This window comes from Anopheles cruzii, chromosome 3 (assembly GCF_943734635.1).
Source record: "Anopheles cruzii chromosome 3, idAnoCruzAS_RS32_06, whole genome shotgun sequence".
In the NCBI taxonomy this organism is placed as follows: domain Eukaryota; kingdom Metazoa; phylum Arthropoda; class Insecta; order Diptera; family Culicidae; genus Anopheles; species Anopheles cruzii.
The window spans coordinates 59,761,576-59,898,180 of NC_069145.1; the positions used below are offsets into that span (position 1 = coordinate 59,761,576).

At 48.3% G+C, this 136,605-nt stretch overlaps 16 protein-coding genes across 18 annotated transcripts in view; 8 read left to right on the top strand and 8 right to left on the bottom strand.

Annotated features, from left to right (window-relative positions):
* Positions 1-2,527, top strand: part of LOC128270713 (uncharacterized) — a 4,026-nt gene extending 1,499 nt beyond the window's left edge. Inside the window, exons 3-5 of the mRNA XM_053008128.1 lie at positions 644-1,443; positions 1,505-1,852; positions 1,917-2,527. Of these exons, the coding sequence (XP_052864088.1) occupies positions 644-1,443; positions 1,505-1,852; positions 1,917-2,527 (1,759 nt within the window). The remainder of the gene's footprint in view (positions 1-643; positions 1,444-1,504; positions 1,853-1,916) is intronic.
* A 4,993-nt stretch (positions 2,528-7,520) lies between these two features.
* Positions 7,521-9,282, bottom strand: LOC128272637 (facilitated trehalose transporter Tret1-like). Its single transcript, XM_053010476.1, has 4 exons — positions 9,033-9,282; positions 8,770-8,961; positions 8,536-8,684; positions 7,521-8,474 (listed from the first exon to the last, which is right to left on the bottom strand). Exons 1-4 carry the CDS (start codon positions 9,280-9,282, stop codon positions 7,545-7,547), a joined length of 1,521 nt encoding a protein of 506 aa, XP_052866436.1. The 3' UTR covers positions 7,521-7,544.
* Positions 9,283-12,962: 3,680 nt separating this feature from the next.
* Positions 12,963-15,254, top strand: LOC128273899 (protein MCM10 homolog). The gene has a single exon (XM_053011970.1). The coding sequence runs from the start codon at positions 12,963-12,965 to the stop codon at positions 15,252-15,254; it is 2,292 nt and encodes a 763-aa protein (XP_052867930.1).
* Positions 15,255-15,325: 71 nt separating this feature from the next.
* On the bottom strand, positions 15,326-17,466 carry LOC128274686 (uncharacterized). Its single transcript, XM_053012955.1, has 2 exons — positions 17,280-17,466; positions 15,326-17,170 (listed from the first exon to the last, which is right to left on the bottom strand). The coding sequence occupies exon 2, from the start codon at positions 17,157-17,159 to the stop codon at positions 16,206-16,208; it is 954 nt and encodes a 317-aa protein (XP_052868915.1). The 5' UTR covers positions 17,160-17,170; positions 17,280-17,466; the 3' UTR covers positions 15,326-16,205.
* A 573-nt stretch (positions 17,467-18,039) lies between these two features.
* On the bottom strand, positions 18,040-19,484 carry LOC128274687 (cytochrome c oxidase subunit 5B, mitochondrial-like). Its single transcript, XM_053012956.1, has 4 exons — positions 19,288-19,484; positions 18,705-18,878; positions 18,594-18,637; positions 18,040-18,501 (listed from the first exon to the last, which is right to left on the bottom strand). Exons 1-4 carry the CDS (start codon positions 19,364-19,366, stop codon positions 18,439-18,441), a joined length of 360 nt encoding a protein of 119 aa, XP_052868916.1. The 5' UTR covers positions 19,367-19,484; the 3' UTR covers positions 18,040-18,438.
* Positions 19,485-20,090: 606 nt separating this feature from the next.
* Positions 20,091-21,882, bottom strand: LOC128274684 (intraflagellar transport protein 52 homolog). The gene is made up of 7 exons (XM_053012954.1): positions 21,773-21,882; positions 21,587-21,689; positions 21,407-21,521; positions 21,185-21,342; positions 20,845-21,114; positions 20,469-20,717; positions 20,091-20,378 (listed from the first exon to the last, which is right to left on the bottom strand). The coding sequence occupies exons 1-7, from the start codon at positions 21,880-21,882 to the stop codon at positions 20,091-20,093; spliced, it is 1,293 nt and encodes a 430-aa protein (XP_052868914.1).
* Positions 21,883-60,575: 38,693 nt separating this feature from the next.
* LOC128269958 (developmental protein eyes absent) lies at positions 60,576-85,455 on the top strand. Its single transcript, XM_053007360.1, has 7 exons — positions 60,576-60,811; positions 66,860-66,909; positions 81,436-82,951; positions 83,020-83,215; positions 83,522-83,636; positions 83,716-83,960; positions 84,048-85,455. The coding sequence occupies exons 1-7, from the start codon at positions 60,731-60,733 to the stop codon at positions 84,227-84,229; spliced, it is 2,385 nt and encodes a 794-aa protein (XP_052863320.1). The 5' UTR covers positions 60,576-60,730; the 3' UTR covers positions 84,230-85,455.
* Positions 85,456-85,886: 431 nt separating this feature from the next.
* On the top strand, positions 85,887-87,235 carry LOC128269749 (cytochrome c oxidase subunit 4 isoform 1, mitochondrial). 2 transcript variants are annotated; one of them, XM_053007150.1, is made up of 3 exons: positions 85,887-86,009; positions 86,497-86,708; positions 86,791-87,235. In XM_053007150.1, exons 2-3 carry the CDS (start codon positions 86,502-86,504, stop codon positions 87,115-87,117), a joined length of 534 nt encoding a protein of 177 aa, XP_052863110.1. In that variant the 5' UTR covers positions 85,887-86,009; positions 86,497-86,501; the 3' UTR covers positions 87,118-87,235. The 2 variants fall into 2 exon arrangements, with proteins under 2 accessions (XP_052863110.1, XP_052863111.1); XM_053007151.1 differs by having other exon boundaries at positions 85,972-86,056.
* Positions 87,236-87,415: 180 nt separating this feature from the next.
* LOC128275596 (protein shuttle craft) lies at positions 87,416-90,960 on the bottom strand. The gene is made up of 4 exons (XM_053014153.1): positions 90,865-90,960; positions 88,187-90,726; positions 87,768-88,119; positions 87,416-87,697 (listed from the first exon to the last, which is right to left on the bottom strand). The coding sequence occupies exons 2-4, from the start codon at positions 90,625-90,627 to the stop codon at positions 87,569-87,571; spliced, it is 2,922 nt and encodes a 973-aa protein (XP_052870113.1). The 5' UTR covers positions 90,628-90,726; positions 90,865-90,960; the 3' UTR covers positions 87,416-87,568.
* Positions 90,961-91,177: 217 nt separating this feature from the next.
* On the top strand, positions 91,178-93,173 carry LOC128275498 (alkaline ceramidase). Of its 2 annotated transcripts, XM_053014018.1 has the most exons (5): positions 91,178-91,436; positions 91,508-91,642; positions 91,950-92,206; positions 92,273-92,410; positions 92,485-93,173. In XM_053014018.1, exons 2-5 carry the CDS (start codon positions 91,547-91,549, stop codon positions 92,798-92,800), a joined length of 807 nt encoding a protein of 268 aa, XP_052869978.1. In that variant the 5' UTR covers positions 91,178-91,436; positions 91,508-91,546; the 3' UTR covers positions 92,801-93,173. The 2 variants fall into 2 exon arrangements, with proteins under 2 accessions (XP_052869978.1, XP_052869977.1); XM_053014017.1 differs by having other exon boundaries at positions 91,178-91,642.
* Position 93,174: 1 nt separating this feature from the next.
* Positions 93,175-94,044, bottom strand: LOC128275499 (6-pyruvoyl tetrahydrobiopterin synthase). The gene is made up of 2 exons (XM_053014021.1): positions 93,810-94,044; positions 93,175-93,741 (listed from the first exon to the last, which is right to left on the bottom strand). Exons 1-2 carry the CDS (start codon positions 93,955-93,957, stop codon positions 93,356-93,358), a joined length of 534 nt encoding a protein of 177 aa, XP_052869981.1. The 5' UTR covers positions 93,958-94,044; the 3' UTR covers positions 93,175-93,355.
* A 186-nt stretch (positions 94,045-94,230) lies between these two features.
* Positions 94,231-95,070, top strand: LOC128272536 (uncharacterized). Its single transcript, XM_053010361.1, has 3 exons — positions 94,231-94,576; positions 94,660-94,761; positions 94,852-95,070. The coding sequence occupies exons 1-3, from the start codon at positions 94,325-94,327 to the stop codon at positions 94,990-94,992; spliced, it is 495 nt and encodes a 164-aa protein (XP_052866321.1). The 5' UTR covers positions 94,231-94,324; the 3' UTR covers positions 94,993-95,070.
* Positions 95,071-97,142: 2,072 nt separating this feature from the next.
* LOC128272242 (G1/S-specific cyclin-E) lies at positions 97,143-108,765 on the top strand. The gene is made up of 7 exons (XM_053010016.1): positions 97,143-97,174; positions 98,629-98,713; positions 106,362-106,953; positions 107,251-107,438; positions 107,539-108,011; positions 108,193-108,424; positions 108,511-108,765. Exons 1-7 carry the CDS (start codon positions 97,158-97,160, stop codon positions 108,763-108,765), a joined length of 1,842 nt encoding a protein of 613 aa, XP_052865976.1. The 5' UTR covers positions 97,143-97,157.
* A 4,626-nt stretch (positions 108,766-113,391) lies between these two features.
* On the bottom strand, positions 113,392-119,431 carry LOC128274590 (liver carboxylesterase 1). Its single transcript, XM_053012827.1, has 7 exons — positions 119,222-119,431; positions 118,654-118,789; positions 116,954-117,385; positions 115,959-116,885; positions 115,456-115,890; positions 115,220-115,389; positions 113,392-115,136 (listed from the first exon to the last, which is right to left on the bottom strand). The coding sequence occupies exons 1-7, from the start codon at positions 119,428-119,430 to the stop codon at positions 114,560-114,562; spliced, it is 2,886 nt and encodes a 961-aa protein (XP_052868787.1). The 5' UTR covers position 119,431; the 3' UTR covers positions 113,392-114,559.
* A 5,376-nt stretch (positions 119,432-124,807) lies between these two features.
* LOC128272319 (uncharacterized) lies at positions 124,808-127,498 on the top strand. The gene is made up of 6 exons (XM_053010105.1): positions 124,808-125,010; positions 125,096-125,180; positions 125,255-125,559; positions 125,617-126,727; positions 126,799-127,174; positions 127,254-127,498. Exons 1-6 carry the CDS (start codon positions 124,862-124,864, stop codon positions 127,388-127,390), a joined length of 2,163 nt encoding a protein of 720 aa, XP_052866065.1. The 5' UTR covers positions 124,808-124,861; the 3' UTR covers positions 127,391-127,498.
* An 8,469-nt stretch (positions 127,499-135,967) lies between these two features.
* Positions 135,968-136,597, bottom strand: LOC128270714 (fibrinogen-like protein A; the record flags this gene model as incomplete). The annotated part of the gene is made up of 1 exon (XM_053008129.1): positions 135,968-136,597. A coding segment is annotated over one exon (630 nt), but the record flags the coding sequence as incomplete, so codon positions are not given.
* Positions 136,598-136,605: the final 8 nt, after the last annotated feature.

Below are 136,605 nucleotides of genomic sequence, written 5' to 3' on the forward strand. Positions count from 1 at the left end.
GCCTAACGGCCTTTGAGTTAAGTGCCGGCACTAGAAGGTCGACTTAGAAAGCGATGACGCCGGACGTAGAGGCTAGTAGACGCCAGTCACGCCAGTGGTGTTGTTGTTGCCGTCCATTTGCTTAGTGATGTGGCTCATTTGGACACCACGACTACGACACGCTTTGTGGAGCAACCTCCCTGTAAACAGCAAATTTGCATGTGCCATTTGGATGGGGGCCGCTCAAGTGAGTCTTAGACATGCAAACAAACGCTTCAAATAATTACGCTACAAGTGGTTTCGATTAGTCAACAATCGTACTCAAGTTTATTGTAAATACTTGAGCAAGAGCTATAAATAGTTCGATCTTCCTGAATAGAGACCTTTTTGCAATGGTGAAGCATTTCGAGGCGAACTTGGCAATGACTGTAAGTGAGCAGTATAACTTTATCAAACGGAAGCACCCAAAGGATTTCCGATGAACCGTTGCTTAGTTCGATCATTATATGACTTGAAGGCGACTCGTAGATTACCCAGTAACCAGTTGCACTACTTCCCTTCAAGAAATTCGCCTCACTCGACATCTGTTGAGTGTAATGGAATTAATCTAAATTAGTCACGGACCCCTTAACAGAGTGTATGTTACGCATTCCTTTCCCCGTAGAGCCTGCCGAGCTTGCAGCCGAGGTCAACGGGAGGACTGCTTCCATCCGGCCTGCCTCACGGCCGACGGCATAGAGCGCGGCGTCATGAGCATCAACCGCAAGATCCCGGGACCAGCGATCAGCGTGTGCAAGGACGATCTCATCGTGATCGACGTGACGAACGCGATGGCCGGAACGGCCACCAGCCTCCACTGGCATGGGCTACATCAGCGGGCTACACCACACATGGACGGTGTTCCGTTCGTGACCCAGTGTCCGATCGCATTTGGCAACACTTTCCGGTACGCGTTCCTGGCGACCGAAGCCGGCACTCAGTTCTATCACTCCCACTCGGGGCACCACAAAGTAAACGGCCACTACGGGGCGCTGGTGGTCCGGGAACCTCGGTCGGCTGACCCAAACTCCCAGCTCTACCACTACGACACTCCGGCACACGTGTTGGTGGGCTCGGATTGGATGCACGTCGATGGCGAGATGTTTATGCCGGGGTTGCCCTCGGCCGGTGGCATACTACCGGTCAACCTGCTGATCAACGGACGTGGGACTTTCGGCGGCGGGGAGGGTCATGTCCGGATGGATGTCCCGCTGGAGGTGTTTTACGTACGCCGGGGAGCACGCTTTCGGTTCCGCTTCATCAACGCCGCCAGCCACGTGTGTCCGTTGCAGCTCCAGATAGAGGACCACACGATGGAGATCATCGCCAGTGATTCGTTTCATTTGCAACCGCGCAAGGTGGACACATTCGTCACTACGTCCGGCGAGCGGTACGACTTCGTGGTGGATGCACAAGGCACCAAAGGTGAGAGACCGCGAGGTTGGAGCGAGCTCCCCTTTTTCAAAAAACTCCTTGTTAATTACAGATACCTACTGGATTCGACTGCGAGCTCTGGGGCCCTGTGAGGCCCGCGAGCTGGAACAGTTTGCGGTGCTCAGCTACACGAACACACCCAGACAGCAGGCGGCCTTCCCGGCCCAGGATCCGCCGCCGTACGATAAGCCGTTCAGCAACGTGTACACCGCCAACCACCCGAACGCCACCTGTGGTCGGGCGGAGTTTGGAGATTACTGCATCACGGACTTCCAGGCGTACGACACGGACGAGTCGATCATCCACGGAGTGCCGGATCACCAGTTCGAGCTGGGCTTCTACAACTATCCCGTTTCGTTCCATCACATGTTTGAGACGCATACCCACGAGCACTTTATGAGTAAGTCACCCGGATCCTTAATACTTCACAGACCGGTCCCTCTAATCGGTGGTTTGCTTTGCAGACATCCATGGCGATCTGATGCTGCAGGGGGCCATCAACAACATCAGCCTGGCGTATCCTCCCTTTCCGCTGCTCACGCAACCCGATCAGATCGACGAGGATATGTTCTGTACGAACGAAAGCCGTCCGGCCCGTTGCGCCGATCGGCAACTCTGTACCTGTACGCACCGGATCAAGATCAAGCTCGGCGATCTGGTGGAACTTTACATTCTCGATCTGACACCCGCAGTCGACAACCTGAACCACCCGTTCCATCTGCACGGCTACCAAATGTTTGTGATGGAGCTCGGCCAGGATCGTCGGGTACCGATCACGATCGACATAGCGCGGGACATCGCAGCGCGACGGTTAACGGAGCGGACTACGGGTTTCCTGCCGCCGCGCAAGGACACCGTGTCGATACCGAGCCGCGGGTACGCCCGGGTACGGTTCCGGGCGGACAACCCCGGGTTCTGGTTGATGCACTGCCATTACGAGTGGCATACGGCCGTCGGAATGGCGCTGGTGCTGCAGGTGGGCGAGACCGACCAAATGGTGCCGGCTCCGAGTGGGTTCCCGAAGTGCAACAACTACGTCCCGAGCGTGGACGAGCAGCTGCTGGCGGGAATCTAACTGAAGCAGGAGTTGCAAGTTTGTCGAAAAAACCCTATTTATTCTACTTTTAGTGAAATAGTTTAACTAGGTTTATGTAACGTGTAAATACAGTATCGATGGTCGCTTAATAAAACAATTTACTCAATCGAAAATTCTGTTCTTGGACCTCCGCTACATCATTATGGGGAACATCAACGTCTAAATCTACTACAGGGTAGTTAACGAAAATAATTACAAAGTTTTTTTTTATACGAAGTGGCTATATATTTTTCGATGCTTGAACTTTTATTCGAAAGGTTAGTTCATTCCATTTTTTTATGTAAAACAATTTCGGTCAAATGTCCACCAAGATTGGCTTGGCAGTAGCCCATTCGATCGACCTATTATTGAGTACATTTTCGACTGTCTGTAGTCCTACCTCGGCAATGGCAATATGAATTTTGGTCTTGAGGCCGTTAATAGTTGCTGGCTTGTTCACTTAACATTTATGTTTATGTTTCTTGGATGCCAATTCACAACACCATTTCTGCTGATTATTCGCTGTCCGAAGATGCGACGCAAATTGCTGTATGGTACGTAGCGCCGTACTATTGAAACCAGATGTCATCTAAGTTTTCAGCTACAATTTCCTAGAAGAACCAGTCTCGGTAACGTACGCTGTCAACGGTTGCAGTGGCTCCTTCTTCATTTTCGAAGAAAATGGGTCGATAAAATGGGTCGCCAAGACTAAAATCCAGCCACTCGTTTTGGGTGCATTGGCTTCTCTTGCACGACGTGTGGGTTTTCCGAACCCCAACACCGACAATTCTGCTCATTAACATAGCCACCGAGATGGAAATAAGCTTAAATGGAATAAGCCTTGCAAATCGGAAATTTTTTTTTTATATTTCGCAACTTTCGGCAACCAAAATTGTATTTTATACCTAAATGGAATGAATCGTATAAAATAAAAATTCAAGCATCGAAAACTATATACGAGTTACAACCAAATGAAAAAAAAAATCTTTCGTGAACCACCCTTCGTATAAGGGATGTCTGAAGATGCCCAAAGTTATCCTTCACTTTCTCCAGGGTCATCGCAAGATTGAAGAACCGAGTTAGATAAGGCTGTCGACGCGTGCACATCCACTTTCCGAATGCAACCGGAAGCGAGAAGTTGTGGAAAATCTTGAGACGCGCCTAACGCACAGCCTCAGCCAGATCATTTCTAAGATTATTATTCCTTTCAAAAGTATCAAGAAAAAGGATTCAACACCCGTAACCGTTTGCAACTCATCCCAAGTGAGCTTAAGTGTTTATCGAGACGTTATCGAGACTGGCGGGCCGACCGATTTCTCGACCTCTCCGTTCAACACTTATCGGCAATCGAGTGAAGTATCCTTCATCGCGCAACCTTTACGTAACCTACGGTGGCCCCCGGCGACTGATCCGGAGCGAGGCGAAACCGTCTGCGATTATCCCTAACCGCAAGCAATCTGAACCCTCATTCTGGCTCATTATTTCCACCTTTACCAACCCGCCTCTGCACAATGTGATTCCACCAGACAGGGGCACGAAAGTAAACCGGTTGAGGCTCTCGAGCCGGTGCCTCCTGCGAGCTTCTTCCTTTGCAGGAGTCAAAAGTGAAGTGCCGGGGTTGACCGGGTTGAGAAAAACAGGATCCTATTCATCGGAACACGCGTCCGACGAGTCCGCGCCATATGCCCGGGCACACATTAACCGGGTATCGGTTTCAAATTTCAATTACAGCGCACTTGCCTTCGCCTTGTGACACGCAAGAGATCGTCAACGCGATAATAGTTCCCGGCTTCCGGCTTGCGGCGTGTAATCGGCAGGCTCCATTGTGAGGCCGGTAAATCGTTTAGCGCTACAAATGTGTCTTCACCGCCAGGCATCCTGTTGAGTGCGTCAAAGACCGCCGCATCCGGTCCACGCAGAAGGACCTACGGTGGTGTTCCTACGTTCCTGCTGCGACGCTGCGACGCTGCGACGTTTACATGGCGGCGGTTGTGCCCGCTCAAGGGGCCAACATCGTGGAGCGCCGGAAAACCCGACAATGCAACTGCAGCATGCAACTGATCGTGACACGCTCTTGTACGGCAAATGACAAAGAACTTCAGGACTCCAGGCTCTTTGCCACGAAAGCCACGCGCAATTCGTGCAGTCGCGACACGCGAAGATGCTGTATGCTTCGCGAGGTCCTTCAAATTTAATCTTTCTCGCCTGACGAGCAAACTCAGCGTTGCGTTTGAAATAATGTGTATTAAAAGGGTTTATGGAGTGGAAAGGAATTTCCAAAGCATAAGCATGTGCGGCGCAGTTCGGTGAAGAGCGAAACGGGTGGAAGATGTTTAATGGTTCGACAATGGACCAAATGGAATGCATCGTTAATGCCAACTTGTGCCTTGTTTATCGTCTTTTTTACAGTTTCTATTTTCCAACGGTCTTTATGATTACCGGTTTTAATTAATTACTATGATGGGAAGTGGATTGGGCGGTGCCATGATCATCATGATACGTTTGCGGTTTATTCTACTTATTGTCATAATTATTGTGCTCTGAACCGTTGGCATTCCAATCCCGTCGGCACCTTCAACGTGTTTCAACTCGGTCCAGTGCATCCATTAAACATAAACTGCCGTCTTTTTACTTACCATCTCAGCCAAACCTTATACGTCAAATCGATTCTCCTGGGCGGCTTCTTAGGCTTAGAAACTCATTGAAAATCTTCCACACCCCAAACTGACCAGCACACAAATTGCGGTCTTCAGCAAAAGCCTTTCGTCTAGTCCAGGCGACAATGTTTAAACACCGCCACCGATGTCAATGGACTCAAAAGGCTCGTTCCATCGGATCTGTTTGCCTACTCTCTTTGCACTTTTCGGGCGTCTCATGAAACGTGTTTACCAACCGCCTCGATATCTTAGGCAGTTGTATGGAAATTTTAAATAAACCACAGTGCCTGCGGTCGACAGCACCCCGGTCGGATCGACAAGATCAGCTCCGAACAGCAAGTCAACACCATGACCAAACCTTTGCGATTATCCTCCCGCTCTGGTGAAGCGTTCTGAAAAGCGTCCTGGTTATTTGGTAAAAAATCTCCTTTCTTAATATCGCTATCATCAATTTTAGTCATTAATCAGTTTCTTTACTTATTATCACGAGTCGTGCAACAAGAGCATAGTTTAGTTTACTTCGGGCAAACACATAAAATACAACTTCTCGATAAGATGGGTCAACCGCTACGATCCGTTCAGGTCAGGCAGTCCCTTTGATTTGTGGTTTTTAATTGCATGAGCCTTTTTGATATACGGCCGCTCTCTGCGGCAATTAGGTTCTCTTGAAAGACCTTGGGATGTCGCTACTGCTACGGACTGTTTCACGGTCGTGGCCCGAAAAACCTTGTCCGAAAAGCCGGAAAAGCCTTTGCTAACGTAGTTATGACCCGAAGAGAGCCACCCGGCGCCCCACATCCAGCACACTTTATGCAGCGTCAGTAGCCACGCAGTAAGTGCTGAAGGTTAACCACATTGAATTACAGCCCATTTGGACCATATGTGGTCAGGACGGCCGCCGACCGTCCGCCGAGGACGGCAGCGAGAGCACAAACCCGGATGTCACCAAATTACCGTAAGAGCATTTACGAACAAAATTGCTGTTCTAACAGAAAACTGACTCAAGGAGCTAACGCCCAGGCGCCCTGCGGTGCGGTGTGCAAGACTTTCGTAACTTACCGCTAGCCGCTGGCCTGATGTCCTTGTTAGCCCGGAGGGCCATAGCATTAGCGACCGAAGGTGCTAGAAAACATCGTTCAACAATTTTGAGCTAATTGTTTCCTCTGTCCTTCCTTCACCTGTAGCGTTAGTGGCCGTCGGAAAGGACACCCTAATATTGCCTCATCAAGCGAGCAACAGTTTGTCCGTGATAAAATTGGACAGCTCGTGAGTAATGGTTTGCCTTACGCTTTACGGTGGAAGTTTTCGGCAATAGTTAGAGAACGAAAATGCTTGCTACAAACGAAGCGACACGAAAGTCTTAATCAAAAGCACGGGATATGCATCAGCCCGAGGATACCAATCCAATTACGTGCTTCTGCAACACACTTTCCAAAGGAAGGTAATCGAAACTAAACGATGTAATTAACATTCGGCTTCAAGTTACCAACCAACACCAACTGTAAAGGCAATGTTTCCAAAACAACACAGATTAATCACCGGCCTCGATACGCCCAATTAGTAATCAATTCGATTGGCGGGTTTTAATTGCGAACCCGTTTTGCGAACCGTACCATGTTTATGTGAGTGCGTGCGAACGGCCGCGGTGACGAGCTTTAAAGTTTGCGGACGTTGAAAGCTCAAACTGTGCGAATCGATGTCGACTTTAATGTCGACACGCACGTGCGCGCCAAAAACCGAACCGAACTCCTTCCTGATTCTTTGTAAAAAAAATCATTCCAATTCAGCTGCTTAAGTTAACAAGAAACAGAAACAGCGAGTCATTTTCTTGCTCAATAACAGTGAAACCACCTTGACCCTCCGTGATAGATTTAAGTAATTAGCGTGTGCGAAGCTTTCAATTCATATTCGGCCAATGGTCGGCGCTTGACAAGCTCCGCTGAATGTTGTTGGTTGTACGATAATTAGAAAACACACTTTTTGTGTTCAAATCGATCATCAAACTTGTTGAATCAATAACGCTTCTATTTATCGTCTGTTCATGGGCACTTAATGGGCACAGGAGCACAGTTGCCTTCTTTGCTTTGAAGGTCTTAGTCATAGCCCTACTTTGGGGACTGCTAATTTCTTTCCCAACCGACCGACATTGATCACATCGTTTATCTGTTTTTTGTAGTTTATTCATTTTCGTGACACTATTTCATTAAGAGGTTTGGTCCTGACGAATTGTTTTTTTAAATAGATTTTACAACCACAAAACAGCAACAGTGTGTGAACAGAATATTTAATGGAATACTTTACCCTTCTCGCTCTATCACAGTCTACCCGAACGAGTCGATTTACAGTGGAAGAGTTCAGGATCACGCCCTCGTATCTTGTTTGGTTGTGTCCGAGGGTTCGCTCTTTCCGCGGAAGTACTCTTCGATGTCCAGCAACGTGCGGCCCTTGGTTTCGGGCAAAAAGAAGTACACGAACGCAATACCACTCAGCGAAACGGTCCCGAAGAAGAGAAACACATTTTCGTTACCGATCGCATTCACCATCGTTGGGTAAATCTTTAGCATAATGAAGGACATTGTGTAGCCGAAAAAGATGGTCAGTCCCGACGCAAACCCTCGCACCTTCGATGGGTACACTTCGGCATTCATCGAAAACGGTAGCGTCAGGAAGCCAAGTGTCGCGGTAAATATGAACGCCACGAGCAGCGCGGTCGGAATCCAGTTTAGTTCCGTATCCGCTACCGGGTAGATGGTGCACGCCGAGAGCCCAAACATACAGCAGGCCATCCCGAAGCCGGAGAACAGTGCCGGTGGCCGGCGGCCGAAACGATCGGATATGAACGCCATCAGAATGGTGGTTACGACTCGCGTTAGTCCGACCAAAACCGCCGCCAGGAACGGATCGATGGCCACACCGGCCTCGACCGAGAAGCTCGCCGCGTAAACGATTATCACGAAAATGCCGGAAAATTGTTGAAACATAAAGAAGGTGCACATGATCGTCAACGGCTTGTAGACTTCGGGCTTTTTGAGCTGCACCAGCTTGGATGGCTTTTTGGACGTCTCCGAAGCACGGAAACGGGCTACGCTTTCCTCCAGCGCGTTCAGTTCCGCCCGGATCTCCGGGTTCTTATCTTCCTTGATGGCGCGCACCACCTTCAGATGACGTTCCGCTTCCAGCATCCGCTTTTTGCCAACCAACCAGCTGGGTGACTCCGGTAAAGGAATCACGGTTAGCAGCGAAACGCCCGTGAAGACACCACAAATGGTACACACATACCGCCAGTCGTCCTGTTCGATTCAAAACATTTGTTTAAAGGCCCTGCGAATGGATGGCACACTTACTAGTTACCTTGTAAACGTAGCCAAGAGAATACACCATAAGCATCCCGATACCGGTGAAGCAAGCCGTCAACAAGGTCAATCGCCCCCTCAGACTGGGGTGTGCCACTTCGGCAGCATAAACGGACGCGGGAGTGCTAGAGAGACCGATAGCAACACCTGACAAGGACAAGGTCACGAAATCTGCATCGTTAGTTTCTCATTCCACAGAAATTCGGTAAATCAGTAAATCAACACTTCCTACCTATTATAACTCGAGCTACTATTAGCTCGACAAACAAGGTCGATGCATCCGTTCGGCTAGCCACCGACATGATCACCCAGGACACGATCGAAATGCCATTTATGCAGTAGAGCGTTTTCTTCCTTCCGATCTTGTCCAACAGATATCCTGACAGCAGACCTCCAACTGGGCAGAGAATGGCCGTGATCGATGCTGTGGATGGTTCATAAAATTCAAGCATAACCACTCAAAAAACTCGTTCACAGCCTTCAAAGCCCGCTTACCGAACCAACTGGCCTGACTTTCCGAGAGGACCACAGAGCTGGTGGAGTTCGTCAGCTCCATCAAGGCTATCGAAGGAAATCCGATTCCCATCCCGGAAGAGATGATCGTTATGTTTGCCACTATCGCTGTGATGATTTGGGTGATGGCGGCTTTTTTCGTCAGCTTTGCTACGGCTGCAGGTGACCCATGTTGCGGCTCAGGCGATTCCACATTGGAAGTAGTGCTGGAAGCTTCCTGTTCTTTGTCCATCGCTGTCACTGAAACTTTCCGTTCGAAATATAGACAACATTGGTAATCCAAATTTACAAATAATCTGAAGTACTAAATTATTTAGGTGATATTTGGGTTTTGGCGCAGCATATTGTTCAATTACCATTTAGAATAACGCTCCTTTGAATTTTGTAAAAAATTATGTCTCAAAAAAGTCTTCGATTCTTCGATAACACTTCAATTATAAAGTTGTATCAATGGACGTGCCTCCCATTACCATACTATGCTCTTCAACAATACTCAACGCGTTACTTTCGTGAAAAGTTTGCGGCCAATTGGTTAACTTTGCATCTGATTGGTAAAAGAAAAGTGCAACAGAAAACCGGTTTAAAAAGATTTGCACAGCACGATGAGAGTTATCTGCAGAACACGTTACCGGCTTACCGGCGTATTTGCACAAACGAAGCTTCCACTTCTATGCCAATATCAGATGCACCCCTGGGAGATTATCGTACGGTCATCGTACGGGACGTTGACCAAGCAGCATGCAAAACTAATTCACTACGGTCATTCACAGGTCCGGAAGGTGCCGTTAAGGTCACGCACTGGTGGGAAGGATCATCTGATTCTAGCTGTTGAGGACAAGATGAGTCAACAAGGCATTCTGCAAGGTTGCCCGATATTTGCGTTCCGGTTTGTCGTAATATCTGGTTTCAATGACCGGTAGACGGTGACAAACTTCCGAACGTCACAGGGTGAAACTCTGGGATGACGAGAAGCTTATTTGTGTATTACTTGATACACAGCGCAAGGCTTTGGCAAACATTGCCTCAGGTACGCGTGCCAGAAGGTTCGCCAGAGGAAATTTATTTGCCGGCCCACCTAGTGTTTTTGTTCCCAACCGGCCCATTAGCTAAGGGTTTTAAAAATAACACGGAAAAGATAAATGTTGCTATCACGCCTATTATCGCAGGGATTAGTGTCTCGAGACTGCTTTCTACTTCCTGCGTGTAGCTAACTGCACTTTTCTCCGGCCGTGGCACAGTTTCTCGCGGGAAGGCAAATATTTGACCTTTCGAAGGAAGCAACGGCAACGGGTCGTGAGCGTAAGCGCCACCAGCAGTGTCTGATGGCGTCACAAACAGGGAAAACGCATGAATAAACAATAGTCGATTCCGGTTGGAAAGGATGATCTTGGGCGAATTGATTGCACAGATGGGCCGGTCCGTGTGACAATAACCTTCTTTGGCCCAAGGGCAACGATTTTTTGTACTTTACCGGTTTTCCCCAATTTTATGAACGTTGAAAGGGTATACGATAAAAGAGTATTCAGCTTTCGCAGTTTGTCCTCCAATATACCAATATAGTACAGGTTTGCCTTACCTCGATCTCCTTAGCCTTATTACAACTGTTGGATTTTTCGAAAATGTTTATCGGTTCAGTCACACACTCACCAGATTTCTGCTCGTAATTCGCTGGCCCAGGAAACCTTAATATTCGGACTGGTTCCAGTGAAACTAGCCTCGATAGTCACCGCTTCGGGGCCAGATTAACCGGTTCCAATCTTTATCGTAATCGCACTACTCCCAAGCGGCACACTCTGCGAAACTCCTGGCTGTGCGACTATTCGCGACGATCTTCCCAACGAGACTGATGCTCCGTATGGCTCGCGATCTCAGCCTGAGACAGCGAGCGCGCCCGTCTTGTATCACCACCCGCCATGTGCCCATGTAAAGCGGTTTAAGGTTAATGCCACTGTTACAGTGTCTGATAATACCCACATTTGCATATTTTTCGGACTACTAGTGTGCATACTAGGACACAGTAGATAAACCTTTCGGTGTAAAAACACGTTCTATCTTAGCAAGCCATCATACGAGTTCGCCTAGTTCTACCTTGAACCTCTCGAGGCTTAGAACCAAACTTTTACAGGAACTAATGAAATGATCATCGATTCGTAGATGATCGATTTCAACAAAACAAGTTTTCTATTTTATTTCAAATTATTTGTGCGCATTTTCTTCATTTCTCTAACCATTCTGTTATTTAGGCGTAAGCCCACAGGTGATGCTCAACTCGCTAATGGTACATCCTCCTAATCAATCTAGACCGTTCTTGAAATGGGTTCAATTGATAAAAACCCGCATCGAGCAGAATTGAAGCAAGTGTTGTTTGTGGTTATATGGTCAGGTGACGAATCTATTTATTTGTCTAGCGTCTATTTGTTTCTGGTTTTTTGTACCGATCGCACATTGATGCCCCGTGTGTCTCGAATGGCTCTCTGTCAGTTCAATGCCTAAAGACCATTTTCAAAAAAGCATCCGCGCAAATGGTGAGGTGACGCCCGAGCGATGGTGAGCAGAAAATGAATGGAAAATTTTACATCTCTCCACCTGGGAACAGCCATACGGTCCACTCTTTTACCACAATCAAAAACATTGTGGCAAGGCACGACTGTAGAGTTAAATATGAAAAAAATACGGCAGAAAAATATGACTGCGTTTCGAAATATACTTGGTAAAGTTGGGAATTTTATTAGTTATTTATTTAGTTATTCATTTGTTTATTAGAGAAAACAGACGGGAAACGTTGCCTGATTTGCCGTTGCCGTTGACAACTTACAGAACTAACTATGAACTAGTAGCACAACGTATCGCAACTGGGGAAACGAAAACGGTATAGAAACTGATAACAGAAAGTAACTATTCAGGCATGAAAGCAAAAACATTATTACACTGATTAAGACATTAAAGTCAATAAATGACGGAAACGTTTGTACGTCACAGAAGGTAAATAACTGGCCACTGGTTTGCCAGTTCCTGGCAAAATACCTCGGCCCTTTCGGTCAGCCCAGAACATCCCTTGTTACTCATTGCGGTGCACTTTTGTTGCACTTCCTTATTGCACGGTCTAATATTATTAACTTAGCTTTACCTAAAATGTGAACGTCCAAAGCATTAGCCTTCGATGCAAATTATGTTGAGCCGCAGTCCACAACTAAGCTTCGAGGAACAAGGAATGTTTAGAAAATGGGGAGCTTTCTCTCCAATCATGTCCGTTTACCCAGGTTTTGGCAAAAAAGTACTTAACTTCACTGCAAGTTTTGCAAGTGCGAGTTTTAATCGGTCTGTGCATAGATTCTGTGATTGAAATTTGTTGAAATCTCAAAATTTAAAAATACGCCCGCCAGAAACACCCGGATTTGTGGAAAAACAAAACTTGTATTTGTGAAAAAATAAAAACGATTTCCTCATCGTTGTTTGTGCGCGTGTTTTTGGCCAAAAAACAAAACACTAACAATGCAACAGCTATCGTATTCCCCAGATCTGGCCCCCTGTGACTTTTTCTTGTTCCTGAAACCCTATGAAAGGACAACACTTCGCTACGATTGAGGAGATAAAACGACAACGAAGGTGAAGTTGAACAAGATAACAAAAAATGATTGTTTGAAGTGCTTCGAGGGTTGAAAAAAAACGTTGGCACAAGTGTATAATATTGCTTTGACGGGGACAAAATAGATATTTATGTAAAAATAAATATTTTTTGAAAAACAACACAAATCCTAATACTTTTTAAACCACGTATGATGCGAATTCTCGCGCTCGAAACGTTTTGAGTTCCCCAAGAGGAACGTCAGGCGAACGTCACGGAACGTCAGGCGAAAAAAGGCGCGAAAATTCGTAAACAATCATCACGCTCGTTGTGCCCCGAAATAAAATATGGCAGAAACAGTGGACGATTTAGATGTGGACGAATTGGAACAATTGTTGCTTGAAGCAGAAAATGAAGATAAAGCAGAACGGGCAGCCGAAAACCCAAACGCCGAAAACGAAAGCTCTACCGACAGGCCGCTGCAACCGAAGCTGACAGTGGAAGGATCGAACTTCTTGCTCCAGGATACGGCGGATCCATCGGATGCTGGCACTGGTCCATCGGAAAGTGTGGTGAAAAGTACGGATGTCGACTCATCGGATGACGAAGACACGAGGAACTTTCTCGAGCGTAAGTACAACCAGTACGGTCGGCAGATAAATGATCTTTTGAAATCGAAAGAAGAAGAAAAGAGCGATCAAAAGCTATCAAAATGGGTCGATCAAAAGTTGAGGCAAATCCAACGGAGCACCGCGCAGGCTCCGGCACCAGAAACTTCGCCCCCCGCTGCGGGGAAGCCTCGCGACAGTCTGGTGCGGGCCGCTCCCGTTGAACAGTCCCCAAAGCAAACCGTACCGACCGTTTTCGAAGGGACCGTACACACGGATCCTGTTTTCGGCATCCGCATCGTCCATCCGCTGGTGTCCAGCCAAACACTGCAGGAACGCATGGAGGGCAAAAAGGCAGTTCCGTTCGCTCGGCTGCGGAACTTTATCGAAACGGGAGATCTTCAGCAGGACTGGGTCATCGGAGGCGTGCTGCTGAGCAAAAGTCCGACGAAAACCACCTCGAAGGGCAAGCAGTTTGCGATCTGGAAGCTCAGCGATCTTCACGGGGAAATAAAGACGATTACCCTGTTTATGTTCGCCCAAGCGTACAAGGATCTGTGGAAAACCCTCGATGGAACCGTGGTCGCCGTGCTCAATCCGAACGTGTTGAACAACAACAACGATCGCAACTCGGAAGCGACCCTCTCGATCGACCGCGCTACGAAGTTAATGGTACTCGGACAATCGCGAGACATGGGCACTTGTCGCAGCCGAAAGAAGAACGGTGATCGTTGCTCGGCGATCGTAAATCTAGGGAAATGTGAATACTGTGTGTACCACATCAAGCAGGAGTACGGCAAAGCGTGCATTCGGGGCGGCCTCCTAACGTCCACCGGCGGTCGTGGGTTGAACGAGCTGCGCAATAAGGTGCTGGGCAAGAACGAGGTTTTCTACGCAGGGCAAAGTTTCAGCGCAATCAAAGCGGTAAAGCACCCGAAGCAGGTCGCGAAAGATCGTCAGCGAATGCTAACGCTGTCGGATTATTACCGATCACCCGCGGAAGGTAGCGCTGCGGGAAGTGCTTCGGCGAGTCCCGCTGTTCCTTCGTATCGCCAAACGGCTAGTTCTTCCGGCCCACCGAAGGCTTCGGCGGCCCGCATTGAACACAACGTTGAGCAGCGACTGAAAGATGTGAAACGTTTGCAGAGTCTCGGAGTGTCGCTGGATTCGCTGAAGGCAAACATGGAATCATCCAAAGCCGTGCCAGCGGCAAGTTCGACCACACCGACACAACCGAATGCATTCGAGGGTCGCAAGTTTAGTCTCGAAAGCAAACCTAGCCTGAGCCGGGAATCGTTCGACATTGAGGTCACACAGCGAACACCGATGGCCGCCAAGGCGTTACAATCGCGCGAGCGTGCGAAGGCGATCGTAAAACAAAAACCGATCGAAAAATCGAACCCTAACTTTATCAAATATCGCGGGACGGAACAAGGGAAGAAACGGGTGCTGGAAGAGGTCACAAAGAATACCGCAGTCGAGGAAAATGCGGCCAAGCGACCGAAAGTAGACGATACGGAAAGCGAAGTAGAACGAGCTCGCAAGGATCACATCCAACGCATCATGAAAGCGACATCGTCTCATGTGGACCTTATCGAGGCAAGTGAGAACGCCCAGCAGGATGAGTACTTTAAGACGCTCGAGCGCAAAGAGGCGATGGAAGAGAAGATGCTGAACACGTACAAGATGGACTGCAAAGCCGTCATCTGCAGTCAGTGCAAGTACGTTGCGTTTTCGGCTGCCAAGCGCTGCAAAACGGAAGGCCACCCGCTGCGGGTGCGTGATGCTGAGAAGCGATTTTTCCGGTGTGCCGACTGCGGCAATCGCACCGTAAGCTTGTTCCGTATACCGAAGATCAGCTGCAAGTCCTGTAGCGGTTCCCGCTGGGAGCGGTGCGCAATGATGCGTGACAAACGGGGAATGCAAATTGGAGACGTGCTGTCAATCCGGGGTGACGAGGAAAAGTATCTGGGCAGCTTAGCCGGGGCCAGTGCAAGCCTCAACCTGCTGATGCCGACCGACGAAAGCTGATACGGAAAGCTGGAGGTGTACCGAAAGTTGGATAATAAAAAGGCGACCCGCCAGCATAGTTTGATGGTAAATTTATTCTTCTACACTTTATTGGCTCTCCCTACAAGAGCCGTAAGTATATAATGTATACAAAATGTGAGTGTACCATCGTCTTTCGGTATATAATCGTTAGGCTCTAAGTGGTGAAGATGAGGTATTACAGTTTACCGATATATCTGCGTGTGCACAAATTTGATGAATGGGTATCATGAATAAATACTGGATCCTACTCCAAGCTCGGGAAGCTCCCGGTTCCGTACACGTGTGCCTAAGGTAAAGTAATGCGAACGAATAAACGAGCAATCACGATCGTTTCGATCATCACCGACTCGTTGAGCTACGTGGTTCATTGGTGATCTTAAATCTAATCTCTAGTGGGAGAGCAATGGCTTACAGTGATACCTGCATCATTCGTCCTTGTAATGAGCACGTTGGAAATGGTTGTCAGGAAAAGGTGTTCATTGCTCGGTGGACCCAAAGTCAAGTCCGCTCGAACGTGAATCAACGCTTTCCCTACTTTCTGCCACAGTGCATGTAGTTCTCTCAGTCTATTAGGATAATTTGATATTGTTCAATTTGTTTTCTTTTGAGTATTTTTCAAAGAGAACGATTCCCTTTGGAATAAGTTATGATCGCTCAACTGAAGGTAGAGAGTGCAAGGCAAAAAGGAACGTAGAGACAAAGTTTGTAAAAACCTAAAAAGACCTCATCGGCTCCAAAGAACTAAGAGAGCAATCGAACACGTCGAACGTAGCGTAACTTTTCGCGCAATAACTTTGGGACTCTACCAGTTTTTACCAGACGAACGTAGGTACTTAATAAGAGGTGCACGTTCATTGCAAACTATAGCGACTAGAGGAAAGAGCTGGCCGAGGCAAGAGGTTACGCGCCACGCTGACCTTTGCGGACCGATTACCAGTTGTTCAGGAAATCGAAGCCTTTGCTGGTGCCGAGCAAACTGTTTAGCTCGTCGTAGTTTTTGTCATCCTCCTCTACCGAAGACGACTGCGCACGGTGAAGGCACTCGTTTTTGGAGCTCTTGCTGAATAGATTCACCTTATCGTTGTCGGTGTCGAATTCGTCCTGATCGATCGCGCCATCGACTTCGTCGCTACCGTCCATGGAGGCGGCCGACTCAGCCGTCGTCATCTCGATGGGTGTTTGGTTAAAGATGAGATTGTTGAATTTGGTCAAAAATCCCGCCGACCCGCCCTTCATGCCAGTCTCATCGGACGACAGAATGTTCCGCTCACTATCGAACAGCGGCCCTCCACCGGCCGCCGTCTCACTTTTGTGCCCCTTCGATAACACATGCACTCCCTCCTTGCCCTTCACTCCGTTGCAATTGGCATCGTCCAGTTTCGGTGACTTCAGCAGTAGCTTCTTCGCCATCATGACTCCCTTGACGCCCGCGCCCGTTTTCGAGTCTTTTTCCGGTGGGAAAATCGTCAGATTAATTTGGCTTTTGGTCTTGTGCGAGAAGGGCGCCGAATGTTCGTCCCGGAACATTCCGATGCTGTCATCGGTCACCGCTTTGCGTCCGGTGCGCACATACTGAAACGTCTGCAGCTCCTTCCCATCGTACAGGTTGGCGTTCCGGTCGTCATCAGCGGCATCGTCGACCGTGCCCAGGATTCGCTGCAGGGAATCGGACGACGTGGAGAAGCTGTCGAAATACTTGAGCGCCAGCTCGGGCTTGATGATCGTCTCGTTCACAATCTCCATCTGCTCCTCGCGGCTCAGGTCGTCCCAAATGTGTTCGTAAGCGCTGCGGATTTCCTCGATATCGATGGCAATCTTTTTGGAAATTTCGTTCAGATTGGCAAAGTACTCCATCGCGAAGCTCCGGTCCGGCGCGGAGTCCATGGTGAGCGAAACTGAAACGACGGCGACGGGACGCTAATTAGAAATTGGTGGGCTTACAACACACCCCTTCCCATCTGAGGGGGGCCGTCCGCCATTCGACTGAAGCCAATAGCCCCTTACTAATCAGAGCGTGTCCAAACACTTGACGATGAACGGGTAGGGCGGCGACGTAATCGATCGCCCGTTTCGACTTTCCCAACACCTTTCTACACCAAGAACGGGCGCATTCCCACCCGAGGACACTTTTCCAACAAGCTCGATTTATCACTAATGTAGGGATTTGCACTTTAATTAAGAAAGCCCTGAGTGCACCACCCCAAGAGCGAGTGGCCACTTTTCGATGCCAATTGTTATGACACTTTGTAGAGTCATCGATGGTGGAAAAAGGTAAACATTGTAAGGACTCCCTTCGGAAACAAACCAAAACAAGACGTGCACCCCGGTTTATAATGACCGATCGACATTCGAGAGTTGGCCTGCGATGGAACGCATATCCTTGCACAACCGTGCGGCTACGGAAAGACATTTGAATTCAGATATCTTTTAAAACATTTGGGAAAACCCTTCCGAAAATAGATAAATGTAGCAATTCGGAGTCGACTACAGATTGGCTAGAAAATCTAAGCAAACATGAAGTTAAAAAACCACGACTTTGCCAACGGCTTTTGCTTTATTTTGCTGTTTCCTTATCAACAAAGGGTTACTGAACTAATCGGACTGTTTGCTTCATTCCAAGACTAATAGATTTAAGGATCCATTGCTTCGTTCGTTGTGTTGGTTTGCAATCACACTATTATCACGAATCACCGAGGCTGTTCAGTTATGCACTGTATTGTGATTTTCACACTGTTTTCTGGATGGAAATGGAAGTAACAGGATGATCATTTGGGTAAAATTAGATTTTATTCGCTAACTCTAATTCGTTTTTGCTAACTTAAATTTGCCGCAGAGGATCGTGCAGCAAAGCAAGTGGCTCAGTTTGCGGCTGTCGAGAAACGAAGGAAGAAAAGAAGATTTTTGGTACAAAACCTATCAACGCCATGTGAGCAAGGGGCAAGGGTCACGCTCCGGGTGAAAGGGTGCGCGATTCGTTTTTCCAAAGATGTGGTCACTTTTTTTTTGTCTATTTCATTCACCATTCCAAATGCCCTTCGCCGGTTGGGAGTGTGTGTATTTCAACGACCTGGATCTTTATTTGTTAATGCGTTTCCAGTTTTTAAATATTAATCGGTTTTGCTTTTCATTTCTACAGCGGTGGCAAAGGGTGTCTTCCTCTGCTTTAGACGGGAGCCTTCTCTACCAGTTTGAACCAATGTCCGCACTCACAGCGCTTCGGTTGTCCCTAAAAGCATACAAAGGATGTGAAGGAGCACATGTTTAGCTTGCATAGAAGCCCCTTTTCCCGTTGGACCGTCACCGTAACGGAAGCTTTACCTGGTACAGCCACATCCACTGAACATAGGTTTGGTCTTCCTCGCCTGGAAGTTGGGAAAGTGGCAAAATTAGTTACTTTAAGCTCATTTGCTTGATCTGCGAGACACTTACAAACACAACCGACTAAACGAGCATCGAAAGCCGACGGAATCTGGTTGGGACTATCCTTGGTGCCCGGGCCACGCTTGAACACACGCATGTCGAATGGATCCGGGTTGCCGGCCGCCTTGGCCAACAGCTCACGCTTCTCGATACCGGTGGCATGTTCAAGCGGATCGTTCATCACTGCAAGGAACCGTCGAAAACAAACAAATGTCAGATGATAACTCCCGGAGTCCGAACGAAAACATCCTCCGTTCCAGAATCCCGGATGTCAGATTGAAAGGTAGACTTCCGCGGCCTAGGGCACCGAATTCGGCACCATCTTCTGCCTCAGTAGTCCTCGATGGGCGGGTACCGACGTGAAGCATCCTTTAGAAAGCCATTTCGGTGCATCCTGACCGCTAGGATGCGGATTTTTGTCGGTCAAAATTACGTAAGCGCGCACTGCTCAGTATCTCAGACGGTTCCCGACAGCCGCTCGTATCTCGCTCGCACGCTGAAGAAAGGCTCGCTCTGTCTCTGTCGTTCTGCAAGCAGCCACGGCCAGACGCACGCGAAAAGGTGTTGTGCAACAAGAGTCCCTTAAACTTACTTTTGCAGAATCGCACCGATGTGTAGGTCACATTTCGCTTGGCCGCGGCCAGGACCATTCTTCCGCACAACGATGCCATTGATGTGGTAGCTCGGTACCGGACGAAAGTGAAGAGTAATTTTACGTTTTCGCCCTTTCGGTTTGCACTTCTCACGGGACGGGACACTCGAACTGCGGCTGATCGATGGCAAGTTTGACGTGAAGAGAACGAATGAAATGGAGATGACGTTTCTCGCGTACCAATTTCTCAGGGGTAGGAAATTTAACTTTTAGCGAAAACTTTAACTTATTTTACAGCATTATTTTTTCTTGGCTATTGAGAAACAGGAAAAAAATGCGATTCGTTCAGCACATTAATCGCAACATAACACAGCATAAATCGATTGATTTAAAATCGTGAAATGGAAATATGTTGGAATAAGACGTACAAATTTCACCGGGCTAAACAGGTTCGTGTCCAGGCTTTAGTGCATGGCTGATTGCATACCTTAGGCGCAAGAGGAAAATGTTTAAAATTGCGGACACACCGAAAATTGTGAATTTTGTTGAAATCTGTAACGTCCCTACGCCAGTCTTTTGCTTCACTCCTGCGTGCTGCAAAATAGTTATTCCGATTTCCACTCCGATTGTGCAACTAGGAACTCATTCCATGTTTGTAGGTAAATTTGTTTGCGATTGACTGCTTCAAAATGCTCTAACCAAACACATTTCCTCAACGTATTCCAGTCACACTACGCTAACAAATTATACGATACCAATTCGCACGCTTCAATGCACCATCTTTATTCAATCCACCAATCTTTTCAGTCCTTGTCCAACTTTTTGTAATGTGCTACTTTCACACTGATTGAGTTCAAGATTTCCTTCGCCGACATCTTTTGCTCATCCTGGCACACTTTTAGAATGCGGCCACACTCCTGAATGAAGTATCCCAGTTCCTTCTCGTCGATCGGTGACTGGCCTTCCAGTGCCGGCGAAAGGCACTTGTTCGTCAGCTGCGCGATTTGGACCTTCTCCGAGCTGAAGGCCTCGTCGAGATCGAAAAGCTCCAGCGGTGGGGCCGGAAGGTCGCTGAAAATCGGTTGGAAAACCTGCAGATAAATGAGTACGCGTAAACAGACAGCATTATTTATCGCACTATCTGAACGTGACATCCGGTGGATGGTCGTCGTCACACTAACCGCAAGCTGCAGCGGCGGTAATGGAATCTCGAACTGCGGTTTGATTATCTTCAACGGTTCATATTGCACATCCAGCTTCTCGTACGTGCTGATAACATCGCGCAGCAGATCGTTGCTGATCGAATAAAGCGACGTATCGAATAGCTTCTTAAAGTCCGCCGGGATGTCGTAATCGAGCGAATCCATTAAGCAAATCTTCGGCTGCTCGGCCAGATAGATCGTATCGGGTGTGACGGCGTAATCATTTATCTAGTAGCACCGCGCGGAGTGAAAGAAATAAAGGATGCATCGCTTAGCACCGGTCAATGATCGCGTTGCGATCGCAGGCGACAAATAATTGCTGTTTCCTCGCGCATCCTTCCGAACAGCGCCTTACCTCCAAGTCGTTGAAGTCGGACGCCTTGAAGTTGAACTCATCCTGCAGGATCATGGCGAGCAGAGTGTCCCACAGGCTAGTGTTCACCTCGTTCGATATATACTTATCCTGAAACATGTGTCCGGACCCGATGGCGACTAGCTTTCCGTTGTTTTCGTTCTGAAAGTATCCGGCCAGGGGTCGGTTGAACGGATACACTACCGGCCCAGTGGTGAGCAACACACTCGATGGGCTGATGATGTTCATCGTGGCGCCGAACGGATACACGAACTGAAAGTGGTCAAAGCATACACCAAGATGAGTTGATTAATTACCGTCCATCATACGCCGCACGGCGTACCTCAACTTTGTACTTATCGTCCATGAAATCGAAAGACGACAGGATGCTTTTGCTGGCCTCCAGAAGCAGATTGTTCATCGATGATGTTCCAATCCCGCCACTGATGAGCGCTTCTTTGGGGTGAAAATACTTGTAATACTGTGGACGAACGACGACATCTGGCGGCGGAGGAAGTGGACAATTAAAGTCTCTTTCGAGGCAAGTATCTGCAGGCAACACTACCATTATTTATCGTCATTCCGTAGTCTTCCAGCAAGAAGTTTACATTGGTGTTGAACTGTACCTCGCCGCCTTCGCCGAGAAGTAGCAGCAGCCGGCCCCCATCATTGATGTAGTCCTACTCGGGGGGCGAATAATTAAAATCGGAACTCGGACACTGCCCCCAAACCGACCGACCCTTACCTTCAGATGCTGGAATTCGGATTCGGTGAACTTTTCCTGTGGCCCGGCCAACACGAACACGTTGGCCGTTTTCAGGACCTCCGGCGTGATCTCGGCCTTGTTGCTGTGGAAGCGAAAACAAATGCGCACGGTCAGACCCAGACCCGTCAAAACACACACAGGTCGCCCACTACTATCGGGTTTCACCTTTCGACGCGATGATTCACTTTCAACTTTCGGTGCAGCGTCTTGTAGTTGTCCGTCAGCTTGAAGAGCTCGTTTTTGGAGAGATTAAACAGGATCGAAGCGTTGCTCATCTCGCAGGTCCCTTCGCCTAGTTCTTTCAGAAGTACTTTAATTGGACGGGTCCGGGCCCACCAAGCAAACTCACAACAACTAACGTCACATGTCGTGGCCTGGCAAAAGACTCGGGAACATTGTTTGGTAGGCGCAGTTACCATGGCGATACTGGCGCCGGTTCCTTACGAGGCGTTCCACGTGCTACGCCTGCGAGCGTTTTTCTGGGTTCCACCGAATGTCTGCGTTTTTTTGCGCGACGCTGTTACGAAAAAAAAACAACTCCTCGCCGTTCCCCCTGATCGGCGTCACCACGGTATCCTTTGGGGAGCCATTATCGATTAACGATGAACGGCGCAAACAGCTGGCAGGATGCGCCGCAACGTGCACGTATATCACGGCCTTAGAAGCGTATTTCTGGTTAGTGGCGTTATTTAAAAAACGATCGACGACTCCTAGTTGTGGCGGGGTTGCCATTTTTTATTGTTATTGCTGCTCCGTCACAGCCGTCTGCGACCGTAAAAGGACGAGTCAGTGGGTATTAAATGAAAGTGTTAAGCAATTTACGACTCTGTCAGTTCGGTTACGATTCATTTATCTCCGCCCGGTGGATCGCTTACACATCGCCGGCCGTGGTGTAAGGCCGTTCGCCAAAAGTAAATACAGATGCGCCCGTCCCCATCGGGTCCGAGTGGATCGGATTGAAAAGGGCAGCCGTTTTGGCCACAGGCACAGGCACGGCTCTCGCGCGCTCGCTGACCACTACCGCTGCTGGCGCGAAGGTGGTCCCACGAGGACCGGAGAGACCGTTTGGCAGCTGGGTACGATAAAATCATGTTTACATCTTGTATTACCGACGCGCAACGGACGCACCGAGACGCTCATACTTTTCCATTATGTTTCTGCGCCCTCTCTCCGTCGTCTTCGTGGCCCCGCGTGCTGGTGGTGGCAGGTTTTTTCGCGCATGATACCGACCGATACCGCGCGCCAGAATCGATAACGAATGCTAAACCCTTAATCTTGATTCGCGAAACAATTCAGATAGTACTAATTGGGGTGGGGTTTAAAAATCCGTCAACATTCGGTTCCGCACTTCCCTGCACTCCTCGGCAAAGTGGCGGAGCTTCTCACGGGCCCGGGTGGGTTGGCCCGAAATTCGAAACCGTTAAAGGTGTCGTTAAAAGAGAGCATAACAGCAGCAGCAGCTTCACCCGCGAAAGCAGTTCAGCGCATCGGATGGTGTGAATTTTATTTTATTTTCCGTTCGTTATCGCGCCTGGCTTATCGCCGATTTATGGCACCCGGTATCGACGGCTGACAGAGTGTGTGTGTGTGGACTAAATTCGGCCCGCGAGCCTCACCGTGGTCTGCGATGCGATTACCGGCGGTCCGCAGAGGAATTAAACGCGCCACTTTTCGCGATTTGTTCGAGCGCGTCCATGTACGCGAGTGAACTGTAAATGTCTGCTGTTCCACGCGAAAAACGAGTGAACCCTTCTGGTGCGTCGATCAGATGATGAGTAGGTTTAATAACCTTAAAAACCTACTGGTGGTACTTTTAAGTAACTTAAAAGTGAGAGGATATGTTTTTAATAATCAATATTATTATTTATTTAAAACTTAAATTGGAAGTGAATATATTCCGTTCTGCTTACAGGTGTGCTCAATGGATGACGGACCAACTTTCCAAAAGGACAAATGGCACGATGGTGATGGTCCGACTTCATCGATAGCGATACAAGAGTCTCTGTTGCAGCCCAGGACGACTCGGCGGTTGTAGTTGGCAGGCAAGTCAAGAAATTTAACAAAGAGCTCCAAGAGGTCTGTTGGATAAAAAATCATTAAATGAATAAGGAATAAAAACCTTTACACAAAACAAGACTTGCGAAGACTTTCAACGAGATGGCCAAAAAAATCATTCCAGCACTCTGTAAGAACTTGTTCACATCATATACGAACTTTCCAAATTTTGTGACATTTCACTCAAAAAGAGTAAACATAAATTCAAATAATTTTAAGAAAATGTGCTAAACATAAAGTAATAAGCTCGTTAGTTCTTCGCCGATATTTCCATAAGGGTTACAGTTGAGTTCCAGTGTCTCAGGGCCAAACGGTCTTAACTTATTTATGCCCTCCGTCCACGGTAAGCATCGGCCCCCCTGGCAGATTTGGCCGTTGATAGCTAGCCTTACACACGCGTTAAAGTGCACGCAAAAGTACAAATTACATAGCAGTGCCACGGCGGTGAGAAAGTACATGGAACTAACAGTCGGTCCAGTGCCGTGAAGTGGTGTTGTTCCCGATCGTGCAATTGTTTCTACAGCGAATTTGACAGTTTACAACGGGCGTGTACATGCTTCGATGTGTTTCCGAACGCGCAAAACACTCTCGCAGAGACTGTTTCGGTCGCCAGGGCCAATTGCATCGCCCTGTCGTTTCCCAGCGTCCGTCCGCGAAGAGCCATTTGAAACAAAATGAGGAACGCAACATTACGAGCTTCTTCGCCTGTTGATCTGCGTCGTGCGCGAGACCTACATAAATATTCCGTCGTCGGTGGCACATGCTGAGCGGACGATACCGGAGGAGGAATGCGACACGAGGGGGGATGCCCCGATCGCCGGGTCTGCTCTGGGCGAGTGATCTGGGTCCCTCGACTAAATTCCTCGCTGACCACAGCTATTCGGAATCGATCGGACGCGTCGAAGAAAATTATCCATTTCTCGCGTACGACGAATCTAAAATTCTAGTTCTATTCTAGTGTCTAGTGTTGCGTTTGGGGGTGATTCAGAGGTGCAGCTTCAAAGGGGACACAGTGTGGTGGGAGCGTAAGAACGAGCGTCTCACAAACCCGGGCAGAACAGGAATGGGAGAAGCCGGATAGCGCCGGCCCGGGGCAACCGAGGGAACAACAGCCATTCTCCTTGGGGAGCCGTTTTCGAAGCGCTCGGTTATTTATTCACCACAATTATGCTGCTCATGTTGTGACATAAATTTTCGTTAGAACCTATACTTCCCGGGAACGCGACGATCCGCTGCTGTTCTTCCGCGCAGGAGTCGCCGAGACGGGCCCACCATGTGGGAAAGTGGCGAAGTGAATTATGGCTATATGATCTGATTTGATTTTTATCGTTTGTTTTGTTGGTTTTGGATCTACTCCGGTTGTTCGCGTCCTGGTTCGCGGACCCTGGCATCGTGGTTCGGTGGCTTATCATTTTGAACTGTTAAGTCGTCCAACTGGTACGCAATTGGCAGTACTTCACTTTTTTGGAATAAATGTGATAGGATCCAAATCAAAATTAAACATTTTTAAAATTCAAAAACAGTAACTGTTGCCAGAATCTGCTGGTAAGCGAAAGTATAATGAACGCAGTGCAAGATAATTAAGCGATGCTCGAGACATTCCATCGAAGATGTCGCCATCAAGGAAGAAATGTCCTACTCTGTGAGAAACATCACTGTGTTAATATAATGAAGAGATCAGTAGGGTATAGGTTTCTACAATGTGTTTAAAAGGTTTAATCATAACGATCAGAAGAACACATGCACACTTATAAGTCGCACGTGATGTTATCACTTACCATTATTCATGATGGGAAGGATGCTGAGAAGTGGTCCGCAAAACCGACCTAAAGATTACATTTTTTCAAACACATTAAAACATGGTTCGATCGAAAACTATTGCGCCATCATAACGCAAACCCTTAGAAAATTGAAAGCATATGTACATGATAAGAAAGATTTCTGCAAAATGGGGACTGAAGCTTCAAAAAAATTAAAGTATAACATAACATTGGGTTGTAAAAGGTTTAAATAGAAGTTGATTGATAGGCACCCGATGATAATCAATTGCTTGTGGATTGAAAGTCATTTGAATTGATTTTTTACTGTGAGTTTTTGTGTGGCTATTTTATCGTCATCTATTTTCAATAATACTAATTTGTCCTTCTAATAGCAACAACTGTCTGTATGGAATCCAGGTTATATCAATTAAACTCACATTAGTTTGATCGAAATACTGGTCAGGGAAATTGTGGTTAACTATCAAAGGCTATATCAACCACAATACAGCAAGTGTAATGCATTCTTCTCAGTATATAATATTTTCCAAGAACTGAAAGCAGCCAAACAGCCAAACATACGCCAGTAATCTAATCCTACACACGCAGCAGTCCGCGAGATGCACGCGGTTTCTTAAACATCCCTCCGCAAAGTGTCTATGCAACCGAACGAGCTCTCGCGGAGAGGTGCACCGTATTAAATGTGCATCAGCAAAATAAGGAACGAAGCCGTCAATGGTGCACCAGCATTCCCTGGGTGTCCGCCACCGTCCATTGTCTTCGGCGAGGCATGCAAGTGTTGTTTGACTGTAACCGGATCCAAAACAAACTAATTATACTCAATAGAATTTAAGTTATGCCACGGACGGAGGTCTGTCTCGCTGCTCGATTAAACTTGTCGATTCAGCGGTTCGGGTGGCGAACGCGCGTGGCTTATCGCTCATCGCCGATCTGCGGCCGGCATTTTATGCTCGCGACCCGGTCATCATAAACATATGTTGGCGGCGGGCAACGGGGACCTCCCTCACACCCACCCCGGGTGGAGGATACAGTTCCACACATAACTCTGCTAATGGGAAGATTTACGTAATGTCAGACACGGACCGTGACAGACCAGTGCCGGTGGCTTCGAAAAGTTATTACTTTATGCATGTCAATATTTTTTGATAAAATATCCCAAAAAATATGGTTGCCTTTATTTGCAGCCTTTTATTTTTATTCATTTATTATTAGAACGGACAGATCCGTATCAAAATTTTGCACTCAAGCTGATGCACTGTCACTGGGGTCCAACTGACGGCTTTCGCACGCCACGCCAGAGTTGATACAGATAAATTGCGAATGCTCGACAGTGCTCAGGGACTGTAGCATTGCCAGAGGGTAGCAAGAATGGTGGTCGATTTTTAGCCATCAGTCGTGCCAACTTCCAACAATCCACTTTCGGTGGAGCCACGGCCAGCCGATCAGGTGTCGCCGATGCTCCCAACAAATAGAGGCAGTTCACTATTGACACTGTAACGTCAACATCGATCGATGCGTTCGTCTTTCAATCATTTCCATGCCCGCCCCGGTCCGCTTTCCCGGCTGGGCCTCGGGCGACGACTGGCGTATATTCTCATCATCATCGCAAAACGCGACCGACAACCCCTTCGGTGGCTGATGCGAGAAACATGTTTGATGGCCTCGGTTGGTTGGTCTGGTAGGTTGGTTGTGTCGAGCGTCCGGAAACTTGGAAACCGCTGACGGATGCGGTCGGCTCACTGCGTGGATGCGCCCGGGCGATCGGGCACCCGGGAGCCCGGCGGATCTACGGCGGATGGCCATGAGCTGAGGGAGATCCTAAAGCGGCACAGGTCGGAACATATCTTGTCGCCTGCGGTTGCCGTCGACAGTGCGAGCACTCGTCAGGGCCCTGTTGAAAGGTATGACATTTTCCAAACCTCCAACCAAATGCCCGTTCGCCCGCACTAGACGACGGGGGTCACGAACGAGTGCACGGTGTGAGGTTTCCAAAGGGGAAAACGGTGGCACACCCCCCGGAGCCCTGCGACGAGTGCACAGTTTTCACCTAGCGGCGGCGGAACCTATTCCGTGGAACGTCCTCGTTTGACGCTTCGCATCCCAAAACCTCATTGTGGCTGGTGTTGAAATAGAATGAATGGCTTCTCGTGTTGCCGTCACGTACTGTTCATTTATCTTTCCACGTCGATAGATATTTGCACAGTTTTTTTTTTGCCTTAACATGTAACATGGTTAATTTCCAAACCGTGGTTCCATAGCTTTCAGATCGATTTGGAATCTAATGCGCCAATTGTAAAATAATAACCATCATAACCGTTTTGTTGAAACGTTGAAACGATGATTTATTTATGTTTCTACGACATCTTTCTCTTCATTAAATTAGACATTTTTACCGGTCTCAGTCACCAGTAATACAAATGTGAAATTGTTCAAAACCATAATCCGATTCGTCCTCAATAATCAAGAGAATAATCGAATCAGAATAAACGTACTATATTCGAGTGGTTTGGACTCCTTATGGAGACCAAGATATTTAATGCTTCATATTATGAAAATGAAGAATTTTTAATGATTTTAAAATTATGAATACTTCAGCTCTAACTTTATTACAATAAAAATAAATATAGATCTGTGATAACTTTAGCCTAGCATTATTTGCAAATTAGATTTTTAAATTATTACGAATGTATTAACTTATACGAATAAAATTGTGGAGGATCATTTGTTTGAAAAAAAAACAATAAATGCAAAGACTGTGAGACTTCTTCCACACTTCAAACAATTCCAAATTCCTTTCAAACCTTCAACATTACTATGACCATCAGTGCAACGGTTGCACAAAAAAAAACTAAGACCCACAAATGACATGCTCGGTTGAACCCGTGGCACCTCACAGCCAAGATCAAGTGCTTCTCGTCCATTCATTGCGACTTTGCGTGCACTTTTCCTCCTGTCCACGAACCCTCACAGCCTCACACGGCGTTCGAATGGGCGATTTTGCTGAATGGCCTATTGCTGGGCGGTTGCAACCCCATCGTCTGACGGCCCTTTCTAAGCCTTGCGTTGGGCATTAATCGTCGTTACTTGCGTGCACCGGTCTAAGCAACCTAAGTATGAGGTTAGGAGCACTTCAGTGGCTTCCCTTGCGAAGAGCGACATACCAGAGCGGCGCGTTGCCGGCCACCGTAGATTCTTGCCGCTTCGGTGCACCTCTGCTCAAAGACATCCGTCCCGGACGAAACGAGATACTGGCCTCACTGTGCGCCATTGTTCCGAGTGGTTGATCGGCAGGAATTGTGGCGGACTTTCTCCGTCTATCGTGGCACAGTGAATGGTATGCCGTCGTTTTAGCCATGTTGCTGCTTTCAGCGACCAGGAGATTCTTCTGAGTCCAACTTCATAGACGGTCTTCGGGCGATGTTCTCGCATCTTCGCTGCCGATCGGAATCCCGAAACTTACGCAGCCGCAGCCGAGGGGTCCCTCACCAACACAGCCACACCCGGGCGGATCATCACCGTCCGTAGGAGGAGGAGCTTATACTGCTCTCCCGGACCGGAAAAACCGGAAAGAGCGAAACAGACGCGAAATCCCGAATCGAACGCATCCGAACCAATCGCAGGACTGGTTTCGGCTGCTTCCGCTTCAGCGTTCGTTGGTTAGTGTTGGTGCTCACAGGACGATTTATGAATGTGTGAGGGTTCACTCCGAACGGTACTTCTGGCACACAAGCCGGAACACTCTGCCGATCTGGTGGTGTTTGTTTAAGCGGACCGGCCATGGGGCCAGGATGCGCCAGGAGACACACAAGATAATTAACGGCAGAGCGTCAGGTCAAGAGGAGCGGGATTTAAAGTGTGTCGCTGCTTCCCGCTTCTGTTCTGTCCACCAAGAAGGAAGCTGCGCTCCGGAGCAGGACCAGGACGGATCACCTCTACCGCTTCGCTTTTCACACGTCCACGATGGATTATGGTGTCAAATTGTAAGCTTTACGTTCCACATACGTTGCTCCGTCGCGCTGCTCCCCGATGGGGGAATGTAAGTATGTTTGGGGAATTTTCATTAAATGATGTCATGGTGGCGCTCCCGGTCATACATTTCGTAATTTATTCAAAATTAAACCGCCCCCTCCCCCACACACACACACCGACAGACGGGATGCAATCGGATACCCCCGGTGATGATGGTGATGTGCACATGCAAAACGGATGCTGCTACATGCACTTCGCTAATTTCGGTCGAGCCGAACGGTGTAGTATGGCCTTCCCGAACACCGCGGGCAATTCGTTATTGATAGCACCAACCTTCTTAATTAGACTTTTAATTCGAGCATGTTTTTATTTGGTGGATTTCCCGTTGACTTTCTCGTCGAAAATGGTATTGGACGCGCTAATCATAAAAAGCGCTCTGCTGCCAGCTGTGCGATGGTTCAGAGATGGAGCATCAGTTCTATGCTAAATATTTCCATTAATAATGCATTTCTTCTATCGGACCAATGAACTAGGAGGTACAAATAATACGTTAACATCTTGTTCTCTTCCTTTAAGAATATCCTCTTATCTTCTTCTTCTTATTCTTCTAGTTAGTTTAATTATCTGTTCTAAAATTAAATTAAAGCATTTATCATTATTACATAGAGTTTACTCTATCTAGACCCTTTCTTCGACATAGGCTTATCGGATTGAGGGTGTGTAGACGTGAACTATTTAGTGGGATAGGATTAGTACTTGAGTAACTAGTACAGCATTAGACCATAGAGAATCGATCATTAATAGACCAACGATAGAACACACAAACGCTACAAAACAACACAAAAACAACCGGAAAGGAGGAAACACCTCTGACCCCGGTTTAAATTGTGCTTAGAGTTTGTCATGAAGGTTGAATAAAGAAGCAGGAATCATAAATACGGCACAGCCTGTTCTTCAAGATTAAAAAACAAAAATAGGTACTTGAGCTTTCTACTTGGCCTATTCTCTTCAGAGAAGACAAAAAATAATGGCCCAAAAATTGATTTACAATGAGGCTCCCTACAGCTAATCTTGTCGAATCGCTTAGTCTTGATTTATTAACCTTACCAACTCAGTTCGTCCAATAGATATGCCACTTCTACGCAATTACCATGCGCTGAGGCCCGGATTCTTAATTAGGATCATGAGTTTTCTTTTTCATAGCATTTTCATTACAGTATGTCCTTGAACGTGGGCGACAAAGTACTGCGAACCGTTATCCCGATAATCTGTGTGCTAGGTAGTCCTTCCGGTACACGAATGTATCGTGCCTCACGTAGTGTCTATAGTGTCAACAAAGCATCGTGTCGGGTCATTAAAACCCAAAAGCATAAATTAATTTAATCATGAATACTTGAAAAGCCCCGTTCTACGTGGACTCCACTTCCTAGGAGTCAATTAAACACGGTAAAAGTAATAATAGCCAATTGTACACTACCGACCGCACCGTTTGATCGTGTGTTGCACATTTGAGGCGAAAAACCTGAAACCTCCAATTGTTGGAAAAGCCGTTTTATTAATTCCGGACACTGTTTCACTGCTACCGATTGGTCCGCAGCGCTCCTATTAGCTGGCCGGTCCTCTAGCACTTGAGTCACCAGAAGGGTTTACCGGTTTTTTCATAGCAGTCGGAAGAGGTGCGTTTTAATTACAATTTAAAATGCAATCACCAGCCACACACCAAAGGCAACCGTGTGTGTGTGTGTGAGATAGTGTCCACGCAAAGCCGCAATGGTCGAGAGAACGTATGGATAACCCGCTGCCGCCGCCGCCGCCGCCACCAGGGCTACCCAAACTAATAGGCGCTCGGTGCAGTAATTGTGCGAAGAATTGCTTAAATTAGTGCCATTAATCATCTGCGCTCCGCTTCGTCCTGCCACTTCGCCCCGTCGTGGGGCGTATTTGTTGGCGTGCCTTCGCCATCGCGATTAAAGATGGCCCGAGCGTCCCGGGCCGCATTTCCGTGCCAACCTTCAGAAGCGCCCGCCGCTGTCACTAAATTCGGTTTTCCGCACGCCACGGAAGACCCGCCGCGATTCGGTAAGTCAAGGCGAAAGAAGGATAGTGAGAGCGGATAAAAAAACGACAGTTCAAATAGAAAAATGCCGCCCGCCACGAGGAGGAGTGCATCGTGGAAAACCTGGACACCGTAACTCGACACCGGCCGGACGCGCGCTTTGCCGGAGCGCCGGTGGTTAAGCTCGGAACTGACTCTGGCGTTCCAGGATCCGTGGGGTGGGGCGCATATCTCAGGGAGGAAAAGTCTCTGCCAGGCTTTGGTGGCTTTCTGCGGTTCCTTATCGCCCGGTGACCATCGGCTGGAGACCATCTCTGCCTCAACCCGTCCGAGACGAAAACGTGAGATCATGCAACGAGCGACGCGGGCCGAGTTGATGATGCGAAAAGCCCGGCCCGGCCGATGCGGAGCATTTATGCAAACCCGTCGCCGCCGCCGCTGCCGGTGGGTGACTGTAATTAATTATCACATTTATCGGATTTGTTTATCTTGCGTACTGTAAACACTTCTTGAGTCCTGGACTCCGAGGCGAGGCGCGATGCAAGAAGCGCTTGGCCCTTCGACGACGACCGGCTCGTTTGTAGAGTGCGGATGACGAGGGTACATCATAAGTCTAGCTGGTGGAGATCTCGGCGTCGCCGCGACGTCCGCCGTTGTAATTGCTGTAATCATTCTCACGTAATTATTTTCCTCAATTACATTTTTACTTCTTAAGCGAAGGACTGATGTAGGGGTTCGAAATAGGCCGCGTAGACGCTCTTGCGTAACTCTGCATGTTAGCGACGAGGGCATTACTTTGAAAGCAAGCAAAGAAAATTAGAGAGCCGTTGGTGGAGTATTACATTGTAACAAACATATTCCAGAGTTATCATACGGATTTTTACGGAAATTTGAATGAAAAAGACCCATCATTGAATCAAAAAGAGCGACCCTTTATGTTGAACACATTTGGATGATTCATTGTCCAGACTATTGCGACAAGCGTTTGAAATTGTTTGTTGTGGCTTGAAATAGGAACAAATCCAAATAAAGCTAGCAGAATAAGACTTTTATATTATTATTATCTAGAACCTTGGAATTTTGTTAAATTTTTGCCAGTAAATGAACCATTTTATATACGTAAATGTTTAAAGCACTAGGGTGTTCATTAAGTTTTGCGGGTCGATACCAAAGGGCGCTGTTACGGGCCTAATTTTTTTTTACATTTGTACATTCTTCATATGTGTGAAGTTTTATTTCGATCTGTTAATTCATTCTTTGTTTACAAGCCATTTAGTATCGACCTGTCACAGTATTTTTTTTAAATGGAAAAAATCAAGTATCGTGCAGTGATTAAATTTTTATTTTTGAAAGGTTTAAAAGCAAAGGAAAATTATGAACGAATGTTCAAAATGCATAAGGACTCTTCGCCTTAAATGAGGGAGTTCGAATTGTTGGATTATCCACCGTATTCAAAAGATTTGGCCCCTAGCAACTTCCATATGTTTTTAGACCTGAAAAAATCATGCGAGGAAAGCGTTTTTCATCAAACGATCATCTGCGGAAGCGTATTTTGAAGGCGTTCCAGTTTTTCACTTCAGGGATGGAATTTATAAATTGGAGTCTCGTTGGAACAAGTGTCACAGGGAGACAATACTGAATAAAAAAGTGTGTTTAATCCGTAAAAATGTATTTTTCTTATCGGGGCTACGAACTTATTGAACACTCTAGTAATGTTATAAAGTAGATTCAATAACAACGATTTAATCTATTAAATACGTTTCATGAATTCTTAACATTTTATTTGTTACGAACACAGACTTAAAGTTATTCAAGTTAAGCAGCCTTACTCGGTCTCGCCCTGTCAACTTTCGCCATCGTTTGACCTTTCTAATCACATGCAAACCACAGGTCGGGAGTGCTACAAACCTTTAGGCTCCCAAATAATACGCATTACACCCTGCACCGATCGATCGAATTCGTGGAATTCCATTAAATATGTCCACCCGGCATACCCGAGGAAAGCTTTTTCTTCAGAAATGTACTCCCATCAACCGCGGACACCATGTGCGTCGGACAATTGTAGCGATCAAGCGAAACACTCGCCTAACAAACGGGGCCAACAATGATTGCTGGCGACAACGTGTGCGGTAACAGCCCGGCCGGCCCGGTGGAGGCGGCGTGCGAAGTGAAAGCTGATCCTGGTTTCGGTTTCGATTTCTTCGGATTTGGCCACGAAACCGCGGCCGCCGGCGTGCCGCGGTCGTGACAGAGACATGAGCGCGCACGTCGCCGGTCGCCGTCGGCCGGTGTGCCGTGGTGTCGATCTTGATCTGGAAAGGGTTCACCCGTGGCCCGTGGCCCCACACCAAGCACCAACACCGGCCCCGAAACCGAACCGAAACGGAACGGAATCTCGGAAAGATCATCTCCTTATCGTGTTACTAATTAAACTATTAAATTTAAATCAGTTTACACTCGGTCCGGTTCTCGGTCGGGGCGAGGGGGGCTATTCGTGTGCTCGCGCCGCGCCGGTGGAATTGGGTGACCCTCGCGGTGTGACCATAACATAAAGCATAACGCATGTTGCCGGTGCGGGGGGGCATTGCGGGAGGAACGTGACAAAATTTAAAACACCTTTTCCTTCCATTACACAACCGATAAATTCCCCGAAACTCGTGCCCGAACACACTTGTGACAAGTGATTTGGTCTCGTTTTGTAGTCGCCTCGTGTTTTGGCGCTTTTTTGTCTCACTTTGGGCCTTGTTTTTATGGTGCTCCATTTTATTCGAGGCTCGAGATCTGCGTGTTGCTTCTACCGCAGATGGACACAATAAATTAGCTGTTGTTTTCGGTGCTACAGGAGTGGTATCAGCGTTTGGTGCTGTCGTTGATCATTCCTCGGCATAAGTCCAAATTTCGCAACAAACTAGTTTATTTTTTCTGTTGGTGGACTTGGAGTTCCACAATGGTTACGCACCTAGTACGGCCGGGTGTCTGGTGCGGCGCTCGCGACCTCGCCCGATTTGATGATTTGATATGATCCTGGCGATCATATTTTCGTCAATCGAAATTTATACTGTAACGCGATATGAGCACCGATCGCCTGCCAACGTTTTGTTGATCATTTAAGGTTGCCTCCTTCGTCCGAGTGTATCGAACGTCCGAACAATAAATGAAGCTTGTGGTCACATCTTATTATTTTTCATCCAATAACACTGGTACTTGATTGTTGCCCATCATAATTAGCGGCAATTACGAGCGATCGAAAGGTTCAACACCTAAGAAACTTCTACAGAAACCTTTTAAAGTCCACAATCAATTCAACAAACAGAAAAAAAAATTAAAATAAATAAACCATTTTCTAACGCCACTTCATGACTAATTTTCATAACCGACAAACGTTTCAATGAAATATAGAAGCACAGGGATGTCCACATCGACCACAACCGCATCGCCGAAGAAGAAAACGCCGGGCGCAGGAAATTTCATTGAGAAGTCGTAGAAATTAAAATTTCTCATAGATCGGGGCGTGTGTAGGGACCATGTGGCCCCGATAGGTCCCGTGTCGGAGATGCATTTTGATGCAGTCCGTCGCTGCCGTAGTGCGTGAATGAATGAATGAAGCCTCCCTAGCGCAGGCCCCGTGGTCGGCGTGCCTTCCAGCGTTTCAAAGACGGCCAAGGCTCCCGGTTGATCCTGGTGAAGAAACCCCTTGCAACTTGGCGTGGCGTTATTTTTTATGCTTCGATTCGTGTAGCCCCATTCCGTCCCTTAACGGGCCGGCCGTCGGTAGTTGAATATCGGCCCCTGAAGCCACACCGATCACCGCCTGAGACCTGAACCCGGGATTCGTGATGTGTGCCATGTCACACATATTGAACCACTCGACTCTGTCCGGGAAGACAGGGACATGTTTCGGCCACGGGCAGTGGATTTCCTGTCCCGCAGTTTTATGCTATTTGGGCTTTTTTATTTTGCTTTCTTATGTTCGGCCATTGTTAACATAGAACCGATGCTCATGTTGTGCCGGCCGGCCGGCGCATACGCACCGCAAACAAACGAATCCGTACAACGTCGATGCTACGGTTGAGTGAAGTTTTTTCATTTCCCCTCCCGAGGTCCCTCTGCCCTACCCTGCTCCTCCCGAGAGAACCATGCGTTCGATCGATGTTATTGTTTCACCAACAACCGGACCCAATCTCTGTATTGCTCTGTCCCACTCATTGGGTTGCTCTCGACTGTAGCCATTTCCAAGCGGTGTGTGGTCGAGCTTTCCGGGTCCTCCGGTTTAGGGCGCCAACAGGATGTACCGTGGCCCCCACACCGCGTGCAACGTGATGCAGTTTGGGGACGCCGGTGAAGCAGCATAAAAGCTAAACGTCAAGACGAGACAGGCCGTCACCGCTGAACTGAAGCATGGAGACTCCGTTTATGGTGGGAATTTTTCCCGCTTTCACCTTATGTGGAAACTGTGTCCGTGAAATGGTGCCCACGGCCGGACGCTCGCTAATCTACTCCATTCGAAATTTTTTACAAAAAATGTCTCTCTACTCGCTTCTCATACTATTTTTTTCAATTTTGCAGATTGTTATATTTTGATAAAATGTTTCAACAAAATTAATTCTTTCGTTTTGCATTTGTTGACTGCACTTTAGCATTAAAATATCCGAATAAACAGTCTAATGTAGTATAATAAATATAATGTTGTGAATGTATAATGTTTCCACGGTGATATTTTCGATAAATCGAATTGAATATGCTGCCTTAAAAAACGATGGCTTCCCTAATAACATAATTAAAAGATTGCAAAGAACGCACGAAACGAGCAGCCACTCCAAAACGGGTCTCATCTCGTTTGAAGCTTGATGGGTACTTACTGTGGTGATAAGGATTTTGACACCCTCAGTAAGTGTATAACTTTTATGCGCCTCACAAGCACGAGCTAATATCTTGTTAGGGCACACTCAATTCTAATTGATTCTTTCAGCCTGTGGAGTGCTCGACGCTGAAGTGGCTCTTTACTACACTCGGGGCCACCTTCCTGACTTTGGTCGCCCTAAACAAATATTGGACTTGAAAAGTGGCGGCCGGTTTTCGCTCTTGTTGGCTTGGCTTCTCGCCATTTTAAAACACGTCAAGCGCCCCACACGTTCGTGTTCGGAGTTTAAGGTATAGCCGCAGGCAGATGTCCGTTTCCTGTTGTGTGTGTGTCTGTGTTTGTAGGAAGGACTTGAACAAGCTTTGTTCCGGCAGCCGATGCAGCCGATTTTGCTCCCTTTCTTTCCCTCGGGCGCTCCGAGATTCTAGGAAAAGATCTGCTTCGCTGAAGATTGTTCCGATCGATAGTTGATGGGACGATCCTTTGGACGATCTTGCGCGTTCCCTTCGCATCGCTAGCTTTTGAACGGTGGGAAAATGGACAAAAAGTGCACAACACAACGGACACGGCATGTCCTTGCTCCAGTTTGCTAATCCGCACCTAATCTGTCCCGAAGAATCGCTGCCAAATGGGCTGTCCTCGGGTATCTCCGAAGCCGCCAGGCACCGGGGAAAAATGCATAATGGTACGTTGCACCGAAATTCCAGGTGACAACCGTTTCCGGCAACAAAACGGCACGAACAGGTAGCGAAACAGGGACATCTTTGGCTTTGGCATCCCAAAAGGTTGACGATTCCAAAAACTCGCTACCGACGATCCTCGCCTACAAAATGGAGAGAGCACAATTTTTGTGGGAACTCTCGAAGCTTAGCAATGGAATTCGTCATAAGCGAGAAAGCTGAGCAAGTATGAGGTGTTTAATGTTCTGATAAAATAAAGCAATGTTTTGAAAGATATGTTCGTTCAATTTCTATCATCGAAGTCCTAAAATAATTTTGTTTATCTTATCATTTCACAAATAAATAACAATCGCATGATTAGTCGGAATTTCAAATAGACCGAACGTTAATATTCTGCAAGGCACCATTAAATAGGTGCCACAGCCTATAACATCAATTTAAAAGCATAAACAAAAATATTCTTACTTGTTTCGCAGTAGGTCAAAAATTAATTTCAAAACTGATCACTGAATTAATGAACAGGAGTTGATAGGAAATTATGTAGTGTAAGAATATACTTTACACAAGCCTCCTGTGGAAGGCTTCTTAGGTTCAATCTAAGCCAAACCATCCCAGAGCCAACCCTTTGCGAGATTTGAAATGCGTGAATCCCCCGCAGATAGCAGCACGGAGCAGTCCTGACACTGCTTATTACTGACGAGTTTCGAGTTCGTTCGGGGGATGCAGAACACACACAGGACATGTGAGCAAACAAAAGCCACAATAATGGGCCACATCGATTTGCGGCTTGAGTGGTGCATCATCCCCTTCGGGAAAAGGGCTTCTCCAGCACCCGGTTCCATCGGACCGGGTCGCTCCGGGAGACGAACGATCGATAGGACTGCTGTATGTATGGTATCCATCTGTTTATCGGACCGCATGTGATTCCTGCCAATCGGGTGGCCCAGCCCAGCCTCCCGCTTCGTTCTGTGAAAGCAAATGCGGACCGTGTGTCTGGTGAACTAAATGATAAAACAACAAACAGCATTGTTGCGCCGTGAAACTGTCATCTCGAGCAGTGAGCAGCGATACGCATTGTGACTAGGTGTTGGTTTGGCGCTTCGAAGCGCTCGTCCCTGCGTCAGGACGACGGCAAACAAAGATGGCCGCCGGGATGGCATTGATTTTTGCTACCCATCAACGGTGCAAGGGTATCAGTGGGGCGACGCCATGGTAACGACCTCATCCGTTTTATCCTCTGGCAGCAGGAGACGCGTGCACAGCAGAGCAGCATACTTTAATTGAACTTCTCTCTGGCGCTCTACATTGTTTTGCTTCAAAGGTATCAAATTTACCGTTTAGCAGGAATAACACGGACGCAGAATGTAGCCCCTGTTGATGATGAGTTCGGCAGACACGGGGCAGACCCTCGGACAAGGTGTTGAACATTACTTTGAATGAGTACACTTGAGCTTTCTATAACAATGCTGCATACACACGGCGTCAGCGTCCTTTTCTAGCCAGGAAATGCAATGATTGCGCATTTTATATCAAAGTGAAAACGATCATCTATGGCGTTAATGCTGGTTGTTGAACTTATTGCTTACAGTTTTCAACATTTCAAAATTAATTTTGCGGAATCCCTACACTAGCAGAACCCTACGAAGTTTTGTAGATTTCTTTATTTCTCTTTTATAACTCCTGCACATTACACTTATAATTTATTGTTGCTTTATGTTCCTTTGAACTGAAGAAGGATTGTAAAATTCATGTTAAGAATAACAGTTTACAATTATATGGTTTGTAAATGTGCATTCTGCAACTATCGCCTTTGAAGTTTAACGTTATGTCAATGCTTTATTTATGACACAGGCATTTTATGTGATTTTAATTAGCTCTGCTCTTCAGTATCAGTTTTTATTAAAGGTCACTCTTCATATTCACTGTCTATGTGGCTTTGTTTTGGAATGCTGGAAACGTGAAGTCGACCCGCACAAATGGGCAGAACCCATTTTGTGTAAAGTGCTGCTAAGTTGCTCACAAAACTTCGCCTACAGCTAATTCGATCTGATCGTTCTATTATTTGTAAAACGGACCGGAGAACTTCTGTTTTAAATCACGACACGGCACACAGCACAATAAAACACGGAATATCATCGTCAAGATCTGCCCGAACGGGCGGCCCCCATTCGCCTCGTAAGGGAGGGCCCACCGTTAATAGTTATAAAATAAAACACAGCACATTTCTGGTCCTCTTGTTTTCTTGAGCTTTTCCCCTCGACGACCGAGAAACGAAACATACGAACGCAGTCCGCGGCCGCGCGCCACACGGTGCCCTCGCCGATGATGGCCTTGCTCTTCTGGTGGTCCGGTGGACTTGGGGTATAAAATCATCACTTTTTTCTCCACCCATTTTATGCTGCCATTTCCATGCCCGCGTCCGGGGGCTGTCTCTGGGGTCCCGGATGATACGGATCGAGAAATTAACCATCGACACCTTTCCACTTCCATCGATCGATCCGGCCTCCGGCCCGCCGGTGACGGGCGCTGGAGTTTATTAGACTTCGGGAAGGGGGATTTTCTGTATTTTGGACACTCATTCCGTTGATTTTGATTAGCCCTCGATCGTATAAAACAACCATGTTTAGAACCGGTGCTACGGAATTCTGTGGAAGAACCGGTCAACCCCGATGTATCAACGAGGTGACGATCAACGATCACGGGTGTGAACCGCGAACGCCCCACACGGAATCCGGTTGCCCCCCCCCCCCCCTCAGCCGGTCCACGGAGACCCGGCGGGAGCAGCACGGCCGGGACGAAACATAAACAAAACGAAATGAAATTGGTAAAATATTTAAATTTATTATTAAATTTATTTTATGGGATGTCTCATTATTGAATTAGATTGATGACTCATGAAGGTAAAGGCGAAGGCGTGTCGGAGTAGTAGCGTGTCTGTAAGCAGCACCAGCAGCGATCTCCGTGGCCTTAGATCGCGTTTCGGTCGTTTTCGATCGCGTGAAAATGTCACCGTGACGGTGAGAAAGTTTCTCACCCTTTGGATTCGCGCCACCTTCGAATCGAGATCATTTTTGGGGCTTGCCAAAAACCGCCTATGATTTGTTTTACGACCCAAAATGCCGGTAGGTGGACGTGCCATCGCCTTCGAAATTATGGCCCCGTTTGGAGCGTAAAATAAAACATTGCCTTCAAGATGCCCAAGAGATTCGACATGAGTGGAAACGCGGATGGTTCTAGGAATCGTTACGAATCGGGTAGTTTTTTGTGGGCCTCATTGCTTAGTGCTGGATCAGTTTTGGGCGGCATTAAAAAAAACCCGCGCCAGCGAACTATCAACTGGATCGTCAACTGTTAGCCAAATAAGTATGGTCAGTCAGTGCACGGGCCGTTTGAAGTGTTCTGAGAAGCGCTCGCGGGCCATCAGAAGACGGTTCAGGACAGGGTTGACATATTGCGGACCGTACCGTTGGCGCTCGTCGGCGCTGTCGGCTATCACAAAGATGTGTGCCAACGTCTGCCCACGGCCGATGCTGGGTTCCGATGAATTTGTGAACCCTTGCGAACTCAATTGACAGGGCTTCGTCCTGGCCGCGCAGACAACTAGAGCAGGGACCGAACGGCCCGCAAAAGTCAGAACGTCGTGTTTTGTGGACCCAAACCAAACCAACATCAAAAACCGAAAGAAAAAAAAATCGCTCCAATCAGATATGCGCCAAGCCAATTAATTTACACATGATTGGGCTGCTGTCAGTTCCAATTAGCGTTGGCTAAACATTTTCACCTTCCATAAAGTGCACACACGGCGCAACTCATCCTGCCGGCGGGCATCCTGGGGCCAGCGAGCCCAAGGAGCACTTTCGGATGGGACAATAGGCTCGAATCGTTGAACCGGACAAATGACATATTTTAAAAACAAAATCATCTCAAACTAAAACTCAAAAATGTTCGGTTCTGACATCTAACTGGTCCTACTAGTTGTTCAGAAACAATGGGAGAAAGCGGACCTTCAGCAAGTTATAACTTTTGTTACCGTCCACCAAACTACATCGTCCCACTGTTCAATCGCCCTTTCTTATTTGCTTGGCGTCAAGTGAAACACACGGTTACAACTCTGCCGTCCACCGTTCGGAACCTGTTTTCCGAAATTCACATTCGCCCAACTGGTCGCCCGGGCGGCCGAGGTCCAACCCATAAGAAGCTGGCTGGCAACCTGTTGTGCGTAGTACGTTGCTGCGTGGCTTTATCTTAGTCCCCCGAAAGTAAGGTACAAACTTCTGCGAACTTCTTGGACCACCGAAGAGGGTTCTGCCGAGGCGCTGCAGTCACGTCGTACAAAGTGGGTCCCGTTCTTGCTTTTTTCGGGTTGTTTCCTCACCCGAAAGGCCTCATCTCTGGCAGCCAGCCAGGGCCGTTCGAAGCCGTACGAATTTCGATTTCCTTATCTCGCTCGACGCATCAACAGAATCGTCCTGCACGGCGGAGTCACGGGGCCCGCGACATGAGCGATCGATGTGAAGGCGAATGGTGAACCGAAACGGTTGACCAGAACCCACCGGGAAGATGTTTAATTTATAGATCAGATGAATGCACACAGATAGTGGCGCGAGGAACTGATAATTTACATAGTTACTAGCCACAGATAGCTTCCCACCGGGGGCACCAGGGGGAACGTTCGGTTTCTCTCTCCAACACCCCAAAAAGGCTCTGGGGCTGGGACCAGAACGCAGAACGCCCCGGGAACGGGGACAAAACGGCCCCCGAAAGACAAAGCAGCTGGCGAGCGCGATTAAGGCTTTCGTGACAAATTTTTATGGTACACACTCCGACCCGACCCGGCCCGGAGCGCCTTTTTTCTTCGCCGGAATTCGTGGCGCGCATTAGAAAATAACTTAACGCAAATTTTCAACCAACAACGTTTATTTAGCCGGTGGCCCAAGGCACCTCCCGTGGCGTGTTTTTATGGGATCCACCGGAGGGGCGTCTCTGGGCCCGTGCAAAGGGGCGATCAAATTGTTTATGAGATATTCGATCGAATCACACCGATAATGAAGCCCTCTCTCGGTCACATCGGCGAAGGAATGCCGGAGACGGCGGAGATTTGAGACGAGAGCAGTTTGTGGAAGTGAATTATGACGTAACGAAGTCAGTACGTTTCCGTACTGGTTCATCCGTCCGTTGGATCGATAATTAATTAGTAAAAACATATTTGCATCAAAAGGGCACGACAAAACGCACGATAATATTGATTTTCTTTTTTGTTAGTCAACGTACTTAGCAACAATTCTAAATATTTATATACGTTGAAATTTACCTAACCGTTGCTCACAGAGTTCTCACAGACATTCGGCCAGGACAACCAGGACGGCCAGGGTCTTCGGCCATTTTGAACTGTATTGAAAATTTTGTCTAACTTCCTAATTGATCCGAAACTGGAAACCATGCTGTTAAACTTTTAGCACAGCGTTTAAAAAGTTTTTGGCTTTGTTAAAGTTTTTTAATTGGATCTCCTGAGCTGTTGTGGTAAAACTGCGCCAAGAAACAGTCAATCGGTACTTCGTAATGCCAGCTTACTTTCTGTCTTTAAATCTTTAAATTCCAATAATTCCTCTAGAAAACGCCTCAGGGTTTGTAACAGCGATGGCTTCATCCTGGCCATGTTCTGTTGCTACTTTAAATTTTTCCAAACCGAATCGGGCATACTTTGGGGGTGAATCGGGGGTTGGGTTGGCTGAGCTTCTGATGGCGTTGGGTCTGGCTGTTCTCAGCCATGCTCAGCCCTGGCTTTGCCCTGGCCCGGTCAATGCAAATGTGCCCAGAGCCCGGGCCACCAGCTACGGGCGCGTACCATGTGGCGTTGAAATTTAAGAAGCAACACAACGGTGCACCCATTATAAGCAATAGAACAACTTTTCATAAGTACCAACTTACCAGGGATCTGGCAGGCACCCAGCCAAACGGCGCAGCATATGCGAGCGATAGAACACTTTCAAGGTTGCACCGAAAACCGAAACAGTCTGGCCCGTCTGAGAGGGGCGCGCGATCGACAATGAAACCTTTCAAATGCCCGCAAATGAAGATACTTAGAGAGCGTAGGCCGATTCTGTGGCAGGAGTGCTGCGGCCGGACACGGAAGGATCGCGCCCAGTCGGGGCGCATTAGGGGGCAGCAGCAGCAGCAGTTTGATAATGGTGTCTCGCAATGTTTACGTACCATTACCATTGACGAGGGACTTTAAAAGCCAAAACACAGCAGCAGAAGCCGAGGTCTTAACCGAAGCGTGGAGCCCGGAGCCCGGACGGAGGGCTTTGATTTTTGTTTTCGTTTTTGTGGCTTTCCAATTATTCGCCTGCCGGCTTATGCTGGTCCCTACGTCCCCGGGCCACATGTACCGCTCCGTCCGAGGCGAGCGAGCCGTCCCCGGTAAGGTGCTCCTCGGCACCCGAAATACCGAAATGATGCGAAATGTACGGCATCCAAATATGTTTCGGATTATGCCGGCTGGCCGAGCGCTGGCCAAAGCTGTGGCCGCCCGTTCATGGTGGAAAAGTATTAAAAAACAATGCGCTTATTGTTTATTATGCTTGTGCTGAGTCCTTCCACGGCGTGCGACATCCTTCGCTTAATGTCTGTGGTTTGCGGTGATTGTTTGCTCTACCGAGGGCTTCTTACACGTAGGTGGACAAGCATAGCGGTGCATTTTGTTGGGCAAAAAGAAAATATTAGCCTTCAAATAAGACTTATGCTGTGAGCTCTAGAATTTATGCTCATTAATATCATGCCCACTAACGCCACAACATATGTTGGTTTGTAACTAAGAACATTCGCTTCGTGTTTGTTTTGCTGAAACAGAAATGAAATCAGAAAATAATACAGAATAATTCAAACTTTCCACTCATTCAAACTTATTCAAAAGTATTTTAACTACGTTTTCATCTTGTGAAAAGATAGCCCGAGATTTGACTATGCAGAAGCGTCAAGTACCTCTAGAAAATTTCGAGGCTGCCGCCGGAGCTGAAGATGTAGCATCAAAACCCGAACCAAGGCTCGTCACAATGTTCACGTCAATCAAGCTAAAGAAGAAAAAGGCCCTCGCCACCATGCGTCTATGGCCATTGACGCATTGCCGCATATCCTTGCGCTCGACGCAGCCGTCGGCTTTCGGTTAGACCACATCGTCACGATCTAGGGCCACCCGACGAGGCCCAGGCCCGTGGCCCGAGGCCCGACAGCTTGACCGCAAAACAGAGCCTACCAAAAATGGGCTTCACCACCACCGGATGGGAGCCACCCGTCAGCGTTGATTCCTTTCGACGGTTTCCTTTCAGTTTGGCTTCCCGTTCCCGGGTCCCTTTCAACCGTTTGATGCAACCGAGCTCTGTGGAGGCGAGCTGGCCACCACGCTGGCCCGCCGGTGGCTGATCTCGGTTTTCTTTAAGATCACCTTACTTGGGCCGACCGTCCGGCCGAATTCGGAAGCCAGATTCTGTCATGCATCGTTGAAATCGATTATTTTTTCGGTCCAATTTCTAGGAAATTTCATTAACATCCGTTAGCCGGGGGCTGGAGAAGCGACCCTCCGCTGCAACTCCGGTTCTGGTTTGTCTCATCATGCGTTCACCTCTTACTGCCGTGCCACACGGCACGAAACAAACGATATTACAGCCTCCAACCGCGACAATTTTGACAGTAAAGCGATCAGTAGGTGTCAAAAGCTTTGTGGGTCTGCAGACCCTGCAACAGGGCGCATTACAGACGAAAACAGAGGTTTGTTAACAAGCAAAGATTTTTATTTGTGATGTTATTTTGAATTTTAACTATAAGTTTATCTCCATTTCAGCAATAAAATGGATAGCAAACCGGAGCAAAAAAGATACGTAAAACTGGTAAGTATGTTTCGGATAAATGCGTAGTGAGCTTGGTTATCCGGAACGCTCCGGATCCGGTGGACGGAACAATTAGTTATGAACATCGAAGTTAATGTTTTGGTTAGGTGATTATTAGTGACGGTCATTATTGATGGTTAATTTTGTTGGAAGTTTACAAGAAGGTGTACATTTGCTTTTTACAGTGCTTCTTCGACTTCAGCATGAATAATGACGCGTATGTTATCCATGGAACCATCTCTCGCTCCTACCTGCGGTTTTTACCGACAAACCATTCACCGACGGACTCGGCGTCGCCCATCCCTTCGCGACGAGTAACAAGCTGCACGCCAGACGCCGTCCGGGATTTGCCCGAGGCATAGCTAGAAACACAAGCTTACAGATTCCTGTACAAAACAATCTTAGCAGAGAATAAACCAGCATAATTCCAAGCATGGCACCAAGCATTTATTTCTTTGTGATCACTCCCAGTATAATATGAATCCGGATGTTCGGGAAATAACGTGAATTAGTGTGGCTTTTTCGTAAACGCTACATCTATCGCCTTCATAATCCTGTTCGCCGTAATGGTCATCTCTTCATCTTTTGGCTAGCAATGATCCTGGATGTGCGGTCCTGGTGCCGGACGATTGGCCTGTTGTCACTTTGTTCAATCCCATCTTGCCGGTACAGCAACAATATCTAAAAAAAGCGAAAAGATTATTCAGAAATCAACTTACCTCTCCGATTTCTATTTTCTCGGGCCAAAAACACGAATGTAAACAAGTTTGACATTTCTCTTACTAGTTGTTTCTGTTGCTGTAATATTTCACCTGCCACACGGCACGAAACAGATTTGACACCAAGTTACATGTTGCGCGTAACTGTTTCGTGCCGTCTGGCACCGCAGTTACGGCTCAATCTTTTCTGGACACCGGCTTAGATCGTCTTAGCCGGTGGGCTGCGTTTGATGGGACCAGAGAAGCGCCTGGAGAAATTGGTATCGATTCTCCTTATCTCGAGTGCCTTTTCTGAGCCGTTACGTAAACACGGCTCGCCACTCGACTGCAGGCACCAGATTCGTGTGGGAGCCCTCGGTGAAACCAACGTGAAAAACGCCTAACTTAGAAGGATTCGTCAGGTGCAGAACATTCGTGAGAAAGGCAAAAGACGAGTGTCTGAAACTTCAAAACTCTATTGCCTATTTTAACAAAGTTTTATACAATAAAGATGACGAAAAGCTACTCATAAATTGACAGCCTTTTCCCTTCCTTACAAGCATTGGCATTGAAGAACACATCCATTTGTGACATTCATTAAATTTAAATGTAAGTCAGTAAAACTGTTTTCTCTGAGTGCCTGTGCCTAATGAAACCATTCAATAACAGTCGCCTGTTGCCTCAAAATTGGATAATAATAAGTGAGAAAACCGCGCGAGGGGATAAAAATCTAACAAGACATTTCGTTACGGTGGAAGAAAACCCCGGTCCGGGAGAATTGGACGAAAAAAAAAGGATAATAAAACACTTGTCGAAGTAATCGGACTCCCGGTCCCCCGATGGATCGTTTCGTCGGCCAGCAACATGACACCGTATCGGATGTATGAAATATTCATTCAATTTTCGGTGTTAATTTGGCCCACAGGGAGCATTATCAGTCGGCACCATCGTTATCGGGGGGGTCCTCATAAAAACCTCGCTCCTTGAAGTGCAACCCTCCGAAGTGCCTACGGTGGCGGTCTACGCGAGGACACTGGACCCTCGTTTTTCCGTGCCCGTCAGGGCGACATGAATGATTGTTACGGGCCTATGGAAGGGTAACAGCAACTGGCACCCGCGCTACGCACACGCCACCGGCAAGCGGATGATTTATAAGATCAGGAAGCCACGTATCAAAATCCACAAATGATATGATTAAATTATTTGGCCACTTTGTCGAGTTGCTACGGCCGAAGAGAAAGAGAGACAGAGAGAGGAGGACTATCACTGACCAGTGGGGTGTGCTCCGTAGGTTTCGTGCAGAAATTACTCCGAAAGTCCTTCCACGACGTGCGCACGATAATGACCAACCGACCACAGAGTGTGCACCGGCAGCGAGAAATGTATGTAATTAGTTTTCTCATCCTTTCCAGATCCAAAGGATTCCAAAACCACGCACTAAACACAAACATGTAAATTATGTAAAATACTGTTAATTAAAGCGATTTTTTAATTCAATTTATAAAATTGAATTCATCGACTATGGCATCAATTGCCTGATCAGTCTAAGATAAGAACACTTAATGCAAGCACTTTATGTATAAACTGTGAATAAAAATGTTGAATTCTACACAATTGCAAAGTGTTTGATTAAATCTCATTCTTAGCGGGATAAAAACTTTGTATGAAAATATAATCATACCACACATTGCGCAGCCAGCAGCACGCCACGAAAATACACCCGTAATTTCAGCCCGGGAACATGACTCCCGCACGGCAACATAATTTACTATTTCTGTGTGCAATTACCGTACACCGTGGTCGTCGGTGGTAGCGCCGCGCCGCGCCGCGGTCGCTGTTTCCCCACCCTTCACTGAACCTGCTCAGAAGATCCGGGAGAATCCTAAGTTGCTCTGCTTTGCGATCGAGGTCCGCACACACAAAAAATAGGCAAACTTAATTATATACAATAACAACAAGCTTAACAGGATTTTCCTATACACCCGCGCGAGAAGCCTGCCGCCGAAGCCTGGGGCGGAGGGTTGGGCACGTGGCTGCGCGACTTTTCCCATCGTTATCTGTTTTATGATGTGGGTTCTGCTACTCTGACGCGCCCGAGTAGGGTTGATGCTCGGGGCCAGTGTCAAATTGGCGAGCGCGGCTTCAGATCCTTCGTAGCGTAGCGCGCGCGGGTCGAGGACCAGCACCGCGCGTTGAGGGGCGCTTCTTGAGGGGATTCGGAAAAATCGCTGCCACCACCCGCACGTGAGCATAATTTCGTTGCGATGGCATCACGGCTTCGGTAGCTGCCAGCATGATTTAAGGGGTGTTGCTATAACAACTTAACTTCTGCGTGCCTGTCGGATGATGTTAATATCACGGTGGCGACGCTCTCGGCACGGTGGTAAGAGCCGGCGAAAGTGCTCTCATGTCCGACAGCACGCGGCACCCGGCCTTTAATATCTTATCACACACAGAACGACAGACGGCGGCTGTAGGTTGTTGTGAAAACATATGTTTTCCCGGCCCCTTTGCTGTTTTTCCACAGCCGGATTTTCCGACTTACGGTTTATTGTTCTAAATGAATTACATCATTGGTTTAGCTTGTGACCTAACCATTCCGAATTCCAATTCCTTTCAATTAAACTGATCCTTATTAACAGCCTAAAATACGCTATTCTGCTGTGCTATTCCTACATGCTTGTGTAAAATAAGGGTTTTCCACTTTTGATAGTTCACTACAAAAAAAATCTTGGGTAACGACGATAAACGCTCCAAGACGTCTAAAATTATACGAAACTATCAATTCCTCAGACAACTTTTTTAAGTGTTAACGGATTCTTGTGAATATCGGTCTCCAAAGCAAAGTGGCAATAGTTTTCCAATATCCTTCCGTTCGCACAGAGTCTATTTCTCACGGAAACTTTCAAAAATTTTCACGAGACAAATACAAAAAGTGGCGATAAAAATTGTAAAGGTGACTTTTGATTAAATAATAGCACCGCATCTATTCTTAACCCTTTTTGGCCTGATTTTTTTCGAATCGAGATGACTTTCTGATGCAGCTCAGAAGCGGACCTTAATTGGGCCGGGTATTGGAAAGTGTGATTTCAACGAAAGGGTTGACCGTTAAGGTCCCAAATCATTCTCTGCTTCAAGTGTTTTCTTTTTATAATATAAATTTCAATTTGTATTAACAGAAGTAGCTCATAGTACGGTTGTCAGCTTCAGTTTATTGGTGTTAACGTGTCGAACGCTTGCACGATGGCATAACCGATTTTGGTTTCGCTTAGAAGCCGATTATTCGGACGAGCCTCAATTAGAAGTTTTAGTACACATTTTCTCTGAGCAATTCATTATTTTACTTTTAGGATAAATTTTAAAATACCTCATTCTATGGATTCATTATAATTGATTTATGTTTGGCTCTTCAAAATTAACAAGAATAAAAAATCACACTTTCCGTTTATGTGCCAAAATTTCTCACGATTTTGGCGAAAACTGAATCCTCACGTTTTTTTCTCAAATTTTCGGATCTGGAGGTCGAGACCTTTGAACCGTGATTAATATCGAGCGTGTGTAAGGGTCACTTCAAAAGGTATGTTCATTTGGCATCTTCAAGGTGTGACCTTTTACCCTGAACACCACATGAAATTTCGTAAGACCTTAAAAAAAGGGTGTGCTATTTTTGAAGAATTTCTTAAAATCCGTTCCCTTCATTAATTTTTTTGCCAAATTTCTTCGCACACATTTGATCCCCGTTCACCCTTCCGAACATAGGATCGTAATTAGTGAAGACAAATTTACGATATTTTCCCAAGATGCTTCAAAACACAAGGACTGCGCTCGTACCTGAGTACCGAGCATCGCGTTTTCCGAACCACACCCCAAATGAGCGACGAATCCGCGCTCCGAGCGTTGTTTGTTTCGATTGACCTTACAATTATCGAAACCCTTCATCCCCGAAGTTCAAAGCCATTAATGAAATTGGTTATTTGATACATTTTTTCATATTTTTTTCTATTGATTAAAACTTAGTCCTCACCACGAAGGGATCATTTTTTCGACCAATCGCTAAGAATTGGCGTTTCTGTTGCGGAAAAGGGTATCGGCCAGTCTGTGACGTAATAGAGTGCATGTGAAGTGTTGAGCAAAAAAAAGCAAAATCGACGGTGGTCCGTCAGATCGATAATTCTATTAAACCGCAGGTCTTACGCACTGGCTAGGTCGATTTTGGGAACCTTTCGACAGCTAACGGATAGTTTCGGACGGCGCAAAGGATGAACATGATTGCTAGTATTGATTAGACGGCGATCCAGTTTCGATGGGTCGGAGCTACCGGTTACGGGTTACGGTTTCGGAAGGATTCGCTCGAATGCCAGTTTGTGGCCGCCCGACACCGTTGCTTGCCATATGTTGCCACCGCTGATCTTTTCTCGGTTCGTACTATTTTTGGATAGCTTGTTTTTTGTGCCCCTGTAATCCTCTAATTTTGCCATCATCCATACGAACGACCTTTTACTATTTTTTGTGTATGAAACCTCTCCCGTGGGCTCTTGGATGGGAGGGTCAGGAGCGCGAAACGTTCGAATTTGAAATAAAATATCCGTTTACATTGCCGCCTGCGGTCGAGCTTCGTCCTGCCTACATTGTTCACTTGAGTGTAAGATCGATGATCGCGTGGTGCAGGGTTCCTTTTTTTCTCAGGAAAACAATTATTATTTATGCGCCCAAAACCGAGATCGATACCACGGTGGTGCACAAGGGACCACGTTTTTGGTTGATTGATTTTTTTCCACGAAACCCCGAATGATTGTGATGTGCTTTTTGCCTCCTCTATCACGTTTCACGTTCGCTGTAGTGTCCTGCTTGTATAATATATGTTTTATCCGATTCATTGACCGTTGGGGTCATTCAAAAGAATGGTCACTTGGGCACATTTGTATTTTAGGAAGAAAATGTAACCAAATAAATCGTCATAAAAGCTCCGAAATTCCAGTCAATGCGTCAAAGAGATCAGTAAAACCTCTCTCTTTTGCAGCCCATCGTTCCATTGCTTGTGTGTTGCTGACACCTAGTTGATCGCCTACTGTAACGCCTCAATCGAAGCAATACACCCTGTACTCTGATCCTAGACGGTTCGAAGAAATCGAGACAGACAAGGTATGCACGCACGGAATGTTCCTGACGTCGAACGAATAAGACCGCCGACTACATATCGGACAGCTAAAGATATGATCGCGTTCCTTTCGATCTGATTTGATTGAGGCGCCAATGGTGAACCATAGCTTCGTGCTGACTACTGCAGTCGCTTCCATCAGCTACTGTTTAAAGTCTTGCCTCCCTTTTACCGTATCGGGACGCTGGCAGATCCGATGCTTCGTTACTTCCGAGAGCAGCTCGTTTATGCTTGTGGCATGCTGTGATTGCTCGGCAAGGGCGGTAGCACGTAAAACGTAAACGACGGTAAGTATGGAAGCCAGCGCTTGTCATAATTATGAAGAAACGCTCCATGTATCTTATTCTCGTCTGTCACTTTTGACAGTTGATAATTTTCTAACGACTCGTGGCTTCTCCATCTTTATTCCTTCTTCACGGAATACGGCACCAAGTCGCACTGTGCCTCTTCGCGTGCCATCTCATCGTATATTGCCGTAACAACATTAAGATCTTTATAGAGACTGTCTGAAAACCTTACAATTGTGCAGTGCTGTTAACCCGGAATTTTCACAAGTTCTTTTCAAAGCTGTCTGCTTGGTTGTAGCTGCTTCGAAGCCTGCTCACTGCCTAATAAATACAATAAATGCAATCAACCTACACATTTAGCATAAAAACTATATGGAAAAGTACCGTTAAACAAACAGCAGCATCTCCAGGCCGGTTTCTGGCGGTTATTTTTTTGTGTGGGTCCACCGTCCGCGATCCTCGTCGTTAAATTAAAACAGAAAACCGTCAGTAAAAAACTGAAAACCTCAAAGGCAAGTACATGTGCTTCTGTTTTTTCTAAAGATCTCCGCACACCGTGGGCTCACTTTTTTGATGTGCCGACGTCATGCCAAGCGTACATTTCATCTTTGATCCCCTATGCCTCTTGGACGGGTTGAGTTTGAGCGACGCAGTAAAAAAGGGAAAGGACAAACAGAACAGGAAGGATTCCTAAGACGAATTTGCTTACACCGTGTTTTTGTTTTTGATGTTTTTATTTATTTATACTGAATACCATATAATGTCTTACTTAAATAAAGTAAATGTTTCGAAAAGTGGCATACTGAGAATCCTTGTCGTTAGTGATTGATGTGCGCTTGATGGCTTCACTTGAGGTAATCATTTAATTTGGCAAATTTTATATTTTGCCTTTTGGGAAGTAGTAACCATTTTTGTGCGTCCTTTATATTTCGACAAAATATTTCTGTACCATTTTCACATGCCATTATCATTCCTAAAGTTGCTGATAATATAGCCAGAGTTTTATTAACCTAGATTGTTGCATTTTGCATTTGTTTCCATGAAGGACTGTAAACGACTTGTGTTTTGCAATCTATTAATTAATGCAGTGTGGTGAAATAATTTGTTGTTGCCTTTGTTGTTTTGTTGTTTTTTTGTTACAAAAAACACATTGTTGCCTGTTAACGTTTTAAGCCACAATCTACATTTTTCGATCTATAATTTGAAATTTTACTATCAGTACTAATACGTGGTTCAATTGTAAGCTAATAAAAACAACCAGTTTAAGATGCTGTGTAGGCAAGACAGATGTTACCAAACAGTTTTCTATAGTAGCCATCATTAATGTGGTATTTCTTAAACATTCTCTTATTTGGCTCTACAACCGCTGCGCGGTCTTGGCCTGCACCAGAGACAATGTTAATCTCTGATGCTCTTCTGTAACATTTTAAACATTAAACCTCAAAATTCTTCACAATTTGGTGAGATGGCAAACAATAAAAAGATAATTGCTCAAATTTAAAATGTAAATCAATTCGAATGCATAATTGTTGTAGGACAAAGTAAGCGATTTAGTACAAAGTTGTGCACAAAGGACAATGGGCAAAATAATAAAAAAAAAACGTCATCAGGATTCTTCATCAGGAAGATAAAGCAGCACACGGCTGCAAGTGTGTGCGTGAAAGGAGCAGATTCGAATCAACAATCGAAATCGACGCCACGATAAAAAGTAGGCGTGGCCAGTCCGGTTGCCGAACGCACTAACACTTACGAGAACTTTATGTTGCATGGATGTTGTTGTTGGATTTTGCGGATGTTGGAAAACTCGGTTTTCAGCAGATCGTCGTGAATTTCGCCGCTGGAAATTGCAGAAAGCCCGAAAAAGAAAAGTTAAAAGTTCTTCAACAAATAAAACTAAACACAATTCCGGGCACATTTCCGAGGCGCCATCTCAAGCGCAGGTTGTCGGAGAATGTTGGAAAAAACTTCGGAGAGCTAAATTGAAATAGCTGCATTTTAGCTCACAATATCTGCTACAAAGACCAATGGTAATTGTGAATCCTGATTGGTGTGTGACTTCCGGGAAGGACAACGTAATATAAAAACCAATCATTGAGGACAAAGCTTCTTCAAATGTTGGGTTTTCAACATAAAACAATTATTTCCTTCCATAAGATTCGTTTCCGATGCTGTTTCTGGCGTGTGTTTGCATGCATTTTAAATGCAGAATGCTTCTGTATGATTTTACGATTTGTTTGAAATTATGCTTCCTCGTAAAGCTGCATGCTGAACGGTGGCAACGGATGACACGAGCATCTCCTGGACTCTGTTTGTTTGTTTTGCTAATTCAATTCCCGAGAAAAATCAATCTCCATTCTATGCTCAATGCCGTTGCCAGTATGAAGTGCGCATACAGCTGCAGTGCAATGCTTTCGCGAGAATGAATATGTAATCAAAACATTTTCTCAAAAAAAAACGAGTCAGAATCACTGCACGGAGGTGGTGGGTTCTTCTGGGCCTCTGGCGGGATCCATTCACGCAATTTCCGCGGTCGATACGATTGAGTCAATGGAAGGCAGACGGCCAGCCCGCGAGTACGTGATCGAAGGCCTTTGTTTATGTATTTGCAGTAATTGAAAAGAGCAGCGGCAGGAGCACTTGGCAAGGAAAGTGCAACAGTTGTCCGAGGATCGTGGCGATTGCTGGCAACAAACTCCACTTTCGCTCAGCAGCAACTTTGTGCGGTTTTTGTTATGCTTTGCATCCATTGTTGGCCAGTTAATAAGGCCGCAGCCGATGTGCAAAAGGCTCGGAAAAGTTCAATTAAGTTGTAAACCTTGGGCGGGTGCCGGGTGCATTGTGCAGCACCGACTGACCGAGACAGAGTGTCTCGCTTCTGGACGAGCCCAGACCGTTCATTGAGAAAACATGCAGCCTGATGAAAGAACGTGACGGTTGGCATATTTTGCTTGTTGCGAGTAAAAGTATTAACTGTAAGCTGTTTGCATTCGGTGTGTGTATTCCGATTGCTTCAATCCGTTTCAAGGAATGGACGCGTTGTTTGGGAAAAGACAGGAATCAACAAACACTACACTTCACGAACTACGATAAACTTCAAATGGAGAGCACAATGAAGTTTATACTGAAAGGCAACTTTGCGTTAGCATCCCAAAGGATCTAACCGAATTCAGTTAAAAATTCGCCTCAGTGACTGTAAAAGTTTCGAAAGGAATTATTTCAAATTTGATCATGAAATGTACAACACTCTCCAGCATTGTCCCGACATTAGCCGCTTACCGAACTCTAATTTATCTCAATTCCCGCTATCCACTGCAAGGATAATACATCCGCTCCGTTTGTGCCCACCGTGGGACGAATGCACCGTATTTAAATGCGCTTTTGAACGAACATTCAGCATCGAACGCCGAGAAGGTGGGCCGTGATTGAGTGTAATGCTAGAAGGGGAATACACCGGCATCAGCAGCATCAGGCCCATTCGGTTGTGCCCGGACTCAACAGCGGTTCAAACCGATCGCACAGCGTGCAACAAACCGGCGTGCAAACAAAAAGCACAATACACGGCCAGCCAAGCGGTCTCTCCGTGCGCGAAAAAGTGAGCATCGGACGCGAGCATAAAAGAGCATAGGCCACACTTCGGCGGTGCGTGCATTTTTCCTTATGGGTCCGGGGACCGGTGCCGGGACGCGGGGCCTCCTGCCGAGCGAACCATCGCACAGCTGCGTTCACTCACACAGCGCGACCCTTTCGTCGGTCGGTGACGAACACGAACACGATGATGGCCAGACCCGTGTTCCGGAGCACGTCGTAAGAACCGGATCGTAACCAGAAATAGTTGAAAATTAACTCTCCGATCGTCTGCACGTCGTCGTGTCGCCTGTTCCGTCTGCTTGGCCCGTTTTGGGTTGCGCGTTGCGTTGCGTGTGTCTCGGCGGACTTTTGGTTTTGACGGATCGGCGCGGATCGTGCTATGAGTGATTTGTGGGCGAATGTCGGTCAGAAGGATCCACCGACGCTCTCATCGACAGCTGGACGCGCGCTGCTGTGGGTGTGCAAACCGTTCCTAGAACCATCCGGATATGTTCCGGTAGTGTGTGATGAGGCGACGAATGGTAGTGTCCTAGCGAAGAACGTGGAACAAATCGCGAATCAGTGTCTAAAAGTTTAACTACTTTGCAGTGTTTAGCGCGGTGATAAAAGGTGATTTATTTTGGCCTCACTTTATTTTACTCTATCGTTCCGTATCAGTGTGGTAATTATGCTGAGTGAAGAGGCCAGTTTGTGTGCCAGTGACTGTCGAGACGGCTCGTTAAAGTGTAAAGAAACCCGATTGGTGGAAATGAACGAACCATCCGAATAACCAAACCGATGTGAAAAATACTCTCCCAGAATTTGGACAAAGTAGCATAATTTCCGCAAAGCCGCTGTCCACTGAAACAACCGCTGGGGTCTTACCGTTTCACTTGACACCGAAGGGTAATGAAAATGTTTCTCCAAATCTCATTGTGCAACCCGCAAAAGGTGTGAAAAATCGGGCGAGATTAGTAGACGATGTTTCGCCGCAACCATCGGGGGCACGTAAACGGATTTGGCTGATTTGTCGCATGAATCGTCACTGAACGGGAAGCCTTTCGGTGCCGCCGCGCGGTGCCTTTGTACGCCGCAGAAAGGCTTCTTGCTCTGAGGGGGGTCCTCGTTTGCCGCCAAGTGTGAGCATTATCAGCGTTATCTGCCCCGTTACGTGCTATAGCATGTGTTACACATGCCAACTCTGATCGACCAACATCCGTACGACCGCGCGAATGGATAAGACAAAACACCCGTTTAGTGGATTTGTCGAATCGTGTCGTGACCATACGATAAATTTGTTCGACGTTTCGTTGGTTCGGCATAAGTTTGGCTTAAAAAAATGGGTTATGTTTTGCCAAACGTGTCGTGGGGCGTGTGCATCCACCCACAATTTGGCGTTATGTTTTGGTTGGTGTGACTTTTTAGGTCTTGTTTGCGTTGAACTGCGTTACACCCTCATGTTGACCTAGTGCTGCGAGTTGCACAATGCTGCAAAAAAGGTCACACAGGCACAGGTTGTCTGATTTATGGCACATGTTTCGTCAACAATCGTGCATGTTTGTTGCATGTTTCTAATTTGTATGTTTGGCCTGGGCGCTGTACACGCGCTTTTACTATCAGGCGAAACTAGTAAACAGACGGCTTTAGTTGTTTATTATATTTTTCCCAAAACTATAAGCGTTGGGCAGCACTGTGAGAGGCAGGCGTATGTTTTTATCGGTCACATTCAAAGGCACGCTGTACGCCCCTTTCTGGCAAACGCCAAAATCGACGCCGCGTCAGACAACGACTGCGTCTTGTTGTGCTTGCATCAAAGGAAACGTTACTTCTATTGGTTAAAATTTCTTTTACTGATGCTTACGAATCGATTTACTGATTTTTGTTTTCAAATGCAAAGTAGTGTGGCGCCACGCTCATCAACCGACGGGTAACGGACCGTTGCAAAGGCTCACAATCCGAGTTAGAGCTCCGGGATACGGTCAACTTCGGAAGCCACCTTTGGACAAAAACCTGCTGTTTACCAACATTATACCGAAAAGCAGGCAACTCTACCGTATAATCTACCCCGAGCCGGGTTATGGTTGAAGCATCTTCATTCGCCCGATGCAGAATTGTGTTTCCTCCAGGGCTAAAAACGTTGCACAAACGCGGCACTCCGGAGCATGTTTACTAAATCTGATTTTATGAATCACTGCCCGTAATCCGTTCCCTTCTCGGAGCGACGGTAGCTACCTGCCTTTAATCCTTTAAATCTTTTCGAACAAAATTCCCTCCCTGGCAGCCGAGGGAGACAGAGGAAGCCCAAGAGAGCCGAAAGAGGGCTTTTTGATCGATACCGACCGCTGCTAAGATAACCATTGCATTCCTGGGCGTCCTTCGGTGCATCCTCTTCTGGTGTAGCGTCCGAGCGGTTCAATATGCTGCTCTCGGAACTAGGCCCGTTTTCCCCGTCGGTGTACCATCTTGCCCACCGACGTAGCACAGCACGGACGGACCTGAGAACCCGAAATCCGAGTTGTTGGTGAAATTTCACGGTTCACATTTCAAAGCGACTGTAATTGGAGTGCACGCGCACACAGAACGCACGAGCTGATGGCGCGAAAAAAAGGACCCCGCGCCCAGGCCGTAATGCTACGGCGGCGGCTCGGTCACAGTTTCATCGCCCGCTCCCGGCGGCGTGTGGTGATCAAAGTTCCGGTTCCGGGCTTCCCGACGACCCGGAGGTCTGGCATGGCAGGACCGGGAGCCCCGTCGCGGTGCCAATGACAACCGGTTCGCCCGGGGGTTTTGGGAAGATTCTCGCCTCGACTCGTCACTCGCGGTGCGTAACGGTGGACAGGAATGTCAATCATTTCCATTACCGAACCCTAATTGAGCAAATGATGTTGGTTTTTCAGGTGGGGGATGCGTTCGATTAAGGACACCTTCCGTGGCGGTGGTATTGTTAGGGCCGCCAGACACTAGTGTTGAGATGTTAGCTACAGCGTAGACTCCTTGAAGTATTTTCTTTCACTAAAATATGGAGGTTTTGAACAACGTTTAATGTTCTCTCGAGTGAACTTTAAAAATGATGCCAATATTTGTACTTTTGCTCCTTAATTAGTGCGCTTAAAATATCACTTGTTGGCTGGTATTTCTTGGTGCTCGTCTTTCAGATCTTCAAGACAAATGTTTAAAGAGTTTAGTAAAAGTATAACAGAATTATTAACAATTTCAAACTAATTTTGCTCGAAAAATACACGGAGACTAGGATGTTATCTTTACAACTTGAAAATGTACTTCTAATAGAACTATGCTATGCTTTGCTTTCTCGTCAGCACATCCTAATGAATTGAGAATTTCAATTTGATTATACCCAAACATGAATTTAACTAGGTTTTTTCCTTCCTTCCGACCATCTTTTTTAAAGAACCTTCTAATATGAATACGGATAACACTGTTTACAATCGACATTTAGAATCTGATATTGGATTGCTACATGTTTGAACCAAAACTGGCCTCGTATTTAAAAGAGCTCACTAAAAACCTAAACCGACGCACGGATTGTACCACTGCATCCCCTACAATGTATCCGCTTGTTCCGATCTCCTTTCCGTCATAAAAGTGCAACCCTCAACACGATGGTCAATTGCCCATACGGCCCACCTAATGACTCACCGAGTCGTGCCGGGAAGGGCTATCGTTCCACCAGGATCTACCAGATGCCGGGCTACCTTGTCGGAGTGTGCGACCCACTGCGGTCACTTACTGGGGAGTCGGGTCCACAGCAAACCTTGAGCTCCTTTCCGGCCCCTCCGACCAAATCCCTGTCAGCGGGCAAATTTATTATTTCAACAGCACCCCCGACGGAGTGTCATCCCCACGGATGACGAATGATCCTGGCGATCGCGATCGATCGTCCCATCGCTTTTGCTCGGCCATGGTCCCCAGGAGCCTGCGGAGCCCCATCAAAATTATGGACCGCAAGGAACCACCCAAAAACCGCACCTCAGCCCCACAAAAGTTCCCAGGCATCCACGTCCACGACTGATTGTCGCGACTGATGTATGGTGCATATTAATTTGCTCCACACCTCCAGATTCCGGACCCGCACGGCCTACCATGGGGGGTAGGGCCTCTCATGTTGGCTTCCAGGAACTCCGAAGCTCCATTTTTCATTTGTTTGATTTTCGTCCCGATGCTAATCAACTGGAAATCAATTATTTGATGGTAATTTTCATCAACAGGTTTCAATTTGTCCTTGCTGACGGCTGGCCTGAGGTTGCCCCCCCCCCATGTCTCGTAGGGTCTCGATGGTGAGATAGAACGACAAACATGGTGACATGGTGAAGACCCCGCGTGCGCCCAGCCGTGTGTAGTAGGAAACCGACACATTGCCGTTGCCGCCGGCCAGACGGTCGTCCGACGTCTGGCCGTCTTGTGGACCGGTCTTGGAGTGGACGGGTTGCCGCCGGCAAAGCCTTAAGACGTGGTGGGCCCCGTCGGGGTTCGTAGAAACTGTCGCAAGCCAGGGAAGCGAGACAGAGATCGAGAGAGGGCAAGGGTACCAATCATGCTGAACCTGATCAGGTTGGGTGATGGCTACAATGGCGCACGCAAGAAAAATAAGACAAATCCAGCCGACACTGCCTGGTAGGTAATCTCGTCAATGTCCGGACCGCAATTCTTCCTTCGGAAAGCTAACAACGGACCGAGGACCGACCGACGGACGGATCGATAATGTCATTGACAATGACGACGACAGATTGGTTTGTTCGGTTTCGGTTCTCTCCTTCCAATTGTTCCAATCCATTTTATCGGCCTGATATTGATAAATTGGTCCGAGGATAGCATTAGGCCACAATCGGCGATCACGATCGCGGTGTTGACAATCTTTCGAAAAAAAACTTTTGTTTGTACCATTTTGATCGATCGATGGCGCGTTCAGTTTCAGGCCGCGCCAGAGCCCGGTTCCTTTTCTAAGGTCGCACTGTCAAGTGTTGGCCTGGATTATTATGTGCCAAGTCCAGGTTTCTTTTGCAATTTGAAAAACTTTCCACTTTCGAACGAGCCGTCAGTCAATTGAGTCCCAAAAACAGACAACCCGACTGCGTCCTCCGGAAGTGCGCTCGCAGTACGCAGAGATTCGCTTCCGAGGCCGGAACTCCGCGTAGGCGGGTTTGCGATTTGTACTGCTTCCGGGGACCACCTCGTCGGTGCTTCCGTTGCGCCAATCCAAACCACCCAGCCAGCCAGTCATCCCGTGTTTGATGATCTCTACTTCCTCGACTGAATGTTGTGCCGGCTCACATAAGGCACTGTGAGAACCCGCTCATCGGGATCATAAATTGTGGATGAAATATGGTCAGCACCTTCTCCGACGTTGGTTCCGAACCCGCTCTCTCTCACGCCCACAGAAAGAGGAGATAGGAGCAGCATGCGAAACATTATAGACCACCTCGGCGGTTCGCTCCTGAAAGCGAATTTAGTCAAATGACATTTGACATAACCAGCACAGACACTAGACCCAACCTCGGGGAAGATCTCAGACATAGCCAAAAAATGAACCGAAGAATAAACGCCCAGAAACTTACCCTAGCCCATGCCCAATTCTTTCTAGGATTCCCCGGACGGAGTCAGATCACTCGCGATCGCCGCACCTGAACGTTCCGATGCGGTCGGCTCCAAGTAACTCCACGGCTAGTTGGCTTCAAATACCTACAACAGTGAACTCCGTGCGTGTGCATTCGCCGTGTGTCCGCGGAATGGATGTCGTTTGAAGTGCAACCAATGAGGCGTTGCAGCCAGTGCAGGCAGGTCCTCCGCAGGGCCGCTAGATCTCCCGCTGCCCCCTCGAGGAGCAACCTCCCCGAAACTAACATTAATCAAAACAACAGGACACACACGGGCTAAATTGGCCATCGCCGGAGACCGTGCATGACGTGCGTGTGTGTGTGCGTTTTATGATCGGAAATTTCTTCTAGTCCTCTTGAAGGCGCTGAGATCGAGCGGTGAGTGCGCGAGTGCGCATCCAGTTTGTGCGTCAGGTGTCCAAGGCGAGGACTTAGTGACACGGAGTGGCTGCGGAGTGCTGCGGTGTGTCGCGTCGTGCGTGCGTGCGTGCTTAGCTTTGAATGTGAAAATCGTATGAAATGGTGACACTAATGCCTTGTAGCTATATCTCTGCCCCACGGATCTCCATCATTGATAAAATGATAGAGATAGAACCAAAGGTACACCTATAAACCCCGTTATAGACCCGTTATAGAGGGCCACAAAAAAAGAAACCGAACAAACGAATACAAAAAAAAACATATACACACACTCGAAAATAAAAGGTGACAGCTTAGCTTAGATCGGTTTGGGGTTGGCTTCTTTTATTAACACGAATAGCGAACGCATGCGAACCAAAACTAATACTATTTAACATAATCATGGGCCGCCGTGTTGGTGCTGTAGCTAATATCGTCACTTTCGATCTGCCTTTCCTTCCTTATGGTTTCCCGCTCTCCACTCCCCCCGGTTCGAGTTCCTTCCATCCTGGCCGTATCTTATCGATCGATTAGGCGCGATGCTGCCGTGTGTGTCTATGAAAATTTTATGTCGCCCCATGTCGCCCCGTTCTTCACTGCCGCCGCCGCCGCCGCCCCCCTTCAGGGGCCGACCCTACTGGCGCGCGACGGAGAGCAATAAATTTGTTCGGGGTTTACGACTGTTTAAAGGTACAAATTATTTACCGCAGTCCCCGGGCGCGAGACGCCTGTTCCGAAGCTGTGAAGACGCCCGGCTGGAAGCTGTGAAGGCACGCACTATCTCGTTCCATTGCGCCAGTATAGGACCTTCTGACTAGCGCAGGACCTTCTGGGCGCAGTTTGAGGAGTGCGTGAATACTGCTCAAACTGCCATATTTTTACTGCGCCAACGTAAAGTAATAGCAGCTTTGCACACACTATTCGGGTTTTCGGTGGAGCTGGCAGGCTGTAAGGTGCTTGTATGATGGTTCCGTTGCCTGACGCACAATTTGGTTTCATCCCCACCCAACCCCACCGGCCACCACACGGTGACCACATTGGTTTATGGTTATTTTTCAAATTTTATTTGTCCGATCATTTCTCATTCTTTCAGTCGCTCGCTCGGTTCCCAACTTCGTTGCCATATATCTTCCATTCTTACGTTCCCTGTGCGCGCGCGCTGCTATCTCTATCTCATCTCGCCTGGCGTATCGCACTCGCAGCAGTACCACACCGTGGGCCACGGGGCCCCAGGAACCCGGTGGAGATCTCGCGGATATCTCCACGGCCCCGATGCTGGCTGCTGCTAAAATATGCCGTGTTAATGTTGTGTCTTTTTGTTTATTAATTTAATTTACCATGATCATTCAACCCCGTGGGATTCCTGGTGCGGGCCTCCTCGCCTTCGCCGTCGTCGTCGTCGTCATCGTGTCCGTTTCCCGCATTGCGCGTGTCCGCGTCCTTTTTTCGGCCTTTTCCTCACTAATGTGCAGCATCGAATAATTTGTCCCCTTCAGTCGCTGCTGGCGCATGCTGAATCATACGATCGAAATAAACGGTATCGGTATTTTAACGCAAACGCAACGCGGAACTGGAGATTTTTGGGAAACAATCAGAAATACCATAGTTGGCTTTGGTTCGAAAAATTCGAAACTTTTTACAAATCGATGACTCGGTTCGGTTTCGAAGCTTGTTAAATTTAGGTGACAGAACCACCCAATCAAACATGCAAAAATATAGTAGATAAACATATAAAAAACCTCACAAAACATATAAATCACATCCTCGTACTCGTGCGCATCCGCCGTTGGGCCAAATCAAAACCCGTGGTGCGTGGTCCAATGCCACCAAAAGCGACGCACGATCGAAGTGAGCAATGTAAAGTTGTCACCCGGGATGTCTCTGGCTGAGGCCCTGGGGCTGCTGCTGACACATGATGAATTAAATCAAAACAAACCGGCGTTCCGGCGGAGGCCATGGCAGGCCCCTTCGAGGAAGACGAATTAAAGAATAATATAAAATTAATTATGTTTTAAATTATGCTCGGCCAAGGCACCGGCGAGAGGCACCGGCTCCTCGCGACTAAACGGCCCACTTGGTGCTACAAACTCATCATTCGATAAGCTGCCGGCTGGCTGGCTGGCACACAGCATAACGATCATCATGCCGGGAGTCGCCGTGGCTGGATCGTTGGATCGTGTTTTGAGGACTGGTTTGATCGCATCTGCGACGATATTTGGGAGGCCGACGCTCAGCGGCGCGATAACGCGAAGGTTTCTTCGAAGAAATTCTTGGAAAATCTTTCGCCTAATATTTTATACGGCTTTTTGTCACTTATCAAGTAGATTTATTAGAAGTCCCTTCGTCCCGAACGGTGGGGCGAACGTTTTTCTTGGGGCCAGCAGAGCCAGACTTGCTGACGGCTGGAGCACCCTGGAGTCCGCTGGCTGGCCGGTGGAGAGGCCGTTTACTAACGTGTGCCATTGGAGTGCCAACGTAGACCACTTGACACGGCACCGGGCTTTAGCGAGAGGATCGTTGCGCTTTTGGGGCGAATATTGCAATATCTCGTGCCACACACACATTCGTGTGGGGTTACGGGTGAACCAGGGACACATGTTTTAGGCGTGATAAATGTTTGTCCCCGTTCGGAAACAGCATCGAGCTCGCGGAGTGGACCAACAAATAAACAAGAAACATACAAGCAACAATGACCCGGTACTCGGGGCCGTACCGCGCCATCTCCTGTCCACGGCCACCCCCCCCGGTCCACATTTGGAGGTGTACATTTTATGCTCCGAAACACCTCGGCACACAGGTTCGCAGGTACACAGCCCCGCCGTGCTGCTGCTCGTTCGATCGTTTGTCTTGCTGTGCTTGTCCGGTGCAAAACTGCTGCTTAATGGGTTCTGCGTTCTGCACGGCACGGCTCTGGCCATACCGATCGTTTACGTGCACCCATCGCGGCCAGCATCGCAGATGATTATGTTGGCCATATATCACCAACACGGCCAGGACCACGGTCGGCCGGCCGACCGTGGCCGTCGTTGTATCGCTTTCTCCTCCGCCATCCAACGCGATTACGAATCGCGTCGTGGCCGATATTTGTAAACACGAACGAAAATTTGCGAACGAATTTTGGCATGCACGGGGCCCGATCGGGGCCACCAGCTCGAAATCGATACGCGAGCTTCTTCAGATTCCGTCAGCCAGCTCGCCATAAACATTTTGAGCCGCGCGATTTGCGATCGATTATTGATTTTTTCGGCCTCGCGAAAGTCGAACTCGGCCCAAAACGGTGGCACTTTTGTGGCAGCCCCGGGTGCTCCCCAGATTGGGCTGGGCTGCTGGGATGCTGCGGTGGAATAAGAATGTTCCGACGGTTCAACGGTTCATAAAATAAACATAACCCGCCGGCCCATTCGCGGGTTCGCGCCGCCCGATACGGATGTGTGGATCTGTGTGTTGTGTGTGTTGTGTGTGTCGCCAATAAAGCCCAAACCCAAAACAACAACATAATTCTTCACCCCGCCCGGTTAATGTGGTTTTTATAGATATTATTTATTAACGTTTATTTACGGTCTACTTCGAAGCTTCGGAGAATGTGTTGAAGAGGTATAAAAAAAACACCAAGTCAATGTTACAAATCAGTGAACAAGCAACGATCAGAACGGCAGACGTGAACCATCATGTCGCGGGTTGGGTCGCGCCTCATTCGTGGGCTATTGGTAAATGAGCTGGATTTTATTGCTCCCGGGCGCCGGTCCAAATCCGGGAGCCAGCAGCTGATTCACTGAGCAGAGTGTTCAAAGAGTGCCGGACGAAGCAAATGCAGGCAAAATCAGGAATGAATCGTCACATACCGAAGTAGAATGTTAAGCCAATGACTAAGCTTCTATAAATAGTCGCTTGATAATACGCCATTTTTCGCTTCTATGTTAGCGAAACGCTTCATACGCCAACATAAGGAAACTAATTTGACTCACTCATCTAACTCATCATCCAAACAGATCAAACATAAACAAGGCGGCTCAATAGGTTTTGCAGGTCGATAAGAAGGACACATTTTTATGGTTTGAAACACACTTTATTATTCAGTATGGTCTCCCTGAACATCAATACACTTATTCCAACGAGACTCCAATTTATAAATTCCATCCCTGAAGTGAGAAAGCTGTTATGCCGTCATTATTTCAGAAAAAACGCTTTCTATGCACGATTTTTTTTTGGTCTGAAAACAGATGGAAGTCGCTAGGGGCCAAGTCGGGTGAATACGGTATATGCTCCAACAATTTGGTCTTTAATTCATGGATTTTTGCCATTTAAAAATGCTCTTGTGATACGGTGCATTGTCCAGAAGAAAATGGGTTTTTTCTTCTGCAAACAGGAGTTTTTTTCACCAGGTTTTCCCTTCAGCTTATCCAAAAGGTTAGAATAATATTCAGAATTTATTATTTTACCACTTTGCAAGTAATCCAAAACCTAAATTCTTTTCGCATCCCAAAAAACCTTTTTGGCTAACAGCTTCTTGGAAATCTTGTTTCTATTTTGAGTCCCTCTTGAAAAAACATTTAGGCTAGTAGCAGCGCCCTCTGTTATTGAACCGCAAAACTTATCGAACAACCCAATAGACTGTCCCTTTGCGACTACTTCTGACAACGACGACGCAATGACGTTAATGCAGGTCTATTCAATATTCCATTATTCTACGCTGATTACTAATGGCGTCCTAACTAACGGCTTATTTTCAATGCATGTGTTTGTTGGCTCTTCAGTTGATAATTTATTATAGAATGTTTTCCTATTCCCTATTGAAAAATATAAACTTGAATACTTATTACTAAAGTAAACAACTGAAATAGAAATGGTTTTCTATTTCGGTGAGTCAGCCACAATAATCGAAACCATCGCGAAAGTCGCGTTAAGTGAGACACAATCAGTGCTCGATAAATTTTAACGCCAAACAGCTCACAGCCTTTTAGCGAGCTCCAGCTCACTCGACCTTTCCGAACAGATGTTTTCTAATTAGTGTTCAAACCGTTTCGGTTTCGATCGAGCAATAATTGTGCGGCAGTTAACAAAAAGTTACTGCTGCAAGAGTGCCGAACAAACCGAATAGAAAATCGATTAGCTCTTCGACCAGCTCCATAAAAACGCGAACCGATTGGGCAGCATCTGCATCCATCGTCGTCGGCCACGACGTTTTCGGGCGTCCTTTGCCTTGCCTTTCCTTATTCATTTCGCTCACTCGCGACGCGTCTTGTTGACACCCATCAGTTGTCGCCTTTTTATGTTTATGAGTTTTGGTTCGATTTTTTATCGCCTCCTGGTCTGGTCTGGCGCGGGAAAAGCGGGCTAGAAAAATGCTCATCTGGCACACTCGGGCCCGCGGGTGGCGTGTCACGACGGACGACGGCGCGCAGCACAGCACAAGGAAGCCCTTAAATCTGTCAAGTGAATCTTCGCCGGGCAGCGAGGCTCGGCGATCGCATATAAAATACGATGCACCGGAGCCTCGCCGGGCCAGGTTCGAAGAAAACGGGGGAAACCCTCGGCCTGCTAAGCGGTGTGTTCCCGTCCCCTGCGTTCTGGTTGCTTCCTTCTGGCCCGTTCGCTTTCTTTATGCGCCTTTCTGCCATCATCCGTCGCCGTCTTTCGCTGCCCGGTGCTTCTCGAATTCTGCTGCTGCGCTTCTTGTTCGTTTGGCTGCCTCTTGTTGCTTGTTCCACAGAATCTCACAACCCTCACCGGGGACGCTTCCCCCTGGGGGAAAGCTTCACGGGCCCCGATTACCGACTGGCATCTTATCGTTGGTTTTGGGAAGTGTTTAAATAATTTGTTCCCGTTTAACGTTTACGACCCCCGCACCGGGCATCCGGATCGGTTTCGCCAGGCCCCGGGGTGCAGTTCCCGGGTCCCCTTCACAGGAGCCTCCCAGGCCAGGCGGGGGTGGTGGTATTCGGTGGGAAATTCGGTGGGAAATCTCGCTGGCAGCTCGGGAAGCCGGATTGCGCGGGGAAATAAGTTACGAGCTCACCGACAGTGCGGGCCAAGCTCCGATAAATCACCGCTCCGCTAAGTAGTCGTCGGGGTGTTGTGTGTGATGTAAATATTGCGACCATTCTCCCGGTGACCGGGTAATTTCCTTCCTGCTTTCCCTGCTTGATTTACGTGTTTTTAGTGAATTTTCACACGCCCGTGCGCAGAAAATTTCCCTCAAAATGGTGCATTAATTCCCCGCTCTACCCTTTCTACGCTACTCCTACACAGGGTAAACGATCACGCACCGAAGGACCAACCGACACGACGGAACGCAGTCGGTAAGTACTCGTGGCGCTACTACTACTTCTACTACTACTGCACAGGTCTCCGGCGTCCCCTTGTGGAGCTCGTAAATGGTGCACAGCGCACAGCACACATCCTCGGATTTTATGATGTTTTGCCTTTGGGTCGCCTAAACGGGCGGACTTTACACGCTTATTATGATGTTTGGCCGTTGACAACGATCGGGCCGGCAGTCGGGCCGGCAGTCGGGCCGTAAAGCCGGCGAAGCCGTAAACGGATCGGTCCCGGGTCGAATCGTAAGAAGTGCGAAACAATTTTACAACTAGCGGGCCTCAGGGCCCCGTTTGGGCGGGGTGGACAGGATTAATGGGCCGTATTATTTGAGATTCGCTTAAGGTTGGGGCTGCAGTTTCAAGATTCAAGAGGCATGTCAACCGTCAGCCACAGGCACTGGCAATGCAGGCAATGCAGTTAAATCTCGTGCGGCGTGGTGCTATTGATGAATGTGGCAATGTTGCCAATAAAAACGACTCCGGTTCGCTTATATGCACAAGCCACGGCCACGGTTTGTTTGAAGTCAGTCGGGCAACGTTGGCAAAATATTAGGAGCATACATGGAAATGCTGATAAGTAATGCACAGATGCTCGTAGAAGATGAACAAAGACAAATGGGAAGATTGGCTAGAAAATAAATTAAAGTACGATTCTTAACATTCCTTGTATTTACTTTGAAAGTTGGAGTTAGTTCCACTGAAAGTTGGTTCAAAATTCAGGTTTGTTAGAGGCTCTTCAGTTGCTTCAATTAAATCCCCAACGAGTTTGCGATGATTAGAGCATCTCTTTGAGTTCACGCTCCATGATCACCGCCACCAGTCTATCGAATGTATCTGGCAACTTCAAGTACGCCTTCTCATTATTTTCAACAGAAACCCAGAGAATAAACTTGAAAAACTTGTCGACATAAAGCAGACTCTTTGTGCAAGATGGCACTTACGTCTGGGCTATAAAATACTTTTGACTGTTTCACTGTCCGGCCTTTTTTTTATTACATCAGATATACCGTTTCATCGATTTTTACGCCATATCACATTTGTACGTCAGACTTTTATTTAACTACTCATAAAAATCACGTCATTCGGGGGTACTCGGTACTTTTTTGCGAGTTTTGATTTACTGTCCAGGGAGGACCACGGAAACCGCTCTCAAGGTGACGTGTCAGTTGCATAAATAGCCTTCGAGTATGACAAAATTAAGAGTTGAAAAACTTGTGGCCGAGTGTGGAATTGACACACAAGAGGATATCGTATTCTTAGACGACATAGCAGAGTTTGATACAGAACTCACCGTAATAACATTGCAAACGTTAAGCAAACAAACTTTTCACCACAAATGGCAACAAATTATCGGTGGGGCCGTAAAATCGTCCACGAATCGCTTGCTTTGACCAAGCGATTAGCTACACAACGACGAAGGTCAGATTAAATTTATGATGCTCACCGTTTGCTGACGGCAACGTCACAGGATGAAAATCTAGTTTTCCCATACAACGCCCAGCGACGGCAACGGCAATCTTCGCACACACTACGGGAACGGCTCTATATGAATAAAACATAACCTAATCGAAGGCCGATAGCCGCTGTGCAGTGGACGACGACGCAAGGAGCTCCCAATGGCGCGCAGATTCGGACTAGGAGGCCGCATAAAAAGCCCGAAATAAAACAAACAACCAAGCTGTGACAATGGGTCGTTGACAAGAGCACTGAAACGAGCTGGTCAATGGGGAAGCTCATCTGTATGCAGATGGACGACAGTCCGGGGCCCCGGGACCGGCGTGAACCGTGCGATAAAGTATCTCGGAATGGCTTAAATATTTAGATGGCCGCGAAGATTCGGCGCGAAGCCGGGCTGTCGTTTCCGCAGCCACTGACTTCATTCGCTTCAGACGATCGATCTATTCGGCGATCGATTATCGATTAACGGCGCGATCCCCGGTCGGGTGTCGCGTTGATCGATCCAGAGGTGCCAGCCTGGCCGCGGCCCAGCAGGAACCGAAAGTGTCGAAATGGGGCGTTAGTCATCGGAATGGAATTTTCCACGCATAGTGTTCGTGTGGCGTATCGTTGCATCGTTACAGCCAAATTAGTTGTCCGATTTATGACCCATGGTCTCTTCCCAAGCTTTCTGGCTCGTGAAAAAGATACATTTTCATCCATATTGTTTAAGCGAAATAGGAATGCAGGATTTCTAGTTGTAGGAAGAAACAAATGTTGCCCAAAATTATCCTGAAATATAAATATATACTTTGAGTATAAAAAGCAACGCGGCTCCAGATTTTGGCTGCAACCACGGCATGTCGAACACGGCACGTGACAGCTTCGCAATCTCCAGCTTCACGATCTCCGGCCCTGTCAGATCATCGGGAGATTAAAGCAAACTCCGCGACACCGTCTGTCTTCCGAGCAGCAACCACAGCAACTCGAACCATTTGCAGCGTCTTATTGAAGATCCCGACCGACGAGACCGGCACACCAAGACAAGGTGGCCGCCAAACGGGGCGGACAGTTTGATGGACTGCAGGTTTTCATCTAATTAGATTATTACTAATAATGGCGCCGGGGGGCTACCGGTTAGACCTATCCGTCCTAGCCGTAGCAACCGGTTCGTTAAAGAGTTTCTTGCGAGTTGAGTTCCTGTCCGCGCCTTTCTGACGCCACGCAGACAAGAATCAATCGATTCTACTTGGACCAATTTTCTAGGTTCTACGAAGATCTTGAAAATTGTAGTCCACAGTCGCTTGGGAAGCTCGTGCTTATCACAAATTACTACAGCCACTTGGGCGTGTTCCAAAAACATAGATAGCTTCCTTCGCATTCCAGCAACGGGGCGGACACAACGGAACAACGTTCCAACATCTAAATTATGTACGATTTATTACGAGCCCTAGGTGCCCGCAGTGCGCGATTTCGCGCCCGTGGTCGCGAGCTGCGATGAGGTTTCCTGTTTCCGTTCGTTCGTCAATAAATTGACGACAATTTGTAAGAAACGATATTGATGTCGGTATGAATTAGTGTGACAGAGATATGAAACAGTCCACAAGTCCACTGGCTCCGCTAGCGTCTCCGGGTGGAGTGAGGAAAAGCAGGAAGCCGGGGGTGACCGGGACCACACCGGGTTGGGCTTTCGGGTGGACACGCGAGTCTAATGGAAACGGACGGACCCTCGCGGACGGGGACCGGGCGCGAATTCCAAAACAAAGGAACCTCCCTGTGAAGAAAGCCCCAAGCCTCATGCCCCCAGCCCCCAGCCCGGTCAGGCCGGGGAAGAGTAAAAAATAAGATATACGCAGGAAAAGACACCCTGATGATGAAGATAAAGATTATGATTTAAGACATTCGCCCGGGAAGGAGATACCGTGAAGCCCCGTAGCGTAGCGCTTGAGGAGCGCCTCTTCTCGCTCGCTCTCTCACTCGTTCTTCGGGAGGATAAGGTCCGCGGACGGCGCCTGGACGCGCAAGGAGCACAAGCCTAGCACACCGGCACGCCGGATTGGGCCACGCGCGGCCTGTTCCTGATGGGCGCATGGGTGTAACGGGAGAGTATAATGGACCCGGGCAGGCAACATAGTGCAGTGGGTGGTCCACACGGTGCCACACGAAATGGGACGAAATTAAATTCACACCAACCGCACGCAGCAGAGCGGTGCCGGAACCCCCCATCGCCGGGCCACATCAGGAAGGGTGCCCAATTCGACGATACTTTATTGGTTTTTCGAATTGACTAGTTTGCTGTCGCTGCTGCTGCTGCTGCTGCTGTGAGCATAACATAATTTTTTCTACTTTTGGAAAGACTATCTCAACGATGCCCAAAACCAGGGCTGGGACCCTAAAGATAATGTTTCGCACCAAAACGGCCTGCACGCCACGCTCGTTGGGCATAAAGTGGAGAAAATAACGATTCTTAGGCTCTTTTTGAACAATGCTTTGAACGGACGGATGGCGTTATTTTTGCATAAAAATGCTTAAATTACATTAGAACTTTAATGGGTCATTTTGGTGCCCCAAGGCTGCTGCTATTGTAACGCTGGTGTGTTAATGGTTTCTGCTGCCTGCATCACTTGGCGTGATTAATGGCGCTGGTGTTGACAGGGCACGCAGCGTATCTGGAGTAGCGTCACCAATTAGCCAGGCCTCAATTACAAGCCGCATCAATTCGTACATCTGCACGCCGCCCCTTACTAACGCCACCAACGGGCCAACTCGCCATTAAAAAACGGATGCGCAGAAGTAGCTCGAGCAGCAGCAGCAGCGGTTAAGGATACGATTTTATGGTCTGCGGGGTAATTAGGCCAGCACGCCTCCTCAATCCCACATTTCGCGGTTAGTGGGGTGAATGTGAGTGAAAAATTCCTAACCATGCAGATTGTCGTCCCGGCGCGCAAGCCCGGCGAGACAAACGTAACAATTAGCGGGCCTGGCAAACATGCTGAAACCATCCATCATATCACGGGAGTCGACCGGGAAAAAAAATGCGCGACCCTCAGTCCCCGGTGGGCTACGGGGTGACGAATATCTCGGTAATTTTGTGCCACAAATGATCAGCTCATGTGGCCGTAGCATGTGCCCCATTCGGGACCAGGATTTGCCAAACACACAACTCGATTAGAATATTTTGTGTTATGAAATATTTCACTAAGAGAGAGAAAGGTTTTAAGTAAAATATCCCCTCAACTTCATTGGGTAGGCTAATCACACGTTTATCGATTCAGCTCCCTTACAGCCCTTTACTTCATAACAGACCATTCTCAGATCAATCACTGAATAGCGTTATTTGTAAAAGTCCTAGCAAGCGACAAGGATTAATAACAGAGTGTTGATGCCCATATTTAAAGCATACAACAAAATCTGGACTTGCTTTATATTAGTAGCTGGCATAAGCATAAGAATCTGAGTATGCTAAACCTGCGTCTGTCCGATCGTCCTTCGTGTGAGGCACTCGCGCACATGTTGCGCTGCCGACACGAAGCATTCCTCGTGCTCCAGAACAAATTTGAGTTCCGTTAAATCACTTCAAAAGTGTGGATAATTGCTGGGCACCGACATAAATCACCACCGCCGTCGGGCTTCGGATGCGTTTTTCCACTTCATGCCGAATACACACATGAGCAGCCTGCTGCTTGCGGTATAATGCGCTTCTCGTACAGATTATTGGGATCAACCCAAAAGTCGGCCTGGCCCCGGCCGTGCGAGAGAAGACACACATTTTATCACTTCGGACCACTTTGCGCGATCGGCGGACACGCCGACACGCATGCGTAGGACTCTGTGTTTCACGAAGGACCCTCGTCCCGGGACGCTGGCAGGACATTCGCAGGAAATCGTAAAAGAAACAACCAGCTAACCCGCCACCATGTGTTGCACAAATGCGCACAGGGACAAGAAACAAGTGGCTTTCGGGCTAATCTCGGCAACCGAGAAAGGCTAACACCCCGGCGGCGTGTAGCATTTTACAGCTTACTTTGGCCTTACGTTTGCTTGAAGGAGCGTCCCGTCCGGGCGGCTGGCCTAGAGGCTAGACTTTGCCGCCGCGCTATTCATCTTGTGTGGAAACTCTTGTTTTCTTTCTTGTCTCTACCGTTAGCACGGCAAGGCGACGCATTTTGCGAAGGCAGCATCTTTCGAAGCCGACCCGTTCCCCGACCGGCAGTCCTGCCCGGTTCAGCTGTCTTTATTTAGGAACACAAAAAAATGCAAACACATCATCACCAACATCATCATCATCAGCGGCAGCAGCAGCAGCATCGATCGTTGCCGTCCTCCCGTCAGCATTAACTCCATTTGTTTCTCGTTCCGTTCCGGCGAGGTTTTTGTGCCAGAGAAACCAACAAAAAAAACCTAAAACAGCCGACAAGGCCCTTTCGGAGAGTGGTTCGCTAAAACAGGGAATTCTAAAAATGTGCCGCACGTGGTTCAAAAGTATTCCTTCAATCTGCGGACTTCGGGCCGGGATGGAAATTATGGACGGAACCGACACGTAATTTGCTGTGCGAGCAAACAACCGGCACATGATGGACCAGTACAAAATGTAATCTATTATCAAAATAATGCGCTGCAAGCAGGACGCCACGATACTGCTATGCTGGAAACCTTTGGCCCAATTATGACGCTTCTGAAACCATTTTTTGATGGACACAGTAGCAGTTAACGCCATCGATCGTCCACCTGCTAGCCGGCGCGCTACATAACCGGGCGCCCATAAATATTTAGCTTCCGACTTTTGTTTGGGTTTGTTTCGGATTACATTTCAAGTCACCCGTGAATTGTGAGCTCGAGACACACATTAAGTGGGGCCCGATCGTAAAACCGTTTAAGCGGCTCGATACCGGGCTGCTACCCGTTGGAGCATAAACAAATCCGTTTTGGAGTAAGAACCGAGGATTTATGCGCTGCAACGCAAAGAATTCTCAAAGTATTCAGAAATAAGTATTCGCTAAATGGAAAGAATCTGGATTGGCTTCCTGTTTTCTGTAAAGTAGTCGCCAAGAAAGATGTACACATCGATCATTGTGCCGATGGCCATCGAGACTCAGAAGTGTCAAGACTTTAATTGCGTCCCAACAGCCGTTTAACCGCGCCGCGGCATTGCGATGCGATTATTATGTAACTCATACTGCTGCCGGCCTTTTGCGTCACGCATTTCAAGGCGGGCGCTATAAATAACGGCGCACTCTCTAATCATCCACCCACCCTAATGGGCAGGGGGAGGCCATCAAGTCCTTCCGGAGCAATCTATCTCAGCTCTTGTTGTTGTCAGCACGATTGCATTGTGATGCCGCACTTCCTGCCACTTCCGCTCAGTCACCGTGTGCTACTTTGCCGTATGCACCCAGAGTTGCATTCGAATGGTTTTTTCTCAATTTTTATTCTCTACCGGGCCGGAGTTCTTCCGCCGGCGACACGATAAACCATCCGCGGAACCGGTGCGAGGGAGTTTCAGACGAGAGGGGCCGTGGGGATACGGAGGGATATTAAATTCGATACTTTTTAGCCGACGTTCCGGTAGAGAATCCGGTAGTATTGTGAATCGCGGCGTATCTAGGGCGTGTTACGTGATGTGGACGACCGGTATGTGCCCGGGCTGACGAAAATAGACTTAAATACATCGCCCGCCAGCCGGCCGACCGGCCGGGCGATGCAACATGTTACTTGAGCCTTATGGTTGGAATTTTCCGGAATCGAATAAAACAGGCCGCCTTTGGGAATAAAGCGATAAGTGAGAAAAAAACTCAAGTTTGAACACTTTCCTGGTTCTGGTTTGTAGAATTGAATCGTTTGTGTTTCTTTATTTGGTTTATAGTTCAGTTTCAGTTTATGGTAGTCCGTACCGTCAATAGCGTTACCAAACATTGTGTGACTGCTTTGTGTCCGTAAAAGGGAGAGAAGGTTTTTTCACCACTCTACAGGACTTGTGTGAAGTATGTTTTCCACAGTTTGTAGGTGCATTTTGTGGATTAAATGTAAAACGGAAATTACAAACACCAAATAGACCAGATGTTCATCCGATGGGTCAAAGATTAGGCGCTACTTATGTCAACCAATTACTTTAAACAACATACTTTTCATACATTGTTTTTTTATTGAATTTAAAAGGATATGAGTTCCGCGAATACGATCACGATCGTTTGTAGAAAATGCAACTAATTTCCATTATTCTGTCTTCTTGTATTTAATTGACAGGCTATTGTTATGTTTGACCGATTGTTCCAACAAATAGCTAAAAATAGTCTATACTTTTACTTTATATTATTTCTCGACATTTGAGGTATAAAACATTGTTTGTATGTTTTAAGTGATAGATTATTTCACATCAAATGTATAGAGGATTTTTTTAAATAAAATGTAATGTTTTATATAGACAAGTTATAGTATTTCAATGTACGTACAAAACATACACTAACTTTTTAAGTTGGGTTTTACAAATTTTATTAAACATAGTTGTGCTGTGTTTTAAGATGTTATATCCCTATCAAATAAATCTAGCTAAATTTGTTTTTATAGATGTACTACTTGTGAAAATGTTTTCTGAATTAATTTGAACCAATAATCAAATCATACAGATTACCTATTTTATATCAAATATCTGTTAAACGCAAAAAAAGGAACAGCGGAACTAACCTATTACTATTAAAACCTATAAAAATAAATACATTATCAGCTTGAGTAAATTACGTCTCTTTTCCTCTATCATATAACGTGCAGAAAAACGAAATATGGTGGTTTTCCTTAGATCGTTGGGAAAGTTTCTTCCTCAGGGTTGAGTACGCATGTTCCAATTCGAAGCGAGTTCCCGATCATGCGTACAGAAAATCATATCGGTGGAGAAAAAACGGTGAAAATACGCACCAATCACGGTGGACCCGGCGGTTGTACACACACAGCCACACAGAAGCGGGTGCCACCATCAGGTGGGTGTTTTGCTTGGGAAAATATGTATAAGAAATGGGAGCAAAATATTGTGTTAACGAATCACTCCAAAAAGAAGACTCAGCGCAGTACAATAGGTTTAAGGACAATTATTCATCGCTCGTATTGGAGGGATGCAGTATGCTACGGGTTGGTTTTGCCGCAGGATTTCAGATATTTCTATCGATTTCCCTCTACACAGACGCACATCGGTTGTCATCGTGGGATGACGATGTCAACAAATCGCTGCTAAGCCGATTCGATGTCAGATGGTCGCGACGGTGATGAAGATGATGTTGGGGAGCAGCATAAAGATCGTATTACTTCCGAGACCTCGTTGCCTCAAGCGTTCGAAAGCACCGTTTGCAGAAGGGAAGATTCGATTTTTTCATCATCGAATACAGCGAAAAAAAATGTCCCAACTGCCACCGGCATCAACGCTTTTGAAACGAACACGGGGCTCCATTTTGTGTGCCTGTTGATCGTATATAAAACGCTCGTTTTGTCGCCATTTTATGATTGAAACCATTTCTTGTCCTGATTCGGAAATTTTCAAAACATTTCTCTCCACACGCCACTGGACGCATTAATTTTTATGCTCACAAAACATATGTAAAAATACTTTTACGAACCACGACACCGGCTTTGTCACACTGCATAAAGATAGTCATTCCTGGTGGTGTGCTGCACAACGCGAACGGACGAGTTAGCTGGACGCGGCCAGAGCATAAGAAAGCATATCACGCTCATAAATCAGTCCGGGTGTGATTTGAACGGAGCGTGAGCTTTTAATGGCACTCTTCAACCCTCCGTTGGTGGTATCGGAAGCGCGCTGGACACGCTGCTATACTCCGGGGCCCAATAAAGATGTCCGGTCAATTGGATTAGAAGGGATTATTATTATGTTCACCTTCACGCACTCGCGACCAAGCAGGGCAGGAACGAGGGAACGGAGGGACGAAGGGACGGAAGGCCCCCCCAGCAAAACGGCGGATAGTAATCGTCCCACCGAAAGCTTTACGTTTTATAGGCAGCACGTGCTGGCTGTGATTATGTTGTACCGATTGATTTCGTGGCTTTCCTGCGTGTTTCGGATAATTGAATCGAGTTTATTTGACGACAATTTGATTAAGTGGGTTTCCGTCGATGTTAAAATCTGATTGACGATCGTTGAGCGCGGCGTGAAGACATCAAGAATACGACCCATGTATGGAAAGACCAAACTACAAACTCCAGGAGTTCCTGTTTATGGCCTCACCATGAAGTAAACTCATGAATGAAAAGCCAGTCGTTTTCACTTTGTGGCTTTTATAATAAAACTAATTTAATTTACATGCCATGATATTACATGTATATTAAAAATGCTCATCAATATAACTCTCCTAGGTCACGAGTCCCTCAAAAAACACGATCAGCAAGACCCATGAAGGAACCATTTATCAGAGTCTTTCATCAAGTGATGCATCCCTTGCGCAGACAGGCGATGCTTAGCGAATTAATGTTAACAAATTCGAAGAGCAAATGGGAGAACACGATCGCAGCGATTAGATTACACACTGGCCAGACTATTCGGGGCGCGACTAGTTTTACGACACCACAATGATAACACCCACCCATCGTGGACCGTCCGGACGACCGTGGGATCAGGGAGAAAATTAAACGCCAACGGAAACACTTCATTTCCCATAACACCAGATGTCACCACACTGCCCATCGGCCAGCCCCGAGCTAGCGTGGTCCAGCGTGGCCCGGCTGATCCCCACCAACGATCACTTCATTTCGGATCGGGGACTCCCTACATGGGGCTATGGCTAGGCGTAGACGAAGATGAATAGAGTTTGGAACGCCCCAGCATACTAGACCACCCAGCTCGGACACGGCCCATGCCCTCTCGGCTCCGAATCCGAATCGCCCCATTCACGTAGTAAATCCTGCTAGTGATCACGCCAAGGGTTGGTTTTCGACACATTTCGCTGTTTTTGTCACGTCGACCAACTTCCTTTTTTCTGTTCAGCTGTCTGTTTGGACCTAGCTTCCTCCAACCAACCTCCAAGCCACCAAAACACCCAAAAAGGTGTCGAACCAAACCGGCGGCCAACAACATCGGGCAGCATCGGCAGTTTGATCGCACGCGTTATAATAATGTTTTTTCTTCTTTTTGCGTCGGTTTTTCCATTCTGGGCCGACCAACAAAATGGTGCACGAGAAGCATAAAAATGTTCTCACACTTTAGCTTTACGCTGGCGCAAACTAAAAACCTAAAGACACCACAATTTTGCCACCACCCTTTTTTTTTGTTCTGCTTTTACATACAACTGTTCGGTAAATTCATTGCCGAAAAACGGGAAAATTGGGTGCGATCGTTCTCTTGTGCGACAACAAAAAAAAGAGGATCAAATTATGCTCGCCGGCCGCCGAGTGTCGTTGATTTTGCGCCGTCTCCAATTAACTGTGCCCGAGTCAGCACTTCCCCATTGGCCGGCGTTTGCGACGACGGAATAGTGACCAACATGAGCTAACCCGGCTGCATAGTTAGCTGAACCGAATGCAGTACCAAGTGCAAGTGCAAGTTCAGGAAGGGTGTGCAACCCGCGCCAAAAACGGGACCAGCCGCACTGTGCCACCCAAAAAGGAGTCTTCGTTTGAGCTTGTGTCCAATAGTGCCCCACTCGGTTTACTCCGTCACGAGCGAGTCCCATTGCACTTGATCGCCGAGAAGGACAGCGCGCCCGTGTGTGTCAGCAAATTCCACTATTGCTCCCCGACGCCGCTGTTGGTTGGACTTAACCTTAACCCACCACAGGACGGTCCTGTCCCGGATCGAGTCTGTGGAAGTCTGAGAAAGTTATTTCACGGGCACAACACGCCACCACCACCACCACCAGAGGGCTTGTGTTTTTGCGCATCGATGCGCTTTAGTGGCTCAGAAATACGAGAAGCTGACCAAGCAGTCGGGGGAGCGTCTGGAGCGATAGTCGAGGTGGGCCACCGCCACACCTTCCAGGGCCATCAAATTCTAGCGAGAAACACATCGGAACCATCGGGACGACAGTCGGTCCCTCCGGAAGACGCGCATATAAGCTGTTTAGATCATGTTACCCTCTAGTGCGATCCCCAGTCCTGGTGCTGGAGTTCCATTGTGGCCGGTAACGGTACCTGTGGCCCTTACGGGGCGACTCAGCGAACCTTTTGGCGGCGGGGCTAGAAAGTCTGTAAAAATGCACCCGGCCAATAATCGTGTTGGCGCGCCACGTGATGGCGCAGAAATTGGACACGGTTTGCCTCCTTGACCTTGATTCTCAAACTCTTTTGTTCTGGTTCGCGAAATTGAGGCCGCGCCAATCAACCAACCGCGGATGAAAATGGTGTTACAAACTACAGGCGTTGCGAATCACGGAGTTGAATTGGAAATATTTTATTTTATTGTCGTTGGTTCTAATCGACGTTTGCTTCAAGTTCCAAAAATCAACTTTGGGCGAACGAAGGTTTGAAGGATTGATTAACCAGCGATCAAAATTGACTAACTTGAGTTTTGGTTTCTGGATAGTTTCAGGCTACTTCTAGCCATCTTGGATCAGTTTTGAGCGTGGAACTACTAGACAGCACAGCAAAACGCCTGAAGCTAGGCAAACGGGCTCTCTAGTGCATACTATGGTTCCCTGTTCTTTTAACCGGAAATTTCGGTTAGTGCCCACAATGCGCAAGTGCCCCGATACACGAGGGCTATTCAAAAAGTAGTAAGACATTTGAATTTCAGCGGGCTACGTATGTTCGATTCCCGATTTTTTTTGTCAGCGTAAGGTTGCTACTCATGTCACTCACTTTTGGTGAAAAGTTCGGCCATTTTGAGTAATCGGTCAATTTTTGATAACTCTCTTTCCTAGACAAGGTTTGGCTCATCGGCGATGCCGTCTTTATCTCCTACATCGTATCGTAGCGTCGTTCTTTCATGGCCTCCTTCAGTTTCCTCAATAAGAAAAAGTCACAGGGGGCCAGATCTAGAGAATACGGTAGCTTTGGCATCATTAGTGGATTGTTTTGACAGCCAATTTTGGGATTCCTACAAATCCGAGCATTTGTGACCGATTGCTTCGGACGAATTGCGCATAATTTGCAGTAAATATTCTTTATTGACCATTCTATCCTTTGGCAACAACTTATGATGCACCACGACCCTGCAATCGAAGAAAACTGTAAGTAAAACAGTTAACATTCGACCAAGCTTGGCTTTTTGACGTTCACATCTTCTCGGCCTGCTGAAAAAATTTTGAACTACCGATAAGCCCTGCTTTTAGTCTTAAGAGCTTCATAAGCCACAGTCAACATTTCGATTGCGTTTGAGCTCCTAATTTCGTTTTTCATATAAAATTTGATAATGATTCTTTGCCATCAATTTTTTTGAGCAAACAAAAATCGCCAAATCTTGTCCAAGCAAAACAGTTGTCAAAAATTGACTGATTACTCAAAATAGCCGAACTTTTCACCATAACTCACTGACATGTCGGATATACGTAGCCCGCGGAAATTTAAATGTCGCAACAATGTTTGAACACACCTCGTATCATCGTTATGGCAACCGAAATAAGTACCCACGTAAGGTAGAAAATAATGTTTAATTAATTGATTAAGTGAAAACCACTCCACCTCCACCTTCGTAAAAGTGTTGATAAAACTAGCGAAGCGTTTCGTAAAAATGGGATAAAAAATTCGCCGCCGTCGATGATAAATAGAACTCATATCCCGATCATTGCCCCCGCTAGCTGAGGGCCTCACACGCCTCCCAATGCGCTGGAGCTGTCATAATTAGGAAGAGAGTGTGAAATTACAATAAAATTAATGTTGCTCCGCGTGTACAAAATGCGTACAACCGACCCGTGGCCGTATGTGGCCGGGTTGTTGGAACACGAGCGAGCACTTAGAAGGAAGATGATCTACGCCGCCGCTTCTGCTGTGTGCAGGTGGCCGCATTTCGGGCGCCATGATGTGGGTCTCGAGGCAGCGTAATGGCTGCCTATCATTTTTATTCACGTTGTACACGTTATCGGTCCGCGCCGGCAATTCCACGTGGTTCAATCCTGTCCAGAAAGACAGCCACTGCGGGCTGAACCATGAGATGCGCATAATGCCTTGGCAGGACGATGATGATGATGGTGGGCTTTGTTTTCGCCGCGACACGTCGACCCACATAAATCACAGAAAAACGGGCCCTCGGGTCGCGCCGGGTGTAAGGACGAGCGCGGTTCTAACCACTCGCTGCGCCCGAAACCGAAGCGTAATATGGGCAAGACAAAATGACGCACTTTTTTCTACACAACGCCGGAAAAGCCTCCGACAGCAGCTCCGGGTAATTCGAAGAAGAACCGGGCACGCATGTACACTGCTGCAAGGGGTTAATGAAGAGACGGTCCACAACCGCGGCAGCCCATGAATCACGCGGCCCCGTTGTGGAACGTTGGATTGGATTTTGATTTACGCGCTTCGCCCTTTTTTCCTGCGACGAAGAAAACTCCCGCATGAGTAATGATAGAAATTGGAGTATTTCTGGAAAAAACGGGCCAAACAACGTCAGGCCTATACCCGGACCCAGTTATTATTCTTCGGAGGACGCGACACGCTTGCGCTTGTTGTGACTGAATATTGAAGCAAACAGCTTTTAGGCGCAACCGCGAGTGTGTTTACACAGGGAAAGAGTGTCCAACATCACTTAAGATAGGCCTAATTCTCATTAGGCCTTCAGGGAGGATTCAGAAGAGGAAAGTCTACCACTGATCAGATCTTCGCCATGCGGCAAATCCTGGCAAAGATGGTTTCAGAATACCGGCCAAACTTATCCGTCTTGTTAGAATGACCATGACCAACGTCACCAATGGAAAGCTCTCCAATCCCCAAGGGATTGCGCCAAGGGTATGGCTTAGCCTGTCTCCTTTTTAACATCGTGCAGCAGCGAACCATCCTGAACTCGGAAGTGAAGACCTCAGGGACAATCTACTTCAAGTCCAGCAAAATCCTGGCCTATGTGGAAGTTGGAAGGATTCCCTGAACCGGTCGGTCGGAGGTTGTAGCCAGAATTCTCATTAGCTTCATTCTTTTCGCCCGCAACAGGATCTACAACAACCTGAGCGAACCGGTGTCCGCGCTGGATGGCCTCGGAGCGAGTCCTTCGCTAGCTCTGGGCACACCGTTTCACTACTCCTCGACTTCAGCGTCATCGTCTTCGGCGGGTAGCAGCAGCGCTGGCAACACTGCCCTGGTGTCCACCGCACACACACTGTTCAACCACTCGCCCGTCGCCGGTCTGAGCAGCACGGGAAGCTCCTATCGGGCACTGAGTTCCGGTGGACCGCCATCGGTCGCTATCCACAACGGACTCACGGGACTCACGTCCTACGGTCCACCGAGCTCGGTCGCAGGTGGAGGTTGCAGTGTGGCCGGAAGTGCCACCGGCGGATTACTAGCCAGCCCTGGATCGTTGGCCAATCGGTTGAACAGCAGTGGGGGCAGTGGCAGTAGCAGTGGCAGTGTTGCCACGATCACCTCCGGTTCGTCGGGAGGCGCCTCCGGTTCGTCCGCCGGCAGTCTGGTGGATGGATTAACGTCGCTGGCAACCGTCGGTGGCTCGGCCGGGAGCTTAGGGCTGGCGTCGAGCGGGGCCACACTGGGGGGTTCCGGCGAGCTGGGAATGTCGCACTGGCTGAACGACGGCACGGTCAAGTCGGAACTGCGAAGCCCCGGACTGGACGCGACCCTGGCGGCGGCGGCAACCAGCAGCAACCTACCACTCGGGTCGTCCGCCGCCCACCTGGACGGGTCGGGTCTGTTCTGTGGCAACCCGGGAGCCGCCGCCGCCACCGCCCTGGACGCCCTGCAGAGCGGCGTCGCGTCATCCGCGACGAACGTTTACGACCACAAGTCGGACTACTACAACTACTACAACAGCATGCAGCAGTACACGCCGGCGTTCTACTCGTCCGCGTACGGCGCCTCGGCGTACGGGGCACGCACCTCGACCAAAATCCCCTCGCCAAACACATATCTCGCGTCGCCGTACGCGGCGGCGGCCGCCGCCGGCAACAACAACTCCGCACAACTCTACTCCTCGGCGTACGGGTACAACTCGTCGTTCGGGCAGTTCGCGGCCAGCGGCCAGCAGGATGGTTACAGTTACTACAATGACCAGTACAGCCCGTACTACGCCAACACGGCCAGCTACTCGCCGTACGTCAGCTCACCCGGGTCCAGCGGCAGCCAGGCGGGCTTCCACGTGGCCGCCGGCCTGTCGGCCGAGAGTCCCTCGGAGGCGCACGCCACCACACCCAACATGCTGGCCCACTCGCACTCCCCCCAGTCACCGATCTCCATCTCACCGACGGCGATCGGGGCGGGTCCGGGTGGCTCCGTGGGTAGCGTGGGGAACGCGGCCAACAAGACCACACCGACCGGCAAGTCGGGAAGGGCGCGAGGTCGCCGCCACGCACACCCAAGTCCGACGCGCAGCTCCACCAGTGAACCGGGCGTCAGCGAGAAGTCTCCGGAAAGGATCTTCGTGTGGGACCTCGACGAGACACTCGTCATCTTCCACTCGCTCCTGACCGGATCCTACGCCGGGCGCTACAACAAGGTGAGTCGACTGGCCAGCACTCCCGCTCTGGAGGCTTACTGTGTCTGGGTGCCTTTTTTTCTCCACAGAACCGCGACCATCAGGTCCAGCTCGGCTACCGGATGGAGGAGCTGATCTTCAACATGGCCGACGCGTACTTCTTCTTCAACGACCTCGAAGAGTGCGACCAGATACATATCGACGACGTGGCTTCCGATGACAATGGGCAGGATCTCAGCAACTACAACTTTGCTGCCGACGGGTTCCACAACGCCACACCGCAAGGTAAACATCATTATTGGACCGAACGGAACGGAACGTTTTCCGATGGCGAAGTGCGTATGTGGAACAGGAAATAGGAAAGCAGCCACTCCTCGGGGCCAGGCTCGGAATCCTAAGTCAATATTTGATGACCTACACCGTGGCAGGCCACAGCTGGCACGGGGCTGACAATTTGGGCCACAGACATCCATCATCATCATCGCCGTCCCGGGGCTTCGTCCATCATAGTCGGGGCCGAATTGATGTGCATTTTGGACGTGACAATAATGTGATGCCCATTTTTTTTTTGCTTGGTGCTCTTCCCTACAGGAGCTCCACCTAATGTTTGCCTTCCTAATGGTGTGCGCGGTGGTGTCGACTGGATGCGAAAGCTTGCGTTTCGCTATCGGAAAATTAAGGACACGTACAACACGTACCGGAACAAGTAAGCATTCGGCGCCGCATCGGCTCGTCCGGCAACTGGCCTTCTCTCACACCGTGCCATCCGTCTTTCTCTTCCTCAGTGTTGGCGGACTGCTAGGGCCCCAGAAGCGTGACCACTGGCTCCAGGTGCGCTCGGACATCGAGATGGAGACGGACAACTGGCACAGCCTCACGCTGAAGTGCCTGAACATGATCGCGCAACGGGAGAACTGTGTTAACGTGCTGGTGACCACCACCCAGCTGGTGCCGGCGCTGGCCAAGCTGCTGCTGTACGGTCTGGGACAGGTGTTCCCGGTCGAGAACGTGTATAGTGCAAATAAAATCGGTAAGGACGGCGGACGGAGAATTAGCGCAGTTCGGCGAGATAGCTTCGCGACGCTGACGAGGCCCATGTTTTCTGCTGAATTTGTAGCTAAAGAGCAGTGCTTCGAGCGGATCGTGACGAGGTTCGGCCGCAAAAGCACGTACGTGGTCGTCGGCGACGGGCAGGACGAGGAGAGTGCGGCCAAAAACCTCAACTTTCCCTTCTGGCGGATATCGGGCCACAGCGACATCCGGTCGCTGAACACCGCCCTCGAGATGGGCTTCTTATGAAGACTTTGCCCTCTTCGGTGGAGCCCACCCCACACCCCGTCGGGTACGCTCCGGGATGCGTGGAATGCCAAAAGCAAAACCAAAAGACACCCCACAGGCAGGCCTTCGTGGTTCCGCGGAGCCCCACGCAAGCTGTCCTACCCCCTACTTCCCTGTGGCTCATGGCAAACCCCTGGTAGGCGGGGCAGACGACGATATGCATCCAGTATTTATTATCGTTTGTAACGGAGTTTGATAGATTTTAAATTAATTCGTTAAATAGCCGAGCGCGCAACGGGCAACTCACTACCGGAAGCCGTATTTGTCAGGATCAAGCAAAACAAAATGGAACAAAAAACGAAATGCTCAAAACCGAAAACCGATACTCAACAGAAAAAACAAACAAACAAACAAGCAAACAAAGTAGTGAATATTTAAGACACACGGAAAAGGCGTCAGGGCGAAGATAGGTCGTATCATCAGAGCAACAGGCATAATTCCGATCAGATCCCTACTGGCCGGGTGTCTGAGTGCTCGCAGCGAAGATTCTAGAAGAAGTGCAAGTCCCAGTGCAAATACCTTTATTTTTCTCCTCGCATTAAACAGCATAAAGCAGCGCGTGAAAATGCGAATAGTCACGAGGGCGGCAGGTAAAGGACGTTTGCGAAAAGAAGTCAACGACTATATGAAACTATTAACAAATGTGAATGGATAGAGTAATTAAAAAGTTCTTTTCTCTAGATAGAACCGTGTGTTATTAGTAAATGCAGGCCACAGATGTATCGAGTAACGAAAAATGCAACAAATGTACAGAACTTTTCCTTAAGCGCTTTCTGTCGTCGCCAGTAATCTGTGTCGGACGAGGGACGAAGAAGATAGCGAATGTGTCAGGCCATCGTTCGATTGTTATGTATAACATTATGGGCTCACAAATCACTGTAAATATTGTACGAGTTCTCTATTCTTCCCGTGCTGGCATAAGATACTTTAAACCGAGGCAAAAAGCCGAACGCAGAACGCAGTTTCTTGCGTTGCCCTCTTCCTTTCGGGTTCTAACTGTACCGGTAGATTTGTTGTAACAGTGTGAAATGGGCAGACAGCTCAGAAGATGGCACGACACGCGATGTCGATTTCTACGCAAAGTGTACATATTCGTAAACATTTAATCAAATCAAAATAGAGCCGTAGGAGCCGTGCAGAATGTCGGCGAACCCCGGAAAGCACCATTATCAGGAGCATGAAGATGTGTGGCGCCTCTTTGGGCGTGTTTCGAAACACGTGTACGGTGGAAAGTGTGAAGAAAACAGTGAATAAAGTAAACCAATGTAACAGTATGTCCGTTTAGGGTATTAGGAATTTATTTGGAAACCTCATACCGAAGGTAAGTATGGCGTGTGATACCGGCGCGGTTTTGTGAATTTCTCACTGTTCTATTGCTTTTGTACCAAATTTGCAGCACAATTGCTATGGGTATGTTTTGAAAACTTTCCACTAAGTGACGATGTTCAAAAAAACTCACAATGCCTTTACATCGTAACATTCCTTCCCTAATGCTCAGAAATATTTTTAGCCTCGGTCAACGGTCGATTTTCAAATTGTCGAATTCTTAAAGTTCATATAGAGACACTCTGGCAACACTGCGTGGATCGAGTTCAGCACCAGAGGGCGTTGTGCGTGAATTCTAACGGCCACTGACAGCTCGTGCAAAATCGGCGACCTCTCGGCCGAACAAAAATTCTAAACATTGACAGCAACACTTTACTCCTTTCGTATTCGATCTCTGTGCGTGAATTCACTGGAGGTGAGTCTGTGGTAGCAAGTGCAAATTGTTGAAACCGCTACGAAAAGGTCAATCATTTAGTTATCTTTCGCTGGACCGCACATTTCTCTCAAGCCCAGAAGGACGGGCGCCAATCGGCTTAGCAGTGTGATAGTCGGCCGGGGAATTGGAAGGGTTTTAGGGTTATGATGTCGTAATCGATTGCGGAGTGCTCACGAAAAAATGCACTATCAATTGCAACGCGCCCAGTATCTGCGGCCCGATGCCGGATTCTCCACGTATATTTTAACCGCAAAGGGCCTAAACAGGCATGCTTTGTTGGTGAGACTCCGTAAACAGCAGCGGCACTGGTTTCAATTACATAATGAAAATTTTCACTAGCGCTCCTCCACCCATCCTAGCAGTCATATGTTCCTCATATTTTGACAGTTCGTTGCATCGATCGATCTGTTTTGGGATGAGATTCAGGACACAATAAATTTAACGCTTGCTTCTCTCGCCGTTGCAGCTACGATGGCCAACGTGAACCTTGCGTCGGTGGTGCTGCGAAATGCCTTGCGCACGAAGGTGGGCACCCGCCAGGCCCACGACATGATTGCGCAGAAGATCGGCAAGCGGGAAGTTGTCGGCCACGGCTGGAACGGAATGGCGGTGTACGCCGATCGGGTCGACTATCCGATGCCAGCCATCCGCTTCAAGGAACCGACGCGTGACATTTTGGTAAGCTAGCGCTGCGGCCGGCTTCAACCGAGATCCTTTGTCTTAGATCACTATACACGTTCGTAATTCGCTCCGGTTCCAGGCGCTGCGTGAAAAGGAGAAGGGAGACTGGAAGAAGCTGTCCGTGCACGAAAAGAAAGCACTTTACCGTGCGTCCTTCTGCCAGACGTTCTCCGAAATGAAATACCCGACGGGCGAGTGGAAAATGTGCCTCGGTGCGATCCTCATCGTGTCCTCCATGAGCCTCGCGGGCATGCTGATGCTGAAGGCGTTCGTCTATGAGCCGATTCCGGAAACGTTCGACGAAGAGCACCAGAAGGCTCAGCTGAAGCGTATGCTGGACCTGAACGTGAACCCGATCCATGGTATTTCCTCCAAGTGGGATTACGACAACAACAAGTGGAAGTAAGTGTAACAGGCGGAGGGCGATGTCGCCATCGTTTTCGAGTAATTCCGACGTGATTGCAGACGGCTTAGGTTCCGTGCGCTTGTTGAGCAAATAATAAAATCAGTAAACCCCTATAGGACACACCGTATTTTTTACCGTCTTTTGTTCTACACGCTGATGACAATATAAGATGAAGAACTAATCATTTCGATTATTTTTCGGTTCGATTCGGTTCGGTTTCGATTCCAAACATCGAAACACAGAAAAAAAAACACTGAAATGGCCTCGTTTTCCGATCGGCACCATCGCCTCTCATGCTGTGCTGTTTGGTTTATTAAAAGAACACGGAAACAAAAAATGTAATGTTTTACGATTAAAATACGGCAAACCCTATCCTGCCTGTACCGACTTCCGGCAAAGACTTCGGCTGAACAAATGACGAACAGCCGCGAACATTCTATACGACAGTCCTTCATTTGCTGCCGCTACTGGTGGCGTTGTAGCCCGTCCTGCCCCAAGCGTTCAGATTCGGAACAATGATACGCCTTTGACCGTTCTCGCGCTGCAACACCTCCATCAGGCTCATGCTGGGGAGCCACGACTGAAACAGGAAATAAACAAACGAAACTAAGACCGACCGTTGCCGGGGGGGAAAACCCCAAATGTCCTACCGTGAATCGATCGGCAGTCGCGACGATGTTCCGGTTCGGTTCGGCATCGTACGCAACCGACTCTACGCCAAACATGTGGCACATCTCGTGCACCACGCGCCGCTTTTCGCGATTCATCACCGGAAACGAGTGCGAACGGGACTTTTGTTTGCTCTCCTTGGCCAGCTTCACCAACTCCGTCAGCTTCTCGTGTATCATCTGCACCAACGCCGAGTCCTTTTTGGCGTACGTGCGCAAAAACTCGCTATAGTTCGGTTGCAGTTTCGAAGGAATGTCCGGATTGCGAATCTGCAGTGCCATGGCCAGCCGACGGTTGCGCTCGAGCAGGCGACACTCTTCGTTACACTCCAGTCTGCAAGGGGACGAAAAAAGGACAGTTATTGTGGCCAATCACTGACGCCCGTCGATCGAAGACGTACGTTTTGTTGCTTTTCGGCCGCGTCGATCCCAAAATGTCGCTCAATTCGACCGAACCACCGCGCTGCATTTCCTGCACCGACGAGGCCAGCTGCACCGAAGCGATACGGCGAAATTCTTTGGAAAAATCGTGGCACGTGCGCTGCTGCTTCCGATTGCCACACTCGCACGTTACCTCCACCGATACGCGACAAAGAATTCGTTCCACCGGACAGTCACCCTCGTGACACGGAGCGTTGCACGGATGCCCGCAGCTCTCCCGTTCGATCGCACAGTTCTGCTTGCAAGCGACACCCTCCACCATGCACACGTCCTCGTGGCAAGGACGAATGCACTTGTGGCGTCCGCAGGCCAGCGGCCGTGCGCAAGGCATCCCGCAGCTAAACGATTCCTGATAGCAGGGAATGGTGCGCCGCTGTTCGTGCTTGCCGTAGCAATATTTGGCCGTCAGCACCACACACGGTGGACAGTCGCTTTCCGAGTGGCAGTTGTGCAGGGGCGCATGCTCACACGAGTGGCGCCGCGGGCAGGGACGATCGCAAGCCGGTTTCCGGGTGCCGCAGGCCACCGGCGGATAGATCACGTTCGCTCCGCACTCACACGTCAGCTCATCGAACGACACCCGGTGGCAGGGTTGGCAGTTGCCTTTGTGGCACGGTTTGTCGCAACGGTGCCGACCGCAGGACAGTGGCAACGAGCACGTCTTCGGACAAATGTGGTCGATGTCGATGCAGCACAGCTGGTTGCACTTGTGCTTGGCGCAGTTACGCCGCCGGACGCATCGCTTCTTGCACCGTGCGTCATCGGCACGCGTCGTCAGCTCCTTGCACTTCATCGGCTGATCCATATTGCCGCAGCGGCACTTGACCATGGTCGATTTTTTGCACACCGGACATTCGCCCGCGTGGCACTGCACCTCACAGCCGTGGTTTGCTCCGGGTGGCCCACATTTCAGCTTCCGACCGCAGATCCCCGTGCAGGTTGGGATCGGATCGAGACAGGACGTTCGGCTGCCCGGCTCGAGGGCCTCCCGTCCGCACGGGCAACTGAGGACACGCTCCGGAGCATCGGCACACGGGTCGCAGCTTCCCTCGTGGCACAGTCGCCGGCACTGGTGATTGCCGCAGCTGAGCGTTTTGGAACACGGTTCCTCACAACCATACCAGACGGTCAGCAAGTTCTCCTCCGTGCACGCCACCTTCCGCTCGTTCTTGCCACAGTGGCACCGGTGTTCGACTTGCTCCGGGCACCGTTCGCAGTCCTCCGGGTGGCAGTTCCGGGCGCATCTGTGAGCCCCACAGTTCAACGGCTTATCACACGGCGCACCACACACCAGGCCTTCCTTCAGGCTGCATTGCATGGATCTTTCCAACCGACCACAACCGCACCGCCGCTGCACCGTCGCCTGGCACGACGGGCATGGGCCCGGGTGGCACAGCAGCGTACAGGGATGACCGCAAAGCTCGCGCCTTCCGCAAACCTCACCGCACGAATGGGCCAAGTCGTTGTGATTATAGATCGGGTTTTTCTGCTTCCCGCAGAAACACAGGTACTCCCGGGGGACCACTTTCGACACGTTCTGGCACGCCGGACACCGCCAGCTCCCATCGTCTCCCTGGGAGCTCGTGGCCCAGCGCGTAATGCACCCGAGGTGAAGTATGTGGTAGCAGCTCCCGCACGACCAGACCGGTTTGGTTGGCTTCACAATTTCGCAGCATACCAGGCACTCGAGCCGATAGCACTCGATCTCTCGAATCAACTTCTCCCGCTGCGAACACTTTGACAGGGGCGTGAAGGTATCATCCGCCGCCGCCGCTTGCTTTGCTGTTGGCGGTGGCGCTGCCTGTGTCGGTCCGAAATTGGCCTCCCGATTCTGCGGAGTCATCCGCTGCTGACGGGCGCTGCTTTGGCGTGCCGGAACGGGGTTGCCTTCGTCATACTCGTCGTCTCCGAACGTCGCGTTGCCACCTCGCAAACGGCCACTCCCAGGCTGCGGTTGGTTCGGTCGCCATTTTCCACGCCCGACCGGCCGATCATCGCGCGTGTGCCAACCGTTTCGTGGCTTAAGGCTTTCATTCCGACGCGTACGGCCACTTCCGCCCGACAGCCGGTTCGAAGAGTAGTAATTGGAAGGCCCTGGAACTGGGGCACGCTCCTCGCCGGGCGGTGCACTCTGGCTCGAGGGACAGAAGTCACCACCATCGGTAGTGGGCTGGAGGGCTGGAGCTGGCCCCACATTTGGTTGGTGTTTGCGCGGAACAAATTCGGCTGCGGTCGGCATTAGGTTGGACGTTACACCACAATACTGATACGACGCTGGGTTCGGATACTGGACGGAGGACGATGGCTGAAAACACTGCAGCTGCACTCGGGCGTTAAACTGCGAGATGAACTCATCGAAGCTGCTGCCACCGTGGGCCGAATTGGCTTCGTTCGTGGCCATGGCGCTACGTGGTTCCTGCGAACCGCGAGGGCCCGCGGGCACCAAAATACCCTTCGGCCCGCGATTAGTGCTGTGCCCTTTCGTTGGTTAGTGCGGGGGCTACTTGAAAGATAGAAATGACACCAAATTACAATCGATGATGAAATGCAACATTTTCAGGTTAGCCTGAACGAATGGTGCTTACGAGGCAAGCAGCCATTTCCGAGACCGGTGTGCGCGTTCCGGCGATAAACTTACCACGAAAATGGACTGCCCAAACTATCGAGACGCAAATAAAATGAAAATTAAAGTTGAACTACACAAATCTGCTCTGAACGAACGACGAAATGCCTCACGAAAAGAAGGCTCGAAGAAAGAAAAGCACAAAAGAAGAAAGAAGAGAAGAAACAACAACTCTTCTCACTTGACAACTCACTTGAAGCGTTTCGCATTGCCATTCGACCCAACCCTGCTCAAAGGGCGAGCGTTATTACTTCTTAGCTCCTTCTTCAAACATTCTTCACCCTCATTCTTCGTGGTGTTGTTTTCCGCGGAAAAGTGTCTGAAACATTTGTTTTAAATTAGTAAAGCTATGAAAATCACTCAGAACTAAGAGTTGATCGATACCATTAGAAACATTTGTTTCATTTTCCGATACCTGTTCTGCTACGCACAACAGAATGTTCAGTTCAGTTTGTTCTCGATGACGTTTTAATGCAACAACCAAACACGAACAGCTGAGTTGAAGCGTGACCCAAAAATAACGCAAAAAGTGGGTAAACAAAGAACGATCGACATCGACTAATGGTCGGTCTCGTTTGCTGAAGAAGGTACAATTCGCGCAAATCCTTGAGCCAATGTGATTTTAAATTTCACAGTGTGTGTTGATGCATTTTTGCAGCTAGTCGCGTTTCTAAGTTAATTCGTCGTGCCTAGAACAATGACGTGGGAACACCTGGAACGGGGAAGCTCTCCTGTGGATTGGTGCGAAGGGAATTATCTCGTGTCCCCGGACATTGCGGAATTTGTGAATACGGTAAGAGCCCTGGTCCCGATGGTCCGAAAATTCCAGTGTACCAGAAATACCATATTGCCGCACGCCGCACACACGGAGCAATGTGGCCATCAGTGCGAGTAATTTTCCATTACATAATAATAATTAGCAGCGCACTGCACACACGCTCAGTGCGTACTGAAACCGGTAGTGATGGCGCGCCTGTTTTACCTGTTTGTCAGACAAATTATTACCTCGAGTCTGGCGATTATAATCACTGTTTGATGAACTTAATGCCGAACGCTTAATAAATGAGTTTTTCCACTTTATTCCAACACACTTTCCACAGATAAGCAACGTTTTGTTCCTGCTCGGGCCACCGTTTTTAATTTATCTGTTCAAAGATTACGGGAAGTTTATACAGCCCGCCATTCATCTCATTTGGGTGCTGTTGATCGTCGTTGGCCTATGCTCGGCTTACTTTCACGCCACGCTGAGCTTGCTGGGGCAGCTGCTGGATGAGGTGACGATTCTGTGGGTTTTTATGGCCACACTGAGCCTGTTCTGTCCCAGGCGTCACTTTCCGCGGATCTTCAAACGGTCAAGGTATTAGGGTCTTTGTTTTATTTTAAACATTTCCTATCCAACAACTCCTTCTTGATCGTTCCATAGAAAACGGTTCTGTGTATCAATGACGCTATTTTCTATCGCTGCCACTGCGCTTTCATTCTATCATCCGGCCATCAATGCGTTCGCGCTTATGTTTCTAGCCGTGCCGGCCACTTACCTGCTTTATAAGGAATTGAAAATGTAAGTATCCAGAGGGCTAAACACTAAACTACCCTCGATGGGCCTCTGTACCTCTCTGACTTTCCCGGTTTTAGTGTTCAGGATAAACGCGTGTATCGGCTCGGCGTGAGAAACACCACCATTTTGATGATCGCTATCGTTTGCTGGATCAACGATCGCATCTTCTGTGACACGTGGTCGTCGATGAACTTCCCCTATCTGCACGGCTTCTGGCACATACTGATCTTCATTTCGGCCTATCCGGCGTGTGTGCTGTTTGCGTACTTTTTCGTCAACGACGAATGCCCCGAAAGTCGCCCCACGCTGAAATATTGGCCACGGAATGATTTCGAGCTCGGCATTCCGTATGTCTCCATAAGCTACGGCAAAAAACGCGATGATGAAATTTAAAATGCAGATAACTGCAGCTACAGCGCTTCTCTATGCATGCCAAAAAAAACACAAAACCTTCATTGCCTGTCCACGACCGGTGGACATTGATAGCGGCAACGAAGGCTGTTATGAATCTCATCAAACTACTACAGCTCGTAAGTGTAAAGTAATTTCTTTTAGTCGCGAAAGGTTGTGAAGTATTTAAAAGGTTATTAAAAGTAAAAGAGTTTATTGAATTAGGCGTTTTAAGCTTGTTTAAAATCGGTTTGCACGAACCCAGCATTGAGGAGCAGTATAGATTTTAGCGCGCCATAACTCGTCAATGGGGCAAGATTTTTAAACGTCTAGGAATAAAACTAACAACAATAAAATAAAAACACATTTGGTTCCGATCGAAATCCTTTAATAGCAACTATGTAAAGTGAAAAATATCAAACACATACCTGTGTTCCCGCCATCGAACGGTGATAACCCGGTCGGTTACGCATGCAAATACTGATACAGCGATGAGGCTGTTTTTCGTTCGCATTTTTCGAGATTCAATTACATACAGCAACGACGACGGTCGTTGGGTTAGTTATCCGAATCGGAGCCAAGAGTGCACGACGTGTCACACGAGTTAGGAAAATGCTTCTTCGTCTCCGCCCGGTACACGGTCACCGAGGGCTGTCCAGCCACACACATTTCGCCACGATAGACCACCGAGTTCTTGTCCGTCTCGTAGATTTTCACCTCGGACAACAGTTCCGGCTTTGCCATCAGCAGCTTCAAACTGTCCCATATGAAGATGGCCACGTTTTCCGTCGTGCTGGGTAGATTCTTGAAGTATGCCACATCCTTGTCCAGGTTGCGGTGGTCCAATTTCTTCATGATCGCCTGTTCCATCGCCTTCTTCAGGTCGGTGATGTTCATTACCATACCCGTTTTGCTGTCCACCGGACCATAAACCGTGACTTCAACTGTAATTCGAGAACAGAACTGCGCCATTAGAAGCAAATAACAGGGCTAAACAGTGATCGCTTCTCACCGGTGTAGTTGTGTCCGTGACCATTGGGATTATTGCACTTGCCGTACACCTCTCGATTGGCCTCGTCGCTCAGGAAGGGGCTGTGTAGCCGGTGGCACGCACTGAAACATTCCTTGCGGGTCAGGTACATATGTGGCCGCGCAGTCATGTTTCTGGTCGATTGATTGAAACTAGCACAACAGTTTTCTTGGTGGTAACACTTTGATGGTCAAGGTAACAACAGAACAATCCACCTGTTGAGTATCAACGAAAAAAGTGAAACACTTTTATTCTACAGGGCTATGTCAACAAAAATGGCCTCGCAGCGTTCATCAACATTCCGATGTGATACGTTTACAACCCCCGGTTTGAATGCTTCCCGGCAAGCGTTTTTTCGACTGTTCATGTGTGTGTGAATGTTTTCTTATTTTCGTCCCGTATTTTGACAGCAGCCAAGCAGCAAAAGGTTTTTCGGTGCTAATTCGACACGGTTTTCTGGACTCTCCGAGAACCACCGGTTTGTATTTTGCTTAAAGATGGTGGCTTCTTCCGATACTGGAGGCGTGAAGCCGATGTCCATCACGGGCCGCATGGTCCGTGAGCGCGAGCGGCTTCTCGGGATGAGCGCGGAAGAACGTGCCTGGAGGGCGCAGTGGATGAAGGATCAAAAACTATCACCGAACGAACCGAAATACGTGCCGGAATATTGGAGGGAGCGATACAACCCGATCCGTCGTGCCTACCGTGCTCCGCTAGATCTCGTCCAGAAGTCTCTGACTCCGGTCATAGTAAGTTCTGCACAATCGGCTGCAGCGCGATAGACGATACGTTATGTAATGGTTTCTCACTGCGCCCGTTTTTCACGTTCTAGGGACTGGAATGGGCACACGCAATTCGCTTCTGGACCGGAAAAATAGCTATAAGCGCTTTCGCTATCCTTGCGACCACGTACTATTTCAAGTACAATCAGAACGTAAGTATCGTGCGGGGCGGCGTCAATGTTTACATTGGTCCGAGGGAAGGTCCGAGGGTGTCGCACTATTTATGCTTTTGTGCGTTGCAGGATTGGACCCGCAAGGGAGGCTGGCGAGTAATTCATTCTCGTGAAGCGGTAGTGCCAGGAGATCCAGGTTATCCGAATTTCCCGAAGCGCGAATCGCCTTCCGAGTACGCCGCCAGAGGATTCAAGCAGTCTCCGATCTAAGCAAACTGTTCGTTCGTTCATCAAATGGTTGGTCCATTCGTATCTGTGTAGATAATAAATCGAAATGAATGAAATATCCTTAAAGCTTATCGCTACCAATTCGATTGATCGATGAATTCGACTCTTCAGCGAAGCAGCCGAAGACGAACGAAGATCGGTAAAATCTATTACTTTCTCATTCTCATCTGCCGCATTGGAACTGAGCGTTCCCTATTAGTGCATTGATGGAAAATGTTAAAATATAATGTTTGATATTCTTAGTTTCCAAAAACATGAAAATTTCGAAAGCAAGTTTCCCATAATCTGGTAAACTTGTCAAACAAAAACAACAAAATTGATAACGTTACATTCATAACGCTTCGTAACGCTGTTCACTCATAAGTGAGGTTATAAAATCGAAGCGTTTCACAGCCAACCTTCCCCACCCTTTAGGAACGCCACAACAACAACCCGTTAACTCGGAATGTTTGTTGATTTTGACAGGGGAAAGCATGTTTGCTATGTTTTGACGTTTGCCGGTTTGCTTCGGGTTCCCTTCGTAAGACTTCGGGTCGAAAAACCAGAGAGCGCGCAAAGAAACAAGAGAGAAAAGATAAAAATTACAGAGTAGAGAGAAAACATCGATTATCTCGCTCTAGCGTCATGCTGTCCCGTTCGGCACTTGGTCAGTTTCGGTAAAGGAAAGTAAGGTTCAAAAGTCTAATCACGTAAATACAGAAACTAAAGAGTTGAACACAATGTCAGAAACTAATGTCAAATTTCATTTAAAAACATAAAACTCAAGCGGAATGGTTGCGTTTCGTTCGTTCGGATTTACTTTCGACGTACGAATATAGTAAATACCTAAGTACGCCGGTTCTGCTGTTCTGTCTTTGCGACGAAACGTGGTTCATCCTGCACAAACAGGATCAGACCAAGCGGCGCAGCATAAGAACGCGAAAGGCTGCAGAAACTCGCCACCGCTGGGCGGGAATTTGCCCCGTATAGGTTAACCGAAGGCCGTTAAGCTGTTCTTCGTGTGCATGTTGGCTTTGGCTGCGATGCATTTTCAGTTCGTAGGCTCAAAAAGTTTTGTAGTAATCAAACCCTTGTGCGGTGATTGATTCCGGAAACCTGAACCGGGAAAAGTGACCGTTGATCATCCCGTGTCCAGAGTCATCTACGTTGCGCGCGTGCTTCGCCTTTCGTGACCCCAGCGGCAGAGCCATTCGGGAAGTGCTGATCGAGTGTTTGCAGTAGGCAGGGTAAATAAGGGCCCCGGCAATCGGGTCGTGGTTCGATTAAATCTAGCAAGCACCGGCGGCGCCTGATCGCGGCTTATCGTCGCCCGGGCCCCGATGGATGGTGTGGTGGTGTGCAAGCGCCCTGTATGTGTCACAGTGACAGACGGTCGGCTGCACGACCGAAGTGAAGTATAAAAGTGCGCGAAAAATTCCGCCTTTTGCTGACGTTTGGACTAAAAGCCAAAGAAGAAGAACCGAAACGTCGAGTGAACAGAATAAAGGCTGCGACGAGCAGATCAGCAACCCACATTCTCGGCGCACTCGGCGCACTCAGCAGTGAACGGATCGGTCCTCTGTGAGTTAGCGGATTTAAGGCTGCCGAAACCAGCCAGCACCACCTTCTTCAGTAGCCCGGCGAACCTCACCGGCCCAGGCAGCTACGTGGCCTTCATCATCATCTTCAGTGTAGAGGGACGGGCTAGCTCCTGCATCGTGTGGCTTTGCAGACCTACCCCGATCACGGGATCACGACGGCGGTGACCGTTAGCGGATTGCCGGTCGGTGCTGCGTCTCGTAGGAGCAAAGAAGGGCCATATCGCCGCTCGTCCAAACTTTTTCCTGTCCGGCCATTCTTTCGACCGCTTTGACCAGGACAAAGTGCCGTTCCGAGAGCAGAGCGGGTTCGACAGCGGTTTGGGACTGACGGGAGACACGGGGTCCTCTTTTCCTGCGAGGACACGGACGGATTGCACGGACGGAGGCGGCCCCCATCCAGATAGGGCGATGTGCGATATCGAGGGGCGTGGACAGTAGTGAGCGAATGCGTAAGCTCTGATGTTCCAGTTGCCCGTCGTCGCGTAATCTAGCCAGTACACCACATCAAAGAAGCCTTTGGGAATACTGCACCACTTCAGGCACCCAGAGCAGACGCCTCCTCTGAAGATGGATGATAAAAATGGGTAAGTAAGTGTCTCCCGGCCAGAGGGACGGAATTGAGACACTCGGAATTAAAAGTGCAAATTTATTTCAAGAAGCCCGTGTGTGTGGTTGTGCGCGATTGCAAAAGCTTAGGGCGGTCGTCGGTGCGTTGTCTGTGAATGCCTTTCCGGAAGGATGGTTCCCCTCCGGAGCTGCCTTTTCAGTGCCATCGGCCGTTGCCAACTCAAGTCCCCCCCGATGATTACATTGTTGCGGGAATCTTCCTGTTTGCTTCTTCTAATAATTGTGAGCCTATCATTCAACTTTGTCCCCTGCGCTACCGCCTAGGCCTGCTGCGCGACGTTGCGGTGAGAGCGTTGGCATTCGCGCCGTGGTGTGCATTACTTTTCCGAGCTTTACGAATCTACCGTTCCGCATGTGTGTGTGCGTCTGGGCACTGCTAATGCTCTTTCGCGCTCACGTGCTTTTCTGGCTGTTGCTCTCTCGCTCGATCGCGCCTTGAACGGCTGTTGGGCCATTTAAAGGCACAGACGGTTCGGGCGCGCTGTGTACCTCTTGCCGACCCTCTGCTTCTTGAGCGGGGCATTTAAACCGCGCGTCACTCGCATGCGCGCGCTCCGTCAGCGTCTCGCGCTGCCTGTGTGGCTCTCGCTCTCGCTCTCGGTCTCACTCTCTCTTTCTGTCGCGCATTCTTCCGCATACGGTTGGTGACGACGACGGCAATGGCCTACTATGTTCTCCGCGCCGTAGAAAGGAAGAACACTTCGGCAAGAGGAAATTCGTCTGTTGGCGGGAAAGCTATCGCCCGACGAGAGCGGGAGAGAAAACATTCGCTCTCTCTCTCTCTCCGGGGTGTGCGCCTTAGAAATGCGAGACGTTCCCTGAAATCGCCCGGAAATCTGGCGGTAAAATCGCGCGCGCCGATGAGGTAATGGAAAATGGAACGAGATAAAAGAAAGTGCAAAAGGCGCGAAGGCGAGCGCGCGCGCGCCTATTTACACGTCAAGCTCTCTGCTTATGGCGGCGATGTCAAACAGCGGACGTCAAATGTCTGTGCTGAGCGCGCGCCCAGAAAAATCGGTCAGCTTTCATGGAACACGCACACACTCACAGGTGTCATTCTGCGATCGTCGACGATCGTTTTCCCGCCTACGCGGAATCGGCGTTCCGTGGGGCACTGGAAAGGTTGAGTCAGCTATTTGTTTTGGCGCCTGAGCGGCTTGTGGCGCGCGTTGGGTTTAACTTTGAGGGAGCGCAAGATCGGCTGGAATGGCCAAAGAAATGCCCAATGGAGGCGCCTGGTGCTTCTTAAACGAAGATACTGCCCCAGACAAAACTGGTTTTGGCACGCACGGTGCGAAGAACTGTTTGCTCAATAAAAGACTTATTGAAATGAAAGCTTTTTTAATATATTTTTTCTATGCAATTTCATTTCAATTACTCAAATATTGGTGTATATTTTTCATATTTTTAGTTCTGGAACATACAATACACAAGAAACAATAGTGAAAGTTCTTCGGCAAAATCGCAAACGTAAATACACATCGGATGATGTCGCGGTAAGTGTTGCTTTTGTTTCATAACTTCTATCCTAACTTTGAGTAACTGTAATTTTGTAGTATAAAAACTGTCCGTTTATTCTTCCACCTATTTTGTGTCAACGAAAAACATTGAAATGTAGTTTCTTTCCGAATTAATTTAGTTTCATTCAATATGTGTTATAATCACGGGAAAAAAGTCGATCGTTGCGGTCTTAAGATTCGTTTTACCAACAAAAAAACATACTTTGTCAAATTTACAAATAAAAATAGGCGGATTATGATTAATCCTTTTTTATTTCGATAGTTTTGGATAGTTTTTAAATTATACAGGGAGATCCATCACGATCCATACTATTTAAATGTTAAATAACTCTGCCATTTGAATGAACAAGATTTATTAGGGCAATAGAATGCCGTTTATTAACAATTGACTCAAAACACAATATAAATCAAATGATCGCCTAAACAAAAAGATCGGTAATAGACAACGTAATAGCAGCAGTATCCGCTGTGATGTTAGTTTTCAGTTCTTCAATGGTCTTCAGTTGGCTGACACAAACTTACTCTTTAAATCTTCTTCTTCTTCTATCTATATATATAAAAGAGTACCGCGTTATTGTTATCTTCTATCTTCTATCTTCTATATATATAAAATTCAAGTTCTGTCTGTATGTCTCAATGTAAACTCCGAAACTACTGGACCGATTGACTCGAAATTTGGTATACAGGGGTTTTAGGGGCCGGGGAGTGTCGTTATCATGGTTAGAAACCCCTCACCCCCCTCTTTCTTTGCCCTCCCATACAACTAACTGTTAAAAACATCAATTACTCCACAAGTTATGAATCGAATTTCATCAAAACTTGCACAATGGTTGCTGGTCACCTGAGAAACCATGTGACGAAATTTGGTCCTTGCAGGACGAGGGGAAGGGGGGGTCCCCATACAACCCCAATCCTTAAAATACGTCCTAGGGCAATATGGGTATCGTTTCTTAGGTTTTGGTGGTCTCTAAATCGATTGGTTTCACTTAAAAGCCTTTTCCTTCCTTCTTCCACCTATCACCACCCCTCATTCCATCCATCTTGAAGTAGTGTGATGTTGGGGGGAACTGCGTAGTTTGCGTTTAATTTTGAAAGAAGGTGAGAAAGAGAGGAAGAGAGAGAGGAGAGAGAGATGGGGGAGAGAAAGAAAGAGAGAGAGAGATAAAGAGATATGTAGAGAGAGAGAGAGAGAGAGAGATAGCAAAGGACTGCTACAGCCTTCTAGATTTCAATTAGGATCATATAATAGAAAAAGTACATTTCACACCTCCCGGGAGAGGGGCTCCCATACAAACATAACATAAAATTCAGCATAATTCGGGTTATTTTCGAACAAATCGAACCAAATTCTGCAGGTGGGAGTTTTTGGGAAGAGGAAATGTTCTGGTGAATTTTTGAAACCCTTCGCCACTTTACAAAGGGTGGCTCGCATACAAAATTAGGGTAAATTGCAGCAAAATTCGAAAAGTGTTCAAACAATTTGAGTCAAATTTAGCTGGTGCGAGTTTTGCCATGTATCAACGGGAAGCGGGAAGGAAAGCCAATCGGATACATCACCGGGAAGCCCTATCATTCGGAACAGAGTAACGGGAGGAGGAAAGGGAAACTGAACAAATACGTCACCGGGAAGCCCAATCGTCTGAAAAGTAGAAGTAACGGGAAATGCAAAGGGAAGCTGATCGGATTACGAAGTCCTTTGAAACGTCGGATAATCGAGAAATGAGGATGAAATGAGGCGTGGCAACGCGCGCCGGGATCAGCTAGTTCCCTTTATAACTCAAGAACGGCTGAACCGATTTGGCTGAAAATTGGTGTGGAGGTAGCTTAGATCCAAGGGCCCCAGATAGGATACTTCTTACAATCCGATCGCGTCACAATGAAGCCACAATACGCACAATGTGTTTTTTTTCATATACTGCAACGGGACAGACAGAGCGAGCTACAGAAAACAATTGTTGGCTTCTCTTTCTCACTAATGCAGCGTTCCCCCACCCCCCTTTCCCCATTTTAATCGTAGGGAAGCATTCCCCAGTAAGTATTTACTTAAAAATAGTGAAATTGTACCGTACCGTGTTTTGTTTGGGAAAAAATGTGAAGATTCGTGTCAATTCCAGCAATCCTGATCTTCAGGTGAATAAGGAGATACCAGCTAACAATTAGGAATGCCAGCGCCAAATCGTGAACTGAATGACGTATATAATCGAGATGTTTGGCGCATGTTGCGAGATGTTTTGGAGGGGCAATGATTTTACTGTCCTGAAATTTCCGCCAAACACTGCCAGTAATTCCAAGATCAGCTGACGAAATGAAGTGCTTCTCTTCTTATTGGACAACGACCGCTGAACGGTTTTAGCCTGCACCAACCAGCGACAATGTTAATCTCTGATACTCTTTCTAAACGTTCGTTTTTACGGGCCGGGTTGTTAGTCCCGCGCCAACCCCCCTGGAACGCCGGAATCGGGAATCGAACCCATGGCCAGCTGCGATACAGGGACGAGCGTTACCGACTGCTCCTATCACCGGGGGCCCATTGCCTCTGGGGCGAAACAGAGTTCGCCGGGCCTGCTAGTAGCCCCATAGAAAGAAGCCAGAAAAAATATGGCAACAATATGGTTGTCCAAATAGAATGATCATTTTCAATGAGCAGCGCTGCAATTTCAGCCCGCTGTTTTACCGTAAATTGATCCACGACAAAAATGGCATAGACTGACGTTTCAAAATCTTCTTCATTTGTCTAAATCGACTGACAAATAGCGGAGTTATTTAATATTAGCTGTTCCCGGCGCGCGTCGCTGTGCCTCATTTCATCCTTATTTCTCGATTGGTAGGCGTTTCAGAGACTTCTTGGCAACGTATCCGATCCTTCCCTTTTCAATTCCCGTTACTCCTACTTTTCAGACGATCGGGCTTCCAGGTGACGTATTCGTTCAGTTTCCCTTCCCACCTTGCGTTACTCCTACGTTTCCCGGTGACGTATCCGATCGGCTTCCCGTTTTCGCTTCCCTGACGATCGGCTTCCCTTCCCAGATATAGACCGAATGGGCCAATGCAATCGATTAACCAAGGGGTTCGCCCGTAGATCACCCAGCTCGCTGCACCGAATAATCGGATCCGATGCAGAAGCGGTCAGTTCGAACCTTGTCAGTGCATCAACTAGAGTGAAAAACTTTAAATTGGCGCTTAATACGGCTGCTCGTTCCAATAATAATAAAAATCGCCTAACCAGCTACAAAATTGTGATATTTCCAATATGCTTCATGGCACCTTCACATGCTAATCATCCTAGGAAATGTAAACATAAATCGGTAAACCCTTGATAAGGGGACGAATTGCCTACTGATTGCTGCCCTATCAGCTGCGCGTATTGCTTTGCCACCCCTGCGCTCGGTCCCTAACACCTGTCGTGTGTTTTTGAACGCGGGGGTGTTTGAGTTCCTTAAAGGGTTAGGCAAATCGTTTTTGCACGGCAGAGAGGAGCCCACAGCAGTATTTGTTTGGTTAACATATGCACATTGCTCTTGATTATTGATTGCCAATCGTGGATTATTATTACACTCCATTAGGCACCCCTCTGTTTGGGTCATTTTAGCCGTTGGAAGTATCTATGTTCCACCCGCTCTGATCGTGATGAAATTTGTTTCTTTTAAAGCATTACAGAATTGACACTCCCTAATGGGGCCAATTGAATGGCCGCACTCCCGTGATATTTCGCTATCCGTCCTCCTAACCACACACGCCAGCATGGTTAGAAAGCATCGATCATTAAATCTGCGTCTCCGTCAAGGGACACTTAAAACCGATTTGTATCCGGTACAGTGATTTTTCGAAGCTGCGCCTAACAGAGTTTTCGAACTTGACTTCCTGCCCTCTGACACCGTTTCGTATTCGGTTTCATTATGGCGGTGGTACGTTCAGTTTCGGGAACGACCTTCTAGCCCACGGGGACAGGCAAACAGAACCTTCGAACCGGAGCAGCTTCTTTCCATCCTTTTCGAAGCCCTATGACGGCGTCACTTACTTAAAGCGCGCACAACTTGATCGTTTCCCTTCCACAACTACCCAAAACCAATCCCTGATCCTGTTTGTTGTGCTGGCCCGAGCGCTGGTATGCGTTCATGTTTGCCATCGAGTTTTGAGAGAAATCTGGTTTTGCTCCGTATCCAGCTTTGACTTGTTTGTCCTTATTTTTCCCCGTAAACCTCTAAAGCGCGGTTCCTTACTTGGTTTCCTTTACGGCAAACTCCCCGTTTCAAGATAGCATGTTCTGAGCATAACGGACACAACCCAAGTTCTGGCGTACAGTTTTTCCATCCTTTAGATCGTTTTTTGTTAAATCTTTACGCGGGGAAGAACGCGTGCGTTTGTAGCAATTGACATCTTTCGGCCACTCAAAGCCCGTGCTAAACGCGGGAAAATCAGCTGCTGTCTGCGCGGAACAGACAGAACCAGAACGAGAGAGAGCGCGCCAGAACCGGCCGTGGAAGTGAGGCAGATAGTGGCGACAGTGCGCTCCGTGTGTTTACATCATGAGCCCCGAGCGCCACGAGTGCGCGCGTAGCACCAGCTTTTGGCGCCAACTACTCTTTGACAGATCGCTCACAAAAAGGGGAAAGTATAGCACCAGGAAGATCCTCTCCTGTCTACATGTAGTATGTTGAGATATTTGATTCCGCAATTGAAGACCCACCATGGACAGGAGCGTTTCTTTGATAAGCGTAGGGGATAATATTGTCTTCTGCTGGTCATTATGCTCGAGAGACACAAGAGACAATTCGTAACGCAAAACAGTCACGTTCGAGTGATTGCACCCTGTCCACAACATGTGTCTGTGCTCTGTTGGGAAGGAGGCCAGGGCCAGGGCCAGGGCCAGGGTCCGGTGGCCACTACTTCCGGATAACAGTGAAGGTAAAAGGTGCACAGGAGTTACGCGGCACTGGGCACCGGGCGTCGCGATCGCTTGGTTTCGTTTCACGCAAGTGACCCGCGCCCGGCGCGCGCGCGCGCTAATGTCATTATCCTCATTCCTTCATTAATTTTTTATGTAAAGGGGTCGATGAATTTCTCGGTCTCGGTTCTCCGGCGGGGGGTTTGACGTGTTTTTTTTCCTGTCACATTCTATTCGCCTTGAGAGGCGCGTGCGTTCCGCTGCTGGTTGTTCTCCGATCTACTTGTCCCACGGTGTTGTATGTTAAACTCCCCAATCCTGTTTTTATTTAATTTCCACTTCCCGCCCAGGCGTGTGTGTGTGTGCGGCCGGTGGCACGCTCTTGAGACTGGAGGAATTTGGCGGCATGCGTACGATCATCATTCGCCTCTTCATGCTTCTTTTGCTTTTCCTTACAGCGCTAATGCTACATTACGTTTCATATTATTCCCGAAGCAATTTCGTGGTCGAAAGAAAGATGAACAAAAGCTGATAACGGAATAAAAAGAAATAAATATACATGATCGAAAGAGCAAAAGTTGGCGAGGTGGCTAGCTAGCTAGGAGGGAAGAAGCGCGCCCGTAGAGGGCATAGAGCAAACGATCACCATTCGCCGCTGATGAGAAAAAGGCTCTCCATCTCCATCTCCGTCTTTGGCCATCTTCGCGAAGCTAGGTTTAAACCAAAGGCGGCGGCCGAACGATCTGTTTGCCTTCCCAACTTTACCGCCAATGTGTGTCTCTCCGGTCCAAGGCGTTGTTGGGCGCGCTTCTTATCGGGCTCGAAGATGGTGTGGCCATCGCCCCCGGCATTGCGATGCCACAAAATTGCGCCAAACATGTGCTCGCTCTAGGCTTTCGCCTGTATCCGGTCACATAAAATTGGTTATAAAAGTTAACAACGCTCTGTTCCCAGCGCTCAGATTGAAGCAAACAAGTCTTTTCGTTCTCGTCCTCCTGGCCAGCGAAAATGCTTCGCAGAAGTTCACCAGGATGTGTGGAATGTCAACATTAAAAGGCTAACCTTTTCAAGAGGCCACCACACATTCACTGGGAAAGCATCGCATCGAAGATGGATGGATACTTTATCTGGGGTTGCTTTCCCGAAAGTTCTTTGGGTTCGTTCCGTGTGTGTGTTGGTAAGGATGACCAAAGTCCCCGGCCCAGGGGATATAGGATCTATAGAACGTAAAGAGTCATACCGCCGCGTCCATCGAGGGACTCTAGGCTACGGGGCGAGCCTCTAGGCAGGAGACTAGGTGAAGAACAAGACACGAAAGTGAAGAGATGAAACGAAGTGAAACGGAAAACGCACACGAGAAAGGATCACCGGAAACTTGAGTTCTCAGGCAGACCGTGAAGGGGGCTGCGGTGCTAGAGAGGGGTGCAGCGCTGGAATATACGGGCGCGCAGTTGAGCATAACCGGCCGGCACCTAGGCTTGCATGTGTGCGTCATTCCTGGTGCGCCCAGGAAAGGGAATGGAAAAACGCAAACGGTTGTCCCTTTGCGCGCCCGTCGCAGCATAGCGAAGCATAAAACGGGCGAGGGTCTGCCTGCCTGCCTGCTGCAGCAGGGCAGGATAAGGCCGAGAGGGTAAACGGAGGAACTTTCCATCGTTTCCTGCGCTGCCTGCGGTGCTATGGGCTTGTGAAGCGTAGCCGTTCCCGCCAAAAAGCCTACGACGCTCTGTACGGGCCCGCGCCAATATTGACCAGCGCGAGAGAGCTACGGATCGCGTGTACAAGGGGCACGGCAGGAACTATCGGAATGCTCAAATCAGAAGAACATGTGGTGCTGCTGCATATGCTAATTACTTGGAGGGTAGCCAAAAGCCTACGACGCTCTGTACGGGCCCGCGCCAATATTGACCAGCGCGAGAGAGCTACGGATCGCGTGTACAAGGGGCACGGCAGGAACTATCGGAATGCTCAAATCAGAAGAACATGTGGTGCTGCTGCATATGCTAATTACTTGGAGGGTTACATAAATTAACAGGAAAACACAATCGTGTCCCAGTCGGAGAAGGGACACTTTTCCAGAACTAGAATAATGGTTGCATTTCTCCGAAAAATAGCGCTGCACGCTGGAACTTGCTCAATTGCTTCCTTATTCATCCCTCCGATGCTCGATTGCTGCCTCCGTTAACGTACTTTTCCCCCTTTCTCCCCCTTAAGCCGAGCATGGAATCGAAGGCCATCTTCTTCCTTCGAAGGCATCGACTCCTGCAGAACATCTGCCAAGGACTCGAATTAAAGTCCCTTTAAATATTAATGATGTATGCAGCGGAGGGCCGATCCGAACGGCAGTGTGCAGACGAGAGGTCCTTTTCTTTTGTGCTTTGCAATCCGCCGAGGAGGCGCCGTTCGAGAGTGTTTGTAGCAAACGCCGTAAAACAGCAGATGGAAAACGGTCCAAATTCCGTTACAGCCATTAGCAGCAGCGCAGCGCGTCGTTCCCTGTGTGCCTAGGAGCGCCTTCGGGACGAATTCAGTTCAGTATGATTAAGGGAGGCATTTTTTAAAGAGACGACAGGCATCAAAGATCCGATGCATTGATTGGTGATTGGGGTCTCGCCCCTTCTCGGGCCACCGTTCTTTTTTACTGCCGTATTTACCTGGAAGGACATCATCTTGAAAGGAGTGAAATTTTCTCACCATTAATAGGACACTTTTTCCTTTGCATTCTTTTTTCACTCACAGGAAGCCAATGATCAATGCCAACCGTCAGCGAAGCGATGCAGCACCACCAGCGGTCGAGGTCGGCGTTTGCCGGTGGTCACATCCTCCGCGCCGTCCATGCCGAGTCTTTCGTCCTCCGCCAGCACTGCGGCAAGCGGTGGTGGCAACAGTAGTAACGGTGGCTTCAGTGACTTTGGCTCCGACACGCAGAGCTCGTCGGAGTGTTTCCCCACAGTTCCCGACTTCGATCTGTTCCAGCTACTCTGTCCTGGCTCGGTAAACAGCAGCGTCCTGAGTCCACCGTGCGATACCACCCTGGTTGGCGGCGGCGGCGGCGGCGGCGGCGATGTCGCCCCGGAATGGCTCGCAAAGGAAGCCCGGAACTCCGTGTCTCCGGATGAAAACCTTAGACCGAACCAGTCCGAAGGTGGACCGGGTGGAAAAGCGACACAAATCGGGGCCGCCTCCTGCTATCTAACGCCATCCTACAAGCGCTCCTGCCCGATGCCCCGCCTGTCTTGGGCCGATTCAACCGCAGTGTGGAAGCTGATGTGCCGAAAGGACGATTTGTCGTGGCTCGATCGGGAACCGAATATGTTCGACAAACATCCAAGTGAGTACCGGCGCGGGGGGTACGGCTGGGAAAAACACAACAAAGAAGTTCCAAATCTCACGGTCAAACTCACGGCTCTGCCGAAGAACGATCGCTACCTGTTCCCGAAATCCCAAAAAAACCGTTTTTGAATGGGTGCGCATGGGAAAGTACCTGCTTCAATGCGTCCGATGATCCGACGCGAGTTGAGATACGTGAAGAAGGCCAGCAAAAGGAACTGTGTTCTATAAATCATTTACACCTATGTCACAATCTAGGGCTCTTTCTCACTACCGCGCTCTTTCTCTCTCTGCGTAGGTATGGTGCCCCGAATGCGGTCGATCCTGTTGGACTGGCTAAGTGAGGTGTGTGAAGTGTACAAAATGCACCGTGAGACCTACTACCTAGCGCTGGACTTTATCGACCGGTATCTGAGCCGCAAAACCGAGCAAAAGAAGACCCACCTTCAGTTGCTGGGCATCACGGCATTGTTCGTTGCGGCCAAAGTAAGTACTCGCCTTCCGTCGGGTTTTGCTACGGATAATCTGCGTGCGGCGGTCGCTTTGGATAGTTTGAACAAAAGCCCCCTCTGCTTTCTTCCCACAGGTGGAAGAGATCTATCCGCCAAAGCTCGCCGAGTTTGCCTACGTCACGGACGGTGCGTGCACAGAGGAAGATATTTTAAACGAAGAGCTAGTGTTGCTTAGCGTACTGGACTGGAACATCAACCCGATCACGGTGGTCGGCTGGCTGGGACTGTACATGCAAATCCACGTAGGCACCCGAGAGCGGGAGAGTCAGCTGAACTATGTTCGCGTGGGAACTGCCACCAAAGGCCAACTGTCGTCACCATCGCCGCAGCAGCGTCCCCGGCCGGGGGACGAAGTGTCCACGCCTAGCAAATGTAACGTAACAAGCACTACAATCGAGACTGATGATGCCTTCGCGTATCCGCAGTTTTCCGGCATGCAATTCGCGCACACGGCACAGCTGCTCGATCTTTGCGTGCTGGATGTCGGTATGGCGCGGTTTAGGTACTCTGTACTGGCTGCAGCCGCCCTTAGTCACACATACGATAGGTAAGTGCGAGGGTTTGGGTATACATAAAGTCTGATTATTCAATGCGAATTGTTTCCCTCTTTGCTTACTTGTGGATGAAGTAAGTATTCCTGTGCGCTCCGATTGTTGACAGAGTCCAGACAGAGGACCCAAAGTTTCGCTGATCAAGAAATTAATAATTTTGCACTTTTACTTCCACAGAAAAACAGCAACAACTGTATCCGGGCTGAGTTGGGAAGAGATTGCGCCGTGCGCCGAGTGGATGGAGCCGTTCTTCCAGGTCATCTGCGAGCAGAATGCCGCCAGCCCGCTCACCTTCCTTGAATCCAACGAACCATTCAAGTACAGCCACGGATTGAAGCACTTCTGCCCTAAGTTAGTTAGCGACAATTCACACATCATCCAAACGCATACAACCTCAATCGGCATGTTGGTAAGTAACGTGTTTCGGCTTCGGCCCTATGCTTAAACCGCCCTCTCTGAACGTATTGTTTCGCATCGCTCCAAATCGAAAAACAGGAACTGACCATGATCAAAACAGAAGAGCTGGAATCCGCAAGGCGAGTGGTGCAACAGGAAGCGTCACCAGCACCGGCGATCGGTATCACGCCGGAGGACGGCTTTCTGACTCCACCGGCATCGCACCGAAAGTCCTTGGAAGTCCCCAATGGCCCTCCATATGACAATCCGCCGCAGGCTACCGTGCTACAGGACTCCCAGCTGTATCCAGTGCCGGGACACGGGGTCATTGTTGCGCAGTTAGTGCTTAAGTAAGTTAGCTCTTTCCAATTGCCATAAATTATTACCCCCTTACCGCGTTACAATGCCAAACTCAATTCTGCACGCGCCGCGTTACGTAGAAAGGACAGAAAAAGTGGGCCACTTTTTGATTTTCCGAAGGAGTTTATCACTACATCAAAGCTTGTTGCCGAAAATGGTCAGTGTCACCGAAGTTTCACACTTGCCGAGGGCAATCAAGCAATAAAATCCAGAATACCTAAATACAACTACCAAACAGTGAACAACTGCCATTACAAGAGCGACTGGGCACCACCAAACATGGCCAGCTCTTTCCCTTCCTCTTCATCAGAGCGTCCCGATCCCACTAACGATCTTAATCCAATTCGCTTCTCCCAGTAATACGATAACATTCTCGCGTCGCTTGCTTATAATATTCTAACTCCGACGAAACCAATCGCATCCCCTTGCTCCCCTTATCCATAGATTACTTTTTCGATCTCCACTGCAACTTACACTGCCAATCGACCTTTGACTCGCATATGTACAAAATTATCATAGCTAATTGGCATTCAATACATGTGTGCTAAAAAGATGCCACGAATAATCAGAAAAACCCGTACAGGGACATACTTGCAGTGCAGGATGCATTACTACATTATTACATAAAAAAAGCTTACTGATTCCCCTGACTGACTGTTGATAGAGCAAGCAGTAACGCTCTTCGCTGTCACGCAGCCGACCATGGTTTCGATTCCCGATACCGGCGTGACAGGGGGGTTGCTGCGGGGCTAACAACCCCACCCGTAAAAATGAACTGTTACAGAAAGTATCCAGAGATTAACATTGTCTCTGGTGCCAGGCTCTAAGATCGCCCAGAGGTCGTAACGCCAAATGAGAAGAACTTACCGATTCAGTACGACGTGAAGTTCAAAACCAACCCTGAAAACAAATAATTCCCATGAATCCAATGAATGACATTGAAACACGTTGAATCACGTGTTTCAATGTCTAACGTAAACGAGCTCCGAAAATGTAATACAAGCACATTAATACAGATCTCATACAATGAATGCTATTACTACTAAGGCAAACCACAAACCAACAAAACGGAAGCAACAAAAACTGGCGGTTAAAAGATGTAGGATGTGGATTTAAAGGACTACAAATGAATATAATTTGGAAACATATGCAATTAACATGTTACATTTAATTCTTGTGATATTCGACTTGACAGTGTTCAATGTGCGAAACGGAAACGTGAATAATGAAACAAATAAACTCAATCACTCTATTAGCTCTTTGATAGGCACACAAGTGACCATTTAGTTGATAACAATCCGATTTGACTGGAATAGTGTTACGTTGAAGAAGGCTGTCACGACGAAGGAACATATTGGATTATATACACGCTAAACTGTAGAAGCTTGCGCAAACAATGTCTAGTAAAGGAACCCAATTGATGGATTAACTTTTAAGTCTCAGTGAATGACTCTGAGGGCCTTCTAAGTCACCCCCGCTGATAGAGCAGTCGATAGCGCTCGTCGCTGTCACGCAGCTGGCCAGGGTTCGAATCCCGGGACCGGTTGTCACTCAACCGGCCATGGTTTCGAATCCCGATACCGGCAGGGGCGCGGAACCAAACCCCCCCCCCTCCACCCCCGTCCATAAAAACAAACTAACACGAACAAGTACCAGAGTAGTAGGCCACAAAGTTTCATAATATACTTGTAAGATATAATATACTTGTCATAATATATTTGTCAAAATATACTTGTAAGATAGGAGTAATGTATTAATTAGTAAAAAAATAGATCAATAGTACAAAGCACAGTATATAGAAGATACTGTAGCGGAGGTGATTGCCGCATGCATATCAATGATTTAGCTAAAGACCACCTGTTCAAAAAAAATTAGAAATAAAACCGAAGACTTGCGCTTGAATCTTGAAGCGATCGCTTGTCGCTGCCAAACGGTGTACTTGAGAATTGAGAATTCCGAGATTCCGCTTCGACGACAGTGTCTCCGCCCAGACAGGACCCGCGTAACGCTGTACCGAGGTGGCGACACTCGCAAGCAACCGGTTTTTTTTAATGTTTCTGAGGCCACCAACCCCGCGCATCCTTGGCAGAGTTAAGCATCGCAAAGGTTATCTAAGTAATGCAGCTGCATTCTGCTCTGCAATTTTGTAAATGAGTGCTATGGTTCAAAGTGCATATACTGCGCATGCTTCAGTTAATCGAAACATTTATAATAATTTTGAACTGAACGCTTTTAGATAAAAGCTACAATTAACAACACTTGCGGTAGTAGTTGTCTATTCGTATAAGATATATCGGGACAAATGACAAACCAGCAAAACGGAAGCAACAAAAACTGTGTGGTAAAAGATGTGGGTTGTGGATTTAAAGTAGTAAAAATAATTTGGCAACATATGCATTTAACATGTTTCATTCGATTCTTGTGATATTCGACTTGACATTGTTCAATGTGCGAAACGAAAAAGTGAATAATGAAACAAATAAACTCAATCACTCAATTAGCTCTTTGATAACCCCACAAGTGACCATTTAGTTGATAACAATTCGATTTCCCCTTAATAATGAGACGTTGACGAAGGGTTTAATGGAACATATATAATACATTATATACACGCTAAACTGTAGAAGCTAGCGCAAACAATGTCTAGTGAAGGAACCCAATTCATAAAACTAAATAACTTTTAAGTCTCACGGAATTACTCTAAGGACCTTTTTAGTCAGCCCTTCTGATAGAGCAGTCGGTAACGCTCGTCGCTGTCACGCAGCTGGCCAGGGTTCGAATCCCGGGACCGGTTGTCACTCAACCGGCCATGGTTTCGATTCCCGATACCGGCGTGACAGAGGGTTGGCGCGGGACCAACAACCCCGCCCGTAAAAACGAACTGTTACGTCACAATATGTAGGCCACAACGCTTCAAAATATACTTGCAAGATAGGAGTAATGTATTATTTGGTATACAAAAATGGTTCGATAGCACTGTATAGAAGATACTGTAGCGGAGGTAATTACCGCATGCATATCAATGGTTTAAGCTAACGACCACCTGTTAAAAAAAAGAAATAAAACCGAAATAAAGAATTAGAAAAAAAACCGAACCGAACCGACTTGCGCTTGAATCTTGAAGCGATCGCTTGTCGCTGCCAAACGGTGTACTCGATCGAGAATTCCCAGATTCCGCTTCGACGACAGTGCCTCCACCCACACAGGACCCGCGTAACGCTGTACCGAGGTGGCAACACTCTCAAGCAACCGTTTTTTGTTGTTTCAGAGGCCACCAGCCCTGCGCATCCTGCCGGACAAAGCGTTCATCGACCTGCTCATCGTGTTTCCTGGAGCTAAGTCTGTCATCGATCATCACCCCAAAGTATCGTAACCGCTTCGTCGATTGCGATGGATGCCTGTTGGACGGACGGACGGACGGATTCATCCACGCTTCCACCATCTCGATTGTTCGTTCCGCGCTCACTACCACCTTTCTCAGATACTGGCCACAGTCCGCGAGGCATCTTTGCAGGGCTCTCCGGAACATGCCGGGACAGGACCCGCACCGTGCGGCGGAACCGGCCAGATCGTCCGCTCGTGTTCCGTGACAGCAAAATCGTTCTGTGAACCATCAGGTTTCAGGTTCAACCGGACGCTTGCCTCTTACAGATGCACCCCTCGGAAGACGGTCAGCCTGGTGTTCCAGGTGACGAAGCAGACGTTGAAGTCGCCAGCAACGAGGATCGCATCCATCCACCATACGCGGGACTAACTTGAAGGATAGTAGCAACTACACATATAAACTTCGCCGATTTTGGCGAGGACGAAGCCATCGTGTGCAGCCATACACCATACGCTTTTGTATTTCCCTCGTACCAAGCCCACCTTATCGCTTAACCAGTTTCCGTCGTCTACAGGTACACGGTACGGTTTGGCCAACAGCGCGACATCCCTCTTCCTTTCCACCATCGACTGTAACAGGAACTGCTGCGCCATGTCGCAGCTACACTGGAACTACTGCTGCTGTGCTGGAACTGCTTTCCCAGCTCCAGAATGAGGAGACTCTCCTTGGTAGAATCATAGAAGCCATGGCCACCATCGCCCTCAACTTCAGCGCCCTGTTACCGACGACTAGACTGCTTTGCCTACGATCGTCTCAACTAGGGCCATATGGGCCGCGCTGCTGCCTCCGTCTTTTAGGTGCAATGCAGAGGCTCCCATCACTCCCAAACACAGTTCATTGAAATACAATTGTTACGAAATACGAAGATGGAAAACTTATTTTAGCCAACCCAGAATCAGTCGAAAGGAAAAAAATGGTAGAGAAAAGATTCGCGACGCGTCAGTCACGTGAACGTTAACATGAAAAACTATGGAAAATGGAAAAGAAAACAGAAATGCAAAGTAGATAATAGAAAAAATAATAGGAGAACCGTTCCGGACAGGATTGACCGATTTTTCGGTGGACCGATAGTGTGGGTCCTGGAAGGATGGAAACGGCTTGGACAGGGCTCTACCACGAAGCGGAAGGACGAACCACATTAGTTTAAAATTTATTTTATTCGTTTCCTTTTTTTTCTTCGTAACGTCGTGTTTACGAAATCCATACATAAAACTTAGAAGTATAGTGGTCGATTAAAATGTTCAATGTACGCTGGATGCTACTTTCGCTGTGTCAATCACGTAATACTTAAATGGTAATTTTTAGTTGAAATGAAAATATATTTACACTCATTTCCTTCGCTCTTACCTACGCTAGATAAAAAAAAAACCGGGTTGGACTTATTGGTAGCTGAACGATTCTAAGCTCGTGTAGGAGACAAATCTACGAAGTACGAAGTATTTAAAGACGAATAGAACTATCCTTAACAAAGTTGTAAATAGATGGAAACAGAGCGCACAGCGAAGTTCCCGAGCATGGAACAGAGACCAGAAAACAGAGAGTTCTTCACGGATGAAGCCACCATTTTCCAGGCTCTGGCATTGCCACTCGCTTCGCTGGCTGCTTCCGAATACGGTAATATTTGCACAGTTTGGCCCAAAATAAGTTTTGATAATGCTCTAAAAAATCGATCGATCGACTGGAAGAGAGGATCAAATAGGATTAAAATTAAAGGGGGACAGAGAAGCAGAGCGCTCGACTTACACCGGATGGTGAAACTAAAATGACAATAAAACCTTAACTTAGATGTAACATAAAATACGGTACGATACGACTAAACTTAAGTGGTAAACAATCACGGACAATACGGACACAAACACGGACTCGCGTCGCGCGCGCGTGATGAACTAAACACAAATTGGACGGATACACTGACACTGACAACAGGATGCATCGATATTTACAAATGGTAAACACGTAAACGATGAAACACTGAACTATTATTATCGCCACCTCGCTCTTAACCCCTAGGACTTAAGGACTGGTGCGGTCGGCAAGTTAAATGCCATTTGCGGCTCATATTTAAGGCACTTGGTGCTCGGTTTCGTCTTACGTGCGAACGGACCACACAATCTATTGTAGATTTGATTCCCATTACGTCGCCTTTGAACCGCTTTTCGCTTATCCTAACATCGTCTAACGGCTACAGTACGGCTGCCGATACTTTAAAATCTAACCTAACCCAGCCTCGTCCAGTCATTCCCCCCGCCGCCGGTAAACCTCCACACTGGAAAGGGGCCAGAAGGACGATGCTAGCTACGGTATGTATGTGATTGGGATGTAGCGGTACGCTCGCTGGCTTGTGCGCAAGTAGAGCCCTAGTCTAAAACGGTCCTAAAATCCTAATTCACGATCGCGGCTGCGTTAAACTTCCGTCTGTGGAATTCCCTCGATGAGGTTCGTTTTGCTCGCGTTGTTGCCCTTAGTCCCACCGCGGGACAGTGGCACCGGGGTGGACCGGTTCGTTGACCCCACACTGGTGGTGGTGCCGGTGGGTGATGTGGCACCGCCGAGATCACGGTCGCGCGATTTGCTCGTTTCGGTCGCCAGCAGGTTCTTGGAGTCGACCCGCGCCACCTTGCCGTTCTTCTGGATGCCGTCCTCGGCGTACTTGATGTTCCGATCGAAATTCGACTCCTTCGGCATCGGTGAGATCGAAGACTCCTTCAGGGAGATGGCACTGCGCAGGGAGCTCTGGCTCCCGGTCAAACCGCTCTTGCCGGTGACCTGGGTCATGCCGAGGCTGCTCGGTGATCGGATCGAGCTCGCGTCGGGCGGCATTTTGCTGTACTTGGACGGTGAGTCACGGTACTCGTAGATATTGTCCCGCTGGCGCAACGGTTGCCCCTGCAGGATGGTGTTCTCCAGCACGCTAGCATCGCGCTCCGACTCGGGATTATCCATGCCGAACACGGCTTCGTCGTACAGTTGATCCGATTCTCTAAAAACAGAAAAAGGGAGTTGATAACAGAGGTGCTACTGCTGCTGCTGGCGATCATCCGGCGGCATTCCGGAACCACTTACCGCTTTGCGTTGCGCCACATGATGCAGCAGACCACAACGAGCACCATCAGTATGAGGCAGGCGGCCGCCAAACTCCAGAACGCTATCTGCAGCGGTTCCTTCGGTTCCCACCAGAACTCGGTGGTCGGTGGGTAGGTCGGTATCATGACCCCAACGACCGTCGGAATGTACTGCAAGCAAGCAAGAGAGGCCGGTTAAAGTGATACCGTACCGAAAAGGGGTTCCCTCGGACTTACCTGTGTCCAGAAGGCACTCTCCGTTTGGCGGAAGTTCATCAGAATGGTCGAGTTGTAGGTCGTGTTCAGGTTCAGGTATTTGAGCTCACCGTTGCGTGCCTTCTCGAAGTAGAGGCCAAGCACCTGCGTCGGCGTGGGATTGCCGTGGCGTGCAAAGTCGGAGTACGTCTTCATGAAGAAGTGGCTCATGTTGCGGTCGTTGTCGGTCCACATTAGCCGATCGAGCCGGGCCCGCCGCGGGAAGAACTCTACGTCCATGAACGGGGCCCCAGTGAGCAGGTAGTGCTCGATGTCGTGCGGTACCTTGCGCCATTCGGGAAGCTTTAGGCCCTCGATCGTGGTGTTCATGACGTAGCTGTACACGGGAACGTTCCGCTCGACCAGCAGCTTGATCAGTTTGTCCGTCGGTGCTCGGTACAGAAAGTCCGACAAAAGCTGAAGGGGGAGAGAGGGCGAGAGGGTTATGGTAGACTGTCCATTTTCAGACTGACCGGCGGACTCACGTTGATGTACTGCTCCCGAATGAAGGTGGTGTTGGAAGGATCCGGCCAGTACGTGTACATATACTTGATCGCCTCATACGTGCCGTTCAGGTTGAGCGTGTAGTTGTAGCGGAGCACCAGTTCGCGCACCTTCTGGTCGTAGAACCTTTCGTCCACCTCGTAGTACGGAGCCAGTGATTCGTTGCCCGAAATCACGAAGGCGGCCTCCTGTAACGTCACGCCACTCATGTAGTGCAGACCCCGGTTGTAGTGCCGCCGTTTGATGAGCGATTCCGGGGTCTCGGACAGGAAGTGCCAGTCCCGCTCGTTCCAACCCTCGTACCAGTTGTCGCCCGGGAACGTGAAGTTGTTCTCCAGCACCGGTCCCCACGGGAAGAGACCCACGTGCGGGGCAAACTCGGCGTTACCGAGCTCGTAGAAGCTGCGCCCGTTTCGCATGCAGTTCACCAGCTTCCAGGAGGTCTCGATCGAGCACCCGACCATCTGCCCAAACACACGGCTCGTGTTCTGGGCCCTCCACTTGTCCTCGATCAGCGCCCAGTCGGCCAGGGCCGATCCCGATTGGCCGATGACGCGCGTAACGATGTCACGGGTTTGCGGTGCCACCATCAGCAGTCCGGCCGACGCACCACCGGCCCCCGGACCGAACAGGGTGATCGAGTTGCGGTCCCCGTTAAACGACTCAATGTTCTCGTACACCCAGCGCACGGCCATCACCTGATCGAGGATACCGTAGTTACCGGGCGAGTTTTCGTCACCCGTCGACAGGAACCCGAGCGCTCCGAGCCGGTAGTTGAACGTCACGACGACCACATCGTAGAACGCGGCCATCATTTGCCCGGGGAAGGTGTTGGAAGCACCGCGCACGAACTCTCCGCCGTGGATGTAGATCATCACCGGGTAGCGCTGGGCCACTCCCGCTTGGGTCTGTAAGCAATCAAAGGCAATTAGCTAAGCGGGTCCACAGGGAACGGACGCGAGGCGCAGGGGCTTACGTTTGGGGAGAAGATGTTCAGGTACAGACAGTCCTCGTCCATGTCGCGGATCCCCTTCGTGGCACCGGTGTACTTGACGGGCTGCGGACAGGCGGGTCCATAGTCGACGGCCTGCACCAACTGCCAGCCTCGGTGCGGTCTTGGCGGCTTGAAGCGACCCTCGTGCGTCGGAGGCAGCGCGTACGGAATGCCGAGGAACGTCGAGCACTTGCCCATGATCCGATCGACCGTGCTGTGCCACGGCCGGTACAGGCTTTTCGGGTCCGGATTGTCGTACAGGTAGACCAGAAAGCCCTGCACCTGCCCGTAGTTGGTGGTCACGAAGACGTCGCGGTCAAGCTGCATCGAGTCACGGCGCAGCTTACCCTGCAGATCCTCGCGCCAACCACCGAGTACGCCCGGGAACGGTGTCTGCACCAGCGTCGGATTGTTCTGTGAAGCGACGGAGTAGACGGAGTGGTTAGTGGCCGTCCGTCGTGTGGATTGTGTGCAAAGTAGCGGTTCGGTGGGAAGCGTTTCACTTTCAAGGCGCAGCCGCGCGGTGCATGTGCGGCCTCTGAAAGATCCACTACCGTCGATAATTACCGCAAGCTGTCGGCGATGCGTTTGCGACCACAACGGGAACCCATTTACGGGCCGTGTGATGCGCCGGAAAGTGAAACCGCCGCGCGCGGGACATAGTAAGTCTTGGCACAGATTGCTAATTGTATGCACGCGCGGACAGATGGAACGAATGTTTTGCATTATGCTTCAATCGATTTTTTGTCTTGCCGCTCGCGAAGGCGGCAGTTCTTGGGCGTCCGCAGTGGATCATGATCATCAAGTTACAACCGCAACCGAATGCGGGTTGCGCCGGATTGATGTAGGTCAGCGGCATGTGGTATATAAGATTACCTTGATTCGCTACATCTTTCGCGGAGAGGCGAGATACTGAAGGCGAGAGTGTTTTCCATAAAGTCATATGCTTCAAATTGAACCAGATTGAAAACGACGATCAAACATGGCACACACAGCACGGTATTTTAATTATGTTGAAAAAATGGCTGCCTTTCGTATCTAAATCCATATTTCAAATCGTAGTTTAGTATGCAACGAAAACTGCAAATTGGATTCATACTTTCAAATATTGAGATCTAACCAACGAACAAATCGAAAGTCCAAGGATGTATTAAATGATCAAGGAAAGGTTCATGTATCGTTCTGACACTTTAAAGACTGTTAAAAAGTTGGATTGAATCTACATTAAAAATGACATTCAAACTTATATTGGATCTTGGTAGTTCGCTTCAGCAAAAACCCTTCAAATAGTTGTGGAAAACCATCAAGCGAGGAAGTAACTGACTTCCAAAAGGTATTTAAAGAAATTTCCGATCAATAAAATCGTTGCTAAAATGAATGCCACTTTTGCCTTTTAACTTGGGTCCCCGGAATGTTTGAATTCTTGGAATTAACAATTAGCGACCAGCGAATATAGTAAGCGATTTTTTAATGCCTTCTATTATTTTAGAAAAGGGCTATTACTGCAAAAAGCTAAATAAAATATACACGAAATATCAACGATGTAAGAAAACTTTGACATTGCTTGTATCGACGTAGATGAACATTAAAAAAAGCCTTTGAAACGCACGCTCGAAACGTATTCAGCACAACTACTTCTTACACTACAGAGCTTCTAAGATTAACTTAAGTATTCGACTTACCGGATCGTATTTGAAGCGATCGTCTCCTAGTCCGGTGTTGGTGGGATACTGGCCGGGAAGGTTCTGTCCCGGGTATTGCTGGCCGTAGCCATTCGGTTGGTAATAGCCATATCGTCTATTGTTGAACGTGTAGGTTCTGCAAGGGTTCGACATTAATTCGCACACGATCGTGAGTAAGGTGGCTGAAGTTGTTGATCGTGTAAATTTCATGCTCAGTTTAAGGAATTTTCAAGGAAATCTCACAGTCAGTTCAAGGAATCAAAGCAAAATTTTTACTATTGGACATGCGAGTGAATAACGAAAACAAATAGAATAACTGGTGCATTTAAGTTTACGCTGTTACACTGTTAGTGAAATTTTAAACCTAAAACAGATTGGAAACTTTCAATATTCTAATAGTCTAAAGCGTAAAACTCCAACTCGGAGAGCAAACAATCACATTGGAAGCGTTAAACGATGCACGTCCACGATACGTGACTACCTCCCTGCTCGATCAAGCCACCGATTTGGCATTCCTTCACACTTTGACGCACTGCACCACACCGCATCGACATCGACAAACACTCACCGATATTCCGGTTCCCCGGGGTTGGGAATTTTGTAGTTAAAGTCGCCCTCACGCGAGTACCATCGCGGATCGCGGGTCGTGTAGTATTGGCCGGCGCTCGGCAGCACGGCACAGCCGAGAACCGCCAGCAGCACCAGCACGGCGCGGGATCCGGACCGGGGTTCCGGTGCCGGCCTACGATAGGCCACTTCTGCTGGCCGCCGCGTCATACTTCCGCCAAACGCCAGCGCGGCACATCGATCGCAACAACACGGGACTGGAACCGATCGCACAGACGGCGCACATCGGACTCAGCGGCCACCGCCGCCGGTCCCGGCGTTTTGTACTGCCTTTTTCGCGACAGGTGACCACTCTTCTTACTCGCCGTATCTCTGTCTCGCACGCACACACACACAGTCTCTATCTCGCTCACTGTGAGGAAGCTTCCGCCGGAATGGGCCGCCGCCGCCGTCTGAGGACAGTGATCGACGCGCCGGGCCCAATTACGGGTCCAGACCAATCAGCAGACCACCGATCAGCGCGGGTATCGAGTCACTCGTCGCCGGTAATGTGACGTCATTAGGCGAGGCTCCCGACGTTCTAGTTTACGCCCTAGTTACCGGCACTGATTCACTGGACACCTTTCAACCTGCGCTCGGTGACTAATCGTACACAGCTGACCGGGGAGATAACAAATAATATTTTCATTAGTTGACCGCCTTTTAAGCCGAGACCTTCGAGAACGACGACGCATGAAATTGGACTCGAAAAACTGCGCCGAACTGCGCTGAGTCAACCAAAGTATGGTGTTCGGTTCCAGTGGCGAGGCCCTTTTTCTGGCCGACAACGGCGGCGGCGACCGCTTATTAATTGGGTCGTGACATCGTGACACGCTCGTAACCGGGATGGGATGGGATGGGCTGGCCGTTGCGGCGAACGATTCTCCGAGGAGTCTTAATTCAATTGATCGCGATCTCCCCGCGACGCGTCCGACGCGGAAGGTTAATGGGATTTGAACCCGTTGCTCAATGGGCCGAACCTGGGGGGCGTGGGCCCGTCGGCGTAGGATGGATTAGAGCGTGGAAGTCGCCCTCTGCCACTTGACGCTGACCCAGCCGCTATGGTTAATTATTGAGAAACCGTATTTTACGACACTGCACGGACTGCAGTTTCACCCCTCTTAATAAGCTCTGGCCACTTTCGGTGGGAAGACGACGCGCGGCCATACCCAGAAAGAGCGTCCGCGGCCCGTGCGAAAAAGATGCGATCCGGAAGAAAGGCGGATTGGGACCGGATGCGAAAGATAATTTATGCTCCATCTTGATCTTCTCACGCGCGGTGTAATGTGATTTGAAATGAAAGCAATCTCGGTCAGCCAGGTTGTGGGACAATATTTTCTCAGACATCAGTGGCCATTTTCACCTAACAACCTCAAGCGGGGCGCGCTCTCGGCTGCCACAAACGAACCTCGCAAATGAACTCCGTTTTCTGTGTAGAATAGATTATCTTAATTGACTTCAAATCGCTGTCCCTTGGAGACCCTTAGTTTGTTGCCTTAATGAAGCGAAATAGTTGCCATGTTTTCGGTTAACAGCGAGGTATTCCGGTCCTCACACAACCGGACGAAACAAGTGTTTTGGGTGGCTTTATCACGCCATCGCACATTTCCTGAATAAAAACGGGTCAAGTGTACACACACACACACGAATGGTTATCGGAATGATAAGAAAACATGCGTAGCGGTCTCCGCAACCTTCGCAACGCTGGGGCGTCCAGCGCCCAAAACGTTGCCTCTGGGTTTCCATTTTCTGATCGAGCGGCCCCGTCGAGCCGATAAGATTGATAACACCTGAAGGTTCTCTGGCCAGCCAGGGCGTGTTACGGTAGGTTGTTTGGCGAGGCTAAGGGACTGCGCACCCGAGCGGTGTTGGGTTTCCGACGACAAACATTGGACCCCGGGAATGGGGACAAGTGAAAGTGGCAAACCGGCAAACCGGCGAATGTTGTCAGGTTCACCGTATGTAAATATTGATTGAGGAAGTTGGAACGATGCTCGGTGCCTTCCGATGGCCCCGTTGCTTACCTTCTGCCGGTGGCCACTTTTTGCATTCGGTGTTGTGGTGTTTATTGAGTTACGATTCTGCCTACGGAAGCGCACGGTTTCAACAAAGCACGGTGTGTTGTTGCAACCGCAACTTAAAACCGATCCGTTGTTCGAGAATGAAGCAATAAGGGCTACATAAAGCCTTTGGTGTTTGTCTAAAATGCTCCCCTAAATACAGGTCAAGACTAGAATATTAAACGACAGACTGATTAGAGGTCACCATCGTCACATTTGGAACGAAAAGCCAGACAGTGTCCACGATGCTCGATGAACGAAAGAAGCCAGAGAATGCCCTATCGAATGCCCCAATACACCATATGGCACCCGGAGCAGACACAAAGGAGGGATAGTAAAATGTGTTGTGTTAATTAATGTAAAAGCCTTAGCAGACCCTCGCAAACGAGAATGTCCCACCCGAACCCCCTTGGTACAATAGAACTCTGTAAGGCCTCCGTCGTTTTAGAGGAACTAACGGGCAACGAACAAAACACGGAGCACCATCTCGAACGTAAACTTTTCACCCAAAAGCGCACCATTTGAACAAGTTTCCGGGACGAAAGGTGTGCGTGGGTAAATAAATACTGTAACGAGAATTTGGTGCAAACGGAACGGAACGAATATCGGTGCTAAGAGAAGAAGAGCCACAAATGTGCTGCTGCTGCATTGGAAGACGCAAGAAGTGAATGCAACAAAAAACCGGAATGAGAAAAAGCAAAGAACCGTAAGAACAGGTCCCAAAAAAGGGGAAGCATTGTTCCAAAAGTTATGCTTCTCTGCCCCCCCCCCCAGGAGGCACTGCGTCGCTTTGCGCTACGCATACCTGGCCAAGGGTGTGTTGTTGGCTCAAGGGAGACGGATAGTGGGAAATGAAAAAAAGGAAAACATGAAACCTGACATCAGAAGAGAACCACGGACCAACCTGCGCCGCGGCTTCATTCCCCGTTGCATGGTCCGTTGCTTCTTGCTCCTGACGGGGATATTAATGTGTGCCGTTTTTTGTGTGTTGTCGTTGGATCATTGTGATTCTTCCTTCGATCGTACACACCGCGATCGTGTGCACCGAGATCATACCGGTTCGAACCTGAATTAAATGGCACGGCAAGACGCCGCTCGGAAACGACTCGCTGACTTCTTGACCGTGGGCCGCACACACACCAGCACATCGCCCGCACACCCCCCCGGGTGAAGAGAGAGAGCAATGCTATAGGGATCGCAACATGAATTCCGTACACGGCGGCAGCGGGTTGATTTTACAATGGCCGCTACAAGGCACACGTATAAAAGCTCGTCAAACAGGTTTGGACTACGAGAGCACTCGCGCCATGCTCGATGCGAAGAAACGAGACGCACGATCGGCGGGTGATCTTGCGGTCGCCCTTGCTCCTGTGCCGACGACGCCGCGGGTCAAGCTCGATCCGATTTAGCAAAACTTCAACGCCAGCATAGAAGAGGAAAGTTTCGAACGCACGATTGCGGTGCGGTGGCCCTTTTCCGTGCGGAGAAAGGCCCGGACCGTGACGTAATGAGTGGATGGTTTTCTCTACATAGCGCGCCCTGCGATCGTTACTATGGTAATGTTGAGCACCACACACGCACGCACACCACGACGCCACTTTTCACGGGATTTGTGAGCCGTTCATTAACACCCGCGGATCCCAACGCTCTGGATGGAAAATACGAATACGAATGGTGGAAAAATGGGTTTCTGCTTTCCGACCCTATAGCCGTGCCCACACTGTCACCCGCCCCACCTGAGGCCACTACTAATGGCGCAATGATTCACCATCATCAGGCCCCGCACCACACGGCCTGCGCTTCTTTTTTATCGATTTTCACAACGAGCGTGAGTCGTTCGCAAACCACGGCCATCGGGTGGCGATTGCCTGTTATCGCATCGCGGCCACCGTACGCTATCACTTTCGATAGACGTTCGCGCACACCTGAGATAATAGCAAGGCCCCAACCCCCGTCACGGGATTCGCCATGTTGTGGCACACAGTGGATCCTGGATCCGCGTTTCATTACTCACACTTTTCGTTCACCTGAACGCACTGGGGATCACGCCAGATCACCTCCAGCAAACCGTGGCGCGGACCGTTTGCGGAACAACTTACGCGGTTGGCGCTTCTTCTCGCTTCGGATTGACTTCAATTTCTGACTTTGTTCGCGGACAACTCGCGCGCCAACGCCCTCGGCTCGCGAGAAGCCACCTTCGGCGCTAGAGCGAGAGATTCCTTCGGCTCTGTTGCGCTTCTGTTCCTGCGCACGCTCTCGCATTTATTGTTGTTTGCTTGTGGCGTTGTGGTGGTTGTGGTGGTTCGTTGTTGTTGCAACAGTTGGGTGGCGCACCACTACCACCACCCTGTTCGCTATTGTAGAGTGCAACACAGCGATTGCACAACGACCCCCGTGAGATGCAGCACAGCCGCGGTGAGATGTTTTCTCGAACGGGTTGGCGAGGCTTTTGGCCGATTGTTTCGCTTGTCTCTTGCTCACTGCCAAGCTTTCGAAACAATGGCCGTTTTTGCGTCGGGGCGCTTAGTGCCCTTATCTCAGTATACCTTTCGAAATGGGGGTCATGTTTGTTTAATGGTCGGTAGAGATGCTGGTTATCTTCGGGTAAAGATGCTGGCGTTTATGTGGCGGACTCTATCAAAACGTGCCCAAAAGGTTTTGCACATCGCATCACATCGCAATAACATATAATATAACAGCCTCTACATCATTTGATATCAGCAATCTTTTTCTTCTTCTTTTCTTATGCTGCCGAGCGATCTTGGCCTGATCTTGACCAGTGAGGATGTCAATCTCTATTGCTTTCTGTAACGGTGTGTTTATACGGCCGGAGTCGACACGAGATATGAGCGAAATAGTTTCCTCAGAGTGTACAATGACCAAAATACAAAGCTCTGGATCTGGAGCACCAGTAGCAGCTCCGCTGGCTCCTCGGTAAATAGGTTGAGTTGAGTAGCAATCTGTACATAATTTGATACAACAATCTGTACAATTTTCAGGGCACTGGTTGATGTTTTTTTTTCTTCACCCGCTTAGAAAAGTACTGCAACAATGTCAACGAGAAGCCGTTTGTTGTTGTCCGTAAACTTTCGACAGCTAGTGTACACGGTTGTCAAAGGGTTTGTCCGAATGAAAATGAAAAAAAAGAACTTTGCCACTAAAAGAGAGCGCTTATATTTTCTTGTTTCACTTATTTTATTTTCGATTCGCTTTATTCAATTGTTTCGCGTAAAATTACAGTTGTTACTGATGTTCAACGGAAAAAGGAATGCATTCAAATGATGGAAAAACAAGAAAAAAATAAAAAAAAACATCGGCTATCTCGCTCTAGCGTCATGCTCTGTCCCGTTCGGCACTTGGTCAGTTTCGGTAAACAAAGGTCAGGTTCAAAAGTTCGCATTTCTTCTAGTTCTTATTTTTTACGCTCGAATGTCAAATTTTCAGCGTGTGTGTGTGTGTGTGTCGTGTTTCTCTGCGGTACGCACTGTTCAGCGGCATTCTGATTCTTATTTCTTGAAGTTTCGAGATTCGAGGACGTGAAAATGGTGGAATTTACTCCTTTCCTGAGAGTTCAGCTTTATAAGCCTCATTCCGATGTGCAGTGCGTTATCAAAGAAACTGAGGGATTTGTTCAGCTGGTGCCAAAAAAGGAAGATTACAGAACGCTTTTCGTAAGATATGAAGATGCAAGGTATGAAATGAAAATCCACGCTGCGTTTGGAATAGAAACCATAACCTCTTTGGCCGCGTTGCAAACATTTTCTGGTCTTTCATAGTTGTGCTCAAAACGCCGCAAAAAAGCTGAAAAATGACCCAAACATTCCTTATGTGGGTCCAATGCCCAAGTGGAACTTTTTCAAGGTATGACCGTAGCAAAGGGAACAAAGTATGTGAATTAGTTTGCGATTGCCTGACCAATGAGTTTTTTCTTTTAGACACCGGTCAAGCAATCCGACAGTGGCCGATCTCAACCGGACTGCGAAAATGCAATGCCCGGAACCCGACGGCCGCCGGCTTCGCCGCGACTAGATTCGCCACAGAGGCAAAATCCTCAACGACCAATGCCGCAGGCAAGATGCACGAACGCACCGCAGGCCGAAACGTCGCCTGATTTTATGCGTTGCTCTTATTGCTCGGGATTCCCAGTCCCGTTTCAATGCGGTGCCTGTGGTACGTTTTACTGCAACGCCTGGTGCCAGAAGCGGCACTATGAGACGCACAAACATTCGTGCCGCATGCCGTAAGTAGCGCGTTCGTCCGTCGCAGTGTGTGTGCTTATATGTAATTTTTTTTGTAGGCCCCTGATTGTTATGGAAGACTATTATGAAGTTAACCTGCTGGAAAAGATGCGGCCCAATATGCCCGATTTTCCCAATGTATCGGCTAACGGCCAACAACCGGCATCGAACAACATGCCCAAACGCATGCAGGCGCCGCCCCATATGGCCAATTTTTCCCATGCTTCGGCTAACGGCCACCAACCGGCATCGAACAACATGCCAAAGGGCATGCCGGAGAAGATGAATGTAAAAACAACTCCACCGCAGAAGAAACAAGTGGCACCATCGACGCCAGTAACCACCGGTACGGGAGCAGGAACAGGTCCATCGAACAACAAAATGCCACAAGGCAGCGTTGCCACGTTACCAGCGAAGGCAAAGGCAACTCCGTTGCCACCAAACCGAGAAAAAGCGGAAACAAAGCCAGTTCCAAATTCGACTGCGAGACAGACATCGCAGAAGGCTGAAGAAGGCTCAAAGACCGCACTCCGGCTGGCCGATTTCCCTGCCGTGGGGGACACGGTGAAAATATCGTTCGTTGGAAAAAATGAGCTGTACATTTACGGTGCCGGTCCTGGGCCGAACGGCCGACCCAATTCGCATATTCAACTAATTCGTCGCTGCTTGGAGGAGGGTCGAAAGAAAGGGAACACCTTGACAAAAGCTCCCGTAGTTGGTGACATTTTGCTGGCACCGTTCAGTGGCGAGTACTACCGCGCCGTGGTCAATTCGGTAGAAGGGAAGGGTGCGAACGTTTTCTTCGTCGATTTCGGCAACTCCGAGCAGCTCGAGTGGGCCGAGTTCAAAACGATTCTGGAACCGGACCTCAAATACGCTGACCGCATAGCGCACGAGGTGTGGATCGCCAATGTTTCCAAGTTCACGGAGCCCATCCGGGTGCAGCTCAACGAACTGGAAGCTGAAGAATTTGAATTGTCCAACGTAATCGATATGTCCAACACAAGCGTTAAGCTGGTGGAACTGCGGCACCCGACGGAATTATATTACCTTAGCGACAAATTGCGCCAACTGCACAAGAAGGACGAGGAAGTTTGTAAACCAGCGGAGATGCAGAAGGTAGTGGTGGCACCGGTTCCGGAAACTTACGTTCCGGTGTTGGACGACGAAGTAAGCTACGAAGATGGCGGACTGCCAGTGCGCGAACTAATGCTGCCCTTTTGTATGGTTAACTTTTGCAGATAATTGAAACCAGTATTCCGGCAGAGAACGGCGTCGAGCTGATCATAATAGACGCGTCCTATGTGCAGCATAGTTTCAGCCAAATTTCGGTGCTCGTAAAAGCAAATCACCAAAAGTATGGTGAACTAATGAAAGAAATCCACCGCTACGGAGAGGCGGATACGAATGAGTTTAAGCCTAGGGAGTGTGGTGAGCTGTGTTTGGTTTATTTTGAAAGTGTCTGGACTCGGGCAATGTCCACAGATGTCCAGAGTGATACGGGTGATTACATGCTGTTCGATTTGGGCATTCTGTGCAGTGTGCCGTTGAAGAACGTGCGCCGATTTCCTCCGAAGTTGTCGCGGACATTGTACGTGACTGATTGCATCGTTGACAGTAAGTACTCCAGAATCTCGCTTTGGGGCGAGATGCTTGCAACACTTTCGTTTCATCCACTACATCGCATTCATTGCAGATCCCGAAACACTGTTCACACTCGCGAACGGATCGACTGCTGAGAATTTGCGCACCAAACAGATTACGGTCAACGTGAAGCCGGACCGGGATAGTGGCGATTCGCAGCACGTTACTGTTATTGACGTCGCTCACTGAATTTCATAATCCGTACACCATCCGTTTTTTCTTTCAAAACATTTTAATTTTTTACATCCAAGTCATTGGATATTACAACATTTTTCGAATATAATCCTGAGTCCAATACATTCTAGTGTTGTTTCATTAAGCGTATGGTGTTGTCTGAAAAAATGGATCGTTAGTCTCAAGATGATCGTTGCTATTTACTGACTCTGCCGTTCACCTTGTGCGTCACCACGTTCACCTTGTTTTTTACGGGTAGGGTAGCACAATATATTAGTATTGTCTACTATACACGGGATTCTGTTGTTTTTGTTTTACTGGAATTCAAGATGATGTATGATGTATGATGTATGATGTATGATGATGTAGATGCCAAGATGTATTTTTTTCAATTTTCCTGCAAGAAAAACATTCCGACCAAATCGTTTTTTCTTAATTCCGGATTTTGGTCTTCGACGTGTGATTTATTTAAGTAAGGGAATTTGTTGAAGTGTTTATTCAAAATAAGAAGTTACGCATGATAGAATACTAAGTTGCGCAACTTACTTGCATGCCACCCCCCAATATAACAATAAACTGCTGCATAAGCCGAAACGCACAGAACCCGGCAGAACCTTGAGAACCGTAAAAAGGGACTCTGGTTTGCAATCATGTGATCATTAGTGAGCAGGAACCCGGCACCAGAAGTAAACAGACGCGCTGACCAAGCGACCACCCAAACCCAAGAACGCGGGCGTGGTCGCAATTATGCACCAACTCCAGTTGTCTCCCTTTCAATTATGTACTGAAACACATAAAATGTAGCAAAATGCAAAAAAACAAAAACATTGAAAGACGATTTTAGGAACTCAATAAAATATGAGCGCCATCTATCGCAGAAACGTTTTGCGGAAACTTTCATTACCCCGGGTGTGTTTCCCAGCTACAGTTTTTTTTTAATTGTAAATAGATTCCACTTTTTCACAATAGATGGCACTTTTCAGGTTACAGTATGTGACTAAAGTTTGTATGATCCAAAAAAATGATTTCGAACAACGATAAATCATCAAGAAAAATTACTTTACTCAATCAAAAATCAATTACAAAAATTAAATCACAACACAATTATTAAAAATGAAAACGAATAATTAAAACATAACACAAAAATCAAATATATTCATTATATTCATTTATTTTAATATTTTTATTGATCACCAAATGATTGTTCGAATGACCAAATATGTCAGGATCATTAAAGAAACATGTTCCATGTTCCATTTTGGGATCTAATTTTTTAAGGTAGACGTTGAATTTCCGAAAATTGTGAAAAAAGGCAGTTTTGTTTTCATGTTCACAACGCTGTAGTAAATTAAGAAATTTTAGGTTTATCGAAGAAAGTGGCTCGTTCTTTCAATTGGATAGTTGGTGGCTTTATCTTTATTTGTCACACAGCCAATAGATTTGATGATCGTGGTCCTGGTTTCGGCAGCAGGACGAGTGCTTAAGGACGGGCCGAAATTTCGAAAAATCCTCCACCGACATCCGGTTTTGGGTGTGTTGAGTTTGCGCCCGTGTGTGTGTGAAAAACTGCGCGCGCGAGAAACCGAAGCATCTTCAAAAGGGGTGCGCCCAAGATGCTCGGTGGGCGCCCTCTGGACACTGGTCAACAGTTTTGAGCATTTTTCGGGAAGGGGACGGTGGTGATGATATGATGCTGGTAGTTGCCGGGCCGGGCTTCTAAGCGGGGCTGGCTGGCTGGGCTGTTGAACGGAGCGGCGTTTTTGGGGGAACAGCCGCTTGATCACTTGGCACTTTGACCGGACTGTCACAGAATCCAGTTTCTCCGACCGGCGGAAGATGCGACAGATTTGCGACGAAAGAGTTGAATTCTGTGAGAAAGTTTGGCAGCGGAAGAGATGTGAGAAAGAGGAAAACCAAAAAAAATCGACAGTATTGGAAACAGGAACCGGTCGGTGTCCGAGCCTGGTGTTATTAATTTCGGTCGTTTCGGCCAACACTATTTTGTGCGTCCACCGGGTCCAGAAATGGTCCACAGCGTTGGGGTTTGGTGATGCTTTGTCTCCGTGATGCTGATGCCGGAGGTGGAACTAGTTTTTTCAGCTCCTTCTTCGGATGTCCTGCCTCGAGGATATCTGGCGCCGGCTGTCGGTAGTTGGTTTCCCGCCGAAAAGCTGTCCGAACTTCACGGTCGACCACCGTTGAAGCATTTCTGTTGACTGTTGGTCCTGGCCAACAGCGAAGAGTTTCTCACGCCGGACGTGGAAGAAGATAAAGCGTGTTCTATCAAATTTGAGACCAACAAAACCGATATTGGCTTTTTTGTTGTGCTTCAAGTATCCTTTTCGAAGTATTTTCTGACGATAGGCTGAGTTCAACGGACTACTTATCCAACTAAATACTTACCGTTTAATCTATATACGTGATAAAGTTAGTGTAGGTTATTATGGAAGCGGTTATTATGAGGAATTCGGTTCATATTCTGGAATATGGCAGCATATTCTGCCCCAGAACTCCTGAGAGACCCCGCTGTGGAATGCCTTTTTTGGCATTCCCCTAATGCCGTTATCACCTTGGTCAATTAGAGGTGACATGAAGCTACGATCCGCAACCGTAGACCTATTGGACTATAATAATCTGCGTGCCATGGTCACGGTTCTGGTATCAAGCTCAGTCAGAGCATCGCTCACAGGTTCTTGAGCTATGCGTTCAAATTTCAAAAGCTGCATCAGCAGCTCCACGTCCACAGAGTCTGCCCAAATGAGATCGGCCGAGCATGCCAAGGGTAAGTCCGTTTTCGTGGCCAAGGACGACTTGTCCTGCTGGTTGTCCAGATCAATCGAAAGGATGCAGAAGGACGCGAGATTGACCGACGATTTTAAGAGAGGCTGGTCGGTCTCTATCGGAGAAGAAGTCGAACGCGTAAGGTCTATTTTACACTTACTTACCGTAACACTACGGAACGTTTTCAAGATTTGGAACTAGTCCAGCTAAAGTTCCACGTATCTTCCGTTGTAGCATCTGATGGATCCAGGTTCCAAAAGACCTGATTGTTTCGTTTAGTGTGATCGGTTCACTGTCTGGTTGTTCAGTTTAATAAATTCCAATGGAAAATCTTCGTTAAAGGCTTGGTCTGAGAAAGACCAGAGATAAAGAGCGAAGGACGTTTCCTTCGGCTGGCCCATCGGACTACGGATGCGCTAACAGGGAATGTATCGGAAGACCCCTCCAACCTAGATCGGTCAGTTCTGGTCTGACGCGTTTGTCGGCGAACAATCGAACCAGTATCGAACGGTGTTCGATACACGCCGCCACCAGACCGTAAAATCTCACGAGGGCTACCGAATGCAACGGGTTCCGGCCGGTCAGACGGTTACACATCCTCCAAGGGGATTTAAACTTTAAACAACACCAATTCTGTAACCGTTCCTTGGGAAAGGGGGCCATACCTGCCGGGCCATTACATAGGCCGGTGGCCAAAGGTCCCCAAGCCGGAACGCAGAAACCCGTTACGTTGGCCAGCGACTCCAGAGACTGGGAGACAAAATCATCCCACGGCACGGATGCTGCCGCCGTCCCGGAGGTCACGACATCCTTTCGGTTCTAGCCGGTTCCGTTCCTCCGAGCATCGCACGGGAGCCTTCCTTATCCGGTTTCTCGGTTGACCAGCGGACATTCATCTCGCCGCTCGCAGGACGCACGGCTCACAGCAAGGATCCCCGAGCGCGCCCATCTTGGAACCGGTTTCCGATTTTCGGGAAGAATTTAAAAATGCATTTTCGGACCAAAGACAACAAGGCGATGCTGCTGCTGTTGGCGATGGATGCTGAAAAGTTTTAGACAACCAGTTTCTGGGCCAGGTTTTGATCTGCGTCACGGTCACGGAACGGACGATTCGACACTCGCATCCCGCGCGATAACGCCGGCGTTCGGTCGGACGGCGCTCCTTTGCCGACATTTTGTTTCGCGACAGCCGTTCCGTTGGATGGGACGTCCCATTTAAAGCAGGCAAACGAGGGATGTAAGGACCTCCCTTTGGACCACCGTAATGTTCGTGCACGGGTCACGGGCGTACGCAAAAAAAAACACGGTTCCTCCGTCCCGACCCCCGGGCGATCGACCTTCTCGCTTGCTCAACCTTCAGGTCACGGAACTAGACCGGCCAGTGTGTCCTTTCGGTTGCTCGGTTGCCTTCTCGGGCTCGTCGAAAGTCGCCACGAAAAGAGAGCGAATTTTGCGAAGCGAGAGAAAAGATTCGGCATTTTGCAGTTACCGTTGCCCTTCGGTGCCACGTGCTCTCGCCAGGGTTGCGCAACTGGTTGCCGGAGGTTTTGCTACTATCTCTCGGCTGCGAACACTCAATCGGCGGCCGAGTTATGCGAAGGTGTTTGGCATGAGTGCCAAAGCATGACGACTTGCGATTCAACGACTTGCCAGTTTTATGTTGGGGCCTGGATCGCTGATGTTTACCGTAACAACAGCTGGTTCAAGTTTCTGACCCGATGATAAGATATCGAGGAGTTCATTCTGGGACCACTTTGTTCTAGTATCTTTCGTATTCACACAAAAAAACCTCGTTTATTTCTCAAAACGTCACTGTCACTTTAAGCGATTTAAAGCAATTTGTAGCACAAAACATACATAACTTTATCAAATTTCAATATTATTTCATTTTAGTTGCTCGATTGTTTAAATAAAAATGCTCTTTTATATAAGGAACGCTAAATGGTGTTGTGTCTGGGGACTAACTTATAAATGTGGCCCGTTTGGCTATATTTTAAGGTGATTTAAGGTCACACTGAATAAAATTCTCAAGATGATCCTTATTTACACTGGAGAACACCAACAAATCTCGTCCTGAGACTATCGTTTGAAATTATCAAACTAAAGTCCTCCTAAGTCCTAATCAATAGATGCAATAATTCTATCCACCCAACAATTCGAGAGCTAATTATCTGAAGATTTTAAAGTTAACTAGTTGTAAGATGGTGTTAGTTATTAGTTACAAGTAGAATAAAATGACTCAATGCCACGTTTATAACATAACAATAACATATAATTTGAATAGGTTCAAATCGAAACATTTCCATTTCAATCATTTTGATACCTTAGACTTATTAAGTAATCTCTGGAATGGAATATCTCTGTAGTCTTATGTCATTAAGCATTTATGTCTAACAAAGTTCCAAGTAAACAAAAAAATTTTAAGGTGCCAATTGGTAACTTTTCTACCAAACCTTTGAGGCGTATTTTCGTAGGCAATAGTTTTTTGTACTCGTAATAAAGAAATCTTTCGACCACCATCCCGGGAAAGGGAAAAATTCTCCTTCGCCACACCAAGGATCGCGCACGTGTGTGTGTGTGTGTGTATACGCGCACCAACACAGTCACATTGCAACACAGCTGGAGGCAAAGTTTTCGGACAATAATTTCGGTTCCGCGTGCCGCGCGCTTTGACCGTTTGATTTGCGTTTTCAACCACTCGTCGTCCAACGTCGTCCTTTCGTTCTTCGTGTGTGTGTGTTGATTTTTGGAAAACTGAGCGCGGAAATAGTTTTGGGCCACGGAAACAACGCAACGCAGCGAAACCGGAACCGGTGTCGCTTCCCCTAACGGCAAAGGGCTGATTGTAGGTTGTTTTTTTTCCCGCTCCTTGCCGGTTCGGTTCCCGGTGGTGGTGATCTTGGCCACTCCTGGCGGAAGCCGGTTGCGGCAGCATCTTGGAGCGAGTGATTTTCGGCTTCCGCCACCGATCGGGGTGATCGCCGATGGCAGTTCCCATTCTGGTGCCGTGCGGTGAACAAAGCTCCTCGCTCCTCGGTGGCAACTACGACACACTCTGGCTCACCCACCCGTTGGGACTGTTTCGTTCTGCTGGCCCCGTTTCCTTATTAGCTCTGTTTTTTCGATGTTTCGATTTTGCCTACATTTGTTCTCGTTTTGTTTCTCTACCTAAAGTTGTCTGTTTGTCTGTGTGCTGTGTTTAGTCGTTGTGTTGTTTGGTTTTACTTATGCGTTGTTGTGGAACCTTTGTGGTTTGTCCAGTGTGGTTTTGCGTGTTGTGTTTTAGTTTAGTCAAGTTTTGTACCACTTTTTCGGTCGTTTGATTTGTTTGTTGTGTTCCACAACTTTTGTGAAACCTTTCGTTGGTTTTGGTTCTGTGCATGTTTGTAGTTTTGTGTTACTTGAATGTGTGTTTTTGATACTTAATTATTCCATTAAAAAACTTACACCACAAAATTGGCCAACGTGTGCCTAGGCTGGGTGCGTACCTAAACGATGGATGCACATGATTTTAATTCTTTCGCTACCTCTGAGGCCTCATCAGGAAAGCGGCGGCGTCCGAGTGTCCTACCTGTGGCCGAAAGTGAAGGCAGTGAGGTAGTTCCGTGTTCTTCTTCGTCGACGCCACCAGTGGAAGAAGCGGTGGCCGAAAACGAGTGGAGCGTGTCGCGGAAACGGAAGCGCCCATCGCAGTCACTCAGCTTCGTGTCGCGGGCCACCTCCGGGAGTGGCTCCTCGGTGCCGTCTCTGGTGCTGGCCAAGGTTAGGCGGACCTGTGGACGGGAACCGGTCACCGTTCCCTTCTGGCCATCGGACCAACCCCGAGACATGACGGACACTGACGACGACGAACAGGACGATGAAGACGATGACGACGGTGGGGGGCTCAACTCCGACATTGACGAGGACATTGACTCACTGAGCGGTACGGATCGACCGACCACGACGACACTAGCCGGTCGGGACACTAAACACAACCCCAACAGGTCCTGTGGCGGCCCGCAGGACGTGCAGCGTACCGGGACCGGATGCGCATCCTATCGTACCTGTGTTAGTGCCGGCGCGTGTGTTGAGAAAAACGGCAAAAACCCAACAGCCTTCGGAACAGCTGATTCGGGTCTGGAGCGGCCGGCGCGACGCTGGATCTCCGCGTCGCACTTACACCAACAGCAACCGCAGCAGCAACATCCGGGACACCCGGCGCAGCCCCAGCCACTACGTCAAAAGCGGCCAAAATACGACTACACACGTGATCAGATGTTCGAAGTAAATAGAACCGTTTTTCCCACAGCCCAGTCCGTTCCGACGGAACCGGACCACCCAATCCGCCCACAATAAAGCAGACCAGATTGTTTGAGGTTTTTCCGACCGAGCATCACTCACGCCCGGCACGCTCCGGCTCTCTCTCTCTCTCTCGGTGAGTGGCCGGAACAGCCCGAACTGCGGCGTGGAGTTTCTTTCGCCCGTTTTTTGGGCCGGTGCCGGTCTTTTTCTCACATTTTCTTCGGAAAAGTCGAATCGGCCCGCCAACACTTTTATCGGCCCCGTCTGACACTGGCGCGTGGCGCACGGACTCTCTCTCGCTTTCGTTCCCTCTCTCTCTCTCTCTCAGTCCCGGCGACACGTACCACCCATCCGCACCACCTATCGGGCTGTAAAATGTCCTTCAAATTCATTCATTTCCCGATTCATTCATCCATTCTTTATGTGTAGTGTGTGCTGTGGGCTGGATTTGGCTGGTTTTGTTCGTGCTCCACTTTCTCACACATCCGTTCTCTCACTGTCTCACTCTCTCTCTCGCACTTGCTATCTCCCTTACACTTAGATTTTCCAACCGTGGGTTATACGGACGTACGGGGACCGGGCGAAAACGAAGACGATCACGCTGAAGAAGCAGGCACGGATCATCCGGACGCTCCGCGGCCAGGAGATGAACAACCCAGACAGCTCCAAGTTTCGGTTTTGGGTTAAAACGAAGGGTAGGTTGAAGTCGAACTGTGTTGTTTGAAAGGTGAAAAGGACAGGACGAGCAAGGCTCCAAAACTGCCCACAACAAGAGGACGGGGCCTGATACTAGGCCTGATATCCTTGACTAGTTTTCAGAAACGGATTAAATGTGTAGAGAGACAAATAATCAGTTTCACTGGATAAGTTTCTTGACTCTTCTCTTATCTTTATTTGCATTTTGTCACTCTACTCAGTTTAAATTTTGGATTGATTTTCTGTATCAGTTCTTTACTTTTGCTACCTTTTCAATCACTTTCTTTAATCGGTTGAGCGATCTTAGCCTGCACCAGAGACAATGTTAATCTCTGATGCTTTCTGTAAGTGTTTGTTTTTACGGGCTGGATTGTTGGTCCCGAACCAACCCCCCTGGAACGCCGGAATCGGGAATCGAACCCATGGCCAGCTGCGATACAGGGACGAGCGTTACCGACTGCTCCTATCACCGGGGGCCCATTGCCTCTGGGGCGAAACAGAGTTCGCCGGGCCTGCTAGTTATATATACAGAAGAAGAAGATATAGATTGTTTATATTTGTAGAAAAAGATAGTGATGAAAGTAGTCGCTGCTCGGGTTAACATTTCCGGACTAAGTAAAGCGTACGTTATGGACCGTAGCAAATGCTATTCTTATTTAACGTTTGGCGTTTAAGGTCTTCTCCTTTTTGGCCACGTTTAATCGTGCATTTTCAAACTGAAGGATGATTATTTCAAGTCTTCGAGACGTACGTTGACCTTTTGGAGGTTTTCCTGCCTTTAGTAGGGAATGGATAACGCACAACTGATCTTGAGCGAATATACAATAGAGTTTATTTTGGTCGGATCATCATTCTTGAAAAGCTCAGTCCTTCATGGGAATTGCTGAAGTCGTACCAGTTCATCGATTTACCATCTACTATATTCTTGTATGGCCCGTTCAAATTGGTGCGATAGCAGTTGTAGTACCACCAGGCACCCTCAAATCTTACAGCACAATTTACTTCCTTCCATACATCATTATCACGATCGTACGTCGAGAATTTCATATTCTTGTGACTTGACAGAGAATCCTTTGCAGTTCCATTGTAAGCTCCAAGTGTTTTCAGATTGTAATGTTCGGCTTCACTGCCAATCTCGAATGCTGCGTAGAGTGCAAATTTATAATTCCCCTTAAAGTCTCTCAGCTCAACCATCAATTCATGGGGTCGCCCCGATGTCAGCTGATGTAGTCGTTCAAGTCCTATCCAGAACTCCTTCTCAATGTCACCAAAACCATTCCGATACTCGGTCCAGTTGCGATAGAAGTTTAGCGATCCGTCGAATCGGTGCTGTATCACCAACCAGATGCCTCCACCCTCCATATCGCGGTGACAGTACACCATAAAAGCGTAACTTTCATTGTTCGCCTGGATAATATATGCCCCAGACTGTGCATTCCGAATGTCACTGCACGAGCGATAGGGCACAT

Excerpts from the sequence above, each read along its gene's own strand:
- LOC128272637 (XM_053010476.1), bottom strand. The coding sequence starts at position 9,282 with ATGGACAAAGAACAGGAAGCTTCCAGCACTACTTCCAATGTGGAATCG. Across the intron at positions 8,685-8,769 it reads AGTAGCTCGAGTTATAATAG|GTGTTGCTATCGGTCTCTCT; the intron begins GTAGGAAGTGTT and ends TGTCCTTGTCAG. Across the intron at positions 8,475-8,535 it reads CTCTTGGCTACGTTTACAAG|GACGACTGGCGGTATGTGTG; the intron begins GTAACTAGTAAG and ends TGAATCGAACAG.
- LOC128273899 (XM_053011970.1), top strand. The coding sequence starts at position 12,963 with ATGGCAGAAACAGTGGACGATTTAGATGTGGACGAATTGGAACAATTG.
- LOC128274686 (XM_053012955.1), bottom strand. The coding sequence starts at position 17,159 with ATGGACTCCGCGCCGGACCGGAGCTTCGCGATGGAGTACTTTGCCAAT.
- LOC128274687 (XM_053012956.1), bottom strand. The coding sequence starts at position 19,366 with ATGGCATCGTTGTGCGGAAGAATGGTCCTGGCCGCGGCCAAGCGAAAT. Across the intron at positions 18,879-19,287 it reads ATCGGTGCGATTCTGCAAAA|TGATGAACGATCCGCTTGAA; the intron begins GTAAGTTTAAGG and ends GGTTCCTTGCAG. Across the intron at positions 18,638-18,704 it reads TCGTTTAGTCGGTTGTGTTT|GCGAGGAAGACCAAACCTAT; the intron begins GTAAGTGTCTCG and ends CCCAACTTCCAG.
- LOC128274684 (XM_053012954.1), bottom strand. The coding sequence starts at position 21,882 with ATGAGCAACGCTTCGATCCTGTTTAATCTCTCCAAAAACGAGCTCTTC. Across the intron at positions 21,115-21,184 it reads ACGATAAGTACAAAGTTGAG|TTCGTGTATCCGTTCGGCGC; the intron begins GTACGCCGTGCG and ends GACCACTTTCAG. Across the intron at positions 20,379-20,468 it reads TACCGCCGCTGCAGCTTGCG|GTTTTCCAACCGATTTTCAG; the intron begins GTTAGTGTGACG and ends ATTTATCTGCAG.
- LOC128269958 (XM_053007360.1), top strand. The coding sequence starts at position 60,731 with ATGGTGACACTAATGCCTTGTAGCTATATCTCTGCCCCACGGATCTCC. Across the intron at positions 60,812-66,859 it reads TGATAGAGATAGAACCAAAG|GGTAAACGATCACGCACCGA; the intron begins GTACACCTATAA and ends ACTCCTACACAG. Across the intron at positions 83,216-83,521 it reads CCACAACGCCACACCGCAAG|GAGCTCCACCTAATGTTTGC; the intron begins GTAAACATCATT and ends TCTTCCCTACAG.
- LOC128269749 (XM_053007150.1), top strand. The coding sequence starts at position 86,502 with ATGGCCAACGTGAACCTTGCGTCGGTGGTGCTGCGAAATGCCTTGCGC. Across the intron at positions 86,709-86,790 it reads AACCGACGCGTGACATTTTG|GCGCTGCGTGAAAAGGAGAA; the intron begins GTAAGCTAGCGC and ends CTCCGGTTCCAG.
- LOC128275596 (XM_053014153.1), bottom strand. The coding sequence starts at position 90,627 with ATGGCCACGAACGAAGCCAATTCGGCCCACGGTGGCAGCAGCTTCGAT. Across the intron at positions 88,120-88,186 it reads CGGCCGAAAAGCAACAAAAC|ACTGGAGTGTAACGAAGAGT; the intron begins GTACGTCTTCGA and ends GTCCCCTTGCAG. Across the intron at positions 87,698-87,767 it reads CGACTGCCGATCGATTCACG|TCGTGGCTCCCCAGCATGAG; the intron begins GTAGGACATTTG and ends TTCCTGTTTCAG.
- LOC128275498 (XM_053014017.1), top strand. The coding sequence starts at position 91,547 with ATGACGTGGGAACACCTGGAACGGGGAAGCTCTCCTGTGGATTGGTGC. Across the intron at positions 91,643-91,949 it reads TTGCGGAATTTGTGAATACG|ATAAGCAACGTTTTGTTCCT; the intron begins GTAAGAGCCCTG and ends CACTTTCCACAG. Across the intron at positions 92,207-92,272 it reads CGGATCTTCAAACGGTCAAG|AAAACGGTTCTGTGTATCAA; the intron begins GTATTAGGGTCT and ends ATCGTTCCATAG.
- LOC128275499 (XM_053014021.1), bottom strand. The coding sequence starts at position 93,957 with ATGACTGCGCGGCCACATATGTACCTGACCCGCAAGGAATGTTTCAGT. Across the intron at positions 93,742-93,809 it reads TCACGGACACAACTACACCG|TTGAAGTCACGGTTTATGGT; the intron begins GTGAGAAGCGAT and ends CTCGAATTACAG.
- LOC128272536 (XM_053010361.1), top strand. The coding sequence starts at position 94,325 with ATGGTGGCTTCTTCCGATACTGGAGGCGTGAAGCCGATGTCCATCACG. Across the intron at positions 94,577-94,659 it reads AGTCTCTGACTCCGGTCATA|GGACTGGAATGGGCACACGC; the intron begins GTAAGTTCTGCA and ends TTCACGTTCTAG. Across the intron at positions 94,762-94,851 it reads ATTTCAAGTACAATCAGAAC|GATTGGACCCGCAAGGGAGG; the intron begins GTAAGTATCGTG and ends TGTGCGTTGCAG.
- LOC128272242 (XM_053010016.1), top strand. Across the intron at positions 98,714-106,361 it reads ACACATCGGATGATGTCGCG|GAAGCCAATGATCAATGCCA; the intron begins GTAAGTGTTGCT and ends TTTCACTCACAG. Across the intron at positions 107,439-107,538 it reads CATTGTTCGTTGCGGCCAAA|GTGGAAGAGATCTATCCGCC; the intron begins GTAAGTACTCGC and ends TTCTTCCCACAG.
- LOC128274590 (XM_053012827.1), bottom strand. The coding sequence starts at position 119,430 with ATGACGCGGCGGCCAGCAGAAGTGGCCTATCGTAGGCCGGCACCGGAA. Across the intron at positions 116,886-116,953 it reads TGAACATCTTCTCCCCAAAC|ACCCAAGCGGGAGTGGCCCA; the intron begins GTAAGCCCCTGC and ends GATTGCTTACAG. Across the intron at positions 115,891-115,958 it reads TTCGGGAGCAGTACATCAAC|CTTTTGTCGGACTTTCTGTA; the intron begins GTGAGTCCGCCG and ends CTCCCCCTTCAG.
- LOC128272319 (XM_053010105.1), top strand. The coding sequence starts at position 124,862 with ATGGTGGAATTTACTCCTTTCCTGAGAGTTCAGCTTTATAAGCCTCAT. Across the intron at positions 126,728-126,798 it reads TTCCGGTGTTGGACGACGAA|ATAATTGAAACCAGTATTCC; the intron begins GTAAGCTACGAA and ends TAACTTTTGCAG. Across the intron at positions 127,175-127,253 it reads GACTGATTGCATCGTTGACA|ATCCCGAAACACTGTTCACA; the intron begins GTAAGTACTCCA and ends CATTCATTGCAG.